The following is a 144179-nucleotide window of genomic DNA, read 5'->3' on the forward strand; positions in this document are numbered from 1 at the left end:
CTAAATGTAGTCATGATTGTTTAGAATCATGAACTTCTGATTCTCTGAGAACATTCTTGGTGGTATAGATAGACTTTTAGTATCCAAACTGGCAATCAATCTCAAATAAAGTAGGTATTTTACAAGGAAAATGTAGACTACTACGGAGAAATGGAGCAGTCCCGAATGCCATTGTAACAAAGATGTAGAATTTGGACAGGGGGATGAAGAATTTGAATAAGCCATTGGTAACACACTCTAAAAGTAAAAAACTATTTACAGTGGGACACATCTGTTCTTTTACAGGAGAGGTTTAAACAGATTTTGATTGTTCATTTCTCACGGATCTTTTTACTGAGTGCGGGAACTGGATTAAGTGATGGGGCTGACTGATTGATCTCTTCAGTGCCTTCTCTCAACTAAGCAGTTGATATTAAACTGGGCATGTGCATGATGTAACACCCTGGCACTAGCAAGCATTGTGTGAATTCTGTACAATCAGAATGAAACATGGGTTTGCCAGCACCCTGTGAACTTAACTAATCTAGCTGTGACTAACAAGACTTTGTTCACCCTGGGATGACTCTAAAATTGTTGAGTGTGCTTGAACGTATTGTCCTTGTGCCCCTAGAGAAGGCACAAATATTATCTCCTGAATGGCTGATTCTAATTTATACATAACCAGATAATGAATTGAAAGCAAGCATCTTATCTTGGTTGTTACTTTCGCCAATATCTGATCCTTCTCTTTGTCACTAGATGTCGAAGATAATGTAGAAACAAATAAGAAGTCTCACCTGACATCCATTAGGGAATCTTTGCTGAGAAAAGTTTAGAAAAATCTGAAATAAGGTGGAAAAAAAGTGTCTAACTCAAAGTTGGCGTCTAACCTAATTGAACACTGAGTATTAGTTGTTTGTTTCATTCCATAAGGAGAATTCCCCGAGTTTCAACATTCCACGTTAGTCTTTGTGAAATATGATCAGACTTTTCTCAACACAGCTGGGTAGCATCTATTCTTCAAAGTAGCTTTTTTGTTGGGGTTCTCTATTCTGCAAAGCAATCCAGACTTTAATCTAATTCAGAGTACATGCCATTTCTTTTGTTAAACATCCTGCCCTCTCCCTCCCAATAACTCTTCCTTTCTATTTCAGTGATTGTATTCGGTTTCATCCTATAGTTCCAAATTGTTTCTTAGATTATCAAGGAAAAATGGATGGGAATGGTAACTGTATAAATCATGCAGAGGTAATCAAAAATCCGATTTTTAAAATATATGTTATATTTTGATACTTTTATGTTCTAAATTTATTTTATTTTTTAAAATTTAATTTTATACTCTAGCCGGCTCTCTGCTTCTATTGTCAAAAGAATGGATTTGGCATCTTTGTATTACATGGTACAATTCAGTAATATGACAGCAGGAGCAGTAATCACTGGCAGTTAACCTTTTCCAATAAGCTTCAGTTCAGAGGGGCTTTTAACCCAATTTTTCTTCCTTGCTGAATTTTTTTTAAAGGGCTGAACTGTTGAGATAATGCAAGTAAAATAGTATTACCTGTGGTGAACTTGGTGTATTTATAATCACCTCTCACTAACGAAATTGAGCAGCGTAGATTTTTCCAGGTGACAAGAAATGGGGTTATATTTTTAGCTCTTAATAAATGAGAAGTATGACCCAACAATAGTAGAATCAACAAAAATGAGAACTGATATACTAAGTAGTATTGGGCTGGTTGTAGAACTGTATTTTCTAGTAACAAAAAATTAGCTTAATGCAATATTCCTGCAAGAGCAAATGATCTCTTCTGGGAAATGTGCTTTGTTTTCTTACAATTGCATTTTGCAAATTTACAGTGCCAAAATAAAATAAAAAATGGTGAAAGAACATGCTTTAATTAATTCAATTCTTAAACTAGGAAAAGCTCTCCTCTTTTAACTATCATGTTATCTGATTTTCTTTCCAGTGAAGGTGTAGATAGTTAACAATTAAAACTATATGTATATTTTTGCATAGAAAAGAATATGAAGAAATTTCTATAAGGGGTTGTAGGTTGCATCCAATATACAACACACCAGAAGAAAAACATTGTGTGCATTGTTGCCATGAAAACTACCTGGATATGTTTATGAGATCACCGTAGTTTGAACTTGAGTTGAAGAAGAGTATATCATAGAATACGACCTTTGAGATATTCTAATTCAATTTTTTTTGCTCAATCAAAGAATTCACCATATAAAATCATAGAATGTAAAAGGTGGAATTCTGGAGAATCAGCAGTCTATTCTGTATAAGAAAATGTAACTTGCATGCATTTTCTTTAAGTTTACATTCCTTGGCTTAATAACTAATATTCCACTTGGAACAATTCCAGAAAAGAATCTCTGTCAATTTGAAAGCAACTCCAGATTTCTCTGTCCCCACAATATTGGCAATGTTGCAGAGCTGAATTAAAGTATTTCTCACCATGCTGTGGCCTGTCCTTTCAAAAAAGAAAATACAAGGTTATGGCCCTGCACGGGGCAATGATACTTTAATATGCAACTCATTTTTTGTAAGGCAGACAAAAAGTGATGGCATAAAATTGACAAGAGTTTTTTTTAAGGATAGAGGTGACTATTGTCTTCCAAGAAAGACTTTCAGATGTGCTGTTACACAGAGAAATGAATGTTAATTTCTTTTGTGAAGTTGGGCATCAAGGAACAAATGAAATTGTTGTTACGGTTCTGGTCTTAGGAGTTCATTGCTACCATGGCAGTGGTGGGATATGACCGGTATACCCCGATATGGGCGTAATGGTGCCTACTGTGAGCACCAGGTACCGTTCTGGAATGGTGCTCTGGAGGACCCACCCATCTGCCCGCCTCCTTATCTGTATTTGAGCTGATCGGGGCTTCTGTGTACATGCACAGACTGTACAGCGCCTGTGTGATGCTCTGCTGAGCACCTGGAGCATTGCAGAGGTGTTGCAGAGCATCGCGGGTGATAAGTACACATGCACGGATTGCATGTGTGCTGCATGCATGCATGTGGTGGATGTCTGGCCCTGTTGCACTGTATTGGTTGCAATGAGATCCAGAACCCATCACTGTACCCAAGTCATCCATGGTCTGAGATACCAGGAAGATGAGTATCTGTAATGGTATATGGGAATGATCTTGAGAGAGACTGGGAAGACACATTGTCAGGAGAATGATTAAATAAGAGATACCAACAATCACAAGTCTGGGAACAAGAAGGACAAGAGAGCCCAGAAGAGATTCTATTTAGTTTCTTGAGCTCTGAAGGAGAAATTGGGAGATTTGTGCTTTCAGACTTACAAGACTCCGTCAATGCAGCTTTACAATAAAATACAATTAGCTCATCAGGTCATGTTTCCTATCCGGCCTGCCTCAGAAGGCTGACATAAATTTTGTGTTTCTTGTCTTTTTTCTGACTATCTGAAGATCCTATTGGGCTTCAAAATATGCTTAGGGAAGTTACTGAGGATCTGATATATGGTTCAACTGAGCCTTTAACTCCAGAAATGGCAAGGTGATTTCAGCCTTGGATTGTATTATGACAGCATGATCTCTCTATCTGCTCATGGATCCTGAAGGAACTTTGGAAGATGCAACCACAGAAGAAATGAATCACTGCTGGAGAAAGTAAAATAATGAATTTGAGCAACAGATGTAACAGCCTTTATTAAAATGGATAAATTAAACTTTTCTGTTTTCCTGCATTTGCAGATTGCTATCTATAACCCTATTTAAAGTTATCTTAAACTTAAACTTAGGAAAGATGGGTCATACTATGAAGGGCTGCTTTGAGGTCTAGTCAATGCATCTGTTGAAGGTCCTGTTAAGCCAGCTGAGATATGGTATGGCATAATTATCTGGAAAGAATCTTAGCCTGTTGGTCCTCAGGAGGTAGATTGGATTTTCAGAGCTCTGAGGGTAGACATTTAGATCCATGTTCTTGCTGGTTGGCTAAGAAGATCCACTTGGCTGCATCTAAATAGTGGTGCATTCATCTCTTAATGATGGTAAATAGTGGTGACTGAAGAGGTGATTAAGAAGTTGGTGACCCATCCTATCCTCAAGAAATTATCACTGGAAAATTTCCAACACATCTCCAAACTTCTTCTTCTAGGAAACATTGTTGAGAACGTGGTTGACAACAACTTTAGAGGACTCTGAAGGAAAAGAATTATCTGGATCCCCTTTGACTTTAAACTGGGATACCATACTAATACGGCACAGATACTGATTATGGTTTGCTCATGTTGTGGCCAGGATATGGTTCTCCATCCACTGACGGAGTGGATCATTCCACATTCTTCAACTAATGAGTTATATGCTTCTAGACTGGCTTAGAGAGTTAAGGTTGTTAGGCTTGGTGCAGCCTTCATTTGGGACTAATTCCAGTTAAAGTTGATAATTTCCTGTCTCTATTCAATATGGCTGGGTTCCCCCATTATGTTGGTACCTGATTTTCATCTAACATGTTTATAACAGCAAAGCCATTGAAGTTTGTAAAGCATGACTGAAGATTTGTGCCGCAACATTCATGCTATTACTTTTATTACAGACATACAACAGCTATCATAAAAAGGTTCAGCTTTGCACTTAAGCTAGCTATTTTATGTTACTCAGCAGATTATGATTCAAATCAGGAATGCAAAACTGCCCATTGATAGCCTTTTGCAGTCCGCAGAATTCTTTCCTATGTGGTCAGAACCCAAAATTTTGAGTTTTGTGGGCAATAAATTTATTGGGGATAAATAAGTTCTCCCCTTTAAAATGTCTGCTGCCACTTTGTGAATGGCACACCTCAAATGCCAATTGTAACTGATCAGCTGTGCCATTTCCTCCCTGCAATACATGTAAAAAGAGAAAAGCAGCTTTGTTTTACAAAGTAATATTTTGCAGTCTATTAATCAGTGATATGAGCTATGGTCCTAATGATCTGATAATTCTTAATGCTACATTAATTTAGTATATGATAATGAAACACTGTCACCTTGAATGTGCTGTCTCTCCATTATGAGTTTTATCTCATCATCTCCATTTAATAGAGGCATTCACTGATACTTTTGTATTAAAAAGAGGACGGATTGAAGATTACCTGAAAGAAAGGGCTTCCTCATAGGTTAAAGTTAAAATTAAAACACAGCACTCGGAACCACCCTATCAACAGGCTAACTTTTTTCCCCCCTAAGCGTAAAAGATTTCAGCCAAGAAGAAGCTGAAGAAAAGAAGAACTACTACTAGTACAAAGTAATGAGATCAGGAAGGAGATCAAACATCTCCTTTTTGACCTTCAGGAATCTATTGAGTCATGCATCTCCCTTGACTGGGCTAAATCAGGCCTTTTACATTGTTCAATAGCAATAGCAGTAGACTTATATACCGCTTCATAGGCCTTTCAGGCCTCTCTAAGCGGTTTACAGAGAGTCAGCATATTGCCCCCAACAATCTGGGTCCTCATTTTACCCACCTCGGAAGGATGGAAGGCTGAGTCAACCCTGAGCCGGTGAGATTTGAACCGCTGAACTGCTGATCTAGCAGTAGCCTGCAGTGCTGCATTTTAACCACTGCGCCACCTTGGCTTGTCCTAAAGTGTGATTGTCCTCAACGGAAATATATGTTGCCTGAAACACAATTAAATGCATTTAAGGGATGATTCATGTGTATTCAGATCAGAGAGAGAATGTGAGAGTGTGAAGTCTTTTAATTCAGAAAGATTATTTCCAAGCAAGATAGTCACAATCTCTGCAAAGTTCTCCCATGACTTTCATTTTAGAAATAAAATCTCTTCACTCCCCTGCTGACAACGATCAGATGAAATTTGCCTCAGTTGCAACATGCCCCATGTATGAAGTGTCACATCAGTTACCTCAAACTTTAAGAATGGTGTTACATTACAGACACATGACAAGATTTAAAACAGCTTGTTATAGCGGTCAACTCATCTAAAAATGTTGTGCTCCAAATTTTGCCTCATGCCCACGTAGCTAAGTAGCAGCTATTTCAGTATTTTATTTCATTCTTCAGAGACATCAGTACTGGTTACCAGTTTGCACACAAACACCTTGCTATTATTTCCTCTTCTTCTTCCTTCTGAGCTGGTAGGTAGTCTGTCTGGCACCCTTGATCTATAATCCATAAATAAAGAAAATTCAACCAGCAATTTTTATATGTGAATAGGAGTGCCAACCTATCCTTTCAGGCAACAAAATGTCTTGAGCCAACCCTGCTTATCTGTCCCTCAAAGACTGGGAGGCATTTTAAGCTGTTATAAATATGGGCACCGCAAAGAGAAATATTATCCCCTGGGAAAGATTCTTTCTCTCTCTTTATCTCTTTGCTTGTTACAGTCCATAGTATTTCTGGACATAGCAGCCCTGTCTAAAATGACTTACATTTGCACAAGTGAAGACTATGTGCTGAAGAGGAAACACTATTCTGTTGGTCAAGACAAAGAGATGGTGATTTGCTTCAGTTACTGCCTGCTCCTTGTCTCTTCCCTATTTTGCATATTCTTTTCTAACCCTTGCCAAAGTTAGGATGGCTTCTGTGCAGATGTTACACATACATGTAGTCCTCACTTAATGACCATAGTTGGTCTCAGCAACTCTGTAGCTATGCGATATGATTGTTAAGTGAGATTTCATGTGACAGCAACAGACCTATCCTTTCACCTTCACTGCAGTAAAGTGAATCACCCAAAGTCATGAAGTGGGATATCACATCACTTGCGATTTCATTGTAGGCTTTTTCATTGACTCTGCCAGTTGTGAAGTGTGTAAATGGTGGTTGAGTAACTGCAGGATCCCGTGACAGTTATAAACACCCACTGATTGCAAAATATCTGAATTTTGATCACATAACCACTGGAATGTTGCAATGGGCATAAATGCAAGGACAAGTAGTTAAGTTTATCAGTTCTGTTGTAACTGAGAACGGTTACTGAATAGAGTGGCCATTAAATGAGGACTAGTTGTTAGGTATAAATATTTTGCAGAAGGTCGTTCTGGGACCTCGACATGCTGGGGAAAGCTGTGAAAGAGATAACTAGGCAGAAAAAAAGTGGAACAAAATTGCTACATCTGCTTATAGAAATGAAAGAAGCTGGCAGCCATATTGCTTCATGAAGCATCTTTGGAGGTATGTGGAGGGGAAAGATTTCACCTAAACTGAAGATTTGCCAGTCTCTAAATTTGAAGCTGGAATAATGGATTCTAAATGAAATTTAGCCTACTTTTCTTTGGCAAGCACAGCCCTCCACAGGTAGCTGCTAAAACTAATTAAGTCCCTTCTGAGGCTTTTATTGCTGCTTTGGTAGGTTCAAAAGAATTTTGTTTTAAAATATTCTAAGTTTTATTAGACCCATAAATCCAATGGCACTGTCTGTTCAGCATCTCATGGCCATTTGACCACAAGGGGGCGGTGGGGTGTAGATAGAAAATGAAGAATTTCTTCTGTGCGCCCTCTTTGTCTGTAACTCTGCTTGCTGCTTGTCTAAAGGTGGCTAATCTGAGATCATTTCTTTTTGTCTTTACTTCACACAGGTACACACTTACATGGCCCCAGACTCTTATCCAGAGAGGATGCAATTAGCTATGGAGTAGCTTTCCCATCCCTGTAATTATTTTCTTATAAATATAATAACTTACACTAACTAACAGATCTCTCCTATCTACAGATCTTTCTCCCCAAAAAAGTATTTGCCAATTTCTGACACTGTTATGGTTTCAGTTCAGTTCAGTTCTGATTTTAATAAAAAAAAATTGAATGGAAAAAGCCAGAGCCAAGTGGGTTCACTACAACCACAGAACAGGAAAAAGGAAACTGGATAAATTAGGATGTTATCAATTATCATGAAAATCAGGCAGGTGGAGCTTTTCAAGCTCTTGTATCCCATGAGGTACTACTTCCTCTCCCTCCCCCCTCTCCCCACCACTTCTCCCTGCCTCTTCCCTCCCCCCCAGTAAACCAGTATTATGGCATGAATTCTTCTATGTCAAAACATATTTATTAAAAGATCCCCCGGAACATTGGTCTTCTAGCTACTGTAGGCAGGAAATATGATGCTTAGTGGTTGAAATATGGCCTCAGCTCAGCCTGTTATGCCTGTGGATAGAGAGAACTATTTTGCATCTCATAAAAAGGAATGCATGTTAATAGAAACCTCATCACTTAGCAATCCCAAATAAGACCTGAAAATACACGCTACAGATATTTTACACACAAACACACACACACACACACACACACACTGACCTTCTATTGGGAAGAAAACTTCAGGAAAGGCAGTTGTATTGATTCTGTTTGGTGTTATAGATCGAAGCCTGTCAAACACGAAAGCAGGAAATTATCTGGACTTCACACCAGTTTTCTTTTTTCACTTGGAAAATAATAAACAAAGGCTAACTTCATATTCCACCGCTACTAAAGAAGCGTTCTGTATTATTGTAATCCATCTTACCCTCCACGAGAATTGACTTGTCTGGATTGTTTGCCAACTCTTAATATATCCTGCAATAATTCCAGTCTAAAATTGAGGGAGGTTTCTCTTCCCCCTCCCCCCCCCCCACTCTCCTTTTGCAAAGCAGTGCCACTTAAGGAATGAAAGACTCTTTCAGGAATTAATTTTAATTGGGGTTTTAATCCAGAGAGAAAACCTTGCATCTGTCACAGATACATCAGTCAGTTCTCCTGCTTATCATTGTTGTTAATGGTAGTCTGCTTACATTCTTGTGGACTATTATGCAACTGCAGAGCTTAAAGAAAGATAGGCAAGAATTTTTTTTAGCAGCCATAAATTATATTTAAAAATTAAAATAATCAACCCCTGGCAGCATCAGGCTATGTGGTGTGAAACTGATATTTCTGCATTATTTGGAGGAGTCCTAAAAAAAGGGTGAAAAATTGTCCAGCTGAATTACCATGTGGACCTGATCAGTTTCAGCAGCACAATTGAAGGGGGGAATTAATTATTGTGTGATCGCACGGTGGCTCAGTGGCTAAGACACTGAACTTGTTGATCAGAAAGGTCAGCTGTTTGGTGGTTCGAATCCATAGGATCATGTAATGGGGTGAGCTCCCATTACTTGTCCCAGCTTCTGCCAACCTAGAAGTTGAGAAAGCATGTAAAAATGCAAGTATAAAAATAGGAACCAGAGAAATACATCTTTGGTGGGAAGCGTTCTGTGCTCCTTCGGCATTTAGTCATGCCGGTCACATGACCACAGAGATATCTTTGGACAGCGCTGACTCTTCGGCTTTGAAACTGAGATAAGCACTGCCCTCTAGAGTCAGGAACAACTAGCGAGGGGAACATTTATCTTTATCTTATTCATTATGTCCAAACTTAATGGGGTAGAATTTGCTCAGTTAAATGATATATTGCTTTGACTGAAAGCAAGAAGAAAATAAAGTAGAATGCATCTAGTACCTTTCTTCCTATAAGGAACAAGGAGCAACATGGGAAAATATTTCAGTGTTTAGAGGACATATTTTAGAAAAGCAAAGGCTCTTGCATGAAACCCTAGATATTCAAATAAAAGAGACTATCCGTAGCTCAGAGCTGAATTGTGGATCCTTGGTGCTCTCTAAGCTTGGTTGTTTTCTTGCAGATATTTCATTACTTGGCTAGGCAACATGATCCAGTGCAACTAGATGTAACTGTGGAATATGCGATCTGATTCAGTAGCTTTGCTACCAACCTGTAACATATGCACTCAGATATTCTAACCATTCTATAGCGTTCATTCATACCTTTCACAGAAGATGGTAACATTCAGTTGACCTCATCTGGGCAGAATCAGACCATATTAATAGTTGAATAGGAAATTTAAAAAACTGAACAGAACACACCTGCTTTATTTTTTAAAAAAGAACATCCTTAAAATGTGAGCGTGGTACATCTGCAGCCCATTCTTTTCATTATAAAGTTGTATGATCAGGGCCTAAGTGCAGATGGGAAAAAGGTGTATTTGTCTGTTTCAGTCCCTATCACTTGGGTGTCTGTTTATCTATACATCATTTGCCCAGTATCTACTATTAAAAATCCCTCTTGCAACATGCATCATGTACCAGTTCTAATGCATATTTTAAATACTTGTTTAATAGGTTGCCTGTTCAGTGCTCATCTGTGGGTATGAAACATATAACTTGAGATGGGAGATACGCAACTATTTTTGGAAAAAACAATAAAATCTGGTGCAGTGATACTAGACCCAACTTCCAGATATAACTCTGTGAAGACTGAAGTCTTAAGGAATGCCTAGGCACCATTTCTGCAAGCACATCATAAGAAGTGTGACGTTTCCAAATAAATACAAGGTGAATATTCCTTTTTTAAAAATAAGCTTCATTATAGAGGACATTGTGTTATACCAGAGTTATTGTACGAAAACATTCAATGAACCGCAAAACTGAGCTTCTTTTGGTATAATAGTTTAGGGCAGCTGGGTCACTTTGAGCCAACCACAATCTCACAATGCATTGGTAGACCCAACCATAATTTCCACTGGGAAAGTGTGAGTGTCCTAGACAAAACTAAATCCCAAAACATAAAGAATTCCTAGAGGCTTGGTATTTAGACAAGTCAGCCATCAATAGACATATAGCAATAAGCCATGTATACACACCATTCAAAAGAAAATTTAAAAAAAAAAGCCAAGAAGGGAACAAAAGTAACATAATACATTCTCTGTAGCAGCCTATATCTAGCTAAGCAGGGTTCAACACCAGACAAGCAAACAAGAAACTACCAAGAAAAAAAATCACATCACCACCAACAATAGCAGAGTAAGCTGCTGTATATAAACAGGGAAGAAATCAACATTCACTAGCATTGATGATATTACCTGTTGGGTAATAAAATATCTGCAAGCAAGCAATGAAGTTGAGAGAGCACCAAGGACTCCACAATCACTCCAGGGGTGGGTCCTGGCAGGCACTACTGCTGGTTAGCTGGTGGGCATGCTGCACATGTGCGTGCTTTATGCGTGATGCATAAAAATTGTTTTGTGCCTGTGCAGAAGCAAAAAACAAGATGGCGGCACCTATGGCAACACCCGGAGAACCAGTTCAGGGTGTGGCAGGCTTGGATCATGCCGGGTCCAGCAACCCAGGTCGCCAAACCACTACTAAATCACATGAACTGGTCTGAACTAGGAACCCACCACTAAATCACACTATTTGAGTCCAGTCCATCTTAATAAATTACCACTGTGAAGAAAATGGGAAATAAGAGTATTTTGTTCGCCAACTTGAGTTATAAAGATGAAATAGAAATTTAATATACAAACAGGGGATCAAAAGCTGGATTATAATTTAGCAATAGCACTTAGACTTATATTCTGCCCCATAGTGTTTTACAGCCACCTCTAAGTGGTTTACAGCCCATTGCCCCCAGCAATTTGAGTCCTCCTTTTACCAGCTTCAGACGGATGGGAGGCTGAGTCAACCTTCCAGTCTGTGGTCAGAGCTAGCTGTCATTTGGCAGTTGAGATGTCCTGTTAAACTACAGATTCATCAAAAGAGATATCACAGTCTTGGGCTGAATCAACAGTGATATACGGCCATGGAAGTTATTTTTTATGACGCTCTGGTCAGGCCACCTCTGGAATAATGTGTCCAGTTCTTGGTGCCATAATATAAACTGGATTTTAAAGAACCAGAAAAAGTAAAGAGAAAAGTAATAAAGCTGATAAGGAGTTTGTAGGCTAAATGAAGAACAGTTTTTTTAAAAAAATGAAGCATTTTAACTTAAAGAAGTTAAAAGGCTAAGTGAAGTCATGATAGCAATCTTCAAATACTCAAAGGGTTGTCCCAGGTAAGGTGATGTGAATTTATTCTTATGAGCACAAGGCAGAAACCAATGGCTGGAATATTATCAGGCAAAGATCCATACACGAAATAAGGAATTTCCAAAACTGTGAGAGCTGCTAAGCATTGCCTCCTGCAGTGTTCCATCACTAAAGGTGTTCAGAGAAAGTTTGGCAGCAGTGTTTCAGGTGAGTATGGGGTTTCCGGCACTAAGCAAACAAAAGATTGCATTAGTAACTCCCCAAGGTCTCTTCTAACCCTGTAATTCTAATTTAGAGATTTGTTTTAATTGTAAAGCAAGATACGTTTTTGCCTCAACATATATTAATCAGAATGTTGTTGTTCATGACACAACTTTTGCATCTAAGAATACATGTTTCATATGTTGCACATGTATGTGTGTGCATGTATTTAAAATTCTGTTTTTCATCTCAAGCAACAGCTGAAAGACAAGCACCCTCAGGAATAAAGATTGATGCCAATTTAAACAAACAAAGTAGGGGGTGAACAGCATTCATTCAGAAAATGAAGCCCAACAACACCCTTGCTGTGTCAGCTCCTTTAAACATGCAGATAATTAGAAAATACAGAAGAATTGCAATAACATCATATATCACTTTGCCAACACTGTGTACTCCAGGTAGTAATGCTCAACCATATGCTAAGCAAAGAAGCCAGCTGGTTTGTACCACTATTGCTTAATTACAGATGATGCCATATGAGGAATCACACAAGAAGTAATGGATTTGTTTTCACTCAAATCATCCCAAGATAATAAAAATCCCTGTGGATACTATATATGGAATAGATGCACGAGAGTATAGTGGATCCAATAATAATCCAATTTGTTGACTGTTGTGTTGTGTTTAGGCACAGTAAATTAACTATCCTTGGTCTTCTAAAGTACAACACAGCCTCCAGGCTTTTATTATGCATCCTGACATCGTATAGTTATTATATTTCTACTCTAAGCTGCTTCAGAATCCTGATCCAATTTAATATTGCTGTCTTTCTAAATGGGCTAGCTCTGATTTCAGAGATGTATTCCATGACCAAATGTATTAACAGGATAATGTAAGCGGGTTTTTTTTTTAAATGGCATTATAGCCTGTCCTAATCAGGATGGCCAGCATATAAGAGGCAAGGGGAAAAAATTGTAGGAACTTTCACTGTTCCTGAAAGAGACCATTGACCTTTTGAGAGTCCAGATACAGAAGAACTGAAGTACAGGGAAAGGGTTCTCTCTTTTGTGCTCTTTCTTGTATGGACAAGTTTTCCTGTGTAAAGACACACAACGTATGTATGTGTGTGTTAACATTGGGGGGGGGGGGAGAATGCCCATACAATAGTCCCTTTTTAAACTCAGTCCACAGGCCGAAAATGGGAATTGTAGACTCTTTATAGAATTCATTTGATGAGAAAACATATAAAATAATTGTACATTTTATTGTTTATATATATTAATAGAAGAGCAGCAGAGAAGGCTATGGAGGAGAATGAAGAATGAACTAGATTAAAAAGCAGGGTAAAAGCAGTTGGTTAAGGATTACCCCATGGTGATAAGAGTGACAAAACCTAATTATTTTTCTGCTTTTATCCACAGATAGCCTGCCAGGAGCGCTATTAAGCTGACCCTGGGTAAGGAGGGGCTGGAAAAAATATTGGCAGGGCTGCAACGGGGACTATGTAAAGCATTCGTTGGATAAAATCACATGGCTCAGCTCTGGGTTTATTTAACTTATTTTATTAATTTATTTTAAATTATTATTTTAATTTTGAGGTTTTCCAAACTCCGCAATGACTCTGGGCAGCTTATTATTAAAGAAAAAGAAAATAGCATACATCAAAGAAAAAAGACTACTACTGACAAATTAGGGGTCCCTGGTGCTCTCTGAGCTTGGTTAGTGCTACTGGCACTGATGATGTTACTTAGTTTTTGGATAATGAAACATCTGCAAGAAAACAACCAAGCTCAGGGAGCACCAAGGAACTCTCATTTCAACCCTGAGCTACAAATATTCTCCTTTATTGGTTCAGCTAACAAAATTTAAAAAAAAAACAGCAACAAAAATGCTCAATAACCAACCCTGGAAGAACCACCAAGGTGTGCAGAAGATGAAAAGAGTGGGAGTGCCTTGCTTCCCAGGGGAATTGTCATCTGACAGGGCAGAAGTTATCTTTGAAAAGACATACTTTCTGACTCCTAAAGTGACACAGTTAGTTAACAGGAAAGAGAGCATGTCCATTCTAGATGATTTAAATAGATAAGCAGAAACATATAGAAACTAATGGCCTCTTAAGTAGCCAGGCCCTGTGTCAAAGCCTCCTGAAGCTTCCAGAGGGAGAAAAACAGTCCAGCAGGAAACCCAGAAGTTCATTCCTGAACTTCTGTTGGGCCCCTTTGGGCCATTTCTTTCCCTACCCAGGCTTCAGGGAACCCTCCTGAGGGCAAACATGGCCTAACATGCAAACCAGAAGTTCATGAAAATTCTGGTTTGTGCATTGGGGGGGGGGGGTTCTCCCTCCAGAGGCTTCAGGAGGCTTCAGGGTGAAAAACAGGCGAAAATCAAGGCTGAAAATCAGCTGACTTGCATGCTCATGCATGCTGGAGCTGCCTTGCATGCTCTCAGAAATGGCTCCACGTGCCACATTTGGCACGCGTGCCATAGGTTCACCATCACGGTTATAGTGATACTCAACACTTTGAATTGCACCTCAAAGTCAACTGAGAATCGGTGCAGGCATAAAGTGGGGCCTTTGTTGCTGCAGTCTGGTCCAATTGTGGTTCCTGATTGGTCTTCAAGGGCAGTCCCATGTAAGATGGATTACAGTAGGTGAGCTTTGGAATGGGGGATGTGCCACCATGTCAACCATCCTTGATCTGTTATCAGCCTTCATTAAAATTAAGTATGGTATTCTTCTGAAAAGGTTTCATGGATTAAGAGTCAGGAGGCATTGTGTTGTAGTGTGTTCCTTACTCTGGGACTGATTCCAGATGGTCTTGGTACAAAGGAGAAGTGTAGGCTTATCAAATTTGCTTTGTGCCTTTCTCTAGGTTCTTAACATCTACATGAAGCCATGATGAGCATGGGGCTACATAAACTGATAAAAATTAAATAACAGAATAACAGAGTTAGAAGGGACCTTGGAGGTCCAACTCCCTGCTCAAGCAAGACACTCTATATCATTTGAGACAAATGGTTGTCCAATCTCTTCTTAAAAACTTCCAGTGTTGGACCGTTCACAACTTCTGGAGCTAAATTTTTCCACTTATTAATTGTTCTGTCAGGAAATTTCTCCTAAGTTCTAGGTTGCTTCTCTCCTTGATTATTTCCCTCTATTGCTTCTTATCTTGCCTTCAGAATAGGTTGAGGCCCCCGCAAACATTGGAACATTGTCATCATGTCATACACCCCCTCCCAGTCCTTTTTGTTAAACATACCCAATTCCAGCAACCATTCTTTATATGTTTTAGTCTCCAGTCTAAATATCTCTCCTATGCCGAGAATGCTCTTTCCCAGTGTTTGGAGGCTATTGGGGGTCTGTATAAAAAAAACAAACAGGTTTTGCCTTCACCCAAGCAAGAAAGAATGGCTGTAGGTTTCAGGATACACTGGAGCTGGGAACTTGCCATCTTTAATTCTGGATGAAATTGCACAATCCAGATAGAACTCCTGTACATTTTGGGACTCCTCCAAAGCATACAACTCCTGCTTCAACAGGCCTTTTGCATGTGTGTCTCAATTACACCTATTCCTTGGTAGGGAAGCCCAGTTTAGGATTACTTTCCACTTAAACTATTATAGTTTGCTCTATGTGGAGCTGCCCATGGAGACTATATGGAAGCTAGAAATGATGCAGAGCAGGTGTGATTTCCGACTGCTGCTACTGCCAGTTTGCTCAGGGACGCGCTATGCACGCATGCACAATACCAAAAATATGCTTATGCGCAGAAGCAAAAAACAAGATGGTAGCACCATAGGCATCACCAAGAGAACTGGTTCAGAGGCATGGCAGGCCAAATTAATACCTACTCGGCCAAACAGGTATGAACTAGTAGGAAACCACCTCTGGTGCAGAGTGTAGCAATAATGGGGTATATTTGTAGCTCAGATTGAAATGAGGGGTGCTTGGTGCTCTCTGAGCTTGCTTGTTTTCTTGCAGATGTTTCATTACACCAACTAGCTAACATCATCCATTAGATTATGGAGCTGAAACTTTGCAGAATCCAACTTAACGATCATAACTTCCCATTTCAGATGAATTTCTCAAGTTTTCTCTACCCATTTAATTGAACAGGAAATACGCACTCTTTCTTTCTTCTCATATGAATTCTGCAAATATCTTTGGGGTTTTTTCCCCCCTCATTATAACCTCTACAGATAAATTCTCATGCAGATTTCAAACGAATGATTCCATATTCCTTACTAATGTGACATACCCTCAGAGATGGCCATAAATACATCCAGCCCTGCTAAGACATCCCAAACCCAGGTCTTCAATAAGGATATAGTATTTGTCACTTCGTGTTTCCCATTTCTCTGCCAGAGATATGAAAAATGTCATACTTTAGAGCTCAACAAGAACATTTAAGCATTAGGTAATAATCCTACTCTTTTATGTCTGGAGAGCTAGTTAATACTGCTAATAATGGGAACTATTGGTATCACATTTTACTTTTCCTAGTATAATAATCCTCAGTGACCTAAGATTTTCTATGAGCCAGAGTGCAGTTAAAGCTCATCTGGCTAAGCTTTTCCATTTACAGGCCTTTGTATGCCTTAAGAGATTTACGGAACTAAATATCTTTCATATTGTCACTTTCAGTACCTGCCGTGTTATTTCTTTTTAAAATGTTCTTTAAATGACTTTTTGAGTATATATGTGTGTGTGTGTGTGTGTGTGTGTGTGTGTGTGTGTGTGTGTGATATGTACACATACACACACATGCAAACAGAGTGGGATTCTATCCATTCAGACTGGACAAACTGATAGTTCCGATTATCAGCTGGGAGTGAACTGGTTCGCTCTGACTTTCAGCTGGGCCCACCTGCCCACCCCTGTGCTATACTCACCTATATTCCCTTTTCTGAAGCCCAGCTGATAGTCACAGCAGAGTGGATTGCCACTCCTCAGCTGTTTTCCTCCCCAGCAATAATGCAGAAGGTGATTTCTCTGTACACTGTGCACATGTGCAGTCAGCGAACCGGTTGTTAAACTGGTAGGATCCCACCAGCAAAACACACACACACACACACACACACACACACACACACACCAAGACAACCATCTGCCCTATTGCAATTTACAAGACAACCATCTGCACTGTTCCACTGTATGGCACTGAATGATGGGCAGCAGCAACAGGGACCGGAAGCTCCCTCCATGCTATGGAAATGCTAATGCTCCATTGGATTTTGGGTATCTCCCTTCTTGACTACATCACAAATGACACCATTTGACAACATTTTGTGTGGCACTAATTATAGAGAAGATAGGAGAAGGTTGGCTCCGCTGGAATGGACATGTCCAGAGAGCAGCACCTTTCACCATGGCCAAGATTGCCTACCAATTAGAAGTCAATGGCTGGTGACCTTGCAGGTGTCCAAAACAGTGATGGCAAGACACCATAACAAAGATATGCAAGCCCAAGGCCTGCACCCTGGAGACACGACTGACCATGCAAAGTTGTGTTCAATGATCCAAAAAGCGGACCCTGAATTTATGGGAATACGCTAAGAAAAGGAAGAAGAGACACACACACACACACACACGCTTTTGTTGTATTCAGGTCTTTTCCCATGTAAAATTGAGATTGTCTTTGGCAACGTTTCGGTGAGGTCTCACTCGCCATCTTCAGACTGGTGTTTTGGGCTTAAAGCGTGGTCGGAGCTGCCGTCTTTCTATAAATCTTGGTGGGTGGGTGTGGAGTGCTGGCTTTGTTTCAATAGGTGGAATGATTGTGTGGTTTTATCATGATTGGTAGATTGGTGCTGATTGGTGCTGGCTGTGTGTCTGTTGTTGTTTTGTATTGTAACGGTCTGGGTGATGGGTGGGGCTCATTTGTTGACTAGGGCTGATTCCCAGATGTCTGGTAGGCGGGAGGTATCGTCACGTTTATTCATGTTGTGGGGGGTGTTTCTCTATTTCGATAGCTTATGCTATACATACATACATACACATACATACATACAAAGAGGAGAAGGTAGTTCAAACATGGTTCCAGTATGGGCAATTACAGGCCAGGTGGAAAATAGATCAAAAAATTGGTTTTATCCAAGTTGAGGATAATCTGTTTAAACAAATAAAAGATCAAAGCTGAATGCATATAAAGAGGATATATAATGTATTAATACAGATGGATTCGGAAACAGAATTAGTTAAAGATTGTATGATAAAGTGGGCTCAAAATATTGAAGAACCAATAATGTTGGATACATGGGAAAGAATCTGGGTAAGAAATGTGAAATTTACACAAGCTCAAAACCTGAGAGAAAATTTTTCATACATACATATATACACATACACATACTTACACACGCACACACACGCACACACACTAACATGAGAATTATATGTTTACAGAATTATAGTTGCCGTCTTGTATCAATTATTTGGACATATCTCTAACAATTTCTGGACCATTCTATTTACTCCCATTACTTATTGGCTTATCGGCACGTAAACCAGGAAGTGACCCGAACATTTTGAGAACATATATGTTAATATCCACTTTTAATGTCAATACTTTTTAAATATATTTTAATGTCAATACCTTTTTGATATGTTGTAAAAAGTAATGTGGTCTTTGACCGTAATAAAGATTTATACATCCTAACATACTATGTGCACTTAAAGATATTTTGTTCATATTTTTGAGGTTGATATATACTCTTTATTTAGCTGGTTGAAGGCAAGGCTATCTGAGATGAAGAATCTGCCAAGGATTTATAGGAAAGTGTGAAACAGTAGTGTGGAGCAGAAGGGCTTGAAAATATAGAAAAAACACTGTTGCTGGAAATAAAATACGGGCTTCACCTTTTGACATCAGTCAAACATTTTTGAACTGAAAAATGAAAATATCAAGGTATCACATACAACTGCATGAATGCAATTGGTTTTTGCTATATAAGCAGAAGATTTGAAAACCCAAGCAGATTCTTTACAATCATTATGGGTTGGACTAGACTTTTCCAGTTTGGCCCTTGCAGATGAGGTGGTATTACAGTTGTGTTGGGATATTTTGCATTGCTTTTCTTTTTCATTGTTGAATGCAATCCAGAGCAATTGGATTGGGGCATGTTAGAAATAAAATGGTAATTGGAACGATCTCCCCGTGGAGATTCGTACCCTCACCACCGTCCAGACCTTCCGCATAGCCCTTAAGATCTGGCTATCCCGTCAGGCCTGGGGATAAGATCCTAACCCGCCCCACCCGAATGTTGAATGAATGTTGTGTTTTACTGTTTATTTTATTTTATTCACATTTTTTATGTTTTGTCTTGCACTCCTTCCCACGAATTGTAAGCCGCCCTGAGTCCCCTCAGGGAAAAGGGCGGCCTATAAATGACAAATAAAACTAAACTAAAACTAAACTAAACTAAATCAAGGAAACTTTTTTTTTAAAAAAAAAAAATTCTCCCGGCAGAATCTGGCTGTTATCATTACTGGAAGGAATTCTAGTTGTGGTCCCAATGAATTCCACAGGTGCCAAATTAGGAAAGGCCCTTTATGTTGCTATTATAAACTAGAAGGAACATATTCCTTTTCCTTTACTTTTTATAGTTTAAAAAAAGATCCTATAGCTCAAATTCACAGCCATAGGAGAAGTAATCAGGAGTTACCTGGGGCACCAAGCAAAAAACCAGAAGATTGTAAATTCTAGTCCTGTTTTAGGAATAAAATCCAATTGGGTGACCTTAGGCCAGACACTCTCTCTCTGCCCCAGGAAGCAAGCAATGGCAAATTACTTCCCAAATCTTGCCAAGAATATTCCAAGGGCATGTTCAGACAGTTCCCGGGATCAATAGTGATTGAAGACAACTCCCACAAAATGTGCATTGAAGTTAATGGAAGAACTTGGGGGAAAGAAATTAAATAGCCACTTCAATGGTTATGCCAGAATATTTCAGGCAATGGGTTGTAAAAAGACTAAACATCATGGCACTTAACCTATCAGTCAATATTGGAAGTTACATTCATATAGAACAAGGTTGAATCTAAATGATTGTTGATGGATTTAATTGGAAACCGATGCAGTTTGATCAGGAGTTGTAATTTAGCCGGGTTAATGCTCATTACCTCATCTACAGAGTTTCCTCTGTATTCTTTATTCACTTCCCAAAACAGGAGCTGGAATAGCTATCATGTTTTTTCCCCTATGTTCCCCAAATTCTTGCCACTTGCACACTATTTCATTTTCTACTCCATATTGTAACAAGGAGTGAAAGTAGATGATATCCCAAAGGTGCTTTCCCCCCCCCCCCCAAGAGGCAACAGGAATTTCTTTGTTTTTCCTTGAAGATATTTTGCTTCTCATCCTCTTCGGTTCAGTTCAGAACTGAAGAAGCTTCTTTGATGAGAAGTGAAACATCTTCAAGAAAAAAATCCAGTTGCCTCTTGATAAAGCACCTTTGGTATCATGACCTGCACAACTGATTCAGAAATAAATAAAAAACCCTCATCTATTTGAGGCTGTTGACTGGCAGCATACAGTAGTTTTGCAGTATATGCTGGAAAACTATGATGGCCAATGAATGCAGAAAGAAATTCACAGGGAATTAGCAATGGGTGTGCCTTTCAAATATATTTTGCTCCTGCATTCCAAATGAAGTAATGTCTGATGCATGGGAACAGAAATTACATGACCTCCTAAACTTATTTGTGAAAAGAATGAAATTCCAGTTTTATTAATCTATTTGTCTAATATAAATCTGCCTTTCAATTGTGCTTCTGGCCCTCAGAAGAAATGACTCTTCAAGACTGCCCTGAAACACTTTCAGAGGAGAAAGTCAGAAGGGAAAATATTTCAAGTTGGAGTCTTATTGTTTTTGTAATAGTCATTCTGGAAGAACAAATGAAAGAAGCATTATAGCAATAGCAATAGCACTTAGACTTATATACCACTTCACAGTGCTTTACAGCCCTCTCTAAGCAGTTTACAGAGTTAGCATATTGCCCCCACAATCCTAACTTTACCCACCTCGGAAGGATGGAAGGCTGAGTCAACCTTGAGCCTGGTGAAAATTGAACTGCCAAACTGCTGGCAGCCTGTGATCAGCAGAAGTAGCCAGCAGTGCTGCACTTTAACCACTATACCACCACTGCTCTATTATGATGGAGTGTCATTAAGAATGAAAGTCATAACTGATTTATCCAAAAAGAAACTTAGGTTTTGTGTTTGTATTGATTTGGAATCTAAAATAGAGCAAGAGAGTAATTTGCATAATGGTATCTTGATGGGATAAGTTTTTCAATTATTATAAAATATTTTCCTTTCTCCTTCCTGTTTTGTAATCATATATGATCCTAGAAGAAGCTATGAATTCTTTTACAAAATGGAATTAAAGGATAATTCAGGCAAGACCTTATGCAAATATAGAAAAAAATGAACCTTCCCCATTTCTTTTCTACTTTATATACCATTTCCCCACCACATAAACACAATGAATGCAAGATATATTTAAAGAAAAATATAAAATGCTTCTATTGATAATGAGAATTTGTCAGCTCTGAGAATTTTATATTCTTTATCAAAGTTCTTGGATACATTCTGAGAAAAAGAAGAAATAGGATATTAAGAAGAATCTTGTATCCCTAGAAGAGAAACGAAGTCGCCAAAAGCAATTTTCCTCTTATAGAAAAGTTGCAGGTGGCTATATTATTTCTGTAAGTAGCCTACACTTGTACAATATGGCCCTTAAACTATTTTGCAAACTTCTTTTTATTTGCACATTCAAAATGTTGTCAGAATCCATTGCGAGAAATAGGCTCACCTATAGAAAAATAAATTGAAAACTAGAAGGAAATGAAGATTGTGATTCAGAGTGTTGTGGGGATATATATTTATACTCCATCTAGCCATAAGATGGATTCGCAGATGCTGAATCATAAGGTAGTTTTTTCTATTTGCTGCTTAGTGTGTTATATAAACCCAATTATTACGATGTATGAATATGGTTTATGGCCTACTGCTCATCCTTCTAATTTTGATGACGAATCTGATACCTAGAGTTTCCAAAGCAGATCTGAAGACTTGGAGAAATGCTCAAGCAAGAGTCAGCGTTTAGGCCAATATTGAATACCTATGGCGAAAGATAATTCTTGATGAAAGATAATTTTGAAATAAGGCACCATAATCTTCAGTTTTATGGCAACAGGAAAATATGTTTCATGGGATTTCATATCCTTAAGATGTCTTCATTCTATGTATTAGCTTTCCATGCAGCATTTTGGATTCCAGTAGGTTACAGCATCAATGTCCGCTTTCCCATCACATGATATCTACAAAAAGACAGAAAAGAGGGGAGGGGGAACTCCTTTTTGTTCTAGGAAAGAAAGGAAAAAAACTCAGCCTTTTAAATTCTAACAGGGAGCCTCACAGCTGTCCAGAGTGGATTAATGTTGAAGCAAGTGGCCTCTTTCATGTAGTTCCACTAATTAATTTGGCAAGCACTTGAATAAAAACTACCAAATTATTGTCCCAGTGCCTTAAACCTCTAACATGAAAGCCAGACAATTTGATTGTCAGCGAGTTTTATTTGTCACCCCTTAGAGAGGAGAACTCCTTAAGGAGAGAAGGAGGGGAAAGCCCTGAGATTTTAATTATTGACTTCTAGGCAAACATGATTAACGAGGATTTCACATCTTCAGCGATCAACTCCCAAGTCCTTTTTCTTTCTTTCATTCATTCCCTTTTTCTTTTTTCAAGCAATATTCCCATGAGGCACATTGCACTCCTCAAAATAGCCTTATTAAGTCAGCTAAACGATAAGCTGCTGGAAGATTAGAACTTGTTGGAGGGTGGGGGGATATAGATGCAACTCTTGATTACTTTTTCTTACACTGATGGCAGAAATTGATTCCTCAAACTAACTCTCTCTCTCTCCCCCCCCTCTCTCTCAAGGTCTAATCTGCAGCACATTTCTCTTGTAAGGGATCCTGGATCTCCAGAAGGCAAGCAACACATTTAACCTGATTAGGAGCAAGGAATAGAGCTGCTTTGGGGAACTGGTTAATGGCTGATGACATGTCAACTGGGGGTAAATGCTCATGGACCACAATAATTATTCTAATCTCAAGTCTACGTGGCAATCATTCCCTTGTGTGTGTAATTGTACCAAATCAGGCTACGTTCACTAAAATGTCAATGGAAAAAAGTTAGGCAGATTTATGCTGAATAAATAATTCTTTTGTTGTGAATGAATAAGAACACTACAGCTCTTCGTTTTTAAAAATAAAAAACAGTTTATACATTTTCACATTACATACATGCGCTTAGTGAACAGTGTATTGTTTGTATGAATTAATTTATATACATTAATACTTTATCCACTCCTAATTTCAATCTCTACTGTCTAAATGTTTATAAAACAAGTCCCATGTTCGAAAATACTCTGTATCTTCTTTTATTTTTAATGTCAATTTGTCCATTTCTGTGCAATCTAAATGTTTTAATTACATCATCCTCTGTAGGTGTTTCCTTATTTTTCCAGTACTAGGCAAATACAATTCTTGCTGCTATCAAGACATGTAATATTAAGTATAAATTCAATTTATCATACTTTTCAGGCATTATATACAGCAAAAATATTTCTGGCTTATAATGTATATTTTGCTTTAACATTTTCTCCAGACATGTATGTAATTTTGTCCAATATTTCTTTGCTTTTACACATGTCCACCACATATGATAATATGTTCTGGGTGCCTGGTCACTATAGCTCTTCTTAATAAGGCCTTATCCAATAATGGAAGTATATATATATAAAAACCAACATCAGGAAGGAATAATATAAGAAGCTGAAGGCCTGAAAGAGAAACAGGAGAAGATGTGAAAATGGGCAAAGTGGTCACAGTAGGGGTAAGAACACATGGAACTGTGACTGTGAGTTGGTGCCAGAAGCCGCTTCCTTTTTTGTAATTTAAAAAAGTGTGGATGGAGGCACAATCTTGATTTTTTTTTTTGTCCATTTCTAGAGCCAGTCACTTACAGAGTTATCCCAAGAGTGGGGTTTGTTTTTGGGTTTTTTTTTGTCTGAAGTTCTGTTCTCCATAACCAGAGTGCTTTTAAGTCTATTTCTATCCTGTCTGCTTTTAGCTTTGGGAAGATGTTATCTAATGACAATTAGATTTCTGGTCTAAATTTATATTATGAAATGTTATTGATATTCTGCTCTGTTTTAGAATTCAGTAAAGCTATCTTAAGCACTTTGTACTGAAAGGCACTAAAATAATTATGATTTATTAATAAGGACTACACTGTTCATATTCAGACTGTCAAATCTTTATAGGCACATCCTTCACCTTGTGATACCTAAGGCAAAGAATAGAAATTGTTGGGTTTAGTTTCTGCACATTTTTGCCACAACAGGATTGCTTTTTGAAAACTGAATTGCATTTTATTCTGCATTTAAGCCAAAAAGGCAGGCAGAGACAAAAACAGAGCCAGATTTTACAGATCTTCATAGTGAGGGAATCCTCTGATTTATAATTTTAAAAATGAGAAACACAAGGTGGTATGGAGAGAAGGAGAATAAAAATCAAATAAGGTAAAGGAAAAGGTAAAGGTTCTCTTGCACATATGTGCTAGTCGTTCCCGACTCTAGGGGGGGTGCTCATCTCCATTTCAAAGCTGAAGAGCCAGCACTGTCCAAAGATGTTTCTGTGGTCATGTGGCTGGCATGACTAAATGCCAGAACACTATTACTTTCCCACCAAAGGTGGTCCCTATTTTTCTACTTGCATTTTTCTGTGCTTTCGAAATGTTAGGTTGGCAGAAACTGGGACAAATAATGGGAGCTCACTCCGTTACGTGGAGCTAGGGATTCGAACCGCCGAACTGCCATTTTAGGCACTGACCACCACATCCCTTAAAAATCAAATAATGAGGAACTTTAACCTTTTTTTAAGCATAACTAGTTCAGATGATAGAATAGTTGCTGGCTAGCTAACACTTCTCATCAAAAGAGGTTGCTCCTAACTCATCTTAAAAAAAAAAAAAAACAGAATTGGACCTATTAGTACTTACAGGGGAAACAACAGGCAATCACAATAAGACTGGAAGTTGGGGAGAAAAGTCCTGGAAGAGAGTATTGGCCTGTGGTGGGATTCAAATAATTTAACAACTGGTTCTCTGCCCTAATGACCAGCTGGGTAGGTGGGGGTTGATGGTCATGTGACTGAGTGGGTGTGGCCAACTCAATATCACTCACTTCAATGGGCGCTTCGCCTTAGCTGTTACAATGTAATAAGTGTAAACTGGAGAGGCAGTTTCTATAAGCAGGCCAATAGAGATTAGGCTAGAAGCAACACCAAAATGTTTCCTTCCTGCCTTCCTTACAGGATTAGCATGTAAAGTGGAAAGAAACAAAATGAGATTTCTTCCAACAACTGGTTCTCCGAACTGCTTAGAAAGTTAACAACCGGTTCTCCCGAATAGGTGCGAACTGGCTGAATCCCACCACTGGTATTGGCAAGCCACTTTTGTATACTTGCTAAGGAAACCATGTGGAAGATGTCCATGTATCACCAGAAGACAAGAAAAAGATGGATTTTTGAGTTTATATAGTGATCAGAATTTTATTTGTGAACCTTTCTGAGATATGAATTATAAAGCATATGGTACAATAAGGTTCTGAGATGAAGGTAGTTGTAGATCCACAATTATGAAAGTCTGAATCAGGACTAACAACTAACTGAGAAGAAAAATCAGAATCACATAGTTAATTCAGGAATTTATTAAACAGGATGCATTTCTTTTTAATTTTTTATTTATTAAAGTTAGTCCAATAACAAGAGACAACTCATATTTTTCTGATCATTACTAGTAAAATAGCATTGTGATATGTAGAATTTCTTTATACATTCATTTAAAAGATCCTGGGGGAAAATATGCATCTGTTTCATTTTCCCTAACAAGTTGCTGGTTCTGCAACTTCCAGAAATGTATGTAGTTATTAATGTAATTTCCCTAGAAAACCTGCATTTTCTAACAGAAATTTCCCACTGGTATTCCTTCTCACATATATTTCTGATTTCTGATTGGCAAGTTATGTCTTGGATTGCAAATTTTTCACAGTGGAAGGTTTCAAGGGATGAGATCTGAAGGAAATCAAAAGAGGCACGAATCTTCAAAACAATCTCAGTCTGGAAAAGTTTGGACTGAAGTTTTTTTTTTCTACTTTGGAAGTTTGGAACTCCACGGGGCTCAGAGGGTTCATATAGTAACTTTTGTCCAGGGTCTTGATTCAACTGCTATATCCAGCAATTGGCAAGAGTTCCTCCTTCCCCTGAAAATCTTCTTCCGAAATTTCAACCCAAACCCTCTCGCGGAGAGTCCTTCTTTTTTAATCTCACACCTTGGGCTAAGCAGAAATGCTGTCCCACTTATCTACCAGCACATTACCATTTTGTCATTGTAGAAGTGTTCTCACACTTCGTGGAACACAGGTGTGATAAGAATGCCTAGAGAATGCAGTAAAAATGAAGGGAAGAAAGGAAAAAAGATAAAGACATTAAAAATGTGTAAAAAGACTTTTGCTGGACATTATTGAGTGGGTGCATATTTGATCCTTTGAAAAGCTTAGGGCTCCTGTGCTGTCTTTTTTCTTTAAAAAAACCAACCCTCTTTGAAGGTCATATCTGAATTCAAAGCTAGAGTTACTGCCTGCATTTTCCATGCTACCTACATTAGCTCTTCGTTTCTCAGTTAGAAACTCAGTAATTCCTAATTGTTCTGCGTGACCCGTCAAAACAGCGATCGTCAATATAGCGCCGACAAAATAGCGCCGACAACAACGCGACATCATTAGCGCGCCCACAACATCGCGTCAATATAAGCACACCAACGAAACCGGGATGAAGGAAAACCCCACACCATTTAGAAATAGAAATTTATTGTGTCTAAATAGGTTAAAACTTAAGCAGTAAAATGTAAACTGTTTAAAATGTAAAAAAGTTAATTTTGTTGCATCAAATGGCATAAAGAAGTCAATGTCTGCATACCAGTGTCTGCATACACATAATAAAAACCAGCTAATTAATATTAAAACTTAGTGCAATAGGTATACTCATTGATAACCTTTTTAAAATAAAGTCTTTTCTTTAGCCTCTCTCCTGGTGGCGGTGGCTGCTCCTTCTCTTCCTCCTCTTGCTTCTGCTTCTCCTCCTTCCAATATAAAACTGGCTTGCTGTTGCTACTTTTATGGATGTTTTCTCAGCTTCTCAGACTAAATTCAAGGATTCCCTTGAATGGAAATTCACCAAATATTAGCGCTTTCTCTCCCCACCCCCCTTTTAAGAGTTTTGATTTTAAAGGCACAGCGATTGTGTTGGCACGCACATGTTGGCGTGCTACTGTTGCATAATGATTAGCAGTTAAGACGGCGCAGATTTGACACATGCAGTTCTGTCGGCGCAGAAATGGCTTTCATGCATTTGTCGGTGAACCATTGTTCTGATAGCTTATTACCTAGACGAGTACTGGTCAGTGTGTCAATGTGTCAGCCAGTGCTGATGAAGCAGGCATTTAACATTGTAGAGGATGATGATAACAATGATGGTTTTTGCCTAAGTAATTTGGAAAAGATCATTGCCACAGGAATCTCATTCTATAAGCCAAGATTGCCTGTATGTGATTCAATTTATGTCATCTCTCTCATCATCACTTTGAAATAATTAGAATAAAATAGAATAACAGAGTTGGAAGGGACTTGGAGGTCTTCTTGTCCAACCTCCTGCTCAGGCAGGAAACCCTATACCACTTCAGACAAATGATTATCCAGTCACTTCTTAAAAACTTCCAAGTTGAAGCATTTACAACTTCTGGAGGTTTAATTGTTCTAAATGTTAGGAAATGTCTTCTTAGTTCTAGATTATTGTTTCCTTGGTTAGTTTCCACCAATTGCTTCTTGTTCTGCCCTCAGGTGCTTTGGAGAATAGCTTGAGTCTTCTTTGTGGTAACCCCTGAGACATTGGAACACTGATATCATGTCACCCCTTGTCCTTGTTTCACTAAACCAGATATATACAACTCCAGCATATGTTTTACCCCTCAGTCCCCTTATCATCTTTGTTGCTCTAGAGTGGTGATAGTTTAGAGCATCCACATGGATAATCAAAAGAGTCAAGATGGCATCCACAATTGTACAATTGAAACTTCATTTCTTTTTAGGTGTGTTACATTTTAAATCGGTTCACCGGCAAAACCGTGAAGCCCTTATCCATGCTGACATAAGCGCGGTGGGCAAATCCGCGCCGTCTGAAGTGCTAAGGAAAAAGGCGACCCTAGCGCGATGACATAACCACGGAGGGCAAATCCGCGCCTTCCGAAGCACTCAGCACCCTAACCCTAACCCTAACCTAACCCTAACCCTAACCCTAACCCTAACCCTAACCCTAACCCTAACCCTAACCCTAACCCTAACCCTAACCCTAACCCTAACCCTAACCCTAACCCTAACCCTAACCCTAACCCTAACCTAACCCTAACCCTAACCCTAACCCTAACCCTAACCCTAAACCTAAACCTAAACCTAACCCTAACCTAACCCTAAACCTAACCCTAACCTAACCCTAACCCTAACCCTAACCCTAAACCTAACCCCTAATCCTAATCCTAATCCTAACCCTTACCTTAATTTAAATCGGCTTTCTGTCGCCGCGCTGTTTTAAAGCACCCTTCTGTCACCGCGCTGTTTTAAAGCACCCTTCTGTTGCCGTGCTGTTGTCACCGTGGTGATGACGTCGTGGCTTTAACGACGCGGTTTTGTGGCCGCTATTTTGACGAGCGCGGTTTTGTCGGGCCACGTTTTCAATCATATGGTGGCAGCATTGTCTTGCTTTTTAGGACAATGAGGACATCTGAATAATAGATCCAGAGATGATATGGAATCTTATTAGTATGCAAAAAAAAAATGGAGGTGGGGTAGTAACTATGCAAGTGGAAGCATTAAAATGGAGCCTTATGATATATATTCTATGTAGAGGACTTTGATTAAAAAGAACTGTGCTTTTCTTTATTGATATTTCAAATAAGTCTACTAATAGCTCTTCACTTGGTATTAGAACTATGACATGCAACTGTTTCCTGCAATGATGCTTAATGATTGAGGCATCTGGTACAACAAGAGTGTTATGATATTACTTCACAAATAATGAGAAATTTGTGCAATTGTATCATGTTGTGGTTGATGACATCCAGAGACATTGGGAATCAGGGGGCATACAAAATTAATAAATAATTACTATTATCATGTCATTTGCTCCCATACCTTTGCCCGCTTTCATATCCATACTTAGGAGGATGAAGAAAAAAACAAGTATGAAACAGCATATTAAATGATCTGTGAAAGCCTATCCAGTCTTGTTCTATTGACCCCTTCGATTCCGCATTAGCAAGGTAAGACAAATGGCCAGCTGCATTGTGATCAATCATGATGCAAATGCAAATCAATAAAACATGAAACAAATTCCCCACCCATTGGGGATGTCTGTACTTTTTAGGCATCACCTGTATTTTCTGCAAAACCTACTAAACTGATGAATTAGTAACATGATATGTGCATTTATTCTGCAAGAAATTTGTTCACATTTAATTAATTTCATAGCAGACTTTTCAGATACACTGTTCCTTGTTATGAAGAAGAATCTAAATTCAATCTCAATATAACATATTTTAATAGTAATTAAAAAATGAAACAAGAAAAATGAAGTATTTCCATGGTTGTGCTGTATTATTCATCAATCTGAACAATACTTTCAGGTTCAAAATTTTAGTATATAATTATACAATGAACAATAATTTACTCCATAATATGATATCAATGTACTTTATTTATTTATTTTCCACATTTCTGAACTGCCCATCCACCTTGGAGAGTGATATTGGGTGGTGTAAAATAAAGTATTAAAATGTAAAAACAGTATATAAAATGTAGAAGGAATGTTCTGGAAGGAACATTTAGATTGAACTGTATTAGATTAGATTAGACTACATTAGAATAGAATAGAATAATAACTTTATAGTCACTTTGAATGTAAACTAATCGGCATACATTAAAAAGAAATTGTATTGTATATTCAGTTAATTCATTACTTTAACTGAAGATTACTGAATATTCTAGATATACTAATTCTTCCATTACATGTCAGCAAAAATAAAATCTGTGCAGATAGTTTGCCAAAATGTCAAAACAAACAGGGTGAATGTCCAATATTAAGATGGAGAAATATTAAACCAGATAAGTTAGAAATGAGCAACATTCATAGTCAGAGAATGTAATGAGCTTTTGAAATGTAGGTCAAATGAAAGGAAGCCTTAGGAAAAGAATACTGAGGATCCAGAACAGTAATGGTGGACATGTATGTCAAAATTAGTGTGCCATAACATTTTGTGTTGGTGAAGCTGTGTTCACAATACCCAACAACTCTTCTTAGAATCTTGTTCTCATCCAATTTTCAGAGTCTGTGCAAAGACGAGGTGGGCCTTTTCATGATCTTTGGGGCAGGGGTGGGTTCCATCTTCTCTTACTACTGGTTTGCTCAGGGACACGCTTCATGGGTGCTTGATGAGCGCTATCAGCACATGCGCAGCAGTAAAAAATAGCTTCTGTGCATGCACAGAACCAAAAAACAAGACGGTGGTGCCTATTGCACTGCCGATAGAACCGGTTTGGGGGCGTAGCCGGCTGAGTTACTACTTACTCAGCCAAATTGGTCCAAACTGGGAACCCACTTCTGTCTTTGGACCTTCCAGAGATCACACAAGAAAGCATGTTCCTATGTGGCTTCTGGAGGCCCTGAAAATCGTGCAAAAAATGGATCGTGCTTTCACATAGTATTCAGAGGCTGTCCTGATTGTGAAAAAGCACTCTGGAAGGCTGTTTCAAGAATGAAGATCTCATTTAATCTGGTACACTTTTGAGTAGGCTGCAGGATCTGTCAAGAGAAACAGAACACCACCTGAAGCAGCAGATTCGATAAGGAATGCTGGAACAATTGTGTCATTTCCCCAAGGCTTGCATACATTGGGAAATAGCACAAGGCAATATTTTGAGAATGGCAGTGATGACAATAGGTCTTAGGTTAGTGTCCAGGCCTCTATTTCAGGCCCAATCCCATTGGTCACCATGCTACTGTTCAGGTGACTTATATGGATGGAGGTGGGGGATGGGGTAGACAGAGAATTGTTTCTCTATGAATTTTTGACATGCTGAGTCAAAGTTTCATCATTGTTTATCTAGATTAGAAGAAGACTTGGCTATCTTATTGGGGTCTCTGAAGTAGATCCTGTAGCTGATCCAACTTATGAAACATGGAGCTAATGCTTCATTTAGCTTTTCAAAATTCACGAAACAATGTTGTATTTCTCTTCCTTTTGGGACGGGGGGCGAGAAATTCTGCTTTGTTCCATAAGTGTGAGCTTAAATGCAAAGGAGGAGCATTGATTTTGCCATTTCCTTACCTCTAGAGAACAATTCATAAAGGACGGAAGTTTTAACTGGTCAATCAATAGTTGCTACTCTAAATCAGAACCACTGTAGTCTGCCAGAGTTATTAAAAGTGTTCCTTTTGAAGATGTTGTTCAATGAAAACAGAGGAACTGATTCAATCTTTGCTTAGACTTCAGACTGAAGTGCGGGAGGAAGCTGTGTTGCTAACTTCATTCAAGACTTTTCCTGTTTGGTTCATGCCCAAGAAGAAATGAGGGAAATACATCTCCTTAAAAAGCCATTCAGCTGTTTCTAATGTTTCATGGGAAAAGGGAAAAAGAAACCTGTTGGCTATCCCCACCCCTGTCTTGATGTCTGAGAGAATTAAATCAAAAGTCAGCATTACAGGATAAGTGTTGGCTGCTCTCTTCCTGAAATGTATTTATAGAATGATGAGATTAATCCTGCTGCAATTTGTTTGAAGGATTGTGGCACTTGATAGGAAATGGATGTTGTTCTTGTGAGTTCCTGGGAAATGTAAAGAAGAAATTCTGCTCCCCCCCCCCCGAGTATCTAACAATCTGGAACTTCAAGATTATATATATTATTTATATATTTATAAATTATTTGGCATGAGCTGAGGGTTTTACATTAACTTCAAGAAGAGGAAGAGAGGGGGGGAGGGAGGGAGGCTTGGTTTTGCTTAACAACATACTAGCAATTGGCTTAGTGCTTGGTTCATACGACTACATAGAGCCACAATTAAGTAACATAGATTTAGACTTAAGGCAGATTTTCCATCTTGATAATAATACCAGGACCTCTGCTTAGAATTCTGAAAACTAAAATCTGTGTCTGGAAATTCCCTAAATTTGAGATGTTGTTGTATAGCATATTGTGTGAACCTAGACAATTGTCTCAGACTTTCATCATAAATGATTAAATAAATTATCCTTTAAAGTTACATTCATATACGGCAGGGGTGTCAAACTCAAGGCCCACGGGCTGGATGCGGGGCCATCTTGGAAACAGCAAAGGACTGGGCCACAGTGCCTCTGCGGTGACTTTGTTTTCACTGGCAGGAAGCTGTCACAAGTGAAATCGGAGCTGTCCGTCTGTCTGTCTGTCTATCTCTCTCTCACACACACACAGAAAGAGAGACAGAGAGAAAGAGAGAGTCCATGACCACAATTTAGCATGTTTCCCTCTTTCTCTTTTCTGTCTCAAACACGCATGCACAAAAGTATATTCACAAGCATTTTATTTTTTTTACTTTTTGTCATGCATGGGAATATGTGTGCAATGTGTACAATTAGTCCTCAGCTTATGACCACAATTGAACCAAAATTTCCAGTGGTAAGCAAGACAATTATTAAGTGAGTGTTGCCCCAATATTATAACTTTTCTGCCCCATTTGTTAAGTGGATCATTGTAATTGTTAAGTTAGTAACGTAGTTGTTAAGTAAATCTGGCTTCTCCATTGCCTTTGCTTGTCAGAAAGTTGCAAAAAATGATCAAATGACCCCATGGCAATGCAACCATCTTAAATATGCACCGGTTGCCAAGCATCCACATTTGGATTACGTTACTATGGGGATGCTGCAATGATCATTAGTATGAAAAATAGTCACAATTTTGGTCACTTTTTTCAGTACCATTGTAACCTCAAATGGTCACTAAACAAATGCTTGAAGTCAAGGATACTATGAGGGACAGAGAAGGAGAGAGACCAATATTATTTATTAGTTATATGTTGCAAAATCCACTCAGATGCATGGTGGTTTATGAGCAAGGGTCTAAAAATATCCACAACACAAAAACATAAACCACAGAAGACTAATAAATGAAGAACTGATTGGATTTTCTTATTAGTTCATATTATTCATTCAATGTGCAGTCACATTAGATGTCATCACCAACTTCTTAGATTCCTGTTATCACACTTGTGTTTGATAGTTTCCTGCTTCCACCCTGCTTCCAATCATTTCATTTTTTATTTCAATGTAATTTGCCTTGGGACATGGTATTGAAAAACCCTTGCCAGAAGCAAGGTTCTTTTTCAGAGAACCTGAGGGGTTAAGATGCTGGCTAAGAAATCATGATATTGTGACTTTTAGTCCCACTTTAGAATACAATTCTTTATTGACCAAGTGTGATTGGACACACAAATAATTCGTCTCTGGTGCATAACCTCTCACTGTACATACAAGCAACAACTGATCAATAGTTATCATAATCATAAAATGCAATCATCATAAATTAGGCACAAAATATGGCTGAGTGACCAAGCCAATCATGCTCTCTCAGCTCAACTAACTTCACAAGATTGTTGTTGTGGGGAGTGTAAGAGGAGAAAGGAATAGCAATAGCACTTAAAATTATATACCACAGAGCTTTAAAGAGCCCCCTCTAAGCAGTTTTGTAGAGTCAGCCTATTGCCCCCAACAATCTGGGTTCTCATGTTACTGACTGTGGAAGGGATGGAATGCTGAGTCAACCTTGAGACTGGTGAGATTCAAACTGCCAAATTGCAGTCAGCCGGCAGCCAGCAGAAGTAGCCTGCAGTACTGCACTCTAACCACTGCGCCACTGTGGCTCAATATTAGATATGTTTGTCACCTTGAGCTATTTATAAATATTATAAAGGAATGATAAAGGTAAAGGTTCCCCTCGCACATATGTACTAGTTGTTTCCGACTCTAGGGGGCTGTGCTCATCTCCATTTCAAAGCCGAAGAGCCAGCACTTTCTGAAGACATCACTGTTGTCATGTGGCTGGCATGACTAAATGCCGAAGGTGCATGGAAGGCTGTTGCCTTCCCACCAAAGGTGGTTCCTATTTTTCTACTTGCATTTTTATGTGCTTTCAAATTGCTAGGTTGGCAGAAGCTGGGACAAGTAATGGGAGCTCACTCTGTTGCGCATGATAAAAGCATGATAAGAACCTAATAAATAAACAAATAAGATATCTTTTAATTTTGGGCATAATAGGGGTATGCTTGCCTTTGAATCACTTTTTGATTCCTGGTAACTTTATAGACAAGTCCCTGAAGTTTTCTTGGCAAGATTTGGAAGTGGTTTGCCATTGCCTCCTTCCTAGGACTGAGAGTGATTGGCTGGTTTTGTTTCTAAGGGAGGACTAAACTCATTCCCTCTGGGTTTCTAATCTGACTACTACACAAAACTGGCTTTCTTCAATACTACAGGTTGAAGAATTACTTACCTCCATAAAAATGTCTAGAATATCCCAGAATTATGAATTATTCAAAATGGATCATAGAAATTGAATTAGCACTTTTGCAACATATCTAATTGTGTGTGTGTGTGGGGGGACTATATAAAGAAGCATAGTGTTTAAATGAAATAAAAACTTGTTAAAGCAGGGACTTTGAAGTACAAAACCTGCAAGTTTTAATGTGTCCTGACCTTGACAATGTCCCTTTAATTAGCTTGTAAAAAATGAGGCAGCTTTCAATACATTTACTTGCTGAAAATGTCTAGAGGCTATTTGATATACAATGAATGTCAGCATTTGTCACTAAGAAGATCCTGGTAAGAGAAAGCAATGTGACTTCAGAAGGTTGAAGTGGACCATTAATCATATGAACAGAGAACCAAGACACTCTGGAGACATTTATGCATAATGTGGGTAGCCAGTTGAAATGCTAAGTATAATCAGGTGATCAAAGGCCGTCCCCTTTTAATGAGCCTCATAACATTCCATATTAAAAGGAGCTGGACTTTGATTGTTTGATTATGCCCACCAAATTGAAACCAGTGATTGTCATTGTGGTAGGACGTTGTTCCATAAGATCTTTGACAGACAGTTCAGTACTTCACAACAGATATATATCATTTGACTTTTCCTTAGGCAAATGAATGTGAAAAATATTTCAATCCATAGCATTGCCCTGGGCAAAGTGATAGTTTTAGATTCTCATGGACCCACTAGAAGTGAATTTGTATACAGAAACATAAAGTGGGGAGAAAAGTACTTCAGCAACCTGCTAGAACAGCTCAGACCAATGGTAACAGTGGATTTTCTGGGGAAACTCCATTGTGGGCAGTCATGATTAAATAATGTGTGGTGGATTCTGGTGAAATCGGGGAGGGGGGGAGTGGAGTTTAGAGACTTGCTAACTCTTCCCTGTAGAGGAAGAAGCAATGAAGATCTATTTCCCACCTCCCATATTGTTGTTGTTATATTGTTGTTCTATGGAGAGTGCAATTAATCTGGCAAGATTCCTGCAAATAGGCAAGCAGCAATAAAGAAACTTTTCTGATCAGCTCATAGGCATTGTAAATATCATTCTCCTTCTTTGCACCTGATAGTATGCTCAGAGTTGTTTATGCTGTCTATGTTAGACAAATGGGTTAAAAAAATTGGTTCTTTTGGATTGTACCAGATTGGTTTGCTAAATATGCCAGAGCGAAAATGAATAGTCAAAAGGCAAAAGTGGCAAGATGATGAGATACAAAGGCTCACTAAATATAAGCAGAGATATATTCCAGACATTTTGATAATGACAAATGAAGTAATTTTCTCTTATGATGAAAATGAAGGACAGATAATTGATTAAGAAGATGAAGAAGAATGTGATAGAAAGTTATGAAGATGCCTTAGAGCAAAGACACTTACTCTCTACTTTAAAAGAAAAGAAAGAATACAATAGATTAGAGATAACAAATGCCGCTATGCAGAGCATAAGATACATACCGCTGCTGCCATTACCAAAGTCATCTTCAAAGATGCTGGCTTGATCACTGAAGAAGACAAGAGACTTGTAGTTGACCACAATGAACTTAAGCGAACCCAGGAAAAAATTATGAAGTCACTAGATCAAGAATTGAACGAGCTCTGTAAGAACGGGCGAAACAAAAGGCATCTCCTTCAACAGGCATATAGATGCAACTAACATTATGCTGAAAGAAAACAATTCAGACTACCCCCCCCCCCCGCCCCAGCACTATCAAAGAAGAGCATTATTCTGTGTACAGTGAGCCAGGTGGAAGATATCTTTATCATCTCATCCAAAGAAAGGCTCAAAAACAGGAAAACACTTTCACGTGATTGCAGATAATCCGGTGTATTTCATGAAGAAGAAAGGCAGTGACAAAAGTTTGAAGGCCATTCAAGATTCTACAAATGTTAATAATGGCTATGAAGCAGTGGTGGGTTCCAGATCCCATTCCAACTGGTACGATTGGAACTGGCCTGGAGTTGTCCACATGGACGTGTGCAGTGCGCGCATGCATCTTACTGCCTCAGCGAGCCTTCGTGACGTTCCAGCTGCTCAGTGGAGCGTCACGCACATGCTGTATGCGCTGTGCACATGGACGGAAGCATCAAAGATTTAAAAGACCGGTAAGGAGCTCAGGTTGGGGGGGTGGGCCCTCTGGAACACTGTACCGCAATGGTATCTGGTGCTCTGGGCAGGCTCTGGTACGCCCGTACTGGGGCGTACTGCCTGCAACCCACCACTGCTATAAAGGTGGTGCCATGCAGTGGATTGAGGTCAGGCTTGACCAGAAAGTAATCTGGTTGGGATGTGCACCAGTGGTAGGTTCCTAACCAGTTTACTACTGGTTCGCTGAGAGGGCATTTTGCATGCGCGCTGCTCACTTTGTTGGTGCACATGCTTAGTTGACTGAAAACTGTTCTGCGCATGTGCAAAACATGCCGGCAATGGCAGAAGAGTCAGTGAACAGGTTCAGGGGCATGGCAGGCCTTTGTCGCTGCCAGTTCCAGGGACCCAGGCCATTATACCAATGCCGGTTTGGCTGAACTGATCCGAACTGGTAGGAACCCACCACTGGTGTGCACTCCACACAAATGAGTTCCCCTACAACACTTAGTCATGAAATTGGATGGGAAGACCTTGTCTAACAACAAATGGTCAGGTAAAATTGGCATCATGCTAGATAATTCAACAGAACTTGTCACTGATCCTCCATTCACCAGAATTTCAATTGGTGAGCCTCTCATTTCACTGAGCAACAGTGTTGTAAAGGATTGCTCTCTACTGATGAAGTGTAAGGATATAGGATCACACAGGCCATAAAAGGAAGGAAAACTTCCCACAGATTTGGCTCTTCTGGAAATTGGTCCAATTAGCCAGCTAGTTGATAACTTCAAATAGACTTTGTTGAATATGGGTTTCAAACATGGCTTTAAAGACAAATTTCTCCAAAACTTAAGAAGAATACATCATTGGTGTGTACTACCCTTAGTCAATACTGGTTGTAACTAGGCCATGAGTGACTGTGATAAAACTCATTTAAACATTTTTGTAACTCAGATTATGTTTTTGTAACATTTATGATTGCATGGATTATATTTTGCTTAGCTAGATAAGATTCATACAGAAAAAAAAACTTTAATTTTTGTAGCACAAGGTGTAATTTTAAGAAGATAAAGTTAACAGTATTTTGGGTTACAAGATATTTTTGTGGGTTATAGGATCAGACTTGGATTTACCATACCAAATTAAGTGTTGTGCAATTGCAAAAACAACAGCAGATTTGAATTCTTGGTGTAAAAACACATATTTTAGAACCCCTCCCTCACTGAAAAAAGTGCAAAAATTAATTTTCACCCCTTTAAAAGACATGTCCTACCCGGAATTTACTTTCTGTAAAGTTTGGAATTCCAAACTGAAACAAATCAATAAAGAGAAAGATGAAAATGTGGTCCACATGTTAACCGTGGACAGAGAGTGTTAACTGAGCATTCGATTGACAAAAATGACACGTCTGTCTGCTTTGTTGAGATAGGCTGGTGGGAAGGAAGAGCTGTAGCATTTGTTCATTTAAAGATAAGGAGAACTCTCTGCTCAGAGCACCAAAAGCAGAATTCAATGACTGTTCTGTCAAAAAAGAAGAAAAGAAAAGAAAAAGGCATCCAAGTCATTTGAAGACACTTCTTCTGAATTCATTATGAGAAAGTTTTCTCATTCTCATTCTAAAACTCCACAAGCCATTGTAACAACATGGCTCTTTTGTAGAGTTATATCTTGCAGAAACAGGCAACTTGATGAGTACCAAAGACAATGCTAAAAAGTTATTAAAGCCTCCTGATTGAGATATCATTCTAAAGAACCAGGTGGACAAATACAGATAATCCTCAATTTATGATTGCAATTGTAACCAGAACATCTACTGCTAAGCAAGGTGATTGTTAAGTGAGTTGCATGTGATTTTATGACCTTTTTGCTATAGTTGTTAAATGTGTTACCAGGTTGTTAATTGAACCACAAGGTTGTTAAGCGAATCTGACTTTCCCATTGATGTTATTTGTGGAAAACCACAAGTGGGGAGATTATGTGACACTAGCACACTGCAGTTGTCCTAAATACATGCCGCTCACCAAGCATCCAAATTTTAATCATGTGACCATGGGAACATTGCAACAGTTGTGTGAGAATCAGTTTTCTACTTCTGCAAAAGAATGTTCTCTTCTCTTTCTATCTCATCACTGAGGTGTCTGAGGCCTTCTTGTGAATTTCTCAGTTGTGTTTTGGGAATTACTTGATTGCTAAATATGGTTTGCATTTTTTTTCCAGCACATTGTTCCATCACTCTGAAACCTCTCTAGTTGCCCCACTTTCTAATTTGAGAGAAATCCAAAATATGAAGTTCCTTCATGATGTATTCTCTTGAGAATGAATATGAGAAACCAAAGAGGCCATTGGAATAATAAAGACAAGTCAGTTGTGCATACAGCTTGGCTACTTTTTAAACAAGGTACAGCAACATCGAGTGTTGCCCAGGGAAGATATCGGAACAACTCTTTGAAATTTTGGAAACATTTCAACTGTTCTCCTTTCTCGTGCACTTCTAGTCACATTTTCACTGGCAGATGCTGCCCTGCCAATCACCAGTCATCTGCTCTCTAAACATCTGAGGACCATCTTCTGAGGTAGCCAAGGATAACGTTCAGAAAAGGAAATGCCACAGCCATTTCACAGTGTTTTATTCTAAAAAAAAATTCCTCAGAGAGATTCCTGGAGAAGGGTCAGATGAAACAGCAGGCTGTTCTTGACAACTGAAACCCTTTGGTGCAGTACAAGAACTTTTCCAGAGACCAAGTGAAAAGGGTAATTAGTAGAGGCAACGATAATCTTGATAGACTGCCTGAAGTAGGGGCTTCCTTCTGCCTAATGCTAAATCCGCTCTGAAATCCCTGTTTTGCAACCACAAGACTTTTAGCAAGATTTTCTTCCCTCAAAATCAGAAAAGTAAAAGTAATTTATTTTCTATCAAACTGAAAAATGAATCTCTGGTGTGGCCAGAAACTGGGAGCCTTCAAAGACCATCTCATGTATTCAAACTTACTTGCTTTCTATGTTATACTTTTCTTTACAACTAATCAATCACATTATAAAGATTTCTATTTAACCGAGAACCAACATTTTCAAGTTGCTAATAGCAGTATACAGCGTTTATGTACTATAAAGATGTAGAGTGCAAAATAGTCCATTCTATGATTCAGCTGTCAGGTTGCCAGGTTATTAGGGAAACAGTAATTTTAAAAAATCAAGATGGCGGACAAGATCGCACAATTGAAACCATTCTCCTTTTTATGTCCATCATGTGATGCATCTAAAAAGAGGCAGGCTTTCTGTAGTTACAGATATACTCTTGACCAGTGATGACAAACCTTTTTGGCACTGAGTGCCTAAACCAGAACACACATGCATGTGCTGGAGCACAGAAAACCCAAAGACCAGCTGTCTGGTGCACACATGCTTGGGTTTTTTCGGCCATTTTGGAGGTCGTTTTGGGGCTGTTTTCAGGCCATTTTCAGGCTGGTTTTGGGGCCATTTGGAGGCCATTTTCCGGCCATTTTCTAGTACCCCGACATTTGCAAAGAGCAGCTGATAACAGCATGCGTGCCCACAGAGAGGACTCCCCATGCCACCTCTGGCATAAATGCCATAGGTTCGCCATCATGGCTCTTGACCCTTTTGATCAGTGGTGGGATCTTGCTGGTTCACATGCTTCTCAGTTTTAACAAAACTTCCCTTATACCAGTGACGTGCAGACAGGGAAGGCAGGGGAGGCAGGGCCTCACCACTGTCATCATGAAAAGAAAAAAAATGTAAAAGGAAAAAAGGTTGAGGTAGTTGCTGCCAGAGTCACAGTGGATGACTCTGCTTAGTACTTAACTGTTTAAAAAAGCCTCTAAAAAAGTGCTCTCTATAGGAGGAGGCGGGAGAACCACGTGCCTCCTTTAGTCTGACTTTGTGATCACTTGAGCAGAGTTAAGCAAGGGTTAAAAGGCGAAAAATTCCTTATGTAGAGGAGGCACTTGGTTCTCTTGTCTCCTCCTGTAGAGGGCGTTTTTTTTAGAGGCTTTTTTAAACAGTTAAGCAGAATCATCCATTGGGGATTCTGGCAGCAGCTAGCCCAGCCTGACCTCAGCAGCTCTTGCCTTTTTCCTTTTACATTTTTACATTTTCATCATGGCAGACAAGAGCAGAGTTGAAATCCTCTGTGAAACAGCTGGAAAAGGTATGTGGGTCGGCGGGAAGGGGAGGAATTCAAAATTAATGTAATTTGTAAGTAATTGTATTATTGTAAGTAATTGTGTGTGTGTGTGTGTGTGTGTTTTACCCGCCTCTGCTGGTATGTGGGCTGGCACTTTTTTTATGTCAGACATAGTGGCAGGGCTTTTGGACACCTCGGCGCTATGTCCAACATAGAGGCGGGACGCATCTATGTCGGACATAACAACAGGGCGGCTTTTGCCTGCTTTCAAGAAGGTTTTCTTGAAAGCGGGCAAAAGCTGCCCTGCCGCCCCTGTACTAGAGGCAAAAGCCACCCTGCCGCTATGTCCGACATAGAGGCGTCTTGCCTCTATGTTGGACATAGCTCCGAGGCGGCAGGGTGGCTTTTGCCCGCTTGCCACACCAGCCATAAACCTCACCGCATGTCACTGCCTTACATGTTACTTATGGGGAATAACACATCTGAGATGAGGTATGTGATGTGACTCAGCTGAGAAGATAAAGGTAAGTAAAGAACAGGGGCAGGCAGATGGGCCCACCTGATTGTTGGAGCAACTGGTTCACTCAAATCAGTCTCAACTGGCTGAATCCCACCCCTGCTTTTGACCTTTCCTATGGTTGCCTCTACATTGTTGGGCTTTGAGGCTGCCAAACACCATACAGCTTGGACTCCATTTTTCTCTCCTTTAATCAGAAATATAAGATCACTCCTGCTCCAATTCCTATGTTCCCTGATCATTCATCTGTATGCTTAAATATAAATTGTGATGCCAAAATCTCCTATGTTTTCAAAAAGTACAGCAATAACAAATTGCTTTGATCCATCTTTCAATATTTTTGTTCCAGAACTTATTAATATTGATACTCTCCTATTACTGCAATAATTTTCATGAGATGGAGAAACAGGGGAGAGAAGTGGAATCAGGCTTAGTGAAATCTCCTAGGAACCGAAGTGGAATATATTATTAGTTGCCTTCAGCTCTGAAGGTTTAGATAGTCCCATTATCCTGAATTAAATTGGCTTAGTTTAATGTATACAGATGGCAATACCTTGTGTAAGCTACAGCTGTCATATTTTTGTCCTCAAAGGCAATGAAGGGGGAGAAGAATGTCAGTTCTCTACATGTAACAAACAGCAAGCTTTCATAACAGAAAGGGGACTGAAGTGTATGTCTGTGTGTGTGTGTGGGGGGGTCTTATTTTGCAGAAGTTCACTTTGTAATTAGACTTGTATCTTTGAAATGTTTGGGTGCAAATGTTTTCCCCAACTTATTATAGATGGTTGCAAATCTCGAAATAAAAAAGGAGGCTAATAAATTGCTATATTTTCCTGGAACAATTTATACTGCTATAGGAATGTGTAATCCTAGAGCTGGCACAGAATTCATGTGGAATTCTCAAGAAAGGGTACTATCCCATCTGTAGGCTTGGTAACTCCAACATTGCCAGTAATGTGTGTAATAGGATTGGAATCTAATTCCATGATAGGATTAAAGTGCAACAGCACAAATTGAACTGTGTGGGGTTGGGGGAGGGTACGGTGGGGGCATAGAGATTGCTTTGGATCTCTCTGGGAAAGGTGTCCTTTTGTCTTCCAATAGCCATTTTCCTGGGAACTCATTTTTTTTTTACAGGGGCAAAAAATTAAATGGTTTTAACCTTCTACTCTGAACATAAACAAAAGATTCTGACACTTGCAATGATTTGAAGCAAAGATATAAAAAAACACCTGAATGTTCCCCATGCAAATGGCGGGGTGTTGACTCCTCTTTAATCCAAGCTCCATTAATTCCAGTGAGGGTTTTTTTTATTATTATTATTATTTTTTGGTACCAGATCTATTATGTAGGCAACCTTTTCCCTCTAAGGATCTTGAAATGTTTTTCTTTTTTCAAGCAATTTGCATAGATGTCATATCGTAAGCATTTTAGCCTCTGTGGGGATTCCTGATGTACAGGACACCCAAGGGAATAAGCCACAAATGGGGTTGTCAACTGTGCGGAAGAAAAACAATTTCTCCTGCTACTTTGCCTATAATAGTTGGTTTCTCTGTCAGGAAAATTTTCTCAATATTTTGAGAGAAGCGTTATCAAGTGCTAATATCTTGAAACTGGGGCAGGCATGAAACTTGGAGAAAGGGATAATTAGCAAAAAAAAAAAAAAAAGAAAGAAAGAAAAGAAAGTCAGTTTCTGAAACCGGTATTCCTGAGTGTTGTAAGACCAGCCGTCTTACACTTAACTTTAGTGAAGCTCCGTTAGACTTATTCCCATGAAATTCTATTTAGACAGGTTGTGGTCTGCGTGCTTTTACAACAAAAACTTAAATGGGAAGAGAACTTCAAATCTAAAGTATCATCCCTTGATATTGGAGGACAGAAATGGGATAAGAAGACGTTGTAAATTGCTTTGGAGAACTGGCTGAAAATTGGATTTGGCTGTTTTTCTTGTGACTCTTCCACAAAGCAGATCCTTCAAGCTTTGTTGTGGCTTTGGAAAGAAATCTTGTCCAACGACCAAACACTATGACAAGAAATACAGCTGGTGTTGTGCAAATGTCATGGAAAGTGAACAAAGTGATAGATCTACTTAAAAAAAAAGGTTATCTAATTTTTATTTTTTTTAAAAAACAACAACAACTGAACATCCCATCTGTGCGCAGTGCTATTTTGCTGAGACAAACAGATAAAGGAGAAAATTGGACTGACAGTTCAGAAAGAGAAAATCATGCCAGTAAATCAAAAAAAAAGATTGTTCTCATTCATCATCATCCCCTGTAGATAATATTAAATAATAGGTGGGGTCAACTTGGAGTTGTGCACTGAGAAGCCTTGAGTTTGAATCCTGACTTAGACTTGGAGTTCAGGAGACTGCATTTCTAATGGATTTGATGATAGATCTGCTTGTAAAAAGTGGGATTGGATAGGCATTTGCCTCCTTCTTATATCTGGAGCTCAAAGGAACCGCTTGAGCAAGTGATAATTAATTTATGGCTCCCCATCTCATCCCCAAATGTGATGAAGTTTGGTTAAAAGTAGGTTAAATCATTGCATACAAAGTATATACTGTATATTATTGGTGTCATCTTCAGCAGCCAATCACTTGGCTATGGAATGCCGTTGCTAGTGCTCTTAAACAGCCATGCTGATTTAGAGCTTCCCAAAAGTTTTTGTTTTTATTAGCTCTTGGAAAGGGGAGGACTTTGACCTAAATTTTGGACCTAACTTTAGTCCATTCAAATTTATACCTGTCAAAACTGTCATTTCACCTCAACCTAGTGGGGAAAACTAGAGTCAGACAAATCTTGAGATGTTATTTTCTAAGGAGGATGCTGTTTTATCAGGGGAGAAGGCTAAGCAGATGATGCTCAGACCAGGTAAGAGATTTGATGAAATATGGCTAGTCCTCAAGTTGAAATTTATTGAGTGATGGTTTGAAGCACTGGTGAAATTCATGTTTTTTTTACTACTGGTTCTGTGGGCGTGGCTTGGTGGGCATGGCTTAGTGGATGTGGCAGGGGAAGGATACTGCAAAATCTCCATTCCCACCCACTCTGGGGTCAGCCAGAGGTGGCCTTTGCTGTTTCTCTGAACTACTCAAAATTTCTGCTACCGGCTCTCCAGAACCTGTTAGAACCTGCTGGATTTCATCCCTGGTTTGAAGTTATAAAGGTGCTGAAAAAAGTGACTTGTAAGTGGTCCTCATACAAGCATCGCAGTGTTGCTTTGTTACATGATCAAAATTCAGTTTTTCAATAGCTGGCTTCAGGAATAGGTTTCAACCGGTTCGCGGCGGTCCCTGCGAACCGGTTGGTCGCCGAACCCGGAAGTAAGTAACTTCCGGGAATGACGAAGGGTGCACCCGCCCGCCCGTGGTCCTTACCGGGTTTTGACGAGTTCTGCGTTTCCATGCATGCGCAGGACGCATTCCGAACCGGTTGGAACGGGACGAGAAACCCACCCCTGGCTGGCTTGTATTCATGATGGTCGCCGAGCCCTGTGGTCATATGAGCTCCATTTACAACCTTTCCCAGCTGGCTTTTCACAAACAATGGGGGTAACTGAATGTGCTTAATGACTAGAGCTGGGTTGTCAAACTCAAGGCCTGCGGGCTGCATCCAGCCCACGGGGTGTTTATATCTGGCCCATGTGGCCGCCCTGGAAACAGCAAAGAAGTGGCCCATGGTGCCTCTGCCAGTGAAAATGGAGCTTGGGTGGCCCTCCTGAGCTCCGTTTCCATTGGCAGAGGGTTGCAGGAAGTTATTGCAGCAGAAAATGGAGCTCATGACCCCAGATTCGCTGGAAGAATGCTTGGGCCAACATGAGTAACATCGAGCTGGCCACACCCATCCTAGTAATGCCCACTCCACCCCACTAAAATCAAACACAACCCTGATGCGGCTCCTCAGTGAAATCGAGTTTGACACTCCTGGACTAGAGCATAAAAGGTCATAAAATCAGGCACAACTCACTTAATGACTTCATTGCTTAGTGATAAAAATTCCAGTCCCAACTGCAGTCAGAAGAAGGAGTGGAGGACTATCTATAATTCCATGTAAGACACAAGCTATGCTATTAAGAAAGAGGTCATAATTCAAGCTGTGAATGCAGATGCAGAATACATAACTTTTCACTTCTTATTTATTTGGTACCACATCTGAATGTCTATGGAGATTCTCAGCCATCCAGATCATGCTTGCCCCAAAGATGCTTTTTCAAGAGGCAACTGGACTTTCTGGTTTTTCTTTGAACATGTTTCACTCTGACTGGATGGTGGGTAACGGAAGGATTTTCATTATACATGTTTCATCATAGACACATCTTTCATCATCGATGCCTCTATTTGTGTGGAATAATTTGAAAGCTTCTTAGTATCCAGCTTTGTCAATGTATTCAGTATATTTGTATTCCCTTTCAATTACGAAACTATGCATACTTTTTACAGGATAGCTTAGGTTCATCTTTCTGTTGTGCAGAGGGTGATGTTAAGGGTATGCCTGGATCACTATAGTCAGTAACAGAGTTGGAACATACCTTGGAGGTCATCTTGCTGAAAGCCTATATACTATTTCTGATAAATGGCTATCCAGTCTCTTCTTAAAAGTCTCCATTGATGGGTAACCCACAACTTCCAAAGACAATTTTGTTCCACTGGTTACTTCTTCTCACTATTAAGAATTTACTTCTTATTCTCTCCTTGATTAGTTTCCATCTATTGCTCCTTATCTTGCCTACAGTGCTTTGGTAAACAAGTTGGCCCCCTCTTCCTTGTTGGTTGACCTTCAAGTATTGGAACACTGCTATCATGTAAACCCTGGTCTTTCTTTTCACTAGACATGGTATATCCAGTTCCTGCAATCCCTCTTCATATGTTTTAGCTTCTAGGCTGTGAATGATTTTTGCTGCTCTTCTCTGAAGCCTTTCTAAAGCCTTAAAATCTCTTTTGCATTGTGTTTGTCATCCATTTGTATTGGGATAACCAAAACTGGATGCATTATTCTAAGTGTGGCCTTGCCAAGACTTCGTAGAGCACTACTGATCTTGATTCTATCACTTTGTTAATACAACATAGGATGGTATTGGCATTTTTGGTTGCCACTACACACACTGTTTAGATGGTTGTCTACTAGAACTCCAAGATCCCTCTTGCAATTACTAATGTTGAGCCACGTGTCACCTAGTCTGTAACTGTACTTAGTCTGTACCTTGTCTGTACCTGTATCTACTCCGTACCTGTACCAAGAGTCAAGACCTTATTCATGGCAGAGGTGGGTTCCTACCGGTTTGGCTGAATAGGTAGTAACTCGGCCTGCCAAAACCCTGAACTGGTTCTATCAGCAGCCTCATGGATGCGGCCATCTTGTTTTCTGCTTCTGTGCATAAACATTTTTTTACTACTGCGCATACGCGTGCGTGCGCACAAAGCACATCCCTGAGTGAACCAGCAGTAGCAGAAGCCGGAACCCACCCCTAATCCATGGGGGAGGAAGTAAAAATTGCCCAAGAGCTTTCTCAGTCATATTTGATGCAGGCAAACTGTGGGATCACTGAGTTGAGTCTCTTGACCCTTTGGGAAGGAAACTTCAAGGGACATGAAGAAAAGCATATGAAGAAAATGTGTTCATAGTTAATTTTGGTTAAAGAAAGTGAGGAAAAATTCTGGCTATCATGTCACTGGAACATACTATGTAGCTTCTGTTAGAAAATATGCTGCCATTAGCAGTCACCTCTTATTTGTCCCATTCAATTTTCTTCTTGGAATTGTTTTTTTATGCTTGGCAGTTGCTAGATCCAAAAACATTTGTTCATTGCCTGAGAAGCAGGACATTTAGAGTGAGGCAGCGAGGATGGCCTAGTTATTGGACCACATTTCATTTTATTTTTTATGGATGATTACATTTCATGTTCGGTGTCTATAGGGGGAAAAAACGGCCATCAAGATTGAAACAAAGAAATTTCTTCACCCATCTGCACTACGGTAGGTATCTGCAAGTTCTGGAGCAACAGATATTCAAAGGAAATTGATTTTCTAAATATTGTGTCTTTTTATTTTATTTTTTTAAATCATTAATTTAAACTTAGTATAATTAGAGTTGATATAATCAAGCAATATATAATTTATATAAATAGGTCTGGGGTAAGGGCATCCATTGGAGGTAAGTCCATTGGTAGGGCTGGACTTTGGAGGAAAATTTGGAATTGGAGATTGCTCTGTAAAAATGGAACTGACATCTGCAATAGAATTAAAAGCTATTAAATAGATTGTATTTTTGGAATTCTTTTTACAGACAAGGAGAGGACTTCAGATAACTGCCATTTACAGTTATTCCTCACAAGGAAATCACAAGATAGCAGTTTCAGGTGGTTTAAAGTGCTGGGAGATGAGGACATAGCCATCTTGCTTAAGTGTCAAGTCCTCAGATGTCAAGTCCTACTAAAGATTCTGAATGGATCTACATCCCATGGTTGGGGACATCATCAGGCCCATTACTGAGCTATGAATGGGGCCACCCGAGTGGCTGGACAGCACAAATGCAAGTGTGTGTAGTTTGCTTGCAAAAGTGGCAGGCTGGCTCACATGTGCAGATGGAATTTGACTTGCACAAGCAGTAAGCTGACATGTATGCGGAACTCAAGAGATCATTTGTTGCATTTTTTAAAATGTGCTAAGTTACAAAAATTGTTATACTTGGGATGAATAGGAAACTAGTTTCTTTGTATAATTTTCTTTCTTTGTATTGTCGTTAGTTGCGAAGTTGTGTCCGACCCACTGTGACCCCATGGACAACATTCCTCCAGGCCTTCCTGTCGTCCCTTTCTTCTTTTGCCCTCAATCATTCCCAACATTAGGGAGCCCTTCCTTCTCATTAGGTGGCCAAAGTATTTGAGTTTTATCTTCAGAATCTGGCCTTCTAAAGAGCAGTCAGGGTTGATCTCCTCTAGGACTGTCCAGTTTGATGGCCTTGAGTCTAAGGGAGTCTTCTCCAGCACCATAGTTCAAAGGCCTCACCTCTTTGGCACTCAACCTTTCTTATGGTCCAGCCTTCACAGCCATACTTTTCAACTGGGAAAACCATAGCCTTGACTATACACACTTTTATTGGCAGGGTGATGTCTCTGGTTTTTAGTATAGTCTAGATTTGCCAAAGCTTTCCTCCCCAGGAGCAAGCTTCTTTTAGTTTCTTTAAATTATATTTCTATTTTTCTTTTTTCTTTTTCTTCCCAATTTTTTGGTTTTTTTATTTTTATTTGTATTGGTTTTAATTTTTGCAATTGTAATTTTTAACCAAATTACTATTTAAAAAAGAAGACGAAAGAACTAGGGCCTCCAGCAACCTGGACCTGAGTCTACTGGTTCTGTAGTTTCCCTGGAGCTCTCTACCCTAGTGAACCAAATAGATCCATATTAGACTATAATGGGCTAAACGGATAAATTGTTTAACTCATTATAAGGTTCTTGTTAAAGCTGAAAGATAATGCACTCTGAAATTACCCCTGAACATCACAAATGGGTACACAGCTGGAAATATCACAATTTCTTCCCTGAAGCTACCCTTATCTTGGGAACAAGAAGTCTATGATAAGAATTGTGGCTTCATCGCGTCTTATTGCCTCGCTTAGTCTCCCTTCTCCAAATTCAACTAGCAAACTGAGAAAAAGCTGAGCAATTTTGCCCAGTATTTATTTCCATTATAGCAGCAGGATCAGGTAAATGGAAAGTTCCTTTGCTTTTTTCATTCGGTGTTCCAGGTATTCCTAGCTTGCAAGCTGCCTTGTAAATAGCAACTACATGTGTTTTGAAACAGCCTTCAATTTAAAGCAGCAGGAGGCAGTAATTAAATTTAATAGAAACCATGTCAGTGAGGTTTAGGGTCAAAAAATCTTTCAACCCATCTACTCCTCTGCTTCCTCCACCCCCTCTTCCCCCTTTAGCTGACAGAGCAGCAGAGAGGGCTAGTCAAATAAGCACTTGCATTAGATCTGTGTGCACGTTTGAGTTCTGTGAGATTATCCTATTTGTTCTTTTATTGCTATTGCATGCTTTTCTATTCCTCCTTCCCTGATTGAGCGATTCTCTGAATTTCTGATGTGTGCCCACTAATCTTCCTGGGCAAATGCCTAGATTAATTGGCAAGAGTATACCTGTGTTACAGTGATGTGCAGTGAGGTTTATGGCTGGTGAGGCACTGACGTCATCACAATCTTTTTATTAAAATACCTTTGTAATACAGGGGATTTAAATAAAAGGATCCGTGCCATTTTGTCCCATCCTTGCACGTTTTGAAGGGGTGGCGGGCAAGAGCGTATCACCGAGGACCATATGCGGTGACCACCAGTGCCCAACAACAACAAAAAAAGGGGTTTTGGGGGGAGCAAGGAGCTGAGGAGTTCCTTGTTGTGTTTTCCACAAGGGATGACAGTCCCTTGGAGGGTGGGAGAGGAGAGGGAGAGAGAGATGATGATGATGATGATGATGATGATGATGACAGTTAAGTATCAAAAACCTTTTGAGTTTGACAATATAATATGCTATCCAAAATTATAAATAATCTTATTTTCAGATGCATTTTTTTGCCATCTCTGTTATTTTCTTTTTAAAAAATCAGACTTGCTTCCAATTTGTGCCTTCTGGCAAACTACAGTTTTCTTGGCAAGAGACCTAGCCTGCCATTGCTTTCCTCGTAGGTCTGAGAAAGTTTCTTTCTTTCTTTCTTTCTTTCTTTCTTCTTTCTTTTCTTCTTTCTTTCTTCTTTCTTTCTTTCTTTCTTTTCTTTTCTTTTTTTTTCTTTCTTTCTTTCTCCTCCTTTCTTTCCCCTGATTTGTTTCCCTCTCTTTTTTCTCTCTCTCCTCATTCTCTCCCTTCAGCTCTCTTTCATTTCTCTCTCCCTCTCCCCCTTCCCTCTCTATTTGCGTCCCGCTCTTTCCCTCTCTCCCATTCTCTCCTTCAGCTCTCTTTCATTGCCTTCTCTCTCCTCTCTCCCTCCCCTGCTCTCTTCCCCTTTTCTTTTCATCTCTTCCTTGCATGTGAAGCAAAATACTTTTCTGGGCCGGGATCACGGCAGCGGGGACAGCGACTCCTTCCGCTGCCACCACTGAGAAGTGAATACCTGGCTGCACTGCAGAGAAGAGCCACGCTGTGCAGGAGACTCCTTAGCACTAGACTCAGGTCAGCGCGAGCTGCGGTCCCATTCCGTCCTTCCTGAAGTCAACATGAAGGGGACTGCGGCTTGCATTGACCTGAGTCTAGCACTGAGGAGTCTCCTGCACAGTGTGGCTCTTCTCTGCAGCGCAGCGGAAGGAGTTGCTGCCCCTGCCACCATGATCCTGGAGTATTTTGCTTGCACACAAAAGAAAGAGATGAAAGAGAAAAGGGGAGAAAGAGAGAGAGATAGAGAGAAATGAAAGAGAGCTGGAAGGAGAGAATGGGAGAGAGGGAAAAGAGAGGGAAACAAATCAGTGCTAAAAGCCACCCCCAGCCTCCCTCCCTTCATCTCCATAACCTTCCCCCGAAAGCTTTTTCCCAAATAATACCAGGAGCCATTTCGTTTCCACCAAAATAGATACATACACACATGCATGCGCGCCACACACACACACACATGCACACCAAACAAATAAAATAAAATAAAATAAAAAATGGCAGAAATGGAGAAAGAAGTGAGACCTCCAGAAAATAAAAGAAGCAGGAAGCTGGCTCATCCTGTAAAAAGGGAAATCAATGAAGAGATGAAGGTACATCTCTGTGCTCCCCCTTTATTGTCACTGTATTGCAAGCAAGAAGGGAAGAAAAAGGGAAGAGGAGTAGTGTTGAGTCACAAGAAGAACGAGCGCCCTCTACTATGAGGCAGGAGAACTGTGTGCCTCACCTACCACGGGACTTTTTCACTTAACTCTGCTTGAGTGATCATAAAACGCCTAAAAAGTCAGAATAGGCATTCGGTTCTCCTGCCTCATAGTAGAGGGTGCTTTTTAAGAGACTTTTTTAAACAGTTAGGCAGTCATTCACGGAGAGGCAGCAGCTAGCTAGCCTCACCTCAGGATTTGCCTTTTCCCTTTTACATTTTTTTTCTTTTCATGATGAGAGCGATGAGGCTGTGCCTCACCTGACTGCATGTCACTGCTGTGTTAACTGTTGCCAGTTAAAGGTAATTTCATATCATGTTTTCAGCTGGGAAATGTCTCGGAGTAGATAAAATGAATATGCTTGGGGATTAAATGGGACAAGGAAATAAGCCTGAACACTTTGATCTTAGACAGTGGCATGAATTTTTACTAGTACATCAAAATGATGCTGACGTTAATAGTATTTGCCAAGGGCAAAAGAATAGAGAAGGCAGGAAGGTGGCCATATTGCTGCCTTCCTGTCCAACTCCTTGTCTGATACCTATAATAAACTGGGTTATGTAGGCAGGGCTCAGGAGGAGCCATTACCAGACAAACAATGCAGAATAGGGTTGTCCAACTTTGGCAACTTTAAGACCTGTGGACTTCAACTCCCAGAATTCCCCATTCTGAGAGAGGCAGTCCACAAATATGAAATTTGCCAAGGTTGGATACCTCTGGTGGTGTAGAAGAAAGGAAGGAGTGAATGAATGAATGAGAAAGGTAACGTTAGCCTGGCTGTAGCTGGCAATGTAGTGAGCAGGAGACAAATTATGTCTTCTTGTTGGTTTTTCTGGTGCGTGCTACAGCCACGCATTTCCTCATTTTCAGCAGTCCTTTTAGGATACAAGTGCAAACTTGTATCAAAGTAGCCATGGGACTCTTCTCCTTTCTTCTTTTTTTTGGTACATTTTTTTATTAATTTAAAAAATATAAAATACAAAGGGATTTTTTTTTTAAAAAGTAATACTTCTCCCCCTTTTCTCAACAGCTACATCCTGGAGCAGGAGAAAACACGGAACATTCCACTGGGATTGTTTGCTATCTGTGGACACACAAATAATGATATCTATCAGCCCATTGGTATTGCTTCCTACAGGATGAATTATGCCATGAATTTTCCAATTCTTATATTGGGGCAAGTAATTAGCAATGCCATTATATCACAGTTCAATGCCCCTGAAGAAATGTAGAACTATATTTTCTCTTTCACTCTACTCCATGGCATTCCCCAGTGTTCTTTCTTTTGGCATTAATCAGTAAAGTCCACTTCTCTTTTCAACTATCTAGGCCTCTATGAAAATAAAGTTTTCGGAATTGTGTGTGTCTCTCACCTCTGTGTTTTATCATTCTGGCTGGTTACCCTATGAAAGTGAATGCTTGGAAGCATTTATTGGCAAATGAGCAATATACAGTACATATAGAATTCAGCATAATAAAAATAGGCAAGTGGCCCTATCAGAAATTATGGGAATTATAGTCCAGCAATTGTATTTGGTTCAGAAGATAGTATGCCATACTGTATTTAATATGATTTTTAAAAATGTCAAGGGTGTCTGAGTCCTTTTCATTCAGGGCTGCATCAGGGTTGTGTTTGACCTTGGATGCCACAGCGGGTGTGATCAGGGTGGGCATGGCCATCTTGACATCACTCATGTCAGGGGTATTTGTGGTGGCCCAAGTGCTCTGCCATCAAAAATGGGCCTCGAGCTCTGTTTTTGCTGGCAGACGATGGCAGGAGGCTGTTGCAGCCAATAACGGGGCCTGGGAGGGCTGCATGCTACCCTCCCATGCCCTGTTTTTTCTGGCAGAGGCACCATGGGCCAGTCCTTTGATATTTCTAGGGCAGCCCCACATGCCAGATCTAAGCACCTTGTGGGCCAGATCCGGCCACCAAGCCTTGAGTTTGATACCCCTGTCCTAGATAAGTCAGTTGTTATTCACCACATATTGGCATTTCTATATCTCTATGATAGTGTTTGTTAATCTAAATGTCTTTAAGATATGTGGAGTTCAACTCCCAGAATTCCCCAGGTAACTTCTCCTCTCCCCCACATCCATCTATCCTTTATACCCTGTTTAGTCCCACCTCTCTGTTTCCTGTTCCTGTGTAAGAAATGTATTCTGACTGGTTGTCAGACTCCCATGGTGCCATGCAGGGGGCTACTCTCTAGGCTGTGATGAGTTCTCAGATACCTTGTGGTCAGTTGAGTAATATCCCCAAACTAACCCCATCTTTTAGAAGCAATGTCTTCTGGCTTAAGGTATTGATTTGCCTCTATTACTTTCTTGCAATATATTCTAATCGGTATCATAGGGAGATTTTTTTGACCAATTGCAGAAATGAAGCTGGGCCAAAATTGTGTTCTCCAGCAGGCAGTGCATCTGTGAATGTGTGGCTCTGCTTACAGGAGGCACACTGGTACTGATGGTGCCACATAGCAATACTTGTCAAAATGAAAAAAAAGTGGATGCTAAGTGAATTGTGAACAAATGAAGGACAATTCTGAAGAACAGAACTCTGTGTTTAGATTCAGCTACAAGTCCACTCAGTTTCTCTGTGAGGACTATGGGAAATCATTTCACTTTCAATGTGAAGCAGGGATAATACAAGCAGTTTGGATTGATTAATTTCCGGCCCCACCTGATGTATGAATGGTGTTTTGGTTTTTTAATACTGTTTAATCTTTTAAATGTTTTATTCTTTCTTGTGAGCTGCCCAGAGTCCCTGTGGGAGTGGGTGGCATACAAATTTTATTAAAGTAAAGTAAAGTAAAAGGATCCCTGTGGAAAAAAAAATCCCTGTTGCCTATTTTAATAGTATCCCAGATCTGTCATATAAGTATAAATACATCATCCTGCAAAGTCTGGATCTTGTTTCACACAGTGGTTTGTGCAAGTCATCAGATAGTAAAGATGATCTCTTTCTAAGACCTGAACTCAGTTCATTTTTGCCTTTAAATTCTAAATGTGATGTGCAAAATTCATCACTACTCTAGTCCATGACCCATGAGCATTAGAGTCACATTTTCCTCGTTAGCTGTTGCTGAGACTTCCAATAGGTAAATTCCAATTTGTTTATATTTCTTTTTCATTTAATATATAAATCTGCCTTAGACTACTAGTCTATCTCTATTTCTAGATCAGACTAGTTCTCAAAAACCCACTAAAAATTGAGGTTATAAAAACTGCCCCTGGATTCTTTTGCATGCATACTTCCTGAGTTTCCAAAAAGGAACCATGTTTAGTGGATATTTATTTATTTATTTAGTTTGTCAAACATGTACAAGATAGCAGATATAAGTATAAACATGGACATAAATACAGGAAATGGGTACGAATAAATGGGGACAATAGGAGAGGGATGGTAGGCATGCTGGTATGCTTATGCACGTCCCCTTATAGACCTCTTAGGAAAGGAGTGAGGTCCACACTAGACAGTTTAAGATTAAAATTATGAGGGTTTGATGATTCAACAATAGAGTCAGGTAGTGCATTCCAAGCATTGACCACTCTATTGTTGAAGTCATATTTTCTGCAATCAAATTTGTAGCGTTTACCTTGAGTTTGTATCTATTGTTTGCCTGTGTATTATTGTGGTTGAAGCTGAAGTAGTCATTGTCAGGTAGGACAATGTAGCAGACAATTTTGTGTACTACACTTAGGTCAGACCATAATCAGCGTAGTTCTAGATTGTCCAAGCCCAAAATTTCAAGCCTGGTGGCATAAGGGATTCTATTGTGAACAGGGGAGTGAAGGACTTTTTTTGTGGAATACCTCTGGACTTGCTCGATTGTATTAATGTCTGATATACAGTGTGGATTCCAGGCAGTTATATTCAAGAACTGGTCTGGCAAAAATTTTGTATGCCCTAGTTTGTAGTACAATGTTATCAGAGAAGACACTTCACAAAATTAGATTTAATAACTCTTAACTCAAAATGTCACATGACTTCAATAATATTTTGTCAATGACCTTTCTTCTCAGCAGGGCCAATTTTCTATGCATGATCCTTCAATGCGACTGGCCAATCCCTCTGGAATCCTTTTTTAAAAAAGGAAACTGGCCAATAGCAACCCAGGTTCATCCTTCTTCCTATCTTGCTTTTCAGCTTATTTTAATAATCTGATCCATGAACTTCTGGCATCTCAGTATGAAGCCATAGAAAGTGTGATGAGGACATCTGAAAAAAAAAAAAAAACACACACAAAAAGCAAAGGGGAAAAAATCTCAAAAACCAACCAACAAAGAACTGAATCTGATGATGTGAAAGTAATGAGGTCAATTTAAATCCCTTTTAAAGAGAGCCATGCTTGCTGATACAGCACACTCTCTCAATTACTCTCTCCTCAAATAAGCAAGGGGTTGGGAAGCATTGTGGTGAAAGACACATTAAAACTGACTTGATAACTCAAAAAAACCCCAGCATTGTTTATATTCAGCTACAATCAACTTACATGAAAAGTTCACTGTATATCAGAATATATTAGAGATACAGGCATTATACTTGTACTGTGTATGCTTTTTTTTAATGTCCCCAGAGCATTTATTAGTGAAGCAGAAGATATTTCATTCTGTTTGGGTTAAGTGACAAAATAACAATAACAATAACAACAACAACAATAATAATTGTTGGGCTACCTCGCTATTTGGAAATTTTAAATTTATCAGACTTGAACATTCTGATTCTACAAAAAACCACCCTACTTGAAACAACTTATATCCTCCGACGTTATCTTGACAGTTGCTAGGTCCTTGGTTAGGACTGAGCCAAGGTGGCGCAGTGGTTAAATGCAGCACTGCAGGCTACTGCTAGATCAGCAGGTCAGCGGTTCAAATCTCACCGGCTCAGGGTTGACTCAGCCTTCCATCCTTCCGAGGTGGGTAAAATGAGGACCCAGATTGTTGGGGGCAATATGCTGACTCTCTGTAAACCGCTTAGAGAGGCCTGAAAGGCCTATGAAGCGGTATATAAGTCTACTGCTATTGCTATTGCTATTGCTATTGGTTAGGACTCGAGCTGTTGAGCTACCAACCAGCCCCAAAGGCTGTGAATCTCACCAAAGATTAACCATGCAATAATAATGCCAGATATCATGGTTGTAGAGGGCTGATGCGTACAGTTTATTGACATCACAGTACTAGGAGATGCCAGAGTTGAAGAAAAAGAACTGGAAAAAAATCATGAAATACCGCGACCTGGCCATCGAAACTACCCAATTATTGATAAAACATGTAAGAGTGAAACCCATTGTCATCGGACAAACCCATTGTCACTTGGTACCATATCCAAGATAAGATACATCAACAAATTGCAGCTTTTGGCAATAACACCAGCGGAATTGCAAAAGGCTGTGCTACTTGGAACATTGTATATTTTAAGAAGGTACTTGGTTGATACCTAGGATTCTGGCAGCAACCATTAGCATCAGTCAATGGTATTTGTGGTGCAGTTTGGAATGTTCAGTTGACTGCATTTCATGTTTAATGTATAAAGTGTAATAATCATCATCATTATCATCATCATCATCACCACCACCACCACCACCTCCACCACCATCACCATCATCACCACCACCACCACCACCACCACCACCACCACCACCACCATCATCATAATAGAATCACAGATCAACTCTATCCATCTATACTTGCAAGGTATTGCAATGGATTTTGGGCTGGTCTTATCATTATCAGAGGAAAAATAGTGAAAAGTGAAGGAATCACGATGCCCCAAGAAATAACATCAAGAGTGTGAATGAATTCACTACAAATACCTGCACATCCTTCAAGTTGACAGCATCAAGCACATTGAAGTCAAGAAGAAGGTTAGAAGTGAATACATTATGCAGGTGAGAAGATCTTAAAGTCCAAATTCAGTGGAAGAAATACCAATTAACACATGGGCAGTTTCAGACATTAGATACACAGATGGAATAATGGACTGGACTCAAGCAGAAGAAAAAGCCTTGATTGGGAAGAACAAAAAATAATGACAATGAATCATGCCCTTCATGCAGCAATCTTGCCAGAATCTACTTACCAAGGAACATTGCAAACACACAAAACAGTTGAAGAAGTAAAATAAGCATTGGAATAATATCTGAAAGACAGTGAAGATGCATTGAGGTTATTATACCATGATTGGTTATTAAGTATTGGAAAGACTAAACAGGAAAATTGAAGAAGAATGAAAGAATACATAGGCCTAACTGAGAAGACAGCAACAGACAGTAAATGCAACCCCTAAAAACAATTAAAACAAACAATGGACCACCTAGTTAGCTGCTGCAAGAAAATCACCCTGAATGCACAATGGAATGAATGTAGCAAGAATGGTGCATTGGAAGATCTGCAGGAAAAACCATTTGCCTTCAGGTAAAAACTGGTAGGACAACAAAATAATAAAAAATGAAGATACTAAAATACTTTGTAATTCTAGAATTCAAACAGACAAGATCTGCCACATAACATCACAAAGTTATCACTTGTCATTAAAAAAACAAAAAAAGTTTGGAAGGTAGACATTACAGAACATGGAGACAGCAGAAAAAGAAGAGTAAAATGGAAGAAAATTACAAAATACAAAGATCTGCAAATGAAAATAGAACAACTGTGGCAAATAAAAGCAAAAATAATACCAATAGAATTAGTCTCTTGGGTGCAATCCCACATCTGGCACAATCCCCACTTGATTACCATCAGCACTGACAAATTCATCATTAGTCCAGATCCTTGGGAAGGACTCAGTCTATCCAGTGATGGGTTCCTACCAGTTCGGCTGAACTGGTAGTGGTTTGGCGGCCTGGGTTGCAGGAACCAGCAGTGACTCAGGCCTGCTATGCCCCAAACTGGTTCTTTGGGTGGCGCTATAGGAGCTGCCATCTTGCTTTTTGCTTCTGCTCATGCACAGAACAATTTTTATTGCACTGAGCATGCATGCACAGTGTGCATCAAGGGCACAACACACACACACAATCGAATCAGCAGTAGTGCCTGCCAGAACCCATCCCTGAATCTATATAAAAATGGCTGTGTGTGTGTGTGTGTGTGTGTGTGTGTGTGTGTTCCAGCATAACTTGGGAATGCCTCAAACAATTTCAGCTAAATTTGGTACACAGATGACTTACTCTCTGGGGAAAAAAATACTGTGTGTGTGGGGGGGCGTAAGACACCCCTAACACTCCTCAGGGTGTATGTTCTGTTAAGATACAGCCTGTTGTGCCTTAAAATGGCTTCTAGTGTAGAGTGCAGTGGAGTTCCCATGTTAACGACTTCGCAGTATTCCACAAGGACGCCCCCTCTGGTAAGGAGGAAAATCCAACATTAGAAATTACATTTGGTCCGGACATTTTCCCCCTACAAAATACCTGGACAATGCTGGGTTATCAACTATTAAATACATAACAATGCCAAATCCACTCTAAACATCAGACTGACTGAGCGATAAATCATAGTGATAATGATATGATGTTTTTCCATTTTACTCTATTATGCAATTGCTAAGTCCATACAGATCTTTAGTAAGGAATATAACCTGAAAAGAACTCAATTTTCCATTATTTGGTCTCCATGGTAATTATCATTCCCATCATAAAGGTTAAGATTCTGCCAGTCAGGCCAAGCACAATCAAGACCATTTCATAACAAGTGCTGCAAAGTACAATTTCAGTAAAAAATGATTGAATAGAGCAATCTTTCTAACAGGAGTTCTGCTAAAGACTATCAAAAGAAAAAAAAATGAGAATATCCCATTCCTTGGAGAATTAGGGAATATGAAGTTTTAAAATATAACGAAAACAAAGGAATTTGTGACTGTTTAATCTGATGACAGTACACTTTCTCAGTGAAGGATGTTTGTACTGGGATGAAGAAAAAGTAGTTTTGAGAAATGCATAGTCTACTCCCTATCAGTCGATATGTCTGTGTAAAATTTTTAGAATTCTTGAACACAGGAGAGTTGTAGAAAGTGTTTGTCAGGAATTAATTGATCTGGTGACCTGATTTTTATATGAAAGGTTTTCATCTTGCATACTGTTTCCCCAAAGCAGGGAACTTGGTAAGGAAACCAGCTGTGTAAGGAAATCATCTTGTTTGAATTGGCTGGTATAAGTCAGGATTGATGCCTAGGGAGCTGGCCTTATCATTAAACACAGTTCGGTGGCAATATAGCACTCACTTCCAAAACACATGTGTGATCAGAAATGAAAACCGGAATTTAATTATACTAATTCCAGGAGTTTATGCTTTAAACTTTACCAAATACACGGAGCCAAAGATAACTGGGGAAAAAGGTTTTTAAACAACATCTTGAGACTCTTTCCATCTTCATATTGGCTAACACTAACCAAGATTAGCATGTCATGCAAAGACATCTGCTAGGTCACTAGCCAATCTGGTTAAATATGTTGTGTGAATGTTGTCTTATTCTCTCAGCAACTTGGGAAATATTTATTATAAATTAAATAGAGATAAACTACAATATATTATTGCATGGTTTCCCCCCGCCCTCTGTGTTGGAAGCATAGAAGCACTGCTGTGGTTGGAAGATTTGCATGATATGAATGGAGGATGAACTTGTTTACCAAGTCAAAAGTATAAGCACTAATTTCAATGTTCTTAATCGTTCTTCTGGAAAGGGACCCAACATTTTCTTGTAAACAAAAGGTTTTTTTTAAAAAAAAAACAATATTTCAGCGTAGCCAACTGTGTATTTCTGGTTTTGGTTTACTTTTTGGATGTCAGATTCCCTTTTTTTGTCACATCTGTACTTTGAAGCTGGAAGAGGATTTTGCATTTAATAGCTTGCTTTAAGGTGCAGCATAGTGTCACAGACATCTAAATTCAAGTCCCCCCTTGGCCACACAATGGATTTGTAGCAATGCCTCTCTTCCCAGTCTAAACTAGCTCTCAGGGACATTGGGAAGATCAGATGAAGAGATCCTGGTATGTGCTATCAGGAGTTTGCAGAGGAAAGGCAGGAGAATAATAAAGAAATAAATAGAAAGTGAAGGACAGGCATGGATCTACAGTAGATCAGTAGATCAGAGGTAAGAAGAGAAGGGAGGGTTTTCGGTAATGCTGCCCAAGAGTCCTTCAGAGCTTTAAGAAAAAGGCAAAAGCAGTCTCATTCCAAAGGAATTGCTTTGGGCTGGAGGACTTATGCTGAAAAAAAGAGCATATTTATTTTTCCCCAGTAAGGTCAAGTTATTATTGTCTGGCATTGAAGAAGAGAGATGGACTTTCCCCCCCAGTGTTTGCAATTTTCTACTGGGTGGAATGGTTATTAGCTGTTCTGGTTAGCAGCTGATTTAAAATGAATGCATGATTTAAAAATCCTGCATTTAGAAAAGACAGAAGACATATAGCAGATTGTTTTGTGGAAGAAGAAAATTGGGGGACTTTGAAAAAAGGAAAAATGCTATTCACAAAATAATATTCACTAGCCATTTGTAAACCAGAATACTCAGAGAAGCTAAGGCTGCATGCAGCTTCTGATTAAATGATGTGCTAGGAAGGATGGAGAGCCTTGAAAGAAATGGGTTATAAACTCAGAAAGAGCAGTGGTGGGGGCAACTATGGCCCCTTCGTGACCTGTAGATTTTAAGCCCCAGCATGCTGGCTCAGGAATTCTGGGAGTTGAAGTTTCAGAAGTCTCAGGAATTCTGGGAGTTGAAGTTTCAGAAGTCTCAGGAATTCTGGGAGTTGAGGTCGTCAAGGGACCATAATTGCCTACATCTGAGAAAAGATACTCATCAGGAAATATTTGGTTCACTGGCAGAATAGAGAGTTCATGATTCAACTTTGATATTCTAATATAAGCTTCTGGCTTACTTACTTAATGCATTACATCCTGAGAAGGATGTACTTAGTGACTATTACTTTCTATATGTGAGTCATGCCTTTCAATGACAGCTTACGACATTTCCATGAGATTCCTGCATAATAATTATTTTGCGAGGTTCTCAAGGCTTAAAGTTAAAGATATTGACCCAAAGCCACTCACACAAACAATATATAGACATGTGCGTGGCCACATGTAAGACATTCTTCAAGGCTTTCCTACTCAACCCTGACTCTTTGTTCTTAAGCTTGTGTGTTAATAATCACAGGAGAGAAAGGCTGAATCCTGGATTGAGAGTGGAAGTGGTGGGCGATTAGCCAAGGAGACAAGAGTGATGGATGAGTGCAGGCAGGTGTACTGAAGGGGTGGAGAGAGAAACCAAAGAAGACTGGAGACATGGGGGGTGGGGGGAGAGAGCAGAGAACCTTGAAGGAAAATGGGGTGAGGACCCAGGAGAAGACTGGAATGTATGAAGTAGAGACACAGCTGCGCCAAGACTGCTCCAGCCTTCTTAATAGCCAACAAACAAGCCTAGATATTGGAGCTCTTTTTAGATTCTTGGCAGGACTGAATGTCCACTGCCTAAAAAAGAACTTGTCTGGGAAGGAACAGGCATATGCTCGCCCTTGAAAGCCCAAAGAGACTTTCCAGTCAGAAGAGAATATTTTGAGGCTGACACATGTTGAAGCAGCAGCAGCTGAAGCTCCAACTGAGCCAGCAAGTTAAGGGTTAAAATTGTTCAGTGCAAAGTCTCCCTTAGCAACCAGGGTGTGAAGTCAAATATGTGTAGGTCTACTTGTCCAAGCTCCTCTTGCTAGATACAAACTTATATATGTACACCTGCTTCCCTTTAAAAAAAACAAAACATAAAACCTATTTCTTTGGTTAATGCCAGTTTCTTTCTGTAAAGACCATTAGACTTAATTTGTTGGAGTTGTAATTTATTATTCTGCTCAGTCATTTCTGTTAACAAGATGTGCACAGGTTTGGCTTAAGATCCATTGCAGCTTGCTTAAAAAATTCACTAAAGGTGAGCTCAGATGCTGAGGATTTCACACAAACATCCATATATAGTATACACTGCTTGGCAGTGGTTTACTCTTCTGAAATGCTTTCTTTGACAAAAGCTGAACTTCTCCACCACTGCAATTATACTTAAAGCAGCTCACCAGCTTGGTAACAATTACATCATCACTGGAATAACGTAATCCCGGAGGCTTCCTTGGGGACAAATGGGATGTAGAGACCTATGGGAAGATTGTAAAGATAGCAGCCAAGTCATGCAAAATGATGGAGGAAGTATAGTACTCCTCGTTTAGTAACTGCCTGAATAGTGACAGTTCAGAGTTAGGGTGGTGATGAAAAAGTAACTTTACAACCAATCCTCACATTTATAACCTCCACAGATCTGCAAAGAAAGAAAAGAACCAGTAAAACAATAGGAACATAAAATCATATGTACTTAGAGATGTTCTTGTCTCTGTTGGAATCTACAGTGGCTCCATAACCATCCTAACCAAAGGTGTGGACATGTCTTTTATTCCAGAATCCTGATGAATAGGTTAGATTCACAGATCATTTCATTTTAGCCTGATGGGTTTTCTCATTATATTATGCACGGTTTTTGTGGTTTAGAAAACATCTTTATGCCCAAGGATTATGTATAAAACATGTTATGGCTTCTTCCATAATCATGAGTAAAATAAACCGTAGCTCAATATGACTGTGAGTGCAGTCATGACATCTCATTGTCCAATAGGTATGCAGCATTTATCTCCTGGTTTTATTTTATTTTATTTATTTTTTTGGAAGTTTTGTCATGCCAAAATATAAGCAGGTTGCCCCTTTGGAAGACTTCTTGTGGAGTGGTGCAATCTTTCAAAAATGAATCTGAGAAATGTAAGCTAGGTACCTTTTCTTGCTATTCATTAAAGCAACCTGACAGTTTAAACTCACATGCCATCCTTCATCCCCAAAAGTTGTTGCTTTAACTAAGGGCCTGGTGGAAAGTCGGTCTGAATGGCAGGAAGGTCCAGCACACTTCTAAATTATTTCTGCAGCATGCGAAACCATGCACTGTGTATTTTAGGTCAAATACACAGGGGGGTTCTGTTGCAATTTTATAGCCTGGGTCTTGTCTTCCCTTGATTTAAACCCAATTGAATATTGGAATATGCACATGCTTTGTTTTTGGTTCTTAAAGGTTTTGCTTTGAACCTGTCCTCTCTATCTTATTCAGAGAATTTCAAGAAGATCAACAGAATTATCTGCCCCTTATAACTCTTCTAACCTTTCAATTTCTGGAAGGGAAAAAACATATCATAGAAAAAGTAAAATAGCAATGCAATTAAAAAGTCTTAGGATCATCTGTCTTGGGAGAGCAGGGGGGGAATCCATGGGAGCACTGAGACCTGATTCCTTGGGTCAAATTTGTCTTGGTTGAAAATTGCTTCAGCTCCGAAGTGAGGAACTGATGAATTTTCAAGCTTTGTGTAGTCAGCATACCAAATAGTTCTGCTTCTAATATATACAGACATCTCTGCAGCCTGGAATTAGGAAAAGTCATCCTTTGGCTCAAAAGAAAGCACATATGCCTGGGAAAATTTTTTTTTTGCCTCTTTGAGTTTTCTCTGAAAGTTAATTTATTAGTTGGCATTTGTACTGAGTATCGGGCCCAAACCTTCTCTCATCAAAGGCGATGGAATCTTGCCACTGATTTCAACGGAAGCAGGTGTGAGCCCTTAATGAGGCGTGTGGCAGAGAAAGTGTGTATACACAGTGAGCCTGGAAATTGTCAGTGTTAGAAACCTCAGGCTAAGCCATTTATACCAATCTTGAAACGCACTGAATGGTACATGCTGGTTGGCATTTAAAATTTGACAAGAAGGCGGGGGGGATGACGACTATTGAGCAGAACAAAATTCAAACAAGGAGATACTGTCATGCTGGAACAGCTCACCCCTCACTTGGCAAAGTTAGAAAAATCTTGAAGAGAGTGGCAGGATGGTGGTAATAAATGAGCAATGACTAAGCTAGATCACAGATCAAAGGCGAGCTCGTGCCACTGACCTGTTTCTCCTCTGAGCTTGCCTATAAAAACACGTCCTCACCACCTTTGGAAGTCAACTCAAATGACTCCTCTTCCTTCTATTGAACAAAAGTCAAGTCAGTAGTTCCAAATCAAAGCACATACTTTGCCTATAAAGCAGGGGTGAAATCCAGTAGGTTCTGACAGGTTCCGGAGAACCGATAGCGGAAATTTTGAGTAGTTCGGAGAACCAGAAAATGCCATCTCTGGCTGGCCCCAGAGTGAGGTGGGAATGGAGATTTTGCAGTATCCTTCCCCTGCCATGCCCACCAAGCCATGCCCACCAAGCCACACCACATCCACCAAGCCATACCCACCGAAGCGGTAGTAAAAAAAAATTGAATTTCACCACTGCCCCAGAGTTAGAGCTTGATAATTCAGGTTAAAATTTTTGAGTTGCTGGTAGCACCCAGGGACATGCTCAGGAAAGTTGAAAAAGTCAAAATGTTGGTTATGATAGTCAAAGCCTATTTGCATGCATCCCACATATGCAATGCACATTAAAAAGGAGCAGGCAGTGAATGCCAGACAGTGGCTGCCATTCAGACTTTTTAACACATCACCCTCATTTCGGTCCATGGTGGCTGCATTGGCAAGGCTGGTCTACTGGGCCATTTTAAACAGTTCAGACTTCAAGAATGCTTCTGAATTGAAAATAGTCCCTACCAACAAACAAAAGGAAGTTTTGAGAGAAAACAAGGTTTAAAAAACAAAGTTTTGCAAGCCAAATACTTTGAGCATGAGTCAGAAAAAAAATATTTAGGAATTTGTGTGACTGTGACTTCAGCATGGCTTTTTTGTTCATTAATGCAGTCACATCTTTTTCTGTCTTCTGTGCAAAAAAAAAAGACACAGTTGTTTTAATGAATGGGAAAGAGATGCTACTGAAGCATTTCTTCAAAATCATTTTAAAAACACACTTAGACATATTATGGAAACTCCCAACTTTCTTTCCAGTCTTGGTATCATGAATTTGGGAAAATCTCAAGAGATAGTGGAGGGGTCCATGGAAGGTGAAGAGTCGGACATGACTGTTAGTGACTGAATAACAAAACAAGAAGAATTTTCCTGGTGTCCAGAACTGGCCTTTCATTAATAAAATGTGAAAGCTATGTGTGAGTGTATGTGTTATATATTCTCTCTCTCTCTTTTCCCCCATTCTTATGAATCACCATTTTGGAATGTAATTATCTAAGTCTTTTCATCATTTTGATGCTGTTGGCTACTTATCATACTTGATAGCCTTCTATAATCAATTGAAGGAAATTAATTTACATATAACTTCAGATCTGCTCTGAATTATACAGCTAGTCCTTGACTTACAACAATTCATTTAGTGACTGTTCGAAGTCACTAAATGATATGGCACCAATTATAGAGAAGGTGAGAGAAGATCGGCTCTGCTGGTATGGACATGTCCGGAGATCAGCACCTTCCACCGTGGTCAAGACTGTATACCAACTAGAAGTCAATGGCTGGTGACCTCACGGATACCCAAAACAGAGATGGCAAGTTACCATCAACAAAGATTTGTAACTCCAAGGCCTGCAGCTTGGAGACAAAGCTGACTGTGCAAAGCGGTGTTCAATGATCCAAAAAGGAGACCCTGCACCAGTGGTGGGTTCTGGCAGGTACGGCCCAGTACGGCTGTAGCAGTAGAAGTCAGGAGCAGCGGCTCGTTTGGCTGACCCGCCCGCCGACATTCCATACCTGTTTTTGAAGCAACTGGGACAATTGCGCGCGCACACAAACAGTGTGAGGCGCTTGTGTGACCTCCAACGAGCAGCTGGGTTTTGCAGGGGTGGTGGAGTGTGCATGCATGCACAGTGCACATCAGGTATGTTCATGAAGAGACCACGAGCAGTATACCAATAGTAATGGTAGGAGCAACCAACCACTGCCCTGCACCTGTGGGAATATGCTAGGAAGAAGAAGATTTAGTGACTGTTTGGAGTTATAATGCTACTGAAAAAAGTGAAATGACTGTCTTTCACATTTATGACATTTACAACATCTCCATAGCGACGTGATCAAAATTCAGATGCTTGACAACTGATTCATATTTATGACAGTTGGGTTGTGGTGATGTGATCACCCTTTGCAACTTTCTGACATGCGAAGTCAATGGAGAAGCCAAATTCATTTAACAACAGCCCTTTACAACAGCCAACACTGGAAGTTTTAAAGAAGAGATTGGGTAACCATTTGTCTGAACTGGGGTAAGGTTTCCTGCCTAAGCAGGGGGTTGGACTAGAAGACCTCCAAGGTCCCTTTCAACTCTGTTATTTTATTCTAGTCTTTAGGCAGAAGAAACTAGACTCTGATCTGGCAGTTTGAAACAAAAAACTCCTCTAAAACTTTAAAACGTTATTTCCAGTAGTTTCAATAGGTTGAGTCTGTTTGAATGAATGATTGTTTAGTTCAACAACTCTCCCCCTCCATTTTTATGAGATCTAAAGCCTCCACATATTGCTGAAAGGCACCATTTCTGTTGTCTCTTTCCTTGAATTAATGCTGGAAATACTCCTTTTAAGCCTCTACTATGTTCCTGAATTGTCTCTGGAAAGGTGCTGATGATGTTTTAAAGTCCATCGAAGGCAAGGAGGAGATTTATCAAAAGTCTCCCATAGCTGATAAGGCTGGATAATCTGTCTACTCTTTACTATGATCTGGATTTAGGGGTCTGGGTTTTAGATGAGATTTTGTGAGCCACCAGTCGGATAACAATAGCAATAACACTTAGACTTACATACCCCTTCACAGTGCTTTACCTCCCTTTCTAAGAGGTTTACAGAGTCAGCCTATTGCCCCCAACAATCTGGATCCTCATTTTACCCACCTAGGAAGGGCAGAAGGCTGAGTCAACCTTGAGCCGGTCAGAATCGAATTGTTGGCAGTGGGCAGAATCAGTCTGCAATACTGCATTCTAATCACTGTACTACAACTGCTCTTATTTACGCTTGGATGTAAGAATAAAAGTGATGCAAAAGGAAAGAAGAACCATTCTGTGAATTTGTCCTATGTGAAGGCTCTCTTTGGGTATTTTTTGTTACCCACAGAAAAAAATATATATGCCTGTGTGTCTTTATGTGTGTGTATGTCAAGTATAAAGTGATAACCTGTATCTTTGTCCCCCCAACCCAAGCCCTCAGTTTCATTTATCGAGTTGAACATGGAAAACTTTATGGGTGGGTTTGGTCTAATATTAGAATATAAAATAACAGAATTGGAAGGGACCTTGAAGGTCTTCTAGTCCAACCCATATTAAAAAGGTTTAAAATGTTGCCTTATTTTGAGTAGAGTCCAGGGAAGAAATGGTGGACCAAAAATGACTTCATGAAAAGCAGAGTCAACAATCACAATAGAATGAAGAGTTGATGAGTAGACTGGTTATACAGTATGTAGTTGCTCCCCAGAGAGTCCCAAAATTACTCCAGATTAGTTACTACTCAAAAGGAGACTGCAGTATAGTGGTTTCTAGGTTTAAAACTCTGAAAGATGAGGATTGGCCATCTTATTCAAACCACAAGAAGGAAATTGCCTCCAATATTCAGTAGCTACAATAGAGGCAATTAGCACACCCGAAGTTTCTCAGTCTAAGTTACAACATCAGAGATGTCTGCCTGGGGTGGTGGTGGTACAACAAATAAAAATAGTCATGATTATATGTTCTAAGACCCTCTCCCTTTTTAATATGCATTTGGATGCAGATAAAAGTGGAATGGGCTTTGCTTGTGGGCGTTAATTGACTTTTTTTGCTCCTTTTGGGGAAAACCCTTCTAAATATCTTTGAGATTTCAATGGAGGAAAGTAACTTAATCAGAATTTCTCTTATTAGTACATGAATATTGACTTATACCTTGATTGCTATGGTTAGGGAGAGATGCTTTTATAATTTTCTGTCTTCTGTGCCAAAATAACTTGGCTTTCTCTACTGTAGAGGTGAGTGATCTTGTGACAGCAGTGTGAGAGTTTTAATTGGTATTCTTTGTAGGATCTTAATTCCTTTGAGATCTCCGATATAGTGTTTTATATAAATATGCTACATGTTTCCATGATATGTTTGATTATCATTGAGAGCAAACGGCCCCAAGTCTCTTGGAACGAACTCCCCGCAGAGATTCGGACCCTCACCTCTCTCCAGGCCTTCCGAAAAGCCATTAAAACCTGGCTGTATCGGCAGTCCTGGGGTTGATGAGTTCCCTTCCCCTCTCGATTTGTGTGTCTGTTGGTTATTTTTAAATGCTTGTATTTGTAGTTTTTGTGTTTCCCTTTCCCCCCTTGGGTTTGTGCGCCGCCCTGAGTCCCGCTGGGAATAGGGCGACATATAAATAAAACGAAACCTAAACCTAAACCTAAATCTCTTCAAGGAAAATAAGAAAAAAATGTGTAGCTGATAACTCTAGCATTATGAGTAAGTAAGCCCAAGTGTACAACACCTTTTACAAACATAAAAATCTTTCTTTTACCTCAGGGGGAAAAACCACAAACAACCAATAAAATTCAATATACAGTCTGGGCTTCATGATATCAATATGTGTCACATGCGAGTGACAAAATCAGACTATGTAGATTCCTCCTCTGCAGGCTACATTAACAAATATTAGCAAAAATAACACTCTGACCAACTGCCACGAGGCTCAGGTTTTGTATGCTCTCGTTCTGCCTACACATTGGAAATCTTTACACGCTTGGGAATTTATGTTGTCAGAAATCACATTTTCTTTTGTGCATTTTCTAGGGAATTTGTTGTAAAGAAAAAAAACACATGCAAAATGAGGGTTGAAACCTCATTGATTTATTGCTGGACTCTTTCTGTGGCATTGCAAGGTAATAATGGAGCCAAGTGTGATGTACTAGTGAAGGTGCTGGCGTAGAAACCAGGAGATGGTGAATTCTAGATCTCTCCCCCACCCAACCTACTTAGACATGAAAACAGCCTGACTTTGGGCCGGTCACTCTCTCTCAGCCCAACCCTCACAGGTAACCTCACAGGATTATTGTTGTGGGGGAAATAGGAGGGAGAAAATTATCTATGTCCATCATCTTGAGTTATTATAAAGTAATAAAAGCGGGATAAAAATCTAATTAATCATAATGATATACTCAAAATTGTGGTGTCACAAATGTAAAGGGAGGAGAATATTTATAGGGGAAAATCATTTTCCCCCTCCCTGGCATTGATACAAGTCTATATCCATAGTGACACAGCGGTTAGAATGCAGTTGTCATGTCCCTGTCGGAGCCTGAATCTGTGGAAGAAGATGAGCCGGAGATGGAGCCGAGGGAGACCGAGGGGTCAGCTTCATTGACCCCTTCATTGAGGAATGTGGAGAGGAGGCAGGCCAGGGACCCTCAGGAGTGAGATGGCTTGCTAGCAGGGAAGAACAAGGCCAAGATGACCAACAGAGGACAGACAGTGCAAATGAGGAGCAAAAATTGTCAGGCAATGAGCAAGAACTGCGTCCTCTTGATCACTGAGCATGGAGAGTAGAGAGGAGGTGGGAACAGCACAGACTAACCCAATGACTTGAGGGGAAAGCATCCCGCCCCTCATCATAAGGCACACCTGGGGATTGAGAGTTGAGACACTGTGGGGAGGGCTGTTTGTTGGGAACAAATGCTGGATTTCATGGAATTTTGCCATTGCCATTTGGAGTTTCCTGGTCTTGCTTTATTTCTTGCTTCCTAGATTAATTGCCTTGTTCCTGAAACCATTGACTTACTCCCTTGCCTCACTGGACTTCTTACTTTGCAGCTATTGTGCTCAAAGCATTTTGTGGGATTACTTGCAGTTAGAGGCTGCTGCTGCAGGTTTGTGTGTGTGTGTGTGTGTGAGAGAGAGAGAGAGAGAGAGAGAGAGAGGGAGAGAGAGAGGGAGAGAGAGAGGGAGGGAAGGAGAGAGAGGGGGGGAGAGGGAGAGGGGGGAGAGAGAGAGAGAGAGAGAGAGAGAGAGAGAGAGAGAGAGAGAGAGAGAGAGAGAGAGAGAGAGAGAGAGAGAGAGAGAGAGAGAGAGAGAGAGAGAGAGAGGAGAGTTCCTATCAGTTCAGACCAGTTCAGCCAAACTGGTAGTGGTTTGGTGGTCTTGGTTGCTGGAACCAGTAGTGACCCAGGGCTGCAATGTCCCCGAACTGGTTCCCATTTTCTTCACAATGGTAACTTTTTAAGATGGGCTGGACTCAGATAGTTTGATTCAGTAGTGGTTCCTATCAGTTCAGCCCAGTTAGGGTTAGGGTTTTATTGTACTGCTCATGCGCACGCAGCATGCATAAAGTGTGTGCATGCGCATGGCGTGGCCATGAGCAAACTGGCAGTATTGACTGCCGGAACCCACCCCTCTCTCTCTGTGTGTGTGTGTGTGTGTGTGTGTGTGTGTGTGTGTTGTGATTTATTAGCTCTGGGACCTTCCACAACATTTGGAGGAAAGTTGGGGCAATAAAGGGGCAAATCAGCTGCCTGTGTTGCCTTTGTGCCTTTCCCTGGGTCATCACAGCTGTATAGTAGGCTAACTCACTGCTCATTCTAAGAGTTCGATTCTGACCGGCTCAAGCTTGACTTAGCCTTCCATAATTCTGGGGTCAGTAAAATGAGGACCCAGATCGTTGTGGGATCTAGGCTGACTCTGTAAACTGCTTAGACAGGGATGTAAAGCACTGTGAAGCGGTTTATAAGTCTAAGTGCTATTGCTGTTGCTATACAAAGGCTTGTAATATAGCTATATATTTATGATGAGCCGAGGTGGCGCAGTGGTTAGGGTGCAGTACTGCAGGCCACTTCAGCTGACTGTTATCTGCAGTTCAGCGGTTCAAATCTCACCGGCTCAAGGTTGACTCAGCCTTCCATCCTTCCGAGGTGGGTGAAATGAGGACCCAGACTGTGGGGGCGATATGCTGACTCTGTAAACCGCTTAGAGAGGGCTGAAAGCCCTATGAAGCGGTATATAAGTCTAACTGCTATTGCTATTGCTAATTGCTATGTAGAGCTATGTATTTGTCCCTTCCATTCAGTGTTAATTCTGGAAGACTGCGTAAACAAGCCCTTATTGTTTTCTTGGCAACATTTTTCAGAAAATTACTAGCTCAGGATAACTTAGCTGACTTTATGCTTGAAGCAAGTCTAGAGCTTGTGGTCTCTTGTTTTAAGTGCATTGCATTAACCAGCTCAATTTTCACATATTTCTTTCTGCCATCTACTACATATTATAGAGCCTCAGAGTAGGTCAATTAATTAATTAATTAAGTAAGTATATTTGGAGACCATCCACACAGAATGACTTTTATAAATAATAGAAAAACAAATTCAAAAAGCTAACCAGGAAAATATAAAATATCCCCAACTCAAAACAGCAGTAAACTTTCCTGTCTGTTAACACATTGAGGAAAACCAGTTGTGATAACAAGCACAATGTAGCAGGAAGGGCTAGCCATACCATTAATCCCAAAAGGTTTTCCAAGACAGCCAGTTTCTGAATTTGATTAGCCTTATTTGAGGCTTAGATCTAAAAAAATCTAAACCTCAAAAAAAAAAAAAAAAAGGTCCGCAACACGAAAAGTACACCCTTGTGGTCTGTGATTTTGATATTCTCAGAAGGATGGTTGCTCTATGACTAGGATATGCAACAACCTTAACCAGAAAGAAGATTTTTTTTCTTGTTTTCTTTAGGGAAATTCCACCTAGGCTATAAACCTTAGCCAACTAGTTGCTTTATCAGATCTCTCATATTCTATCTGGCAACCATAAAAGCAAGGAGAGAAGTCCTCAGCAATTCCAAGACACCTCAAAATCAATTATGCATAGCCCAGAGGAATCTGGCTTTAAAAAATAGATGATCTTCAATTTTTATGAAATGGGTGTGAAATAAAATGTGACCATGCTTCTTCATCTTTCAGGTTGTTTGACAAGATAATCCAGGACCTCCTACGGTGCATACAATTTCTCAATATTTTATGGGCAAAGTCGATCAACAACATACCCTGTTTCCCTGAAAATAAGACCTTCCTGGATAATAAGCCCAATGAGGCTTTTGAGCGCATGCGCTAAAATAAGCCCTCCTCCCAAAATAAGCTCTCTCCGAAAATATTGCAACACAGCAGCAGCCATGTGTTGACCACGCTCACCACCTCCTGCACCTCAAAAATAATAAGACCTCCCAAAAATAAGGCCAAGTGCTTATTTCAGGGTTCAAAATGTTTCAGGGAAACATGGTAGTTCACACTATGAAACAATAATAAAAGTATCAAAGCCAGTCAGGTTATGGCACAGCTTTCTGATTCATCTTCTAAAGATGACAATGAGTTGGTCCCATACTCTATATTGTCCTCAAGACTCAAATGACCAGGCTTAAATGATAATTCTTAAGAGACATAATGTGAAGACCCAGTTCTCTGGAGAAGTTGATGGGAAGGTAGAAGGAAAAAGGAGATGTCCACTGTCCACTAGATGGACAGATTCAATTACTATAATAATATGTGAGAATGATCATAGGAGGCAAGACAATGAGACACAGGCAAGGAAATGGTCAGTTTTTAAAAAAATAGTTTTTATTAAGTTTTTTACAAAACAAAACACACATTCAACATCCATTCTTCCTATTCCCAAGACATTGGTATATCCCATTTTTCTTATCATCATACATACTTTCCGTTCGTTTTACATTTGCAATTTCCTCTTTACATTTTTACTTCCTATAACCTAATATTACATACATTCTCTCTCTCTCTCTCTTTCTCTCTCTCTCTCCTTCCATTCGTTATTCCTGTTCTCTAACCAATGATACCATTTATCCCATACTGTATAGTATTCTTTATCTTCTTTATCTTAAGTTTAAAAGTTAATTTGACCATTTCCGCGCAGTCCATTTTTTTTTGATTATCATGTTTTCAGAGGGTCAGTTTCCGCACAGTCCATTATTTTTTTAATTATCATGTTTTCGGAGGGTCAGTTTTAAGGCAGCTTAGCCTCAACAGAATTGTGGATGGGGCAAGAGGCTCAGAAGTTACCACCCTAGTTTTAAGGGTTGTAAGGTTTTGTGTGTTGGGAAGGAAGAGAAGTACTTTCAGACTTGCAAGATTCTGTCAATGTAACATTACAATAAATGTGGAATTATGTAGCTCTTCTGGTCATTCTTGTCTGGTCTCTCAAGTAAGATTGAGAATTACCGTGGCAATGGGTACCTTTGGAATATCTGAAGGACCATGTTGGAGACAGATCCTTCTAGAGAAATTCTATTTAGGTAATTGCCATTGATTATGGCATATAATACATCCTATACAAAAGATTATGTAGGAAAGTATGCAGAAAACTTGCTGCAGAATAGAGGCTCTGTTTCTTTTGGTAGGAAGCCAGGTCTGGAATTATTTTGTGGTTTTCTCCTCCCGAATGGAGAACGTGCAATTTCACTTGCATATAAGCCTTCCTAAGCTACCTTCAAAGAAACCACTTTATGTAAACAAATATTATTAATGAACTCAACAAGTAATAGATAGTGTTCAGGTAGTCATTGACTTACAACTATTCATTTAGTGATTGTTCAAAGTTACAACAGCATTGAAAAAAGTGACTTCTGACCATTCTTCACAATTATAACCTTTTCAGCATCCCTAAGATATGATCAAAATTCAGATGCTTGGCAACTGATTCATATTTAAGACTGTTGTTGTGTCCCAAGGTCATGTGATTTCTGTTTGCGACCTTCTGACAAGCAAAATCAATGGGGAAGTAGGATTTATTTATCAACTAGGTGACTAACTTATCAATTGCAGTGATTCACTTAACAACTGAGGCAAGAAAGGTCATAAAATGGGGCAAAACTCACTTAACAAATGTTTCAGTTAACAGAAATTTTGGGCTCAATTGTGGTCATAAATAGAAGATTACCTGTATTATACATTTTTCTGCATATTGTTTACAACTTTTTTACCTTTTATGTTAAAACAGTAAATTCATCTTCAGGATATACTTTGGTTTTATTCTAAATTTCATGCAACAAATGGAGAAAGATGATGTTTCTAATCTTGAACTCACTATTGTTTTCCTTATTTTTTTAAAAGAGGCTTTTTAAATTTTTCCCCACATTTTTTAAGCAGTGGAAATGTTATTTTTCTAATTCAATATTTAATGCCATCTGCCCAGCACTGCTTCCCTTACTTTGAGAAGGGTTTTGCCTTTAGAATCTCAACCATGTCACTCAGAATTAAAAAGTGCTAGATAATTTAGTGAACTGCAGATATTTGAAAACTGCTACCAAATTATCTAAACCCAATAAAAATCGTGTTAAAGAAGAGATCCAGTAATATTTATTACTCTAGGTGTGTAATTAATGATCCTCAGGGGAGTATTCCATCTCTGTTGTTCACAAATTATTTATTTTTACTTAATTTATCAAATTTGTATAGCACTGCAGTGTTTATGGATTCTTGTCAGATTACAATATACATAACTATAAATATACATAACTATAAATAGTACTGCAAAAATTAAAGCAGCTGCAGTAAAAAAATCTATAAAAGGAATAGCTCAATTAACATGTAGCAAACCATAACAACAGTAAATTAATCTTCCCCAAATCCTGCAGGAAAGCATCATCTTTCCTACCTTTAGTAGGCTATGGAAGAAGGGGCTAATCTAACTTCTAGAGCAGAGGTGGGTGCCATGACACCTTTATGACTTGTGGATTTAAATATAGTTCCCCCCCCCCCGCCATCACTCTGCTGAAACACTTAATTCCCACAGCACTGCCTCATTTCTCGTCTTTCCTACTATCTTCTGCTATTTATTTCTTATGATTTATCAATTGTTGCTTATAATTTATGATTAATAATTGTAACTATGATTATGACCCTGTTTATGTGTATACTGTGAACTTGTGCACTAGAGACAAATTCCTTGTGTGCCTGATCACACTTGGCCAGAGTTCTATTCTATTCTATTCTATTCTATTCTATTCTATTCTATTCTATTCTATTCCATTCCATTCCATTCCATTCCATTCCATTCCATTTTTCTTTTCTCTCCTCTCCCCTCCTCTCCTCTCCAGTGGTAGGATTCAAAAATTTTTATCACCAGTTCTGGGGACATGGCTTGGTGGGCATGGCAGAGGAAGAATCCTGTAAAATCTCCATTCCCTCCCAATCAGCTGGCACTCAGGAGACTGTTTCTCCGAATTACCCAAACTTTCCACTACCAGTTCTCCAGAACTGCTCAGAACCTGCTGAATACTACCTCTGCTCCTCTCCTCTTCTCTACCCACCCCTCCTCGCCTCTTCCCTCCCTCCCATCCCCGCCTGTCTCATCCTCTCTTCTCCTCATGCCAGAGGTCCACAAGTCATAAAAGGGCCATCATTCCTCACCCCTATTCTAGAGGGAGGATGTTGCATTGGACAGCTTCCATGACTGAAAAATGTAAAAACATCCTTCATGAAAGAGGGACATTATTACTGGGAGTTGAAATGGAGAATGTGGTGCATGGAATGTACATTTTTTTTGTTTTCCTCCTTGCAACTGGGAACAGTGGTTTTGAGAAAGAAACTCAAAATAACCCCACCTTGATTCAGTTTGGCATAAGAGGGGCCAGAGAGATTTTCTGATAGGCGTTCACAATTAAAGTCAGACCTTCAAAGTAGGCCAGGCCAGGAAGGAGACACTACACGGATTATAGGGCCGCTACTTTGTTGTTGTAAGGTATAAATAGAACCTTGAAAACCTGCCAAAGTTTCTATCTGTCCTTGTCAGCCTTACTATGTAGAACAGACAAGAAACACAACCTGATGAGCTAATTCTACTTTGTTGCATTGTCAGAATCTTGCAGGTTCTGGAAGTACAATTCTCCCTCTGTTTTCTTTGCAGAGAACGTAAGGAGGATTTTTCTGAGCTTCTTGCTTCATCCACTGTGCAGTTCTGGTGTTTCTTATCTGGTGTTATTCCCTGAACTCTTTTGTTCCATCTCTCAAGGTGTCCTCTACATAACATTAGGATATTTTCTTATGTCAATCAGCATCAAAGCAGGTTTTTTTTTTTAAAAAAAAAAACCTTTCTTTCTCAGACTTTCCATTTTCACAGGCCTGAGTTATCATTTTTCCTGGCTCATTTCTTCACCAAGAATTTCTTTGAAGCCATCCCAAAAGTCCACATATCAAACCCAAACAGCAATTATCAGCATACTAACTGATTAACCGAGCTCCGCAACTATGTGATTGGGCTTGATAAATCGACACTTGAATTTATTTATTGACACAGCTTGAAAATAAATTAGTAGTTACAGATTGGCCTCTCCCCTCCCCTTCTCTCCCTCAGGCTTGCCCCATTGATCCCCTCTATCTTCCTTCTCTCCCTCAGGCTTGTCCCACAGAATCCTCCCCTCTCTCCTCTCCTCTCCCCTTCTCCCCCTCAGACTTGCCCCACAGAGGCCTCTCCTATCTTATCCCCTTCTCTCCCTCGGTTTAACTCCTTAGCATCAGAGTGTTTTTCAGGTGGGAATGGGAGTAGAATGTCTTAGCTCCCAGCCCAAAGGCCAGATAAGTCATTATCTGTTGAGCCATTGCTAACTGTGAAATATGTTGTTTTTTTTGCAAAATATGCATGTGTTTGGATTCATTTAAAACAGGGAGAATGAAACTGTTGGAAATGAGGAATTGAAAGTAAAGTACACAGGTGTTCATGGAAAGTGACAGTGAAGTTGTGAAGCATGTATGTGGTTGGAAGAACAGTATAAAGGATAGGGTTCAAGATCGGCTCGGGGCCCTTAGATTTATAGCAGTCCATGTAGGATCTGCTATGAACCATTGGCCCATTGCAATGACTTATTTTTGCAAGTATATTACTGTTATTATGTCTTTGATGAATGTTCCAAAATATTAGAAACAATAAACTTCTGATCTTAAAGTAAGAATTATTGTTTGTGTGTTGCCTTTGTTTCCTATTGGAATTTTCATATGACACCACCATTAAACCATCTTTCCAAGCGGCCTCCATGTTTCCAGTGCCTTTTTCCCCACTTGGAACTGAACCCAGAAGGAAATTTCTTCCAACAGGTGAAAGTAAAAGACTATCTGTATACAAACAAAATTGTATTCCCATGATTGAATAACCAGTCCTATAACTATTCCACCTTAAGCCTAGCAAGTTTTTCAACCACTGATACTTGTGCATCATTGTTTGACACTCAGTAAATGTCATAACAAAAAAAAAAATCAAAGACAGCAAGGAAGAAGGATGAATGATGTTTTCATTTTGCTTGTAGCCAGAACAGTTCAAGACTGAGAATATCTCAGAATCTTTAATCAACCCTTTTCTGAAGTGTGTATTTATTTTTCTTCTGCTTGCCAATTTATCTTTTATTTTCAGAGAAGCTGGAACAAAGGCTTTTCTTTCTTTCTCACAAAAGCAGAAGGGAGGGCAGCTGACATCTTGTCCTCCCAGGTTTTCTCTAATAGCCATTACCCAAGCTGCCAAAATGAAGACTTATTGCTTGTCAATACTGCACATATAGATTATAGTCTCCCGAAGCCTGACCTTCCTATATGTTTAAACAGAATCCCCCGTGAATTCTGAAACTGAATTAATTATGTTGGCCCCAATCCAGAGATTTTGATCATGTCTAGATATTGCCTGCCAGAAACATAATTAACTTTGATGAAAATCTGTATCTAGAGGAAGGAGGATATGTTGGAATTTTGTCTTTCCTTTCCAACAGGTGATAGATCCTATCAAAATTGATGCTGCAGATGAGTGAGATCTTCACAGCTCACCACAATGCTCCATAAATATTTGGATACTACTAAGAAGAGCAATTAATTTGTCAAAGTATAACTTTATGTAAATTTTCTGGGTAAAGCTACTGTCTTTAAAGAATGCACAACTAACTATCAATGGAACTATTCATATTAACACAAGAGTCTGAAGCAGTCCTAAATAACTTTTCAGGAGAAACTAGACAAAACTCTAGAACTAATATTTACTAGATTGGACAACATGGTAACATCCTAATAAACTATAAACTCATTTGCTGTCTGCATACAGCCAGCATATGAATGATTGAATACATATTGAAATTATGGCAAAATGAACTGGTCACACTGTAATAAGCCTGGAAAAAATGTCTTTGAATTACATCATAAGAAAGGGAATCACCATGTTTCTAACTAGAAATAGGCAACAATACTATTTGTCATGGAAAAATATTTTTGTAATCTATGCTGAATATAGAATTTTGGTTGCTTAATTTCTCAGAATCTTTGCAGCTTTTACATTTTCGGTATCCTTTGCTATCCCCCCTCCCCCCAAAAAATATATTATTAAACAGTCAAAACTTAACTATGAGAAGGAGCATCTATCATTCAAGAAAGATGATTTGAGCCAAGGGAAGGTTTTCCTCCCATGGAAATTCTTGATTGTCATCTGAAACATTAGGGTCAAATTGCAGTCACAGACATAGATTGGTCCAAATTAATCTTGTTCCTAATTAATAAATATATAAATCATTCATAATTCCAGTGGTGGGATGGAAACATTTTATAAGGCTATTTGTTTAATGCTGGTGTAATTTTGGCTGTGTTGTTGTATAATAAAACCTGAACTTTCAAATGATGCTAGAAACTTTCAAGAAATGTACCATGCTGTATATTTAGCACAGGAATTTATGGAATTCTTGGTGCTCTCTGTGTTCGATTCTTTTCTTGCAGACATTTCATGACACAAACTAGGTAACATCAATAAAAACAGCATGTGTTTTTACCTAATTTGAATGAATCAGAAAGAAAACAATCAAGCTCAGAGAGCAGCATGGACCTCCCCACAGCTGCAACCTGAGCTGCAAATATTTTCTTCTATCAATATATAAGGACTAGAAGATAAGCATCAGTATAATTTAGTATTGCTTGTTACTTTGTTAATAGAATCATTAGTAGTGTACAGGTAGTGCTCGCTTAGCAACCACAATTGGGGATTACAGCTTCATCACTAGGTGTTGCATTCACTAAGCAGAAAATCATAGTTTGATTTTACTTCTGCTTTCTTTATGCACTCTGCCTCTCACAAACCAGTTGCAAAGTGCCCAGGTGGCAATTTACGATAAAACAACAGTTGTAAATGTGAAGATTGGTCAGAAGGTTTTTATATTGTTATAACTTTGAATAACCAATAAACAAGGCAGTTGGCAAGCAAGGATTACCTATCCTATCTGTAGTTTAGAGCTGTGATAGCGAACCTTTTTTTGCCTTGGGTGCAAAAGCATGCATGCTATTGCACACCCTTGTGTGCCCACACCATAATTTATGCCCCCCATGCCGTGCACACTGTGCATGTGTGTGTGACTCCCCTGCTGCCCCAGGCATGCATGCACGGCTTTCTTGGAGACCGGGGAAGGTGAAAACAGCCTCCCTCACCCCCTGGAGGTCCTCTGGAGGTTGGAAATGGCCCATTTTCTAACTTCTGGAAAGTTCCCAAACTTCCATTCCCAAACTTCCATTCCCAAATTTCCGGTTGCACTTTGGGTGGGTTTTTTTTTGTCTTCCTGAGGCTTCAGGGAAGCCTCTGGAGGGCAAAAAGTGCCCCGCAAATGCCCAAAAAGTGGCCGAAAATCAAGACCAAAAATCAAGGCTGAAAATCAGCTGGCCAGTGTGCGTATGCATGCCTTGATTTTTGGTCTTGATTTTGGTCTTGATTTTCAGCCACTTTTTGGGCATTTGGGGGGGGGGGCATGTTTTTTGCCCTCCAGAGGCTTCCCTGAAGCCTCAGGAGGACAAAAAAAAAACCACTCAAAGTGCAAACCGGAAGTTTGGGAATGGAAGTTCCATGTGGTTTTTCTGCACATAAAAAAGAGGTGAGACTTTCAATGACCCCTTGGGGCGCTATCTTGCCTTTTTTGATGTGTTTCCCATGTGGATTGCCCCACTTGAAAGCCAACATTTCAACACAAAATCAACACAGGCTGTATAAGACTACATGTGATGGTAGTACAACATCCAAAGAGCTTCACAATGGTAATCGCTATGGTGCATCATGGCTATATGTTTAAATTATATTTGAGCTAATTTTTTCTCCCTGATATCTAGAGCTAAAAGCTGTTTTAAAACTAATGTTTACTGGTAAAATTTTAATGATTTGAGGTTGATCTTTGCTGTATTAAATAATTAAAAACACAAAAAACCAAAATATTTTGGATCAAACTTTTTAATTAAAACTTTTCAAACATTTTCTGTCCTGACTACAAACGTACAGTATTTGAAAAAAATTCAGAACAAAACAGTTGTGGGTCTCATTATCTTGGGTTTCAAGTGATCAAAATAGTTTTCAGAACTGGAAAAAGTAGACTGGACTAAACTAATCTTTTACTTCTGTTTTATCTGTCTGCTTTAAAATAGCAGATGTGGTCTTTGGCTTGATTTATTAAATATTTGTTGCTGCTCTTAATCATTTTTGACAACTTTTGAGCAGCTAGAGGGGGCATTTTATTAATTGTTAATAAAAATGCACTGTTGCACACATAGAAAAATGAATGGGATTTCAATCAGGAAATCATGAATGCCATCTTTTAGATTTTGATGCACAACCCTGCAGATAGCCATAAATAGCAGCATTGTTACTGGGTGTTTCTAGGACTTTTTGTGAAAGTTTCGTGCCTGAGCATTTACATGATTCTGTGCCCCTCCTTTAAAATGGTGTATTAAGCTTAACCAGATTTCTTAAACATCCTTCTCCTTTGTTTGAGTTGGCCTAATTTCAGATGTTTGTTTCCCCTTTCTTTGTTATATTCATTCATTTTAATGGTTCTTGAATTGTACCATTTAAACTTCACCATTCTGACCCATTTGGGGTTGTAAGAAATCAGATCAAACAAATGTGAATATATTTGTTATCTGAATGATATCCTCAAAGGGACTTAAAAGGTTTTGAGTTTTGCATTTGCTTGCAAAGATGTTCATTTGTTGAGATTTTTCAAAGCACTTTTGAACTTTCCATTACTATAAGATTGCTGCTATAGATTGTAAATTCCACTTGAAAAATCTTTCAGGTTGAAAACTTGCATGTAGTTAGTCATTTTATACACCAGAATGGTAGTCAATGGGGAAATAACCCAGTCAATTTAGACAGAAAACTCCCAAGGTCAGAAATATCTAAGTATATACTACCTAATGTTTCAAAGATGAAAATATTGCAGACCCTTCTACCATCCATCTTTCTGTAACAGAAACATCTGTCTGTGCCCCCCAATTACATTCCATCCAAAGGTCAACCCTGCTTCGCTTAGCAGCTTATCCTTTGCTGATTTAAGAGTGTTAGTTCAGTAAGATAAGGTTTACAAGGAACAAAGTAACTTCCATCAGTGACCCAGTCTGGATGTAATGCTAAACCACTGTTTGGACTTACCAGTTAGGATTTAATGTTATGTGAAAGAGCAAGAGGAAATGCTTTCTTCCCATCACTCCCCCACAACAGGACTACCAAGGAGAAACAGACAGTTTTATTTCCTGAAGAATTCATGTGATATCCAACCTGAGAACTCTGAGATTTGGTTTATGATAATAACCCCAAAATTGATCTGTGTCTTGTTTAAAGGAATGGGTTTCTACATCTTTGTCTAAATTAATTTAAACAAATATCAGTACTGCATATCAGACATTAATACAATCAAGCAAGTCCAGAGATATTTCACGAGAAGGGTCCTCCACTCCTCTGCTAGTAATAGAATACATTATGCCACCACACTTGCAATTTTGGGCTTAGATAATTTAGAACTTCGCCATCTTCGATCCGACCTAAGCATAGTACATAAAATTATCTGCTACAATGTCCTATCTGACAATGAATACTTCAGCTTCAACCACCACAACACATGAGCTCACAATAAATGCAAACTTATGGTAAACTACTCCAAACTTGATTGCAGAAAATACGACTTCAACAACAGAGTTGTCAATACCTGGAATGTTCTATCTGACACTGTGGTTTCTTCCCCAAACCCCCAAAACTTTAACGTTAAACTGTCTACTGTCGACCTCACACCATTCCTAAGAGGCTTTTAAGGGGCGTGCATAAATGCACCAGCGTGCCTACCATCCCTGTCCTAATATTCCCTTGTATTCGTATCCATTTCATGTATTCAAAATAATGTTTATATAAATAAATAAATAAATCAGTAGACGATTATTCATTAAGAAGAAAATATGGAAGCCTCCAATGTTTTCATTATATTCTTGCTGAAGGAACAAGAAATGGTGAACCTGTTGCTTACCCACATAATATGAAACATTACTTTTTCATTACCGATGAACTGCTTCAATATGTCATCAACAGCTACAAGCAAACCTCCCCAACTGTGAAGTTTACTGTGCCATATGAAATAGCAGGTTGGACACCACAGGAAGTCTTAGTGCTCATGTACGTACAAAATACATTGTGGTCCCCTTCTTTTGGAAGCATTTGGAGCTGTTTACAGGAATAGCGTTGTTATTATCCCACTCTTGCAATTTTTTCTACCTTAACAAAAGGAGTCTGTAGGAAAGGGCTAGTGTTATTTGATAAATTTGCAACTTGCTTTCAAAATATTTTTTTTCTGACAAGTTCTCCATTTGCTCTTTGTTATTTTGAGACCTATGGAGGATCAGGCGTCCTATGTATGTTTTCTAAGAAATAAATCACAGCTGTCTCACCACGCTTATTCTCAGATAAGGGTGCAAGCAATCCTAACAAACATGCATGTAATGCTTTTAATGTAAAAGATATAAACAATATCTCTTGTTGTTCTCAACTCCTGGGGAGCACAGGAAAGCATCCACAGTTTTCTTATTACAGAAGTAATTTCAAAATTACAGAAAATTACAATTACAAATTACGTTTGTAATTGAGTCATTCCCTTCTTTTGGGATTTTTTTTTTTTTACTTTCTAGCCTGCAAGATACAAGAAGTCTCCCATTCAAATATTAATGCGTTCTGACCTAGCTTTGTTTCTGAACTTTCTATGAGGAGTTTACTTCTAAGCAAGCATTTCAAAAGTTCATGCTAGTGTTTATTTATGTGGCTACAGAGTGTTGGAGCAAAGCACTCCCTTTGGTGTTGTTGCGTTTTTGCTTTCTGACAGTTCTCCAAATGACTGGTGTTCCATTAGCTTATCAGCTTTTTAGCACTAAGCAGCTGATTCAGTTGTGGCCTGGTTATATTACACAAATAATTTTTGTTATCATTTTTTTACAGTTGAGTCTGCAGAGATGACAGGATAAACAAGCTTATGCTGTTACGTTCCCATAGGCAAATGAACATGGTGCTATGGCTGGATAAGATAACATTATTTACAAATGAATAATCAAGCACAAGTCCTAAGACAAGGAACGTGGCTTGTAGAGAGATTTAAGAAAGATAAAACCGTTTTGTAGTACTCTAGTTTAAACTTTAACTGGAAAGTGGTATAGGAACAAAACAAAACTCCTCAACTAAGTTTAGAGTATAATGCAACTTTTTATCCTGTACCATCAACAACGAGGAACTGTTATTCACAATGATATTGTAGGGCAGTGTCTCAACTTTGGCAGTTTTAAGATGGGTGGATTCCAAATCCCAGAATTTCCCATCCAGCATTGAGAAACTCTGTTATAAACAGGCATTTTTCCTATCAGAGGTTTGCAGAATTGTCAAGCAATTATTGCAAGAGGCCAGAAGAGAGGAAGAATTTTTCCTCCCACTCTTTTCGGTAATAACACATCACTCTGGTTCTTGCTCGTAGTTCAAAAAAGAGAATAGGGGAATATGACGCACTCACTTTACTTAATTTAGCAAGATCCTTTACAGACATTGTGTTTGAAATTTCCTTTGCTACTAATGAATGTCTGAAATCTGATGAAGCTACTATTTCAAGAGAAATTCAAAAAGATTCCATATGGACATTCAATGGCACCAGATACCTAATACTTTAGTAATTTATGGATTTTCCAGTTGTACAGATAGTTCTCAATTTACGACTAATTTTTTTTTTTTGCGAAGCGAGACATTTGTTAAGTGAGTTTTGCCCCATTTTACAACCTTTCTTGCTAGAGTTGTTAAGTGAATCACTGAAGTTGTTAAGTAAGCAACATGGTTGTTAAGTGATTCTGGATTCCCCATTGACTTTGCTCGACAGACATTTGCATAAAGGGATCACGTGACCCTTGGACACCGCAAACATCTCTGTGTGCATATATATATATATATATATATATATATATATATATATATATATATATATATATATATATATATATATATATTGTGTGTGTGTGTGTGTGTGTGTGTGTGTGTGTGTGTGTTTTATTTGTGCTGATAAATAAATAAATAATATATATATATATCTTTGAATCAGTCTTGACTCTTGGTGTCTGCTGGGACAAATCACACAGTTCTGTTAGCAACAGTTTTGTCATTGCTGTCTTCTTAGGGTTGAGAAAAAAATGACTGGCCCAAGGTCACCCAGCAGGCTTCTACGTAAGGCAGGACCGTGACTATTTATTTTTAGTGCCTTTAGTGGCAATAGCAAGCTAGCTCTAAAAAAAAAAGCTTTAAAAAGTTAGCAATTGGAAATATTCTCTATCGTTTTTCATAGAAAATAGTGAGAGACATGGCATTTAGATTTAATTTTAAATGCTACCTTTGGGCTCGTGGTTGATGCAGTTCTTTCATTCTCAGCAATTGGTAGATTGATTTGATGTCAATTCATCTGTTTATTGACTTATTGGTGGAAAACCAGACTTCTAGGACCCAAAAGTGCTTTTTTAGGAGGCAACTGGACTTCCCATTTTTTTCTTTGAAGACATTTCACTTCTCATTCAAGCAGCTTCTTCAGCTCTGACAGGATAGTGGGGAATGGAAGGATTTATATTCCTCTCAGACAGCTGGTCATTTGCATCCTTTTAGAGGGTCATTGAAACACTTGGACGTTTATCTGTGTCCTCGGGGTCACTTGAGTGGTGCTCCTGGTTCCTGTAGTCTTCAAATTACCGCCCTCCCCCTCTGGAAATCCATTCCTACTCCAACACTATTCAAAGGGTGTTCATTTCAAATTGTATAGCTGTAGAGAATCTCAGTCATCCAGGTAATGACTGAGAATCTCTATAGAGTTCGGGCTTCAAAGAATTCTTTTTCTTGCCTGGGTTACTAGTGGTCTAGGATAGATCAAATGTGTGCCATTCTGAATCTTCATGGACTGAGATGAGGGATATTAGGCTGGGATCGTAGATAGGGATACCCATTATACCTTCTGTCAGTCCACAAAGATTCAGAAGCTCACAAACATCAACTCCCAGAATTCCTCCACCAGCATTGGAATTCTGGGAGTTGAAATCCACACATTTTCAAGTGGCTGAAGTTGAGAAACACTGTATTGTGGGAATGAGGAACTTTCATATCAGTGTGAGGGTTTTCCTAGTTTTTAATTTAGATGCTATCATAGGAGCTGTGGTGGCGCAGTGGTTAGAGTGCAGTACTGCAGGCTATTTTTGCTGACTGCCAGCTGCCTGCAATTTGGGCAGTTCGAATCCCACCAGGCTCAAGGTTGTCTCAGCCTTCCATCCTTACGAGGTGGGTAAAATGAGGACCCAGATTGGCAATATGCTGACTCTATAAATTGCTTAGGGAGGACGGTAAAGGATTGTATATAAGTCTAAGTGCTATTGCTATTTACCAATTTCTTATCCAAAGACAGTCAACTTCAGCCTAAGTGTCCAAAAACAGTGGAAAGCCTAAGTGGTCTTTTGTCTTATTGTTTGGAGTATCTCTGGGAGATCAGAGACAGCCAGAGGGCAATAGGACCATAGAGAGATGGCATGAGGCTTTACTCCTCCCTCAAGATTTCTGGAACTTCCCAGAAAGAGAAGTTATTAGGTCATTTTTGAAGTCAGTGTAGTCTTTGAAAGCATTCAAAGTCAGATCTAGTCAGAGGAGTAATATTTTTTGACTATTCACTTGAAGAACCTAGCAAAATTTGACCTCCGCTGGGTGCAAGCAGCGGGATATTGTGAACTCTTCTATCAACATTTAAAATTACTTCTGTAGTAAAGTGTCTCTATCTCAGAGAAGAATTTTACATGGAGTGGCAAATTTGTGATTGAAGCCATCAAAAGGAATTGCTTCAAAGTGCTATGAATTCATAATACCAAGCCCACTGTTAAGAATATAAGAAAACTCTGATGATCAGAGCATGTTTACTGAGTTCAAGGACAGCAATGTATCCTTGTAGCCCTAACTTCTCTTCTTGTTTATCAGACTTCTTGACTTTAGTTTTTTAAAGTTTATAATTAATTAAAAGTATATCAGAAGCTAATATATCATCAAATAACCCACCAAAATGCCAGTCTCCAAACAAACAAACAAGCCACCAACTCCTAATATCAACTTTATATCCTAAAACATATATTGAAGGGGAAAGCCACATAAAAATATCAGTGTGGTTCAGGGATTTTGTTGAATTGTTGGAAGAAATGTCCATCTGGGTTCAGATCCAACAGGGGAAAAAAAACCACTGAAAACATGGAGGCTGCTTGGAAAGATGGTTTAATGATGGGCAGGATCACATGGCTTGAGCTCCTGAGCAGAAAAGGGGGACCACATGCTTCAAAATGTTGGGTGAAGAAGAAAAGAGGCAGAGATGCTGAAAGTCCTTGGTTTTATGCCCTCTGTTGGGACCCACCCCAGAACTTCCTGTTCTGTGTAAGAAATGCATTTTGATTGGTGGTCCAAGGGCAACTCTGTAGGCTGTGCTGAAGCCCAGGCCTGTTTGTCCTGTTGGCTGATGAAGTCCTCCAGGCCAAGTAGTGAGATGGGTAGAAGGTCAATCCTATCTTTGTTATGTAGAATAGACTGGCCCAGGTTTTTAATGGCCCATTGACAAATGTGGGGGCTATTAAGAGTGAGTCTGTTTCCTGCCTAAAGTCATGTTTCTCCATTTCTTATCTAGGGAAATATAATATTCTGCCTTTTTAGTATTTCCCAGGATATCTCATTTTTCTAAGAGAGGGTGGGTTTTAACTTCCTACAGAACTAAGTGCAGAAAAACCCAGGGCTATGATTATTCTTAGTCATCCAATCTCATTTGCTGAATTCAGATCACTTATCTATGTTACATTTTTTTAACAGAATTGAGTCTGGAAGGTAAAATTCAAGAAAGAAGTCTGAGATTTGATTAACAAGTTAAACTAGTTAAAGAGGTATTCCAGCAATGTTTTTTTGGCTTTCAAATGTTAATTTTATATATAGGAAATTTATATTTTATAAGTGTTAACTTCTTATGGGGAGGATAAGAAGTGGGTCAGCCTGTACCTGGACATAATTTATAGAATTTTTTACTAGACTCATTTTCAGTGTGAGAATCTGCTCTTAATTTTTTACTCAAGCTATCTCAACTTTGAGATCTGGAGAAAATTGGAAAAGAGAGTGTTACACTCTTATGGAAGAAAAATAGGATATAAATAAAAGAAATGAATGTGTAATGTTCGCAAACATTATAAAATAATAAAAATGGTGAATTACCAAAGCAGTATTTTTCAAGTTGGAAACTTTAAAATGTGTGGGCTTCAGCTCCCAGAATTCCCCAGGTTGGCTGGGAGATTTTGGGAGTTGAAGTTCATACTTAAAGTTGTCAAGGCTGAACAACATTGAACTGAAGTGTAGTGTTTTGGAAACTCATCAGTAGCTATAAATAAAGGCAAAAATTAACTGGAATGAAGTGGGAGAATATAGGATGACAGGAAGCATTCTTAGCTATTAGTTCTCAGTTAAATGTTATTTAATTATTTAGTGACAGTTGGTCCAGAACGCAGCCGTGCGAGTGATATGGGATGTATCTAGGTACACCCATGTTACACCGATCCTCCGCGAGCTGCACTGGCTCCCCATTGGTCTCCGGACGCGCTTCAAGGTGCTAGTCGTTACTTTTAAAGCCCTACATGGTTTAGGACCTGGCTATCTGAGAGACCTCCTCCTGCCACTCACCTCCCAACGACCAACAAGATCGCACAGGCTGGGCCTCCTCCAGGTGCCGTCAACCGGACAATGCCGGTTGGCGGCTCCCCGGAGGAGGGCCTTCTCTGTTGCTGCGCCGGCCCTGTGGAACGACCTACCCGCAGTGATCCAGACCCTTACCACTCTCCCAGCCTTCCGTAAAGCCATTAAGACCTGGTTGTTCCGGTAGGCCTGGGGCTGTTGATGGATATCCAGCCGCTTAGATGTAATGGATGATGTGAATTTTTAATATTGTACTTTTCTATTTTTAAATTTAAACTGTTTCTGTCTTGCTGTGAGCCGCCCAGAGTCCCGATGGGAGTGGGTGCCATACACATTTTAATAAACCTTAAACCTTAAAGACTGTCTCCAAACACCATGAAGCTCATTTAGAAATGAACAAAGTTCCTTATAATAGCTATTTTGGTACCCACATTTTTGCATCACATTTGACTAAGCTAAGAGTATAAGTGTATTTGTAAATTATCCATGGCTATTAGAAAGAAAACTAACTCCATGTGATTAGGTGTGCCATCTATATAGGGAGAAGAGGTCAATGAATTATTAATCTTCTTGAATGGCTCCAGACAGAGAGATAAATTCCTTGAAAAGTCTCACAAATATGAGGCTCATCTAGGAATTATTTCTCTCTGTTTGGGTTACTTTTTAATCCCCTCACCAGAAAGGGATTCAAATTAGGAGGAATGATTGGGTATCTCCATCCCCAAATCTGTTCATCATTTATCCCAAAAACTGCATAGTTTTTATTACCCCCATGCTATATTACGGGTCATAATGTGTATTTAAATAGCTATTTGATTGGAGCATTTGAAGCACATTTGGTTTTATTTTTTATTCTGGAGAAACACTGGACCATGTTGGTAGTGAGGTGTGGGGTAAGGTTTTATGTAGTGATTTTTAATGTTATAAACCTCCTGGAGTAATCTATAAGTGAGTTCTTACCCATATAAATTTGTTAGATAGATATATGATAGAGATGATAGATAGCTAGATGATAGGTGATAGATGATAGATGATAGATTATAGAGATAGATAGTTAGGTAGATAGGTAGATAGGTAAGTAGATGATAGATATAGATGGATGAGAGAGAGAGGGAGAGGGGGAGAGAGAGAGGATAGATAGATAGATAGATAGATAGATAGATAGATAGATAGATAGATGATAGATAGACAGACCATCAGACAGACAGATAGATACAAGTGGTACAAACATAATTAGAATAATGTGGTACAAACATAAGTAGACAGAACGCACACAGCTTCTCATAAATTTTTAAGTATATCTGTTGACCCAACCTCTGAATTTGTCCAACCTACTGTTTTCAGGAATGGTTTAGGACAGTGGCTAAATCTGAAAAAGAAGTAAATCTGTTTTTTGAATATATAATTGAAATATGTATAATTAATTATATATATATATGAAATATATATATATATATATATATATATATATATATATATATATATATATGAAATATATATAAATGAAATATATATATATATATATATATATATATATATATATATATATATATATATATATATATATATATATATATTCGGAGGTTTTCGCGGGTGTTAGTATGTAGGTCTCTAGTTGTTCGGGTTTTCTCCCGCGTAGAATTGGAGATGCGTTTCGACGAAGTCACATTCGTCACCTTCAGGCTGCTGCTGACTACTTCAGGTTTGGTGTTTCTAGGAGTAGTGTGGGATCTTGGCTTTTTGTTCCTTATAACTGCTGGTAGGGGATTAAATTTTAACTGCCAGTAGGGGATTAAGTTTTAACTGCCAGTAGGGGATTAAAACTGATTGAATGAGGGCTTGGGTGTGTCTTGATTAGGTGGAAGTGTGTCATTATTTGGTGGAGGGGTGTTCTGTTCTGATTGTTTGGGGGGTTGTGTTTCCTGTGAGGGTAGGAGGGGTTTTGAAGAGGCTGATTGTGCTTTAGCAGTCTGGCTTCTGGTTCTGGGTCGTGCCTCCTCATCAGTTTGTGTTTTTGGTTGTTTTCTTTGTGGATGTTTTTTGGTAGTATTCTGTGTGGCTATTGTGAGTGTGGGCCTGGGTGATTATACGGTTGTTCAGGGAAGCAATCGAAATAGAAAAACACCCACATAGCATGAACAGGCGAGACGACACCTCCCGCCTGCCAGCCCTTTGGAAACCCGCCCTCATTAACAAACGAATCCCAAACATGAAGAATGAGACCAGGCCCACACTCACAATAGCCACACAGAATACTACCAAAAAACATCCACAAAGAAAACAACCAAAAACACAAACTGATGAGGAGGCACGACCCAGAACCAGAAGCCAGACTGCTAAAGCACAATCAGCCTCTTCAAAACCCCTCCTACCCTCACAGGAAACACAACCCCCCAAACAATCAGAACAGAACACCCCTCCACCAAATAATGACACACTTCCACCTAATCAAGACACACCCAAGCCCTCATTCAATCAGTTTTAATCCCCTACTGGCAGTTAAAACTTAATCCCCTACTGGCAGTTAAAATTTAATCCCCTACCAGCAGTTATAAGGAACAAAAAGCCAAGATCCCACACTACTCCTGGAAACACCAAACCTGAAGTAGTCAGCAGCAGCCTGAAGATGACGAATGTGACTTCGTCGAAACGTCGCCAAGACATCTCCAATTCTACGCGGGAGAAAACCCGAACAACTAGAGACCTACATACATACATACATACATACATACATACATACATACATACATACATACATACATACATACATATATATATATATATATATATATATATATATATATATATATATAATTGATTTCAGCAACTGTTACACAAAGATCTTCTGTCTCATATCCATAAGATAAAATGTTCCTTTCATAAAAAAAAAATTCTAGCTGGAGAAAAGGAATATTTTTGCAAGGCATCATTTTAGAAATACAAATTGTCCTCAAATTACAACTATTTGGTTAGTGAACTTTCAAAGTTACAACTGCACTGAAAAAAGTTAATTATGACTGTTTTCCATACTTATGATTGATGCAACATCTTCATGGTCATGTGATCAAAATTTGGCTGCTTGGTAATTGGCTCATATTTATGATGGTTTCAGTGTCCCGGGTATCATGTGATCACCATATGAAACTTTTTGAAGAGCAAAGTCAACAGGGAAGCCAGATTCACTTAACAGCTATGTTACTAATTTATCAACTGCAGTGATTCATTTAACAAATGTGGCAAGAAAGTTTGTAAAATTGGTAAAATTCACTTAACAATTGTCTTGCTTAGTAATAGAAATCTTGGACTCAATTGTGTTCTTAAGTCAAGGACTATTTGTATTATGTAAACACTGATTGATGCCATTTTGCAGAATATATTCATTAAAAAAACCTTTTTCATTTGACTAATAAAAAGCAAGTCCTTTAATAATCATATGTTTAAATATAATTTCAAAAAAATGGGATGACTTTTTCCTGTAGTAATTGATACTAACAGTCGTATGATCACATGCAGCATTGAGTTTATGTTACATTATTTAATCTATTCCAATAAGAATTGAGGTATCACAAAACAATCTAATTTAGAACAATTCCAACATGCAATTAAAAAAATATCTTGTTACAAAGTATTTAAATGTCACTATATATCTACCAAATTAAACTCCAACATATGAGCTTACCATACTTCTTATGAATTACATGTAAGTGGGATATTGTTCTGAACTAATAAAGATTGTAGAACTTGATTAAAATTCTCAGACATAATTATCTGCTCTACAGACAAAGTAAAAAGATTTTTAAATATTACTGTAATGTATCTGGAAAATCTTAGTAGGACCATATTAATAAATAAATGTAATACATTTACGTAATCACCAATATTGAAAAGTATGCCAATGAATCACTTATTTCTTATTCCATCTTAAATGATGAATACTTGTTAATCAAAATTATTTCATCTGAAACATATTTTGATCTTCCATTTATATATACTTGACAACCTTGTACCATTGTAACAGATTGTTGAAAATAAAGTGATTTTAAGTTTTAAGTTGCCCTTTCAGAGGGACAGTTAATTCTTTTATGTTCCATGAATCTAATAGAGACATTATATTGGGCTAACATTCATAAAGAAACCAGATAGATAGAGATAGAGAGATAGAGAGATAGACAGACAGACAGACAGACAGACTGACCTATAATTTTGGTTGACATAAATGTAAAAATGAAAGAACATTAAAAAAACTTTAAAGTAACAAAAAAATCAAGACAAAACTATGCAAAACCTAAAAACTAAACATAAGTAAAAAAAACCCTAAACTAACAGTATCCTAGATGATCACATTTTTTTAACCATTTTATCAAGATATGCCAATGAACCAACATGGTAGAAACTAACTATCTTTCCTTTGTCTTGGAAACAAAAAAGGAAAGAAGAAGTCAAGAATTTATACCCTGAAATATAGATCATGCAAGGGCTGCTGAAACCATATACAATGAACTTTTCTTCTGTTGTATATAGCATCACTGTTGTTTTCAATAAAGGCACAAGCTATAGTTGTATTTATGAGCTTTCTATTGAGAAGCTAGTTCTTGAATAAGTACTTAAGAGTCTGAAGATCCTAGATTAGAGTTATATCAGAAGCAAAATTTATGGAGATGCTCTAGTCCAGGGGTGTCAAACACAAAGCCTGCACGTCGGAAATGACCCATTGGGTGCTTAGATCTGGCCTGCCAGACTGCTCTGGAAAGAGCAAAGGATCGGCCCATGGTGCCTCTGAAGTGGTGGGTTTCAAAAATTTTTAGAACCTCTTCTGTAGATATGGCCTGCTTTGTGGGAGTGCCTTGCCGGCCATGTGACTGGCTGGGCATGGCCAACTTGCAAAATGTGGTGAAACTCACTTAACAATGCTCTTGCTTAGCAACCAAAATGTTGGCTCAGAAACTCTGGCATTTGAAGCACGCAAGTCTTAAAGCTGTCAAATTATAAGACCCTTGCACCCCTAACCCTTTAGAAAAAAAAACCCCAGGGGTGTTCAAACTTGGCAACTTTAAGACTTGTGGACTTCAACTCCCAGAATTCCTCCTCTCATTCTTCATCTTGATGATATGCGGATGGGTGGACGGAGGGAGCTGGAACCGGTTCTAAACGACACTGTAGATTTGTGGAACCTCTTTTATAGAAGAGGTTAGAACTGGCAGGAACCCACCCCTGTGCCTCACCCAGCAAAAACTGAGCTTGGGAGCACTGTGGTGCTCTGTTTTCGCTGGCAGAAAGCTGCAGGAAGCCATCACAGCCAAAAATGGAGCCTGGGAGGGGTGCCCGCAGCATGAATGATGTCTAACTGGCCACACTCACCCTAGGCACACTCACCCCCCCCCACCCCTGCAGTCAAACACATCCCTTATGCGATCCTCAATGAAATCGAGTTTGACACCAGTGCTCTGAAGGCCCAATTCCAGCAACTGGAGGGTTTCTAAAGTCCAGCCTCTATTCTATAAGCAAGTACCAGATTCCAGTTTTGTAGTTGAAATATTTCATAATCATCAGTAGAACTATATTCTTATATAAAATAAGTGTGTTCTGCTTTCTCCTGCTAATCATTTTAGAATAATCACAAATAATTTATATTCTGTAAGTGCTTGATTTATAGACCCCTGGGTCTAATTGGATCTGCTGATTTTGACTAAAATCCCATTCTGTCAACAGCTCAGCAGTAGTACCATACTAAAACTCTAATTAATCTAGCAATAATGTGAATCTGCCAGTCTGATTTTTTTTTAAAAGCAATAAATCTCTCAGCAAAGTTATACTTTTCAGCAATCTTCGATTGAACAAGGATGTAGGCCAAAAGTCTGTTATTACATTGACTAACTTTCTTATATATGTTTCATTCTGCCCCCCCTTCCTGAAAATGTTAGTTTATTCAAAAAGACTAAAATACAATTTTAATTTTAATATGTTTCATGAAGCTGGAGTTACTGACAGTCCAGGATGATAAGATTATAAGACTGCTTATGATTTGGAGCTTGTTGTCAGAAAAACCAAAAGCTTGATTTGGTTTGATTTAGAATTAGTATTAATTAGAATTAGAATAGAATTGAGTTGGAAGGGACCTTGGAGGTCTTCTAGTCCAACCCTCTGCTTAGGCAGGAAACCCTACACCATTTCAGACAAATGGATATCCAACATCTTCTTAAAAACTTCCAGTGTTGTAGCATCCACAACTTCTGGAGGCAAGTTATTCCACTGATTAATGTTCTAACTTCTTGATTTACTTTTCATTTACTTTTTTGTATTTAAATTCTTAGCTGAACTTTTAGTTAGCAGCATCGATTCTCGGCCTCTGACTTCCTAATCCTTCCGAAGATCCTGAAAGATTTCAACTCACCAAACATACATAATCTACCACTGCAAGCTTCTTAATCTGTATCAAGACCACACCTTGAAACTAGAATTCCCATTAAACATTGTAACTACATTAAAAACTGAATTTGCTACTGCCAATAAAATTGTAATCCAAGGGCGCTTTTAATAATCTTTTCTTCATTTGGAAATTTTTTCCTCCACTATTCCCACATTTTATTTAATGTAATTATTTTGCTAATGGTGAGTGCTGCAGAAAATAATAACTCACCATTTTCAGGTGGCAGCAGATTATGAGGAACAAGGATAAGCAGGTAGGTGTAATATATGATGTAATATAAGAATTGTATGCCAGCAATCGGTAAGCATAATAGATATAAATATTCTCAATTCTGTGCAGCAATATTGTTCAGAATACTGAAGCAGTTACTGTATGTAACAATGGTTTTTGGATGGTGCCAAAGGGAAAGAAACGTTATTTTTCACTGTATTACTTCATTTCTGGAAAGGAGGTTTTTTGATTCAGCATAAAAATTTAATAACAAGTAGGAGGTTCTTCTTACAACTTCAAACAGATATGTACTTACAAAACATATACACAGGATATGATAATCATGAGCCCCCTGATGCATACAAATTATCCATTGTTTATCTGAACACAAATCAATTAGTTTATAATATCACATTCGCTCAAAGCCTAGAAAATGAGATATTTCTGAAAACAAGAAACGAGAAAGAGGATTGGAGAGAAATTCTGAGAAGGGAAACAAGGTGAAAATTCATTAAGATTTAACTGGTAACTATATTAAAAGTATTCAATTAAGCAGCCAAAGCTCTAGGGGTTAAATGAGTCAACTGAAAAATACATACCAAAACTGTACTCAAGTTTAAACATATTTATAGGACAAGAAATGAACGCACGTTTATTTGGAATGTGACTGGAAAGCTAGAGGTATTTGTACTCTTGAGAATCTTTTTCCCAGTCTAAAATTTTTGCTAATGATGTACACGGAACCTATGAAGAAGAGATGTTGCTTAATTAGTTAATGTTTGTAATGTAAATGTTGATAAATTAGTTAATAGGCTAGATTCTCTCCCAGCAGAGAGATGTTGAAGTGGAAATCCTCAGGGATTTGGGAGTGGAACAAGCTGATGATTGCAAATAGAAAGGAGGGTTTGCTGAGGGATTTTTAAAAATATGCTGTTGGATGTGAACATCATTGTGGTATCGTCTGAATAGACACAGACTTTAGAGCAGTGTTTCTCAACCTTGGTCACTTGAAGATGTCTGGATGTTGGCTGGGGAATTCTGGGAGTTGAAGTCCATACATCTTCAAGTGGCCAAGGTTGAGAAACACTGCTCTAGACATTGGAAAGTAAAGATTATATTTCAAGCACAGGTTGTCCTTGACTTATTTCCACAATTGAGATCAGAACTTCTATTGATAAGCAAGGTGGTTTGTTAAGTGAACCACAGAATCATTCATCAAATTTGGCTTCGCCATTGAAGCCAGCTGGGAAGATGGCAAATGCACATTACATGACTCCAGGATGCTGCAACTTTTATAAATAAATGCTGGTCATAATTACATGCCGATTGCAAAGCACCCAGTGGTGGGTTTCAAAAATTGTTCGAACCTACTTGTGGGTGTGGCCTCATTTGTGTGAGTGGCTTGCCACCCATGTGACCGGATGGGAGTGGCTTGCCACCCATGTGACCAGATATGAAGATGCCGACGACACTTGTCAGAACCACCTTAAATTACCTCACACACAGCACTAGCATGCATAAGAATAGGATGTAAACTTGTTTTTTAAAAGGTATCTTTGGTTTGCGTTAAAACAACTTCAACACACGCAATGTTCTGATTGTACCACAAACGCAGTAGTCATCCTTACCTTTCACAGAGGCATTGAGTTTTATAAATATGAGCATGATAGTGTAGAATAACCATATTCAAGGACCAGTGGTGGGTTTCAAAATAATTTGGAACCTCTTCTATAGGTGTAGCCTGATTTCCGGGTCCACTGGTGGAACCTCTTCTAACCGGTTCAGTAGATTTGATGAACCGGTTCTACCAAATAGGTGCGAACTGGTAGGAACCCATCTCTGAAAGCACCCAAATCTTGATCAAATGCCTGTAGGGATGCTACAGGTGCAAGGACCAGTTGTAAGCTACTTTTTTCTAGTGCTGTTGTAACTTTGATTTGCTAAACTTTGGTTGCTAAACAAACAAAGAGTGCAGAGAAGAGTAACCAAGATGATTAGGGGACTGGAGGCTAAAACATATGATGAACAGTTGCAGGAACTGGGCATGGCTAGTTTAGTAAAGAGAAGGACCAGGGGAGACATGATAGCAGTCTTCAAAATTTGAGGGGTTACAGAGAGGAAGGGATCAAGCTATTTTCCAAGGCACTTGAGGACCAGACAAGGAATAATGGATGGAAACTGAACAAAGAGAGATTCAACCTGGAAATAAGGAGAAATTTTCTGACAGAAAGAGCAATCAACCAATGGAGCAGAAGTTGTGGGAGCTTCATCACTGGAAGCTTTCAAGAAGAGACTGGACTGCCATTTGTCAAAAAAGGTGTAGGTCTGCTTGGCTGGGTGGGTTGGACTAGATGACCTACAGGGTCCCTTCCAACGCTGTTAATCTGTTTAACAAAATCTATTAAAAGTTGAGGATTACCGGTACCTGTAATTTGCCATCCCTCCGTGTTTATGCTTACAACAAGAAATAGATTAGGATATCAACACATTTATTCCAGTAATTGTTTGAAGCAGAATAAAATTTGAATGCCAGTCCTGCTTCTTCCCTGGTGGTTTAGCACCTCAATAGCTTTCAGATTGACCCGTATTTTTTTTTGAGCCTTTGCCAGAGGCTGTAACTAGGCTTGCAATTTTTTTAAAAAACAAAGAAATTAGAAGAAGAAAATTGTAAATCATGTTCTTATTCCTGCTAATAAAAATGACATAATTGTGCCCATGAAGTCACCAGAAGTTGAACCCAATTAGAGGCTATCTTTTCTTTTACAGTACAAAGGTTTTTTCCCCTCCCAAATCCAACACTCTTTGCACTGTATCTTGCTGATGGGATTCCTGGAAGGAATACAAAGGGATGCATGCATGACTGTCTCATTTTAAAGTGTGTGAATAAACTAATGAAGTGACATAATAGATAAAATATATGCCATAATGAATACTGTTTTTGTTGCAGCAGGCTAACATACAGTTCCTTCTGAAATGATTTCCCTTCAGTCATACTTGACTCATCTGTTAAATGAAACTGACAACCCAAATTGGAGAAGATAAGGACGAACTAAACAAGCAGTTGAACCATTGCCTCCATCAGCTGTGTTTGTGGCTGGGGTGGGTGGGTGGGTATGAGAATGACATCCCTAAATTCTCAATTTGCCTGCAGAATTTGCTGTGTTGAAAACATGTTGAGATCATCTGTTAGGTAAGCCATGATTTGTGTACAGGCAGTACTTCACTTACTAATATTCATTCTGCAATTATTCAAAGTCACAACATCATTGAAAAAAAGATACTTTAAAAGACCAGTCACTTGCTGGTCCTTGCCCTTATGACCATCATAGCAGCTCCAGTGTCACATGCTCAAAATTTGGGTGCTTGGCAACCAAGTTGTATTCACAGTGGTTACAGCATTCTGGAGTCATAAGATTGTCCTTTATGACTTTTCCAATTGGCTTCTGACAAGCAATGTTAATAAAGGAAATAAGATTTGCTCAACAACCACATAATTCACTGCAGCGAATTTGCTTTACAATTGTGCAAAAAGGTTGCAAAATCAGGGGTGACTCACTTTTAACAACTATCTTATTTAGCAACAGAAATTTGGGTCCCAATTTTGAGAACTACCTGTATCTATGGTTCCTTAGTTGACTTGGCTGGTTTCAACTAGGATGGTAAACAATAAAATAACGTTAAAAACCAAAATTGTTAATCAAATAAAACAAATTGTATGATTCAATAATTATATGACAAAGCCAGGGTATTGAAATGTGGTCTGAATATTTGTGTCTTGTATACAATAAAATCCCTAGGGGACTGCAGCAATGGACCATGATAGGAACAATGATTAGCTTTGAGAAATACTGCATCCATGTGCAATATAATATATGTTTTTTTTGTAGTTGAAAAATCTTTTTCTTTATAACTGGCTTTACTTCTTGTGGCTTTAAGACAGTATTGCATTATATCTTTCACCTTATAAAGTCTTGCAGTCACAGAGTGTCTGCCTTCACATAATGTACTTATCTTGGTTATTGAATTAATCTGTTTTTCTGTGTTTGCAAAATGCATTGAATCATAAACTAACGAAGGGTTTCGGTGTATAAATTGGACTAAGCCAAGAAAGAAAGAAAGAAAGAAAGAAAGGAAGGAAGGAAGGAAGGAAGGAAGGAAGGAAGGAAGGAAGAAAGAAATATAGATAGATTAAATTTAAGCTTGCTTTTAAGTCTTAGCAGTATGTAAGAATGGCAAATTTGATCAGATATCGCATGATATTGGACTTTGAAGCTTTATTTGGAATAATCAACACAGTTGGTGCCCAGTAAGTACGTTCTGAATAGTAAGAAATAGTAAATTGAGTAGAATACTTTCTACATCAGTTCTTTCTGATGTTGAAAGTTATCATAAAGCTGAATGCTACAAAGAAAACGCCCACTAATTCTTTGAAACTTAGGAAGTTGGACATCTGTACAATTATGGTGTCAGGTAAGGCAGAATGCTAGATTTCCAGTGGAAATATAAAGCTAACAAATATCTCCTTCAAGTGTGCACTTCCCTCATTCTATTATAGATGAAAAGTTATTTAATGGGCTAATGCTGGACTCCTTGATCTATGATATGCTTTCTGAAGTGCTTCCTAGATTTGTGAAATAATTTTACTGGGAGAGAAAACTATGGTCTCCAATGGTTCGGCAAATCTGAGCTCATGGACTATAGTATGTCAATTAATTTAATTATGCGATTCAGATCAGTTTAAATGTATTAAAATCATCCAGGGAAATTGACAAAAAGTAGTAAATCCCTATAAATAATACGATAAAAAGCACCGCAGGCATATTTTGTTTATTTATGACCCGAATTTTGCATAACATCTCATAGTTACATACTTGGTTTTTTTTGATACTCGTAACACACATTCTGAAAAGACATAGAATACATTGAATTGGTAAGTAATGCTTTTTTACTTTCTGATTTAGAAAGTTACATATGGAAATGAGAGGAAAATACTTCAAGGGCTTGCAATTATTCAAGGTTATATTTCAGTGCAAATCTACACAACAAATACCCACTGTTGGAAGTTTTGGTTTCCATAGCATTTTCCCCTCCCGTGCTGTTGTACTGCTCATTTTATTACAGCTGTCACAGTTTGTTCTGCATCCAATATGATTTAGATCCCCAATGAATTTAACCCCCCAAAACAAATTTCCTGTAAAAGGGATGTTTAGGATCTCTGTTTCATATACAGCACATTACTTGCTAATTATAAATTGTTCCATTCTCAAAAAGATCGTGACATGAAAACTAAATAGTTTCCTAATATTTGTTCTCACCGCTTGCAAATTTTAGACCATGTGAATCTGATTATGGCATATTTCTTGTGAATAGCCACCTACCATTTGTTCATCTGGTAATCAATATATACTAAATAATAAGTAACGATAAACAATATCAGATTGGACAAATAGCAAAAGGTCATTGCCTATAATTCATTTTATACCTGTCAGCAACTTTCCTAGGCTCAATTTAATCAAATAATACTCTAACGCTTTAATCCTTGAGGGATTTTATTCAAACAACCCCCTTTTTATTTATTTATTTTTGACCTGTTATCTTTCTCTGATTTTAATAGGTTGGTTAATTAATTCATTAAAATAAATAACACTGATTATTAACAGCGGCAATCATTTGATATTTCTACTGATTAATCCATCTATTAATTGAGAGCTTTTTATCTTAATTACATAACAGAGGAAAACAACTTAGCATTTCAGGACATGAAAATGAGAAGGATCCAAATTTAGACATAGTAAAGTCTCACTGATTTCATGAATTAATTATAACTATTTTAAGTCCTAGTTATGTACTGACCCAAGGCATATATAACATGCCTTTTTAACTCAGTTGCCCCATTGAAAGATTTAGCAATAGCAATAGCACTTAGACTTATATACCACTTTACAGTGTTTTACAGCTCTCTCTAAGCAGTTTACAGAGTCAGCATATTGCCCACAACAGTCTGGATCCTCATTTTACCCACCTCGGAAGAATGGAAGGCTGATTCAACCTTGAGCCTGGTGAGATTCGATTAGCCAAATTTCAGGCAATGGCAGGTAGCGGAAGTAGCCTGCAGGACTGCATTCTAACCACTGTGCCACCGTGGCTCTATACACGGAGTCATTTTAAGTCATTTCCTGCCAATTACCTCCCTTCGTCCCATCAGATCGCATAGAGTAGGCCTCCTTCGAATTCCATCCGCCAGTCAGTGCAGACTGGCGACTACGCGGAGGAGAGCCTTCTCGGTTGCAGCTCCGACGCTTTGGAACGATCTCCCCGTGGAGATTCGTACCCTCACCACCGTCCAGACCTTCCGCACAGCCCTCAAGATCTGGCTATCCCGTCAGGCCTGGGGATAAGTCCCTAATTTTGCCCCGCCCGAATGTTGAATGAATGTTGTGTTTTATTGGTTATTTTCTTTTATTCACATTTTTTTTGTGTCCTGTCTCACACCCCCCCTCCTATGAAATGTAAGCCGCCCTGAGTCCCCTTAGGGAAAAGGGCGGCCTATAAATGTCAATAAAATGACTTTAAAAAAAAATGACTTAAAATTCATTAAAAATAAACAGAATTTTAAAAACTGCAATAAATCTCATAAGCGAACGAAATCTTGTAAATTGTTGAGAATTTCTGAAATCTGATGAAATGTTGCATTGGAATTGTAGTGCTTGTATATAAGTTCTCATGAGGTGCTGTTATTCCCATACAAGATTCTGAGTGAATTAGGGAAAATATTTCTTTGATCTAGTAAACTTTGCAAATCATGAAAGATTTCAGATGAGTGGGAGCATCCTAGGGGATTTATTATGTATCCTTGAGTTCAGATAATACATTTTCTTGTCTGCTCCCAGTGGTCACCTCTGGAATTTCTGGTATTACTGTGTTTCCCCAAAAATAAGACAGGGTCTTATTTTCTTTTGACCCCTGAAATAAACACTTGGCCTTATTTTTGGAGAGGTCTTATAATTTTTGAGGTGCAGAAGGCAGTGAGCATGGTCACCTCATGGCTGCTGCTGTGTTGAAATATTTTCAGGGGGCGCTTATTTTTTGGGGGGAGGGCTTATTTCAGCACATGCATTCAAAAGCCTGATTGAGCTTATTATCCGGGGAGGTCTTATTTTCAGAGGAAACAGTGTATGTGCTCTGAAGCAATCACAGCAGCCATTTCCCTTTCCTTATATTTTGTCTGACATGCATGATGAGCTCAGTATGATAACAGGCAAGGAAAGTGCTTTGACCTCTTTTAGCTAGTCAGCACCAGAGGAAATACTAATTAGAAGACTCAGAAATAAGGCCATTTGGAGGCCAATTTGGAGATGATAACCCTAATGGCAAAAAGACCACACTAATTTTCCTGTGCCATATTACTTGATTTAAAGTAAAAAGATTAAAAGAATAGAGATAAGGGCAGAAGAGTGCATGTGTAAGGTTGTGTGAGAAGATAGCTAGGAGGGAAGCAGGCGGGGGGGACCCATTTTCTGCCTCTCACTGCCTCTTTGTGTGTCTTCATATCGTATTTCCACCTTAAGCAATGGCTGGAAACATTAAGTGAACATAAGCACATGCTAGTAGACACAAAAGACTCCTAAATAATATCCCTCTTGAAAAGCAAAAAAAGAGGAAAAAGACTTCAGGAAAGCAATTCAAGTTACCAGGGAAAAATGTATGAAGGCTTTATGAAGAAAATAGTCTATTAAAGAGATGCTCTTAATGTGAAGCATACTATTATAAAGAAGCTCAAATGGCTTTTTTTTCCATTTAGAGAGTTTAATCAAGTTCTAGGATCTCAGCCAACCAAACAAAGTATTGGCCTTTGAGTATCTAGTTTCTCCACTTCTTACCTGTCTTTTTGTAATAGTTTGTGCACATTTGAGATGAAACAGCAGAGAGCTTTTAACCACTCATTTTAGATTAGCCTACAACTCCTATCATCTAATGAAACAAGAGAAGAGAGGAAAAGCAAGTATTACCCACTGAAATTTGGTTCGAGGTGTTTCTTTCAGGTTTTCTTCTATCCATTATTTACATTGTCCCGGCTTAAAACATAAATTAAAAATCAACTTGAAAGGATTTGTATTTAAGCTTGACAATACATTGCCCAGAGGCACAGTCCTGTCTGCAACAGCGCTAAAAGGTACACATGAATTTTCAAATTTAAATGTCATTTAACTTCATAATGTTTATTTCTTTAAAAATCTTTATAATCTCATGAGGTTTCAGCATTCTGGCAAGAGTCCCTGACAGTGAGATTGTTGAACCCTCATTAGATTGAGTTTTTATATTTCAGAAAGTATTTGGTACCTGCAAACTATTGTGCAACATCAAGTAATGGTGCCCATTGTCAGATGATTCTACACCTAGTAATTCAGGATGGAGAAGACATTTAAGCAGGATTTGATCTTATTCCTTCATAAAGAGTTGGATGATGGTAAAAAAATAAAAACTAGAAACAATCTCTCTGACCAGCAGGGTGATCAGCCATGTCCCTGAATATAAGGTTATGGTCATACCAATGTTATTACCTGTTTCCCCGAAAATAACACCTCTCTGGATAATAAGCCTAATCGGGCTTTTGAGCGCATACGCTAAAATAAGCCTTCCCTCAAAAATAAGCAGCCCCCTAAAACAGTGTTTTTCAACCTTTTTTGTGCAAAGGCACACTTTTTTCATGAAAAAAATCACGAGGCACACCACCATTAGAAAATGTTAAAAAAATTTAACTCTGTGCCTATATTGACTATATATAAAGTAATTCTCCCACGGCACACCTTACACTATGTCACGGAATACTAGTGTGCCACGGCACAGTGGTTGAAAAACACTGCCCTAAAATATTTAAATGCATGCGCAGTCTGCCATTTCCTGGGGGGTAAGGGGTGAACATGCCCCCCACTCACCACATGCACCTGCCATCCTTGCGGAGGCCACTCCTGCAAACCCTAGCTACCACGCCCCTTCTCTTAGGGGCAGCTGCAAAAAGAGCAGCAGGCCTAGTGATGCTAGAGCTGACAAGAGTGTGCCTGAAACAGAGACAGAACTTCTGGCCCTCTCTGGATTAGCTGATCCCGGGCCACAGGCCAAGGTTAAGGGGCCTCCTGCACCTCAAAAATAATAAGAGCTCCCTGAAAATAAGGCCAAGGGCTTATTTCGGGAATAAAAGAAAATAAGACCCTGTCTTATTTGCTCTAATTTTCACAAAAGTTTACCACTGGTTCATCATGTGCGTGCACACTTTGTGAGTATATGCGCCCTCTGTCCATGTATACAACCTTCCACATGTGCACTTTGCTTGCACATGCAGCTTGCATCCATGCGTATGGCTTCGAAAACTTGGCTAAATAGGATGGCATAGAGTGGGGGGTGAGCCCGAATCGGTCCGAACTGGCTGAATACTACCTCTGGTTTTACAGATTAGATTAAATGATCTTTATAGAAATGACTTGTTCATACTATTATGGAAAACCAAAAAGCTATGATTTGATGCTAATGCCTTATTCTACTGCAACAGAGAGAGTTGGAAGTCAATGCTTCTTTTTCTTTTCTTTTCCCTACCTTTTCTGACTTCTCTTTTCCCTCTTCCTTCCCTCCTCACTGCTCTTTTATTTACTTTTGTACTTTGTATTTTATAATACTTAACTTAATAAAAATGTTTTTTTTAAATAAACACTTATTGCAAAAGAGTTGCACTCACTTCCATTATGATGAAGTCTTTTGAGAGATTGCTAGAGGACTATATGGTTTCATGCCTTCCCTCTACATTTGATTCATTATAGTTTGCCTATCAGAAGAACTGCTCAGGAGATGAGGCACTTTCCTGTGTATTTCATGTTAGCTTGGCACAGAAGAATACTCATGTCCGAATGCTATTTTTTATATAGAGTTGAGGTGGCGCAGTGGTTAGAGTTCATTACTGCAGGCTACTTCAGCTGACTTCTAGCTGCAGTTCTGCAGTTCAAATCTCACCAGGCTCAAGGTTGACTCAGCCTTCCATTCTTCCAAGGTGGGTAAAATGAGGGCCCAGATTGTTGGGGACAATATGCTGACTCTGTAAACTGCTTAGAAAGGGCTGTAAGGCACTGTGAAGCGGTATATAAGTCTAAGTGCTATTGCTGTTGTTGATTTTAGTTCGGCATTCAACACAATCATTCCTCAGCATTTGGTGAACAAACTGGGCCTATTAGTTTTAATACTCCTTTATGTAATTGAATACTGAATGTCCTTATTGATAGGCCCCAGCTTGTACAAGTTGGAAGAAAAGTTTCCAACTCCATCTCCTTGAATACAGGTTCCTCACAAGGCTATATCTTGAGTTCACTTCTGTTCATCTTGATGACTCATGACTACTGTGCCAAATTTGCTATGAATTATATTGTGAAGTATGCAGATGACACAGCAGTGGTGGATCTTCTCTGAGATGACAATGAAGATAGTTGTAGGGAAAGGTGAAGGCTCTGGTGGACTGGTGCAGTAAAAGTAACCTGGTTACTTTGTAACCTGGTTATGTCTAAATGTTAACAAAACAAAGGAGATCATTGTAGATATTAGAAAGAGCTGGCATACTCATACTCCATTCAGTATCGAGGATGCAGCTGTAGATGTAGTCAACAATATTAGCTATATGGGGGTGCAGATAACCAACAATCTGAACTGGTCTCTCCACATGTTATCCTTAGTGAAGCATGCAAACCAGCATCTGAATTTCCTGTGTCGGATGAGGAGAGCACGTCTTTCTCCTTCTGTCCTGGCTCCTTTTTAGAGAGGTACAATTGAGAGTGTTTTAACAACCTGCATCACTGTTAAGCTTGGTAGTAGCAGTGCCTCAGGGAGAAAGTCCATACAGAGAGTGGTAAGGACAGCCGAGAAGATCATATGAAGCTCGCTTCCTGTTATCCAGGATACTGGTTATAAGCACTATGTGCTTAGAGCATTGTTAAAGACCCCACAACCCAGTTCATGGTCTGTTTCTGTTGCTCCCCTTTGGGAGGAGGTTTCAAAGTATTTCTAGCAGGACTACATGATTCTGTAATAGCTTTGCTCCCTATGCCATCCATCTGATGAACTCGTAAGATTCAATTTTGTCTCAATGTACATGTATGCATCCGGGCTAAACTGTGTTGTTTCTCTGTGTTATATAATATATGTGGGTATGTCGGTATGTGCATAATTTTGTGTTTATTTATTTATTTTGTCATATTTATGTAGTGGAAGCGGTAACCTTTTGAGAGCTGTATGCAATTCCATTTTAATGTATGCCGATTAGGGTACAAGTAAAGTGACAATAAAGTTATTCAAAGTTTTCTAAGACTAAGATCCGTCTAATGGGGCCCAGATGGCTTAACTTTTCTGCTGTGATTCCCTTACCTCATTTACCTGAAATGAGGTTAGCCTCATCACTATTAGCTTTTTAGAAGGTCTTTAAAATGTGGCTTTTCTAGCAGCTTTGAGGGTCACATGGGAAGCAGACATGATGGTTATACTGTGTTTAAATAGAAGTTGTTCTCCCCCAATCTTGCTTTTATTTATATTTTAAGGTTTTTTTAAAACAGCTGTGACAATTTTTTGTGATTATATAGTACCCAGAGTCATATTCTGTGAGATGGGCAGCATAACTAAGTAAGTAAGTAAGTAGGTAGGTAGGTAGGTAGGTAGGTAGGTAGGTAAGTAAGTAAGTAAGTAAGTAAGTAAGTAAGTAAGTAAGTAAGTAAGTAATAGAATAGAATAGAATAGAATAGAATAGAATAGAATAGAATAATAGAGACCTTGGAGGTCTTCTAGTCCAACCCCCTGCTTAGACAGAAAACCCTACACCACTTCAGACAAATGGTTATCCAACATCTTCTTAAAAACTTCCCGTGTTGGAGCATTCACAATTTCTGGAGGCAAGCTGTTCCACTGATTAATTGTTCTAACTGTAAGGAAATTTCTCCTCAGTTCTAAGTTGCTTTTCTCCTTGATTAATTTCCACCCATTACTTCTTGTCCTGCCTTCAGATGCTTTGGAGAATAGTTTGACTCCCTCTTCTTTGTGGCAATCCCTGAGATATTGAAACACTGCTATCAAGTCTCCCCTAGTCCTTCTTTTGATTAAACTAGACATACCCAGTTCCTGCAACCGATCTTGATATGTTTTAGCCTCCAGTCCCCTAATCATCTTTGTAAAAATAAATAAGAAGACTTGCTTTAAACCACATATAACTGCATGATGTTTTGGAAGACAGCCAATAACACAAACGAATTAATTGTGAAATAAGCCCAACCCAAAGTTCTCACATGCAACCCACATCAGCACTGAAATCTAAAACTTTAGAATTATCTATAGCACTAGCGATAGCACTTAGACTTATATACAGCTTCATTGTGCTTTACAGCTTTCTCTGAGCAGTTTACACAGTCAGCATATTTGCCTCCCAACAATATAGGTCCTCAATTTAAACAAAAGATTCAAGGGCAGTAATAGTAGATCACTTCCTACTGTTGCAAAGTGAATTTCACCAAGGTGCCTCTTAAATTCCATTTGAAGGAATCTTTACTTTTTTTACAAGAGTGTCTTTAAGGCTTGGTGATAAAAGTCAAAATGGCTGCAACTAAAAGTGATTGAGGCATCATGTATGTTATGCACATAAAAAAAAAAATCAGGCGGAGCTTTTCTCATATTATTGTAGCCATACCATGATTTTTGTTTTATTATGTCCTGTGGATAGCCATGCCTTTTTATCATCTGTCATTCGATTTTCTGCCTTGAAGCAGCTTCCAGATTCTCTGACAATCCTTACTTAAGGATAATTTCGGTGTTAAGACATGTGTGCTTTTCAGATAGTCAGACAAAGGATAAATCACCAGATTTAAATATGTTAAACTTCCAGTGATTATATAAAACTTAAAAATCTGACTTTGGACATTAGGATATGGAGGTCACGCGAATTGTTTAGGAGGATTTCTAAAAGGGAAAATTATGAGGCATAAAGTTTGATCACTGTGATAATGTTGCTATGACAGCCTCAAGTGGGTTTTGTTGCTCATTTTTATCAAGCAAGGAAAAAAATATGAAATAAGGTTTAGTGTGTTGTGATCTATACATTAAATCTTTACTGTCCTGACAAAATCAGATGAGGTGATGTATCTGAGAGAAAATAATTGAGTAATAGACATTGTAGTGAACCTCATTAAGCTATAGATGTCATCAATGTCCTTGAGGCAAGCAAATAAGGAATTTTAAATGGATTTTGTGGAACGAGAGCCAAGCCATGTATGAAGAAAGCTGAAAGAATCTATTGAAAAACACTTTGTTGGAAGAAAGTTTCTTAGTATCATGAGCCTTGAGAATGAGGAATATTAAAGCATTTCCTAATATTAGCATCTCTCAAGGGCTTGAGGGCATTCATTGAGATCCTATGGAGTGCATTCATATGACAGAGGTTGATGGGGACTTTTGGAGCAGAATCAGACAAGTCTAGACTTGTTGATAAACTTACAAAGGAAAATGAAAGACTGACAGCAACAAATAGTTTTATAACAAAGAATATGTATTCCTAGGTCTTGATTCTGATCTAGGAATTCTAACCTATTATTTTCTATTTTATTTATTTATAAAATTTATATGCCACCCAATCCCGAAGGACTATAAGTCCTCTTAAAAGATTGCAGTTATTACAGCTTGGGTAGACTGCTCTACCCATTATGATAGGATTAAAAAAACCCAAAAGGGTTAAATTAATCTAAACTCTTCTGAAGACCAGTTTCTAGTAAACCCTCTTGTAGTTAATTTCTAAGCAGGTGGAGTGGAGCTGGCTGGGGTTGGACAGTTCATGATGTATGAAGGTATTTACTTAATATCAATTTTGGATTTTCATCTTTGCATATTCCACTGCTATTTTTCATAAATGCCTTGGATCTTTGGATCTTTGTCATGTATTTTGATTGCTACTATTTACCGTGGATCTCAGTGCATTGATGTTCTTTTCAACGAATGCCGAGGACAAATTTGTAGCTTCATGGATGCAAAGTATCTGTTGCTTGATTGAGCTATAGAGCTTCCCCAGACCAATGTGCACTTGGTATTCTTTTTCCATAATACCCAAATGTTTGTATCTATGCTTTGTAGTTTTCCTCGAACTAATCATGATAACACAATTGCCTTGATTGACAACATGTTGAGTAACAGGTTATTTCAAGGTTTCATAGAATTCAATAGAACAGATATCGTAAGTTGAGTAATGGACTGTGGCAAGGATACTATTCCCTGCTTTTTTTAACTTGTACATCCAAAACTTGCCTGAAACTGTTTCTTGGAAATTCATTTATGTCTATGATATCAATCTCACAGCCCAAAGAACCAACTTTGGTTATGCAGAGGACATCCTTTCTCAAGATCTCCAGAAGCTGGATGACTACTTCAAAAAAAAAAAAAAAAAAAAGGGCAAAATCTAACCAAGCCTAACAGAAACAGAAGTAGCCACATTCCACGTCAGCAATAGATTTGCAAATTAACAGCCTTCAGTGAAGTTCCAGAAACGTATTTTCCAACGTAATAATTCTCCAAAGTCCCTGAGGGTAACATTGGACAGATCACTAGCCTTCTGATAACACCTGGATAAAACATCTTCAAAACTGAAAAGCCACAACAATGTACTGAACAGACTGCTGGAACACCCTACAAACAACAGCCTTGGGTTTGGTTTATTCCACTAAATATTGTGCCAGCATCGGGCTAAAAATTGTGCAAGTGATCACATGACCCCAGGACACTGCAACTGTTACAAAAATTAGTCACTTATCAAGCATTTGAATTTCAATCATATGAACATGCCCTAATGCAGTGGTTCCCAAAGTGGGTGATACTGCCCCCTGGGGGTGGGTGGGATGACCTAGGGGGGCGCTAAGAGACAAGGAGGGTGGCAAGGGGGCACTAAGACGCAAGGGGGGCAGCAGGGGGTGCTAAGAGGGCAAGGAAAAAACGAGTGTGAATTGTGTTGGCTGCAGAGGGCGTCGCTTCTAGGTTGGTAGCTTAGCTAATTTTCAGATGGAAAGGAGAAACTTGCTGAGCAGAAGATGAATTGTTTAAAGCCCATCGGTGCAGGCAGAAGGACGAAATTACCCAAACAAACCTGGAAATAGCTGTGGGTTTCCCTTTAAGCAACGTCACCACCCTCCCCTCCATTCACCGCCTTCCTCCCAGGAGAGGGTTGTGTGCTGCTTCAATTGCCCGCCCCCCCAACACCACCGGCATATTAACCGACTGGCTTGGCTTGTGAAAAGCTTTTTTTTAAACGGCGATTGGGCGGGGAGATCATGCACAGTGTTGTTTGGGGGGGAAAAAACCCCACCAATCGAATTCTAGTTGAGCTTGTGAGAGAGCTCTTTGCCACTGGTTTAAAAAACGGTCACATATTTCATGCCATCCTTTTCCTTTGCATGGAGACACTTCTGGGTAAAAGTAACTGGGAGGAGGGGGTGATGAGCGGAAGTGCGGTTGCTCCCTTTTGGTGCGGTGGATTTTGGTTAGGGAGGTTTGGATTACCAGCAGGATGGAGCTCGCATTGCAATCTTCCATTTCTATCCTTGGAAATACAGGTGTTGTTAAACTCACAGAAGCTTTCTTTGATATAGGTATAGTATACTATATGTATATATTACTATAGTATAGGTCAGGAGTCCCCAAACTTGGCAACTTTAAGACTTATGGACTTCAACTCCCACAATTCTCCAGCCAGCATAGCTGGGAATTGAAGTCCATAGCTGTCTGGAGAATTCTGGGAGTTGAAGTCCACAAGTCTTAAAGTTGCCAAGTTTGAAGATCTCTGGTATAGGTTCTCTTGTTTGAGCAGGGGGCTGGAGCAGAAGACCTCCAAGGTCCCTTCCAGCTCATTTATTCTAATCTAAAGCTTATAAAAGCTCCACTCAATGCTGGTCGCAGGTGGATTTTCTTTTAGGATATGTGCTTAGTTTTTGAAATATCCCCATTCCCATCCTCTCTCCTTGCAGAATTACTGGTTTTGAATAGTTGGTTCGGCGAGCAAAAGTTTAGTCATTGAAACCACGTAAGCATTTAACGGCGAAATGTCTGTGTCGTGCAAAATAATTGGCAATCTAAAGGAGATAAGATTATATTGTATGCCTTTGTATGTGTGGATATGTGCACACATAAATTTTGCAGCAGGGTTAACAATGACCAGAGCACCTCTTGCTTAGCATAGCCAATAAGAAACTTGGCCAATAATATTAAGGCAAGTATGAGCAATTATCTGTCCATCGTTGCTTAAAAAAAATGACACCAGAGTTTCTTGCCATTTTTGGATGGGGATTGGATGAAAACAGTAATACAAATCTTAAAATTGAGATTTTTTTTTTTAAAAAAAGGAAAATAGATTGTACTTCAGTTTTGCTTAGATGTGTGATGTGAGGCAACCGTTTTTGATATTTAGACCACCAAATCTTAAAGACTATGCAGATGGTTTGGAAGGGGTTAGTAGCAAAGCTAGTGTTGATATTGTGGAAATTAATGAAACTGAAAATTACAATGATGTTATTGCAGGGATGTGACTATCCAGATAAAGTTGTTTCTCTGACATTCTAAGACTTAGATGTCTGAATGATATCAGGATCTTCTTTTCATGGAAATTCCAAATTGGGTGATAAATCCATTTTCAGATACTGAGGAAGATGGGGTAGTGGAGGAACAACTCATAGAGCTGCAAAATGACATTGAGCTGAAGCGTAAGTTTAAGAAATCGTACCAAGAGTTTTGGTTACAGAAAGAAATTTATGATCGCTATCCTACACAATGGACAGTGGTTAAAAAGCTCCTTGTTTTATTTCCAACATCATATTTGGTGGAATGTGGCTTCAGTGTGATCATCCAACTTCTCTCCAAGCAAAGAAATCGACTCCAGATTACTGAACGTGGTGATTTAAGGCTCTTGTTAAGTGACTTAAAACCAGACATTGGGAAACTGGTATCACTTCATCAAGTCCATCCATCACATTAAGAATTTACTGAACAGTGAAGTAGTTACTAAATTTTACTGAGTTACTAGTTACTAAGGTTCTTGATAAATGACTATCAGACTTTGAAAATCTGATATCAATGGATCATGTTCAACAATTTTGTTGAATTAACATTAACTAAAAGTGTTTTTAAATTGGATTTTGAATAAATGTGCTATTAATTGTAACAGTTTTGAATTTTACTGTTACTATTTTCCTTCCATCATGCAAACTGCCCAGTCACATGACCTCCCCCCACGCAGGAACGCCCACCAAGCCACACCCACAGAACCAGTAGTAAAAAAAATTGAATTCTACCACTGGGTGGGGGGCACTGAGGATCAGTTTATAGCACCAAGGGGGCAGTGGACTGAAAAAGTTTGGGAACCAGTGCTCTAATGGTTGTAAGTGTGAAAAACAGTCATAACTCACTTTTTCAGTGATGTTGTAACTTAACATGATCACTAAACGAACTGTTATAAATTTTGGACTACCAGTACCATGCAAATAATTTATGTCTCTCCAACTTGGTTGCACTAATATCTGTGACTTCATATTATTGTAAACAGAAAACAACAACAACAACAACAAATTTATTCTAAATTTATCAGACTTGAACATTTTGATTCTATTAAAAAACCATTCTGATTCTACAAAAAAGCTGCTTGGAACAGCTTATATCATCCGATGCTACCTTAACAGTTCCTAGGTCCTTGGTTAGGACTCGAGCTGTTCAGTTACCAACCAGCCCCAAAGGCTGTGAATCTCATCAAAGATTAACCAAGTATAATAATAATAATAATAATAATAATAATAATAATAACAACAACAACAACAACAACAACAACAACAACTCCACCGTTGCCGGTCCCAAGCCCGGATGAGAAAGGAGGAGGGTTGGGGTCAGGTTGGTCTCTGGTCCCGTAAAAAAAAAACCCGCCAACCCATACAATATGGTGAAAAAAACAAATAAGAATTCCATACCTCATCGGTCGTCGCGTGGGTTAACAAGGGCCGCGGCGGATGTTGGGGTCCCTGGACATCCGTCGACAAGTGGGCTACAAGTGGACCAGCCAAAAAAATGACAAAAATATAATGCAGATGAAAACCGTGCCATAATGGCCTGTTACTACAACTCAGAGCCAGAAAAAAGAGGCTATTTAAAGCGAATGTATGAATTATGGAAACAACAATATCCAGATTCAAATGTTAGTGAACAACGACTAGCAGATCAAAGGCGATTTATTATATGGAATAAAGTGTTTAGTGAAGTTGGACATGAGGAAATTCAGGCAAATTGCAAAACCAAAAAAACAATATCACAAGCGGAAATAACTGATATTCAAGACACAACTAAAGACATTATAGTAGAACTCCCAGAAGAAGCTCTCGGGGAGGAAATAACATCAACACCACTAGAACCAGTTATCACTGAACCAACTGATGAACTAACTCAAAAACAAAAAGAATTGAAGGATAAGATCATGGAGCATTTTCTGCTTAATGAGGAAAGGCAAAGTTTAGCATCACTAAAAACTGTGCCTAAGAAAATTTTGGCCCCTATCATGAAAATGGTTAATGCAGTGTTTTCAACAATTGAACCGGGATCCATCTTGGAAACAAACCAGTTAATGTACAGCGCAGCTGTAATAGTCACTAATGAACTAGGCATTAAAATTAAAATACCTAGTCACAGAACAGAAAAAGCATCAAAGCCAAAGTGGAAAATCCGTTTAGAACAAACAATCAAAAAATTAAGGGCAGATGCTAGTAACTTAAAGAACAGGCATGAGCAACGGCTTAAAAACAACAAAATCATAGATCGGCTAATCAGAAGATATAGATTGGATACAAGAAACATCAATGAAGCTGTAGAGATTGTAAAACAGCAGATAACAGCAACAGCTAGAAAAATTGAAAGATATGAGGCACGAATCATCCAATATAAACAAAATCAGAAATTTCGATCAGACCAACGGCGTTTTTATCAAAGTCTTAATGCGAATGGCGACACCAAAAGTGAAAAACCAGAAAAACAGGCCACAGTTGAATTCTGGAAAGAATTGTGGGAAAATGCAAAGGACTACAACAAGGAAGCAAAGTGGATACATGACTTTGAGAAAAGCATTGGCAACAAACAAATGCAAGTATTAGAAATAACAACTGTGATGGTCAAAAATCGAGTTAAAAAGGTAAAGAATTGGACATCACCTGGAAAGGACCAATTACATGGTTTCTGGCTCAAATATCTGACCAGTTTACATGCAATTTTGGCCAGGCAACTGAATGAAATTTTACAAAAGGGCCAAATTGATGAATGGTTGACAACTGGAAAAACATACTTGATTCAGAAAGATGCAACTAAAAGAACAACACCTGAAAACTACAGACCAATAACATGCTTGCCAACAACCTTCAAATTACTCACAGGCATTATTGCAGATAACATGATGGATTATTTGGAAACAAACAACATCTTGCCAGTAGAGCAAAAAGGCAACAAAAGAAGGAGCAGGGGCACAAAACATCAGCTCCTAATTGATAAAATGATATTAGAAAATTGTAAGAACAGAAAAACGAACTTGAATATGGTCTGGATTGATTACAAAAAGGCATTTGACTCACTGCCACATAGTTGGATCAACTGGCATTAGCAAAAATATTACATCCTTTACTGAAAAGGCGATGAAACAATGGAGAACTGAGTTGGCAGTAGGGAATGAGATCTACGGAATGGTTAATATCAAGCGAGGAATTTTCTAGGGTGATTCACTTTCACCTCTTCTCTTCATCATCGCGATGATCCCACTATCAGTAATCTTAAAAAAAATGAAATTAGGCTACCAAACAGCCAAAGAAGCTGAAAAAATTTCGCATTTACTATATATGGATGATTTGAAACTCTATGGAAAGTCAGAAATAGAAATCCAATCATTGACAAACACAGTCCGAGTATTCAGCACTGATATTTCAATGCAGTTTGGCATGGAAAAATGTGCCACTGTATCCATAAAAAGGGGCAAAATCACTGCATGTGAGGGAATTGAAATGCCCAATGGCCAATTAATTAAATGCAAAGAAAATGAAGCCTACAAATACTTAGGCATTCTGCAGTTGGATAACATCAAGCATGGAGAAGTAAAAACTATTGTCACCAACAGAGTTAGGAAAATTTTGAAATCTAAATTGAATGGTGGAAATACAATCAAGGCCATAAATACCTGGGCAATACCAGTTATAAGATACACAGCTGGTATAGTTAACTGGACACAAGCTGATTTGGACCTTTTGGACCAAAAAACCAGGAAACTAATGACAATGCAGTACAGTTTACATCCACGTGGTGATAGACTCTACCTGCCCCGAAAATCAGGTGGCAGAGGATTATTACAAGTGAAGCAAACAGTTGAAGAAGAAAAACATGCACAGGCTGATTATTTAAAAGAAAGTCAAGAACATCTATTAATCGAAGTAAAGAACAAAAATCTACTGAAGGCCCAACAGACGAAACAAGAATACAGAAAAGATGTGATAAAATCAAGAATGAAGAGTTGGCAGAACAAAGCACTGCATGGCCAATTTCTGGAAAAAATAAAAGATAAAGTGGACAGTGAACAAACTTGGTTATGGTTAACAACAGGTACATTAAAGAAAGAAACAGAGTCACTAATCCTGGCTGCGCAAGAACAAGCTATCCGCACAATAGCCATTAAGGCCAAAATCGAAAAATCCTCTGATGATGCCAAATGCAGACTTTGCAAAGAAGCTGATGAAACTGTTGATCACATACTCAGCTGCTGTAAAAAAATCGTGCAGACTGATTATAAATTGCGGCACAATTCAGTAGCACAAATGATCCATTGGAATTTGTGCAAAAATTATAATATTAAAACAGCAACAAACTGGTGGGAACATCAGCCTGAAAAAGTCACCGAAAATCAGATGGTCAAGATCTTGTGGGATTTCTGTATACAAATGGACAAAATATTGGCGCATAATACACCAGACATCACACTGGTTGAGAAAAATTAGGTCACAATCATAGACATCGCAATACCAGGTGATAGCAGGGTCGCCGAGAAGGAACATGAAAAAATCGCAAGATACCAGGACTTAAAAATCGAAATTCAACGACTATGGCACAAACCAGCAGTGATAATTCCAGTGGTAATTGGAACACTGGGTGCTATTCCAAAAGCACTGGAATTACATTTAAAACAGATAAAAATTGACAAAATCACCATCAGTCAAATGCAAAAAGCCGCACTGCTTGGATCTGCACGCATATTACGAAAATACGTTACGATGTTCTAGGCCCCTGGGTAGGGCCCGACTAGTAACCAATGCCAAATCCGGCGAAACAACTGGCCGCTGTGATACAATTGTATAATAATAATAATAATAATAATAATAGTAGTAGTAGTAGTAGTAGTAGTAGTAGTAGTAGTAGTAGGAGTAGAAGAAGAAGAAGAAGAAGAAGAAGAAGAAGAAGAAGAACAAGAAGAAGAAGAAGAAGAAAACACCAGAAAGAACTGAGGAAAATAGCAAAATACAAATATCAAATAGAAACAGAATGACTGTGGTAAAAGGAAGCAAAGACAATATCAAGAGTAATAAGTACCTTGGGTGCCGCCCCATCTGGAGCACCATTTGCACACTATCAACAATGCAAAATCCACAACAGCAAAAGGCATATTTATTTGGAATAGCTTACATCCTGCAACAATACCTTTAAGATTATCAAAATCCATATCTGCCTATCCTACATTCTTCAGAAGGAGTTGAAAGGTGGAGAAAAATGCCAAATACAGTCTGAACATCTGCTGACTGTTCAATGGACCATAATAGTAATGGATGTCTTGGGTGCAATCCAAAACATCTGAAGCATCACTTGAATGTTATCTGGATTGACAAAATCACCATCAGACAATTGCAAAAGCAGCTTTACTTCCCCTGACAATACATTTAATATCATTAAATAACACCTTTCTGTGTTAGGTCCTTGGGACGAATTCAATAGGTGGTCAAAAATACCAAACATCTGGCTGACTGTGTGACCAACCAAAATAAAGCCATTCTGTTTGCTTGTTGTGTTAACATTCAAGCCAACTAAGAACCTTATGGGCATTTCACTTGGCCTGAATTTTTCTGTATTCAGTTCGCTTTGGGTATTAATGCTAGAAAGCGGGAAAACTCAACATGGAAAGACTCTATTACCATCCATTGTAGCCATCATCTATTTTCCTTAAGCTCTACATTGCTCATTGTGGAGTCATATATAATAAATGCAGTGTGAATTACAAATGTGAATATTTCCACATAAATCTGTTCATTTTTTTTCTGTCTCCCTGGAGGCTGATCAATTCTGCTCCATATATTCAGTGCCTTCTGAAAGAACCTTCCATGGAAAAGATCATCAACTAATGTATTTAACTAGGGATGCAGCCAACACCCATTGGTATCAGTCTGCTTGGTAAAAAAAACAAAAAAACAATAACAACAATAAAGCACAAAGCAACTTGGTTCTGCTCTATCTTGGAATAACAGACTGATGGAAGAGTATATATCTGGGTTCCACCACAAATCCGTGGTAGACTAAAGCGCGCTCGACGAAAGCGCGTACGTGACGTCGAAAACGGCACGCTGTGAGCGGTAAATTTAAAATTAACGCGAAAACCTTACCCTAACCCCCCCAAACCTAACCCTAAACCTAACCCTAAGCCTAACCCTTAACCTAACCCTAACCCTAACCCTAACCCTAACCCTAACCCTTAACCTAACGCTAAACCTAACGCTAACCCTTAACCTAACCCTAAACCTAACCCTAATGCTTAACGTAACCCTAAACCTAACCCTAACCCTTAACCTAACCCTAACCCTAACCCTAAACCTAACCCTTACCTTTATGTGAATCGGCTTGCTTTAATTTTATTTTATTTTATTTTATTTTATTTTTAATTTTATTTGTCGCACTGCTGATGACGTCACGTACACGCTTTGATTGGGCGCGCTTTAGTGGACCGCGGTTTTGACGGGTCACGATATATCTGTATACAGGCAAGAACATAGGCACTCCAACCAATCAATCAGAATAGAACTGGAAGACACTTTGGAGATATTCTAGTCTAACCCATGCTCAAGCAGGAGATTTATAGCATTTCAGGCAAGTGGCTGTCCAGGCTTTTCTTAAAAGCCTCCAGTGATGAAGCACTAAAGGTGGTATTCAGCAGGTTCTTACCAGTTCTGGAGAACCAGTAGAAGACGTTTTGCGAAGTTCAGAGAACTGGTAAATACCACCTCTGGCTGGCCCCACCCCATCTATTCTCTGCCTCCTGAGTCCAGCTAATTGGGAGAGAATGGGGATTTTGCAGTAATCTTCCCCCTGCCATGCCTTCCAAGTCACACCATGCCAACCAAGCCACGCCCACAGAACCAGTAGTAAAAAAATTTGAACCCCACCACTATAAAGCATCCACAACGTCTGAAAGCAAGGTGCTCCACTGGTTAATTTTTAATGGTTAATTAGAATTGTCCTCACTGTTAGGAAATTTCTTCTTAATTCCAGGTTGCTTCTCTACTGATTAGTTTCCATCTATTGTTTCTTGCCTTGTGGTTCCTTGGAAAATAATTTGCCCCCCTCTTCTTTATGGCAGCCCCTCAAATATTGGAATACTGCTATCTTGTCACCCATAGTCCTTCTTTTTTCTATATCCTTTTCTAATTGTTAATTCCTGCAACCGTTCTTCATATGTTTTTAGTCTCCGGGCTTTTAATAATCCTAATTGCTCTTCTCTGCACTTTTTCCAAAGTTTCAACATCTTTTTTGTTATACGGTGACCAAAATTAGATAGAGAATTCCAGATGTGGTCTTATTAAGGATTTATAAGGTGGTACCAATACTTCACGTGATTTTGATTGTATGATAATATTATACAATTTTTTAAAATTTTTTGATTCTGATGATACTAACTTCAGATTTTGTTACTGTACCCAACACAGTCAATTAAATTATTAAAAAACCCTTTCTTTTTTCCAAGAGAAAGTGGACAAATATCCTTTCACTTTCAGTGTGCTTGTATTCCCTTTTGCTCCATTGATCACTAACATGTTCTCTTTAATGCAGAGTGTGTACAAAAAGTTGACTCTCCTTAGAATAGAATAAATCCTTCTACAATCTGGTGTCTTCCTTTGTTGAGGACTCCTACTTCTAAGGCACTTGCCAGCATGTCCATTCAACTGAAGAAAGCTAGATGGGGAGGGGGGGGAAATTAGCTTAGAAACACCATCATTTTCTTCAGCTTGGAGTCTTCAGTCTCGGCCAGGCAAGTTGTGCTTCTACTGGGGAAAAGCAGAACAAAGCTAGCTGAGCAGTTTCTCAGCAGAGGCACACAAGTTGCTTTGGTCTCTTCTGTGCCTTTCGAATGGGGAGAGCAGAACTGCTGTTGCCATGGAGAAGGGGAATAAGATCAGGTAAGACCTTCCTACTGTGGCAACATGAGCCAAAAGAAGCGATAGAAAGAGAGAGCCAATGAGAATGAGTGGAGCGGCCATATGAATTCAACAAATAAATAAACAAATAAAATAAAACAAACAAATAAATATTGTCTTCTCTGCATGAAAAAGAAGTCAGATACATCAGCCCACACACCACATCCAGCATCAGTTCATTACAAAGAGTGTGCACACACTGCCAAGCCTGTGATGTGAAGTAAATTGTGGGTTTAAATCCCCACCTTTCCCATCACAGGGAAAGAATGCTTTAGTCAGAAGATCTGAGGCTTATCTTTATCTCAGGATTGAAGTGAATGTTAAAAAGAAGAAGAATGCATGCTACTATGATCTGTTTTCAAACCAGAAGGATGGGGGGGGGGCGACCTTATTTCTTCTCTATATCAGATTCTCCTTACCAGTAACACAAGGAGACCTGGAGATCTTTTGCTCCATTTAATTCAATGGGGGCGGAAAGAACATTTTGTGGGAGGAGTTATGAAAGCTTGAATCAATTTGGAAATGATGGGTCACAGAAAAGGAAAAGGAGGAGCTCAATAAAACTGAATTTTACGTGCATAATATGGTCTATTAGCCAAAAGCACTTATTTTGCATTTATATGATAGGAGGATATAAATTATCTATTCAATTACAAAGGAGGCAGACACATTTTCTTTGATTACTTTTTGGGGCTTCAAGGTAAAGGTTCCCCCTCGCACATATGTGCTAGCTGCTCCGACTCCAGGGGACGGTGCTCAGCTCTGTTTCAAAGTTAAAGAGCCAGCGCTGTCCCAAGACGTCTCCATGGTCTGAGGTGGCACAGTGGTTAGAGTGCTGTACTGCAGCCACTTCAGCTGACTGTTATCTGCAGTTCGGCAGTTCAAATCTCACCGGCTCAGGGTTGATTCAGCCTTCCAGCCTTCCGAGGTGGGTAAAATGAGGACCCAGACTGTGGGGGAGATATGCTGACTCTGTAAACCGCTTAGAGAGGGCTGAAAGCCCTATGAAGCGGTATATAAGTCAAACTGCTATTGCTGTTGCTATTGCTATGACTAAATGCCCAAGGCACACGGAATGCTGTTACCTTCCCACCAAAGGTGGTTCCTATTTTTCTACTTGCATTTTTACATGCTTTTGAACTGCTAGGTTGGCAGAAGCTGGGACAAGCAACAGGAACTCACTCCATTACCCGGCGCTAAGGATTCGAACCACTGAACTGCTGACCTTTCTGATCAACAAGCTCAGTGTCTTAGCCACTGAACAGTGGTTGGTTCTGGATCCTGTTACAACTGGTAAGGTGAAATGGGGCCCAGAGTCCCCCCACATGCATGTGCACAGTATGCATGCAGCATGTGCATGCGTCCTTACTTCCGCGATGCTCCAGCTACTCGGTGGAGCATTGCACAGGCACCGTACACTCCGTGCACGTGTGTTGAAGCTCCAAAAAGCTCAAATACAGGTATGTAGCTCAGGCAGGTGGGTGGGCCCTTCGGAGCACGGTACCAGAACGGTATCCAGTGCTTCTGGCAGGCACTGGTATGCCTGTACCAGAGTGTACTGCCTGAAACCCACCACTGCCACTCAGCTACTGAGACACCACATTTAGGGGCTTACTTTTTCTAAATTTGGTATGTGAAACGTCCCAAGGTCCAATTCAAACTGTCAGTTTAATTCAACAAAGTTAATTCGGTTTAAATATTTTATTCAATTAAATAAGTCAAATCTTATTTGATTAGAGCATGTGTGTGAATATATACAAGGCACGGTGTAGATCTGAGGACACCTAATTTAACACAGAGCACCAAATCAAATCATCAATTTGATTCAAAAGTGAGATGGATGGCATAGAAATTTATATACATACATACACACACACATACACACACACACACACACACACACACACACACACTAATGATTTGCATTTTTGAGGATAAAATGAGATCCTCAGTGTTTCAGTCTTAGAAACCTTTACCAGGATAAGGAAATGTTGCAGCAGATAATATATGTTCTGGTTGGGATTTCTAATCCATTTTATGGATTCTCAATGGGAATCTAATACTAGGTGAATAAAAAAAAAATTACCCTGCAAAACTCCTCAAGGACATATTTCTAGAAAGAAATGCTGCCTAATGAACTTGTTTATTCAGAATTCTAGGATATATAGCATAGTTTAAGACTGAAGGAAGGAGCACCTGTCATCTCCATAGCTTCTTTTTCACTCTCAAGACCACCTGCTTGATGTGGAGTAGATGAAAAGAACAAAAGAATTTCACAAGTATTTAGTGAGTTTATGGTTGTGTCTGCTAGTAGATAACCATTTACATATGAGCCAGCAGTGTGCTGCAGCTGCCAAAAAATCCAATACAATCTTAGGCTGCATCAACCAAGGAATAGTGTTAAATTATATGAAATATTAGTACCCCATTATACTGCTTTGGTAAGACCACACTTCAAATGTTGCATCCTGTTTTGATTAATCAGTGGAACTGCTTGTTTCCAGCAGCTGTGGTGGTCCCTCACTGGAGGTTTTTGGACAGCCATTTGTGTGGAATCTTTTAGAGTCTCATGTTTAAGCAGGAGGTTGGACTACAACATCTCAAAAGTCCATTTCAATTCTGTTATTTTGTATTCTGTAAAATCTTAAAGGTTCACCACAATTCATTTTGCTTGTGAATTTCTGTAGAATTTTCCTGCTTATAAGAGAACTGCAGTCAGTTTTTTGGAAGTTAGCCTGATCCAACAAGACCATCTATAGCAAGAGTGTCAAACCCAATTTCATTGAGGGCTGCATCAGGGTTGTCTTGACCTCGGGGCTTGGTGGGTCGGTCAGGGTGGGAATGGCCAGCCCACCATCACTCATGCTGGGGGCCCAAGTGGAGCTGGGGAAATTGGGCCTCCATTTTTGGCTGTGATGGTCTCCTGCAGCCCTCTGCCAGCAAAATTGGAGCTCGGGAAGGCTACAGGAGACCGTTGCAGCTGAAAACATCCTGGCAGGGCCACATAGCCCTCATGAGCTCTGTTTTCAGCTGCAACAGTCTCCTGCAGCCTTTCTAAGCTCCATTTTTTCTGGCAGAGGCACCACAGACTGTTCCTTTGCTGTTGCCAAGGCGGCCTAGTGGGCCAGATCTAAGAACCTCATGGGTGGTCTCCGCCCCGCAGGCCCTGAGTTTGACATCCCTGATGCATAGGGTGTCAACTTTTTTAAAAAGAGGAAACATCATTTTTTTGTGATTGAAATACCTGAAGTAACATTTCCCTCCATCCCAAATACTCTGCACATTAAAAGTGTGAATAGACAACTTGCCCTCTGCTCACAGCTCTTCAGCCCATTTTTCCCCCTAAGCTTTGGAAAATATCAAGATTGAACTGCTGCAGATTGACAGGAACCCATTACTTTATGTGCATTTTGTATACTATTTTCTTTGTTATAGACCCTGACCCACGTTCTGAAGCTATTCATTTGTATATGTGTGGGGGGGGGAGGGGAAGGAGGTTGCATGAGCTTTGATTAAGTTTTAAAACCAATAAATAACTTCTGCAAGCCCATCTTCCCTGTGCCCAATCTTTTTTCCAATGACATCCTTATGTTATTCCCAAGTTGCTATGGCTTTCATTGCTTCAAGACAGTTTTCAGAAACTGCAGGCAGAAAGGTGATTATTTGATTAAATGAAATCTTTCTCCAAATATCCTCAAGAAGAGGATGACCATCTGTCTGTCTGTCTGTCTGTCTGTCTTTCTCTCTCTCTGTATGTGTTAAAACTCAGCATGAAAGATGCAACTGTGATTGAAGTTGTAGCTATTTTTTTCCTTGTATCAGGTTCTTGATTTCATGGTTTTAGTCTTGAGTGTTTTGATACACAAACACACATTCCTGCACACACACTCACACACACTCACAGACACATGGACAGACCTTGGAAAATGATCTTGTCTTTGGAATGATTCCCTAAGGAATTGTACTGGCATTAACACTGACATAAGAGCCCTTTCAGAATTTGCCAAAACTTTTTCAAAATGTATCCAATATTTTATCTGATGTTGGCTATATTATATAGTCAAGTACTTTTTTATTTTACTGATTAAATAGCTAGATGTTTTGTTTCTATTAAATGCTTGCAGCTTTTCCATTTGTTAATCCTGTCTGAACAAAAACTTTACATCTTACTAATTAATAGACAAATGCATAAGTAAAATATGCTTTTTCCCCTCTTTCTGTCCAGTTAAATTCCATGATGGCTAATAATAAACCAGTTTTAGTAATAAATAATAATTATAATAAATTATTGTTGCTGACTATTGGACCAACCATAACAATACAAGTAGTCCTCGACTTACAAAAGTTCATTTAGTGACCATTTGAAGATATAACAGCAATGAAAAAAGGACTTATGACTGTTTTTCACACTCATGAGCATTGCAGCCTTCCCATAGTTACGTGATCAAAATTCAGACGCTTGGCAACTAACTCATATTTATGATGGTTGCTGTGTTATGGGATCATGGGATCACCTGTTGCAACCTTCCGACAAACTAAGTCAATGAAGAATGCAGTGATTCACTAAAACAATTGTGCAAGAAAGGTTGTAAAATGAGGCAAAACTCACTTAACAACTGTCTCACTTAGCAACATAAATTTTGGACTCAATTGAGATTGTAAGTCAAGGACTACCTCAGTGGTGGCATTCAAAAAAAATTACTGCTGGTTCTGTGGGTGTGGCTTGGTGACCCGGGCTTAATGGACATGGCAGGGGAAGGATACTGTAAAATCTCCATTCCTTCCCCCCTCCAGGGAAAGGATACTGCAAAATCCCCATTCCCTCCTGATCAGCTGGGACGCGGAGCAGCAGAGAATAGATGGAGTGGGGTCAGTCAGAGATGGTATTTACTGGTTCTTCGAACTACTCAAAATTTCCGCTACTGGTTCTCCAGAACTGGTCAGAACCTCCTGAATACCACCTCTGGAATATCTGTAATATGTCTGGACTTCAATTCCCAGAATTCCTCAATTTGTGAAGAAGAATAAAAAATAAAGTTACCTCAAATTGTAGACATCCTATGTTCGATCATGTTTCCTTTAAATAATACAGTTGAAAAGTCTTTTTGTTTAGTTTTATTGCAGAAGGCGTTTTGCTGTTCTATTGTATAAAATAATTTATTTTTTTAAAAAAACCGTACACAATTTGATTCAGAATTCATTTAAATGTCCAAGATTACAGGACAAAGGTATCCTGTGGCAAAATGAGATCTTCTCAACTTACTCAGAGGCATAGCAACAGGAGTACAAAAATCAAGTGAAACAATCAACATACAATCGTTCCTTTTTTGTCAGGAACATGGAGGCCAAGAAACTTCGGCCAACTTGCAACATTTTCTATTGTCCAGTATTGAGCTAACAACATGCAATTGTATTGTTTCATATGCGGCATTGTATTTTACAAACGTGCGTAATATTGTCTCCTGACAGAGAGGAAGTTGTTAAAACAATCATACTTTTACATCTGTCAGCTCAAGGCTATTCAGGCTTGTTCCAGTGGAAACTGAACATTTCAACTATTTCCTTCCTTTCTTTAATCCTATTCCTTCCTTCACAGGATCAGCCATTTCCAGAAAAGGTAGGAACACAAATGTATTGTATTGGTTCCTTGGGAATTCAGGGTATTCCTTACCAACATAAACATCTTGCATTTCTCACATATTTTCTTGTGTTTCACTACTTGCAGGGTGATTCTTAAATTACCTTTGGGAACATTCTGCTCAGAAATAATTATTTTCATATATTTTTTCATGAAAACTTTCATAAAAACATGAACTAATAACATGCTGGTGTTTATTATAGTATCACCTGTGATTTTTCACATGCTTTGAGATATCTCAGATAGTGAAGTTATACCATCTACGAAATATTCCGAATCAGAAAGTCCACTGAAGAAAAATTTGCATAGGTAGAAAGTGAATTTTGGCTGTGTGCTACACAAAACGGAATATTGATCTTATCTGAAGTTCCCAAGACAGAGAGCTTATCCTGTTCTCAAGAAAAAAATAAAGAAAGGCAAAAAAATTTTTCACTTATGGAGAACAATTTGCTTGGCTGGAGTGACTATATAAACAAGAAGTTCTTTTTTCTATCAAGCAAATGTGAGAAAAATAATTTCATTTTCTAGCTGAATGAGCCTTCCTAGCAGAGGATCCACCAATGTCTTTCAGCTGAAGACATAGACCAGTTTTGGCAACTAGTGGTGCCCATTATGCTTCCTATTATTATTACTATACAATTGTATCACAGCGGCCAATTGTTTCACTGGATTTGGCATTAGTTACTAGTCGGGCCTCGACTAGGGCCTAGGGCGTCGTAACGTATTTTCGTAATATGCGTGCAGATCCAAGCAGTGCGGCTTTTTGCATTTGACTGATGGTGATTTTGTCAATTTTTAACTGTTTTAAATGTAATTCCAGTGCTTTTGGAATAGCACCCAGTGTGCCAATTACCACTGGAATTACCACTGCTGGTTTGTGCCATAATCGTTGAACTTCGATTTTCAAGTCCTGGTGTTTCGCAATTTTTTCATATTCCTTCTCATCCACCCTGCTATCACCTGTTATTGCGATGTCTATGATTGAAACCTTATTTTTCTCAACCAGTGTGATGTCTGGTGTATTATGCACCAGTATTTTGTCCATTTGTATGCGAAAATCCTACAAGATATTGACCATCTGATTTTCGGTGACTGACAAACACAGTCTGAGTATTAAGCACCGATATTTCAATGCAGTTTCGCATGGAAAAATGTGCCCCTGTATCCATAAAAAAGGGCAAAATTACTACATGTGAGGGAATTGAAATGCCCAATGGCCAACTAATTAAATGCAATGAAAATGAAGCCTACAAATACTTAGGCATTCTGCAGTTGGATAACATCAAGCATGGAGAAGTAAAAACTATTGTCACCAACAGAGTTAGGAATATTTTGAAATCTAAATTGAATGGTGGAAATACAATCAAGCCCATAAATATCTGGGCAATACCAGTTATAAGATACACAGCTGGCATAGTTAACTGGACACAAGCTGATTTGGACATTTTGGATCAAAAAACCAGGAAACTAATGAGAATGCACTACAGTTTACATCCACGTGGTGATACTGATAGACTGTATCTGCCCCGAAAATCAGGTGGCAGAGGATTATTACAAGTGAAGCAAACAGTTGAAGAAGAAAAACATGCACTGGCTGATTATTTAAAAGAAGGTCAAGAACATCTATTAATCGAAGTAAAGAACAAAAATCTACTGAAGGCCCAACAGACGAAACAAGAATATAGAAAAGAAGTGATAAAATCAAGAATGGAGAGTTGGCAGAACAAAGCACTGCATGGCCAATTTCTGGAAAAAATAAAAGATAAAGTGGACAGTGAACAAACTTGGTTATGGTTAACAACAGGTACATTAAAGAAAGAAACAGAGTCACTAATCCTGGCTGCGCAAGAACAAGCTATCCGCACAAATGACATTAAGGCCAAAATCAAAAAATCCTCTGATGATGCCAAATGCAGACTTTGCAAAGAAGCTGATGAAACTGTTGATCACATACTCAGCTGCTGTAAAAAAATCACGCAGACTGATTATAAATTGCGGCACAATTCAGTAGCACAAATGATCCATTGGAATTTGTGCAAAAATTATAATATTAAAACAGCAACAAACTGGTGGGAACATCAGCCTGAAAAAGTCACCGAAAATCAGATGGTCAAGATCTTGTAGGATTTCCGTATACAAACCGACAAAATACTGGCGCATAATACACCAGACATCACACTGGTTGAGAAAAATAAGGTCACAATCATAGACATCGCAATACCAGGTGATAGCAGGGTCACCGAGAAGGAACATGAAAAAATCGCAAAATATCAGGACTTAAAAATTGAAATTCAATGACTATGGCACAAACCAGCAGTGGCAATTCCAGTGGTAATCGGCACACTGGGTGCTATTCCAAAAGCACTGGAATTACATTTAAAACAGTTAAAAATTGACAAAATCACCATCAGTCAAATGCAAAAAGCCGCACTGCTTGGATCTGCACGCATATTACGAAAATACGTTACAACGTCCTAGGCCCCTGGGTGGGGCCCGACTAGTAACCAATGCCAAATCCAGCGAAACAACTGGCCGCTGTGATACAATTGTATAATAATAATAATAATAATAATAAAACAGATGTGCTTAACTAAGCTAAAACATCCCCAGAGGAATAATGAGACTATATTACAGAGCACTATCAGCTGATCACATAGTGATTGCATGGAAGAGTAAATTAGAGTAGAGTAGATTGTAGTAGAATAGAATAGAATAGAATAGAATAGAACAGAGATAATCCTTGATTTACAACCACAATTGAGCCCAAAATTTAAGTTGCTAAATGAGAAATTTGTTAAGTGAGTTTTGCCCCATTTTACAACTTTTCTTGCCACATTTCTTAAGTGAATCACAGTCGCTGCTAAGTTGTTAAGTGAATCTGGCTTCCCCATTGATTTTTCTGGTCAGAAGGTTACAAAAGGGGAATCATGTGACCCCAGGACACTGCAACCTTCATAAATATGAACCAGTTGTCAAGCATCTGAATCTAAATCACATGACTGTTGGGATGCTGCATTGGTCGTAAGTGTGAAAAATGGTCACAAGTAACTTTTTTCATTATTGTAACTTTGAACGGTCACTAAATGAGCTGTTGTAAGTTGAGGACTACCTGTAGAATAGAATAGAATAGAATAGAGTAGAATTCTCTATTGGCCAAGTGTGATTGGACAAAAAAAGGAATTTGTCTCCAGTACAAAACCTCTCAGTATCTATATCTATATCTATATCTATATCTATATCTATATCCATATCCATATCCATATCCATATCCATATCCATATCCATATCCATATCCATATCCATATCCATATCCATATCCATATCCATATCCATATCCATATCCATATCTATGGATGTATGGATGTATGGATGTATGGATGTATGGATGTATGGATGTATGGATGTATGGATGTATGGATGTATGGATGTATGGATGTATGGATGTATGGATGTATGCATGTATGCATGCATGCATGCATGCATACATGTGTGTGTGAGTGAGAGAGACAGAGAGAGAGACAGACACCGACAGACAGGCAGGCAGACTTATATATGTTTTATAGGTGCATGTATACATATTGTCACATACATACATCCCTTTGAGTATATTCAACACAGGAATCTTTTCCTATATTTATTTGTTAAAATCTCTGCGCACAAAATCTGACACCAAGATCTTCCTCTTCCACCACCTCTCCCCTGCCAGCCACCATTCCCTTCCCCAGGGGCTCAGAGTCATCTTTTTGAAAAAAAAACCACCAAAATATCAACTGTCCCTATGTCCATGTTCATAGTCCCCATGTAGACATTTGTTAACGTGGTTGGCAATGCAGGCAATAGTGTGGGCTGTTGCTCCTAGGATGTGGCCATAACACTGTACATATTTTTCCCATACTTTCTCTGTTATTGGTTCAAAGCCCATCTCCTACCATATCAGCATTGATATGCTTATCCCATGATTCCATCAGGCCCAGCTGCCTTCCGGATGTTAACATTCTGGAAAGTGTGTCTCACATCAGAGATCTGCAACAGAAGTGGTTGTCTATCCATGGTAGTTGTTAGTGGTGTACTATTAGTGGTAGATGCTGGGATTATGGTCGTTCCTGTCTCCACCTCGAAACGGCCCAAAAATTGATTTAGCTCCTCAGTCAAAGAATCACTACTACTAGACAAACTATTTTTAATTGGTCTTCCCCATGATTTGTCGCAGACCTTGCCAAACCCGACAAGAGTCCGAGTTCTCAAAATTATGTTCAATCCTCTGTTTCTATGTAGCTTCAGCATTCCTGATAACCTTTTTCAATTTAGCTCTTGCCTCACTATACTGTAGCGCATCACCAGAATGGAAAGCAGCATTTCTAGCTCTTAATAAAAGACACACTTCTCTATTTATCCAGGGCTTGTTGTTAGAGAACACCCATGCTTGTCTGGTGGTAATGACAACATTGATGCATCTTTTGATGTAAAACAGTACTGTTTAAGTGTAAGTATCAATATTGTCTTCCTCAAACAGTGCCCAATCAGTGCTCCTAAAGCAATCTGGAAGTTGCTCCGATAAACCCACTGGTAATACAACCTACTTGTATTTCTCTAATTGATGGTCTGATTCTGCTGACAAGAGGTCTATATGATGGGATCAAGAACAAATATATATGATCTGACTGTCCCAGGTGGCATAAAGGCATAGTCCTGTATCTATGCATGATGTTACTATATACCTGGTACAAAGTATTTTTTCCTCTAGTGGGACAGTCTACACACTGATAGAACTTTAGAACTTTAATTATATCTTCTACAGCAAGCAAGGGGTGTACATACGTTTCTTTTTCCCAATTTGGATAAGATTAGGCCTGTGTAGCTTTTCTGTTGTAATCCATAGGCTACTTTAATAAAGGTTGAACATATCCTATTTAAATCAATGGGACTTGTTCATCCTTAAGTCCTGAAACCTGGATAATAATCATATTTAACTATGATTTCTTCACTCAGTAGATCCATTAACACCTCCAACAGTCAATAACATAGACACCGGAAGTATAGAAATGTTTATTAGTTCTTATTGCTTCTACAGCTGCTATTAGTAGAAGAAAATGAATGAATATGCCACTAATCTGATAGAAGACAAAAAGACAAGGGCAGAAAGAAAATAGATGGACCTCAGCCAGAAAAATCACATCCCCAATATTTTCAGCAACATAAATGGCAATCACTTCAGTGTCTTATATTTTGGTATTAAATAGCAGTATCAGTTTCTTTAGCTCAGGTCTGGGAAATCTCCCACACATTGCCTACAGCAGTGTTTCCCAACTTTGGCAACTTGAAGATGCGTGGACTTCAACTTCAACGTGCTGGTGGAGAAATTTTGGAGTTGAAGTCTACCCAACTTTCATGACTGGGAGAGACATGGGAACAAGGTCAGCCAATTAATAGCCATATCAACTGAGTCAGCCTCTGGGAGCTTAAACAGATCTGAGTCTGTGCAGAGAATTGAAACTGAAACTATGTGTTTCCCTGAAAATAAGACAGGGTCTTATTTTCTTTTGACCCCCAAAAATAAGCTCTTGGCCTTATTTTTGGGCAGATCTTATTATTTTTGAGGTGCATGAGGCAGAAAGCGTAGTCACCTCATGGCTGCTGTTATGTTGCAATATTTTCGGAGAAGGCTTATTTTTAGGGGAGGGTTTATTTTAGTACATGCGCTCAGAAGCCCGATTGGGCTTATTATCTGGGGAGGTCTTATTTTCAGGGAAACAGGATAGTCTGTAAGCTCTGAGCTCTGAGTCTGCTGTTCTGAGAAGTAAACTAGCAGTCTGTCTGGGCTTGTCTGCTGAAATAAAACTAACTGCTTGTGTTTGCCTGTAACTCTCCTGCCTTGAGTTTACTTGGAAGAACCACCTGTTGGTATTGTACATTTATTCATTTATTCTTATGTATTCAAAGAAGTTAATGAATCCTGCACCGAACCAGCAGTAATGCCGGGAGCAAGCCACCCCTGCTCTGAAGGCAGAAAACAATTTTCCTACCTGATTTTCCAGATCATTTCAGCTTTCTTTCCTGGCCTATGGACATGTCACATCTCCACTCTTCAGGTCCAGTCAAAAGGCTTCTGGCACAAGATGCAAGGTATAGTCACGCTCTGCTTGCAGACCTTCCTTGTTTTTCAAACCCAGACATCTGCAGTGTTATGTAAACATATCTGCACAGATGGACTTGTTCTGCTCCTTTTGACAGCAAAAAATAGAAAGAGTTTATGTTGGCAAAGGAACTTGAAAAGATGGAGCAAGAAGGAAAGAAAGGAAGTAGTGTAGGGAAATGTGGGCGGGATATGTATCAATGTGCCTGATACATTAAATACTTCAAAGTATTTCATAGATGTGGTGACAGCATGGAATTCATAAGATGTGTATGTAATCATGATGCTAGAGACCTGAGTCTTGAATTTCATTTATTTTCGAGCTGACCATAATTCTAAATTTAATTCTGAAAGGTCTGAGTCAGGAACAAATGGCCATACTGGATTTGATGTGTTAAAGAAAATGGACTAGATGTTAGACGAAACTCTTACTTCATGTAGAAATGTCTGCAAAAAAACAACTAAGCTCAGACAATATCAAGGACCCTCCATTTCAATTCTGAGCTAGAAATATTGTCCTTTATTAAGACATTACTTCACATTGATGATAGAGATTAGGAAGTTGTTGACTCAAAGGTGCGTAGAAACAAAGTTTTCTGCCTTTTATCTCTGAAATAAAATCCTCTTTGGACGGGGAGCTTCTTGAATTTGTGGGACAGGTATGTGGAGCAACAGAGAAAAGGATGAAATGAAAAGTGTTCTGAAAACATTTTGAAGTCAAGTTAAAATAAAATAAAAACTCAATTTTATTTGACTAACCCTACCCATACCCACATATCATTTATATCCATATTTTATTCAAGGGGATGAATTATTTCAAAACATGGATTAAAATGAATATATTTAGCAATTGAAAACATAGCAAAATAGATGTATTCTGATTTCTAAAAACAGAGCGAGAAAGTGAGGGAGGGAGAGAAAGAAAGAGATAGTGAGTACCAAACAAAACTATTGTGGGAATATTTTCTACAAGGCTTGGGAACAGCTGGGGAAAAGGCATCATCATAAATGCTGATGTACCATGAGAACATTTTCAGAAGGACCTCTGCTATAGCTCTTCAAAACCAAGGAGGCATTGTGATGGAAGAAGAAGTTCCTCAAATAGACATGACTTAAAATTAACAGTCAAACAGATTTTTCAGGATTGAAATCATAGCATCTTGCAACCATCTGCAACTTTGGGCACTTTAAAAGAATGTCTATTAATTGGTCTGTCTATCAATCTACCCACCCACCCACCGCTTTACGGAAGGCAGGGAGAGTGGTAAGGGTCCAGATCTCTGTGGGTAGCTCGTTCCATAAGGCTGGTGCAGCTACAGAGAAGGCCTTCCGTCGGGGAGCCACCAGCCGGCATTGTCCAGTTGACGGCACCTGGAGGAGGCCCAACCTGTGCGATCTTATTGGTCATTGGGAGGTGAATGGCAGGAGGCGGTCTCTCAAGTAGCCAGGTCCAATACCATGTAGGGCTTTAAAAGTAACGACTAGCACCTTGACATTGGTCCGGAGACCAATGGGGAGCCAGTGTAGCTCGCGGAGGATAGGTGTAACATGGGTGTAGGTACACCCATTATCGCTCGCGCGGCTGCATTCTGGACCAACTGCAGTCTTCAAACACTCTTCAGGGGCGTTACAGTAATCCAGTCTTGAGGTGACCAGGACGTGAGTGACTATTCGAAGTGCCTCCCAGTCCAGATAGGGCCGCAACTGGTGCACCAGGCAAAGCCCCCCCCCCCTGGTCACAGCCGACAAGTGGTGTTCTAATGTCAGCTGTGGATCCAGGAGGACCCCCAAATTGCGGGCCTTGTATAACTTCACCCCCCAGGCTAAGAGGTGGAATGTCTGGACCATCTTTGGGAGGCAACATCAATAGCCACTCGGTCTTGTCTGGATTGAGTGCAAGCTTGTTCGCTCCCATCCAGACCCTGACAGCCTCCAGGCACTGGCACATCACTTCAACTGCTTCGCTGAGTTGGCACGGGGCGGACAGATACAATTGAGTATCGTCCACATATTGATGATATTTAATCCCGTGCCTGCGTATGATCTCACCCAGCGGCTTCATGTAGATGTTAAATAGGAGGGGGGACAGGACCGACCCCTGCAGCACCCCATATTTGAGGGGCCTAGGGGTCGATCTCTGTCCCCCAACCAACACCGACTGCGACCTGTCTGAGAGGTAGGAGGAGAACCACTTTAAGACGGTGCCTCCCACTCCCACCTTGCGTAACCGTCGCAGAAGGATACCATGGTCGATGGTATCGAAGGCCACTGAGAGGTCAAGAAGCACTAGGATTTATTTTAAGATCCAGGTTAATGTAAGCAGACTTTGTAAGTCAAAATTCTGAAACTAAAAGTTATTTTAGTTATACCATATATTTTGGAGAATGCTTGAGTAATTACGTACATTGAAATGTATATTTAATATTTTAAGGATCGAGGATAAGTAGAAATAAGGCTTATACAATTAAAATAAAAATCTGGTGGGAAGCAAGTCAGGCTAATAAGATGTATAAAAACATTAGATGAGTTATTATCTAATCCTAGTTTGAATTCTGGAATATACTAGGTAATGAGAGAAAGCAGGATTAATACATATTGAACAGACTATGTCATACCTTGTTTCATTAATCATAAACAGATATTTTTATGAATACTTCGGGCCTTGGGTTCAAAATTTAAAAAGCAGAATAATTCATTGGTTTGTGTTTTTCTTGTTAGAAAGAAATCTGCCTTTGTACCCATGCTTCTTAAAATACCCTTGTGTTTCCCAGGATGAAATTACTTAGAATTAATGAGCTGTGTCCATTAAGGAACTTGGATTCTGTTTTCTAGTTCATAAACCTAAGACCATACAAAGTTTTAGTGTATTTTTGTTTGCTTTTAATGGATACCCTTCCTTTCCTCCTTTGGCATTTCAGCTGGCACTTTTTTCACCAACACCTCTCATAAAATAGGATCCCTGAGCAAAATCAGCGTGTAGGATTAGATCCGCCTCTACTAAAGCTGCATTTAATATTGCTGTGTTCACACCTCATTCCCTTGGGTGAGATGTATGTGCGCATAACTAGAACCATTAGTTCCACCCCATATTTCTGTTCTGAATGCAGGCAGAGAACCTGGCAGGGGAAATGGTTCTGAATCATTATTCACAACCTTTAGATAACATTGCATTTGCAAAAGAAATAGAATTTTATCTCCCTGTTTTTGCAAGTCCAACCTGGCTGCTGATTCAGTTTTAGTATGAGTCAAGATACCTTTAAAATATATGGTTGGTTGCCTAATGTTTTAAAGTCTGTCCATGAATCCTTTTTCCTACTTATTTACACATGTATCAGAATGTTATTTATGGATGCTTATCTCTTCAAGCTCCCACTACCTCTTCCTTGTTAGCAAGCCACATTGCTTTTATAAATGTAGGCTGAAAAAGCATGTGTGTTTTTCTGATAATCTAACCATTCACCTCTTGTCCATTTTTTTCCCCAGGGCTTATTGTAACTCTTATTTCATTCTTTTATGATCTGGGTTATGGACTGCAGACCTATTTATAAAACACTTTTGAAGCAATATGTGCTTCTAGGATTATTGTAGTGGAGACGTCCATTTTATGGAACAGCCTACTTTTAGGAATTAAGTTTCAATAAGTCAATTCTGCTTAAAATTAAAACAGAAATCCTGCCTTTAGAAGCACCAGATTTGGGTGAGAGTTAGAGTGGTTGAGCACCCCTACGTCCATAGTTTTTTTAAAAAAAATTAACAATCTTCTAGACGGTAAAACCTTTGGTTTGGTGCATCATGTATTTGGAAATGCCTAACTTAACTCTCCTAGTGTATCCTTCCCACTCCTCAACAAAAAAGAAACAATTCTTTACATGTACATTTTTAAAAAATATTTATAGTCCAATCATGTCTGTCATCATGTATTTTATAAAGAAACATCAAATAAGTACAAAAATGAAATACAAGTGAAACAAACTCATTTTCAGAAGATGCAGAGGCCCTGCAAGAACACACCAAATTCTCATGTAGCCTCTACAGTTTTTGAAAATCATGTAAGAATGTGATATACTTTTGAAAATAGTTGTTGTTGACTGTTGGCGAATGCTGGTGTGTCACCCAAAATGTCATGGTTGCGTCACCTTTGGCATGCATGCCATAGGTTTCCCATCACTGTTATAGAGTTACAATAGCATCAGATATTCTTTAGATGCGTGGTGTCTGTTATCATGAAACCCTTCCCAAAATGGTTCTATTTAAGTCTATCTTGTCTGAGATCGACTGGCATTTAAATTTGTTCCCATCAGGATTCTATGTAGAATGTATTTTACTTCTTATTGCATTCACATAACCCGAGATCTAGAAGAAGATGAAAAATGATTCATCTTTTTAAAGATTATACATATTTCACCATATACTATTTTTTTTTAAGTTGCTTTGTGAGAACCAATGTTGTACCATTAAGAAGTTATGTTTGGCCTTTATGTACAGCTCAATGAAGTAGAAAAAATTGACAGCACCTTTTAAAGCAAGGTGGGAACTGTTATCCTAAGATAAAACAAAACCCCAAAATAAAAAAATATATAAACACATATTCATACATAGGACCATCCACGAATAAGCCTATTTTTGAAATTTTGATCAAAATATTGTGAAAAATGTGCCACCTACACATGCTTATATGTTTTAATTTTCACTGTTGATTTATTCATGGCTAACTCAATGTTCTCAGCTTGTTCAAGGGATACATGGTAACATAGAAATAATAGTCTAGTTCAATCTATTCATTACTATTTGGTTACATTTATGGACTGAGCATTAAAAATGAAATTTCCTTTGTTCTTTCTCAAATGGTACTAGTAGTCATTTCTGTCTATTCAATATGACTCGCTTAATGTCCATGTTTCACAAACATTTAAATGGTCTGTCTGTCTGTCTGTCTGTCTGTCTATATTATCCATGCATCTACCTACTTACTTACCTATCTATATCTATTATCTACCAAAATTTACACATCTCCTACTGCTCCACTCCTGGTGACATAAAAATACTTTTAAAATGATAAGATCCATCCATAAAAACAATAAGTAATAACAGAATTAATTCATAGCTATTGCTATTATCATCTTCGGGAATATTATCAGACTGGGGATACAGCTAATCTGGAAGGGGAGCTGCATTGGGAAAGGCTGTTACTCTGAAGGTCAATCTTGAGTCCAATCTTGAGGGTACAAGAAGACCCTCTTTCTATTAGATCATGGAAATTTTGAACAGTGAAGGCAGCTTAACAGCTCCTGGAATTCTTGGCTGAATGTTTGACTTCATGTGGATTTTTTAAAATATATATATATATATATATAAGCAATGAATAAGATTCTGAATTACTTTTTAGAAATCATTGTATGTATATCCATATACCACTGCGCACTTACAGATTAGAGGGGTTTCCCAGTGCGTTTTGTATGAATATAGGAGGAATGTAATGTGTCATGATGATGTATATACTGATTAAAAACTGATGCATAGGCATATGCATAAGATTGTTTATCTAAATAAATGGTGGAAACATTTTCTGAAATGTTTGTATTTCTAGTTTGGTTGCAAAATCCATCCTCTACATCTAAAAGCAGGCAGATTTCACTTGTGTGGCATTTTTTGTTCTTTTAAAGAAGGATTTTTATATATTTTGTCAATGGTGCAGGGAAGGATATACAGATGGAAGGCTCAGTTAGTGTATTTATTCTCTTTTGTCTGTCCAGAACAGTACAGCATTATGTTCTAAACTTTTGTCTAGCCTAAACTCTAAATAATAACACATCAGCGTAGATGATTTGGTTTTTCAGTGCTGTGCAACTGAAAAGCTTACTTAATCCTATACCAGGATATTTATTAGGGAAAAAAAGAAGAGGAGATGGAATAAATATGATTGTATCTCTCCTCCATTTTATGACACAAAGAAGAAGGCAGAGGAAGCACGGGAGGTGTGATGTAGAGAAAAATATGTGTTTATTCAGCCTTAAAGTGTACAACCGTAGAGAATGCCAAAATGTCCTGGATTATATCTTTTTATCTCACATTATCCAGGCTACATTTGTTTTCAAAGATGCTGCTTTATTATAACCCCTTTTCATTCCAGCTTGGACTAACAGGTGATTACCATTTTTAATACTTATTAGGTTTTTCTCTCCAGCAATACACAATCCAGAATGAACACTTTTCATTCATGCTGGGAAGCTAGAAAGAGGGTTCTTCATATATAAAATGATAAAAACAAGACCAGAATCCTCTTCCACATCCCTCCCAAATTTGATGCTTCTTCATTTAGGGGGGAAAAAATCAGCAGAACAAAAGAACAAAAAAATATCTTTCAAAGCTTTGGGTGTATCAACAAGCACCTGAATGCCAGAGTTGAAAGACTCAAGATGGTGGATGAAGATCAAAATCCGGCTGGTTTTGTATTAGCATTCCCCTATAGACACCCCTGAGCCTAAGAGCCTTTCTGCACTCTTGTATTGAATGCTATCTACCCATTCTTGTATCAACAGAAAACACTGTCATTGCTGGTCCCTCTCCTACCTCTATTGTGTCTCTTCTGAGTCCTAGCCAAAACAGCACTGCCTTGGGTAAGTCCCACTCATTTGCTGCCCTCTCTCTTCAACAGGTGCCAACTGATGAGGAAAATATCTACCAAGCAAGACACAGAAACTGAAATAGGCCTGGATTAACTGCAAGGTGTATTCATTATAACTCTCTACCAGCTCTATTACCACCTCGTTCTGTTGAAATACAGATGGCTCCAGGTCAGAATCCCAAAGGGACTCAAGGATGGGTTTTTTTCCCTCTCCTCAGGATACGGCTTCCCTTTCTCTGTTGTTTTATGCAGACCATAGCTGTTGCCTTCCAGGTTTCACTGTTTATTTTTATTTATTTATGTACCATCTGATCCTCATGGATTCTAGGCAGAATGCAGTAAGACTAAAAGACTAAATTTAGAAATTCAGCAGTAACACCATAGTAAGTAACAACAGTATATAGATGGTTGTATAGATGATGATATAGATATTGATAATGATATTGATATAGATGATGATAGAGATAGATATATAGATATAGATATATAGATGAAACAGAGAAGGAAGGGAGAGAGGGAGGGAAAAATGTGTGTGTGTGTGTGTATACAGACATACATATATATATATATGATATAGATAGATAGATAGATAGATAGATAGATAGATAGATAGATAGATAGATAGATAGATAGATAGATAGATTAGATTAGATTAGATTAGATTAGATAGATTAGATTAGATTATATAGATAGATATGATATAGATATATATGATATAGATAGATAGACAGACAGATAGATACTGATAAAGATATAGAGATAAATAGAAACAGAGATATAAATACACACACATAGATCATTCTGGACATTCATATGCATGTAAAATGGCTCTTCAGAGGATTAAAAAAAATCAAAATTGCCAAAGCTATGATATTCAAGACTCACGTTTTTATGTGCATTATTGTTGCTGCCATCTCAATTACTTTGACCCCTTTTGATTCCCCTGTGGACACCATTGTGGGTGTACACAAACATGAACAGTAGCAGAAAAAATTCTTCCTGTAGCACAATAGTTATACTCTTCAAAGGATGGGATCAGAAACATGGGTCTCCTGCTACATCTGGTGAGGGGTCTGGTAGACAAGACTGGGGAGAGGTAGCATTACAAATAACCCAGATTATGCCAGGGAGAGCTTTATAGGTAACTTGAACTATATCTGGAGCCACAGTGACACCAATCCAGTTCATGAAACAGGTGTAATATGTACAGATTAAGAGCTACCCATAACTGCATGCATTGCTGCTTTTTGTAGGAAGAAAGCCACCTAGAGCTCATTGCAATAGTCACTTTCAAAACCTCCCTGTCTAGAAAAGGTTGTAACTGGCACATAACACAAAATCATGCAAAGAGTTCCCTGATTATGGCTGCTACACAGGAGTGAAATCCAGCAGGACTCAAAAATTTTGAATAGTTTAGAGAACTGACAAATGCCACCTCTGGCTGGCCCCAGAGCGAGGGAAGAATGGAGATTTTGCAGTATCCTTCCCCTGCCATGCCCACCAAGCCTAAGGTGACCAGATTTTCAGATTGGTAAAGAGGGACACCATTGACCGGGGGGGGCATGGGGGGCTTGATTAAAAATTTTATATTTTGTCAAACATGACCCCAGGACACTGAAACCATCATAAATACGAATCTGTTGCCAAACATCAAAATTTTGATCACGTGACCATGAGGATGCTGCAACGGTCGCTAAGTGTGAAAATGGTTGCTAAGTGTGAAAATGGTCATCAGACACTTTTTTCAATGCCATTGTAACTTTGGTAAACAAAATGAATTGTTTGAAAGTTAAGGCTAGCTTGCATTATAATGCCTTATACTGGCTTACATTTTCAAGAGAGAGAAGCTAAACTCCTTGTTAGAATTGAAATAGAAATGAATAGAGTAAAATAGAATAGACTAGTTTATTAGCCAAGTGTGATTGGACACACAAGGAATTTGTCTTTGGTGAATATGCTCTCAGTGTACATAAAGAAAAATAAAATAGTAAGATAGTGGGATTCTTGCCCACCAAGCTCAGAAAACAGCGATCCCCCGATCTGCCCCACACCTCCTCTTTCCTTAAGAGGTGGTGGGGTGGGGGATCCTTGCCCACCAAGCTCAGAAAACAGCGATCCCACGATCTGCCCCACACCTCCTCTTTCCTCAAGAGGTGGTGGGGTGGGGGATCCTTGCTCCCCAAGCTCAGAAACCAGCAATCCCACTATCTCCCACATCTCCTGTTTCTCCCTCTCATTCTCTTTTTGGGGTAAGGAGGAGAAAGGACAAAAAGGAGAAAGAGGGAGAAATGGCTGCAGGGAGAGCGGCGCCTGAGAGAAGTGGGCAAAAAAAGAAAAGAAAAGAAAAACCTTCCGACGGCTGAGCCTCTTGGCCTGGGACCGAGCCTCCTCCTCGCCGCGCTGCCTGCAGAAAAACAGTGTGGGTCAGCGCGCGCACGCGCAGGAGGGAAGGGAGCCAAGCGGAGAGAGGGAAACCACTGCCCTCTAAAGGCCACATCGGGAATGACACTTCAGAGAAATAAAAACTTTTTTTTAACAGCGTCCTTTTTAAAATTGTTTTCTTTCTTTTGGAAAATCGGGACTTTTTGAACATGCTGCGGGACACGGGACAAATCATTATAAATCATGCCTGTCCCGCTGAAAGCGGGACGTCTGGTCACCTTAACCAAGCCACATCCACCAAACCACACAATATCCACTAAGCCACGCCCAGAGAACCGATAGTAAAAAAATTGAATTTCACCACTGCTGCTACCTCTGCTGCAAACAGAAATGGCAAAACAAAGAGGACATTAATTCTGTGCACTGGTTCTTTCAACAATCCCATTCCAAACAAGAGATGGAGAATCCCAAAACAGCTGTCCTTGTAAACCAAAGGGACTCAATGGTTTAATTGACCATACATGGAGTCAACCTTTGTATCAACTGGGAAAGTATCAGCATTCTAGACCAAGCTAAATTCCCAAACTGAAGTGAATTTCTAGGTGCCTGGTTTTCGAACGACTCATCCATTTACATGCACATAGAGATAAACAATATTTATACACCATCTAAAAGAGATAATTAAAATAGCTAAAAAAAGAGAAAGGATGAAATACCACCAAGTGCAGAGAGCACATGGGACTTTACAGTTCAACCTTGAGTTACATGTATTCTCTTCTATCTGGTTCATTTTCTCCACTTGCCATTCTGTCCAACACTTATTTTCCACCACTTTAAGAGGAGATATTCTTCATCCCAGTTATGTATAATCATTATTTGTTAACAATTAAGCCAAAGATATCCATTCTTAAAAGTATTGCATTCCTTCCTTCATGTGGAAATGGAAAACCAAATTCCTTTTGGAAACATGATGCTTTTTCTCAATTATAGAACAGACTTCTTTTTCTTTGTTACCCTCGGATCTGTTTATTGGAAGTGTCTATAACATAAGACATAAAGAGATTCTTATGGGATTCTTTGCTGAATTTTCCATAATATAATTCATGTTAGAATCAAATGTAGAAAATTAATTGTTTTCTTTTGCTTTAGAAACTGGGTCCCCCCCCCCAGTGGTTCAGTGTTACAGTGATATAAAAACTGATTCAGACTGACATTCTATGATAAATCCTTTCAAACATTTAAATAAAAGATTTCTGTATACATATAGTGTAGTGAAAAATGTATATCCAAATCTTCTACACACAGGTATTCATCTGCATAGTGTATAAACTAAATAACATGTGTTATTGTTTATCAGTTTCATGAACATTCACAGGAACCTGGCAAATCTAGACTGCCAGCCTGTTGCCATTCTATGTTTCTGCCAATTTTCTACTTGCAGTTCCAAAAAACATATCAAAATGTCACACTAATGGAAATTAAGTCTGCACAATTCGCACAATCCAAACCAGGAAGAATATCTCTAAATAGCTACAACTCTCTTTGCAATAGGATATTGTTACAAATGATGGTGTCTGTATGCTTCATATTGATGGAAAAATGTCATGGAGCTATAGAACACAAATTAGAATTAACCAGATGACTGCATGGCTTAACGTTATTTGAAGCAAGTTCATTTGGTTTCATGGTTTTTGCAATTTTTCAATAACAGCCTAATTCTTTAAATTGCTGGCCAAAGAAATAAGTCTAGGATATAATAAAATGAGAGGCAACTTTAAAGGCACCAACCTGTTGATTAAGAACCATGAATCAAATTACTGAAACCGATATTTTTACTTTAGTTTTTTTTTATAGAATAAGGATGTGGAATGGAAACACTGACATCAAATGAGTAAAGATGCATTGCTCACATAAAAAAGGATAAGATGTGTGATTAATCCTATACAACTTCATGTATAAATAAATATTGATTATTAGTCAACTTCAGCAATGGGATTTTCTAACACTTCAACAGTAATAGGCAATATGGAAGATATAAGACAATCTTTAAGGAATAGGGGGTTCATATGGAAATGCCTTAAGGAGCTATAAGTACTGTTCTTCTTCTGAGCATTAGGCATCTGAGATACTTGGATTACTGCAGGTTTGTAGGGCCACACTGAATGGCTATTGTATTAGATAATCAGACTCTATGTACTGGCATGATCAGCCTTAAGGACAAGTTGCAAAAATAATATGGTGATCCAAATGCAAAAATAATGATTCCAATGCAGTGATGTGATATGGTTGTCCTTGCTTGTAGTCAGATGTCATATTGAATGAAGTTCCATATAGGAAATGGTTAATTTTCCCTGCTATTATGTCAGTTGAATTTCTATGCTGAAAAGTTAAGGGGAACATGAAGTCCATGTCACCAGCCACCTTATTTTTCTTATGTTAAGGTTTTTCAGATTTTCTGCTGGAAGATTCCTTCTGCTGGACACAAGATAGCAGAGAAGAAGTCTTTTGGAAGTGGAGCCAATTTTAGGCAATTTGTAGAATGCTATTTCCAGAAAATGATCTATCAAAATGTCATGCCTAATGTAAATTAAGTCTGCACAATTTAATCAATTAGTAATCATATTTCCAAAGTGGTATAATCCTGTCTGAACTGCTGTAGCATTATAAAAGATAGTCCTATTTTAATTTTGAAGGAAAGTAACTTCTTGGAAATATGCAAGCTAAACTGAAATTAGGTAGTTGTATTAATTACAGATATCTATTCTCTACCTTTTATGTTGTCCTTTAGATAACAGTAAATGATTTTTATATTCCTTTTCAACACTTAATTTTAGGTTTTAAAAAAGGGTGAAGTTTTCCATTGTCCACTTATGTCCTATGGTTCATCATCTCTGTTTCTTAGATGAGGGAGCCAGTGTTCTCTGAAGACATTTCCATGTTCATGTGGCCAGCATTATGCTGAGGTGCATGCAACACGGTTACTTTCCAACCAAAGTGGTACCAATTTATTTACTTTCATTTGCATGTTTTTGAACTGCTAGGTTGGCAGGAGCTGTGGCAAGAATGAAACCTCATCCTATCATGTAGTACTATTCAGGGTCTTGAATTGTCAACCTTACAGTCAACAAGTCAAACATTTTAACCGCTAGGCCACTGCATCTCCTAAACTTAATTTATTAAATGTTTTTTATTTAGGCTGCCCAGTTGTCAAATTCCATGAAATAGCTATGTTATTCAAGAGAATGATTCCCTCTTAAAATTTTAGGTTTCTCAAACAGTCATATTTATATAGTCCACTACTTACTTCCAAAATTTAGTATGTAAATACATGTGTTTTAAAGAAATATAATTCTCATTACATCTTCAACAAAACACTACCTTAGTTCTTTTCTATACAAATGTGGCAGAGTGAAACATATTCTAAATATTATTTTTGTTGTATGTTGTACCCTTAACTTCGTATGAATTAATACAATGAAATATGGAACTCATTTAAGAATGAGGGTTATATAAATGTATTGGAAAGGTATATAAGAATTTGAATAATATTTACATTTGATAAGCATATATATTATTGTAATTGTTAGATGTTATAATGATATTTTTTTCTGTTATACTTCTTCACTTTTTAAAGCATTTTTTGCATATTTCCATGAAAATGTGTTTATTTGCATTATAATTATCTTTGTGTCTGATTCCTTTTCTTTTTCTAAAATAATAGTAATAATAATAATTTAGATAATTTATAAATGTTTAATTTATTTAGAATAAAATATCCTTCTAGGAGAACAGAAAGGAAATAAAAGAAAAAGCAAGATACAAATGATCAAACTTCTAAGTGATAAAATTGATGTAGAAAATTGCAAAAGTAAAACAAAAACATTTTCTAATGGTCTGGGTTGGTTATAAAATGGTGTTTGATTCATTACCACATAGTGGAATCATCAAATATTTGGAAACAACAGGTATCAATAAAAACATCTGAATTTTTATAGAACAAGTAATGAAACAATGAAAATCA

This window comes from Thamnophis elegans, chromosome Z (genome assembly GCF_009769535.1).
Source record: "Thamnophis elegans isolate rThaEle1 chromosome Z, rThaEle1.pri, whole genome shotgun sequence".
Classification (NCBI taxonomy): Eukaryota; Metazoa; Chordata; class Lepidosauria; order Squamata; family Colubridae; genus Thamnophis; species Thamnophis elegans.